The sequence below is a fragment of the Primulina eburnea genome, chromosome 18, assembly GCF_022965805.1.
Source record: "Primulina eburnea isolate SZY01 chromosome 18, ASM2296580v1, whole genome shotgun sequence".
NCBI lineage: Eukaryota > Viridiplantae > Streptophyta > Magnoliopsida > Lamiales > Gesneriaceae > Primulina > Primulina eburnea.
This window is the reverse complement of record NC_133118.1, coordinates 30,384,498-30,528,676: the sequence shown is the minus strand read 5'-3', so window position 1 is coordinate 30,528,676 and position 144,179 is coordinate 30,384,498. Positions and strand designations below refer to the sequence as shown.

Here is a 144,179-nt window from a genome sequence, read left to right as displayed (position 1 = left end):
CATTTCTTGATTTCATTATCGTATTCTTGTGAATATCAGGTATTTGAGATTCATATACAAAAAAACGATACGCACTACTGTTTTGAGCATATCAAATGAAAATGCAATCCACAGTTTTTGGTCCTATCTTTACTTTCTTTGGATTAGGTACTGCTACCTTGGCAAGACTCCCCCACACTCGCAAGTATTGGTAAGAAGGACTTCTACCTTTCCATAACTCGTATGGGCTTTTATCTAGCTTCTTTCGGGGCACCTTATTTAAAAGGTAATTTGCTGTTAGAACAGCTTCCCCCCCACATGTTCTGTGGTAAACCAGAACTTAATAGCAACGCATTCATCATTTCTTTCAATGTGCGATTCTTTCCCTCTGCAATGCCATTTTGCTGAGGAGAATAAGGTGCAGTTCTTTCGTGTTTAATACCGTGTTGAGCACAAAACTCAGCAAATGGTGATTCATATTCACCTCCACGATCACTTCTTAGCACCTTAATTTTCTTGCTAAGTTGGTTTTCAACTTCACTCTTATATTGGACAAATTTGTCAATAGCTTCATCCTTACTTTTGAGGAGATATACATAACAAAATTTTGTGCTATCGTCAACAAAAGTAATGAAGTATTTATTTCCACCACGAGTTTGTACACTTTTTAAATCACATACATCACTGTGAATTATGTCAAGTGGTTCACTATTTCTTTCAATAGTTCGAAAAGATGATCTCGTTAGTTTTGCCTCAACACAAGTTTCACATTTGTGTTGTTTGTCAATTTGGAATGCAGGAATTCACATTTGTGTTGTTTGTCAATTGGAATGCAGGAATGCTTTTCATGTTAATTAATCTACGAATTGTATCATAATTAACGTGTCCAAGTCTACCATGCCATAAACAAGAAGACTCAAGCAAGTAAGCAAAAGTGTTAACTTTATTCAACACGGGCTTAATAGCCATTACAAACATAACCTTTGCCAACAAACATTCCACTCTTTGACAAAACCACCTTATCTGACTCGAAGACAATGCGGAAACCGTGCTTGTTAAGAAGCGACCCGGACACCAAGTTCTTGCGAATGTCCGGTACATACAACACATTGTTTAGAGTCAGTTCTTTTCCAGATGTCATCTTCAGAACAACTTTCCCTTGACCCTTGATTTCAGAAGTGGCGGAATTTCCCATGAATAGTTTTTCACCATTCTCAGATTCCTCAAGAGTAGCAAACATCTCCTTGTCGGAGCAAACATGGCGAGTGGCACCAGTGTCGATCCACCACTCCCTGGTGTTCGAACCCACCAGATTAACCTCTGATATTACAGCACAGAGATTCATGCTCGAAACCTCATGAGCAATGTTCTCTACCACATTCGCCTCTTGGTTTCTCTTCGGCTTCTTACATTCAGATGCCTTGTGACCCATACCATCACAGTTGTAGCATTTTCCAGAGAACCTTTTCTTTGACACGCCTCCTTTGGGTCCCATGTTCAACCTTTTGCTGGAGGAGGAAAATGTTCTCTTTTTCGAGATTTGGCCATGCTCGACAACATTTGCCTTAGCGGCAACATGAGAAAATAATCGTCTTTTCGAACTCTTGTTGTCTTCCTCGATGCGAAGTCGAACAATGAGCTCTTCAACATTCATCTCTTTCGCTTGTGCTTTAAGTAGTTCTTGAAATCCTTCCAAGCTGGTGGTAGCTTCTCAACAATAGCAGTCACTTGGAATGATTCGCTCAAAGTCATCCCCTCACCGTGAATCTCGTGAAGAATCACTTGGAGTTCTTGAACTTGGCTGATAACCGGCTTTGAATCCACCATTTTAAAGTCTAGAAAGCGACCAACAAGAAACTTCTTGGCCCCGGCATCCTCGGTTTTGTACTTTCTGTCAAAGGATTCCCACGGCTCTTTAGCCGTTTTCTTTTCGCAAAACACGTTGTAGAGCGAATCTGCCAATCCGTTTAGTACATAGTTTCGGCACAAGAAATCAGAATGATTCCATGCCTCAACCGCACTAACAGATTCAACATCTCCCTCACCCTCGTTGAGTTTAGGAGCATCCTCCGTGAGGAATCTAGCCAGGTTCAGCATCGTCAAGTAAAACAGCATCTTCTGCTGCCACCTTTTGAAGTCCACACCAGTAAACTTTTCGGGTTTTTCACCGTGACTTGCTGGAACAGCAACCGCAGCAGCACGTGGGGTACCATGAGGGACAACTTGAGGAGGGACAACATGAACAGTTTCCCTTTGAACGTTAGTTTCAGTAGCCATATCTGAAACAAAACTCGTTATAAGTAATCTGTTTTAAGATTGTTATACAAAATGTATGGAATAAACAGAAAGGTATACTAAAACCAACGAACTAGTAGTATGAACAAAACAGTAGCACAATGCTTAAAATAAAGCAAACCGAGGCCTGTATGAAAATACAGTGTCCTTAAAACATATTCGTCCCCTCCGGGATGTGCTTCGAGGATGAACTTGGACGTCTGTTTCCCAGGATACAACGGAACAACCAGCAGTGACTTAGCACGAGACACTACTACGACGAACTGAAAGCGTACCTTTACTTTATCACCGAGATTTAACGGAGGCAAATGAAAAGCTAACAAGATGAAATGCAAGAGAATACTTGAGAGAAAAGATTTTCATACACTTTGAAATGGGGAAATGAGCACACTATTTATAAGCCCCCAAAAAGCATACCAAGAGTCATGCAAGATTAATTAACTCAATTAATCTTCCCATTAACTCAAGAATGTGAAGAGCCACAAGTTTTCAAGTAACTCAAGAATGTGGAAAGTCAAAACACATTCCACAATAATGAGCCACAACCAACTCAAGAATGTGGAGAACCAAAAGGCACTCCCACATTCATGACATATAATTTTTATTCAAATTTCCAACAACCTCAACAACGTTTCATCGTCTGCACGTTGTAACCTCTCTAGATTTAACAAAAAACCAAATGTTTCTTCATATTTTTGAAAATGTTCAAATCGAGCTTTCATAAAAGAACGAGCTTGATCGATTATAAAGAGGAAGTAGTTGATTCGAAAAAATTCTGCAGTTAACTGTATCACTTCTTCATTGTTACTTTCATCAAATTGTTTCTTTCTTCGAATAACACGTTTATCTCGAAATTCAGCTTCAATCCCATCTCACTTGCCATTTCTTTAATGTGCATTCATGATTATACGCCCCAAGTATGTTATTTTCTTAAATATGCAGGAGTGCTGCAGCATTACTCTTTGTATCACGGTGTTAGCAATGCATTATGCATGATGCCGCTACTTTTAATGAAAAAATATTCAAATTTAAATATAATACTAAATTTTACTTGTCAAAATACATTGAATCATATATCTATTCAAAATTATTAGTTTAGCTCCCCTTTTACATATGATTAATATCTTATATAAGGTCGCATTTAGTAAAATGAACTATCATTTCAATGCATCAAGATATTAAGGATACACTTTGCAGATATATGTATCTTTTACAAGTAAATGTAGATCTATCATTTTTGTAAAATTATTTGTAATATTGTCCAGCATACCATTGTTAGGCTATGATAATTATCTATTAATTTATTTTTAAGTTCTTTACATGTAATTACAAATTATTTTCAATCTATAGTAAAATTTTGAATAAAAAAAGATTTAAACTAATGTGAATATAATGTGAGCTTTTCCAAAAGACATGTTTAAATGATCAAACATATCTTGAAAACTTGGAACATTTCGCTCCAAGTGAATGAAAATTTTTATAGTTGGTTTTAAGGTATTTCACCTCAAGTGAATGAAAATATTTAGAGTGATTGTGTCCCACATTGAAAATTAAATTTAAAATGGATTAGTTGGTTTTGAGCTATCTAGTATTATATATAATAATTTAAAAAAAAATTTTGGGCCCCCAAAAAGTGAGTCATTGGATTCATTAGACTCCTAACAAGCACGGCCACGCCTACCGATATTCACAATAAAAAGTAATATTTTTTCATAGATTACCCAAATAAGAGATACGTCTCATAAAATACGACATGTGAGACCGTCTCACACAAGTTTTTGCCTATATATATATTAATTACCACAAAAAAAAAACTCATGTGAAACGGCCTCGCGGATCATTTTGTAAGACAAATATTTTTTTAGGTCATCCATGAAAAACTATTACTTTTTATTATAAATATAGGCAGTGTTGACTGGTTTTACGAATAAGATCCGTGAGACAGTTTCGCAAAACACATACTCATTAATTGCATCAATTTTTGAGTTATGAATCTAAATTTTAATTTTGTTGGAGAAAATTTGAGTTTTCTCAATAAAATCATAGAATTATTTTTAAACTTTTTATATAGAAAATATTATGAGATCGAGTAAACTCTTAGAATCTTTTGGTCCAATGGGTGAATAGTATTTTGTTTATAGGGCCCAACTCAGCTTCTCTCAAATCTTTACAAGGCTAAGCTCCAATTCTCCATCCTAGTAAAGTAGCAAAGCCCGCCCATTAAAGACAGAATTAAGGTTTACAAATTTCCAATGATGAAATATACATCAGTAAGTCTCTTGTGAAATGATCTAACTAATATTTATCTGTGAGACGAGTCGATTATACCGATATTCACAATAAAGTAATACCCTTAGCATAAAAAGTAATTTTTTTTCATTAATGACCCAAATAAGATATCTGTCTCACAAAATACGATTCGTGATACCGTCTCACACAAGTGTTTTGCCAATATACATATGTGCCGATAACTTGTAATTCATCTAGTATCAATATGTCAAGTTTGGGACGAGATTTCGAGTTTGAGACTAATCTAAACCGGAAATTTCGAATGCTCCAAAATTGTTTTCAAGCTCAACAATATAATAATCAAGAGAGGAAATTACAATATCACCCTCATATGACAATTCTAGTGCTACGGCTACCCCAATTGTGGGCCAGCCCAATTGAAAAACGTCGCATTCACAAAGCCCACTAACTGCGTCACTTCAACACCGCCCATTCGTGAAAAAATATTACATATTTAATGTTGGGGAGATGCACCTATGACTATCGTCTCAAATCTTTTGTGAAAAGTCTGAAAAAAAATTTAAAATCTGAGTATAATTAAGTTTCGGGTTAAAAAAATCGAGCATGTTTGCGATATTTATAAAAGTTTTATGGCAAAATTTTATGTGAGACGGTCTCACGAGTCGTATGTGAGACGGGTCTCTTATTTGGATTATCTATGAAAAAGTATTACTTTTTATTGTGAATATCGGTATGGTTGACTCGTCTCACAGATAAAAATTCGTGAGATCGTCTCATAAAAGACCTACTCAATTTTTATATCTAGTTTTAAAAAATATAATGTTTTAAATGCAATTAATTTTATACAGAGATTTTCTCATCTTTTTAAAAATTTTACAAAGAGTGTCGATGCAATTTACCCAACATTCCTTATTTCCTTTGGAAGTGGAAGATGAACATATAATATAAAATACTAGTAAGTACAAAGCATATTCTATTCCAATGATAACAAGAACATTGGGTGATTTAGGCATTTTATAATAAAATCGACTAAAAAATAAATTGTAGTTACTATATTTCCATCATATTTGAAAAGAGAGAGATTATTGAATAGAATCATATGCCCCTACTTTAAAAAAATGAGTACGTCTTTTGTGAGATGGTCACACGATTCTTTATCTATGAGACGGATCAATCATACCGATATTTACAATAAAAAATAATACTAATGACATAAAAAGTAATATTTTTTTTCATGGATAACCCAAATTATATATATGTCTCACAAAATACGACCCGTGAAACCCTGTATTACAAATTTTTGCCTTAAAAAATTTATACCGAATATCAAATTTAGTACAAGGGAATCTCTTCTAGCATTCGTTCTCCATTCAAGTCTAAATTAATTTGAAGTTGACCAATTTGTTTCGTGCGTCTAGCTAATTGACCACTAAATATAATAGTTATTGTAATTGACTGGTCCTTGTTTGATATGTTTTTTTTTTTATGAAATAAAGTAAAATTAACATAATTTTTTGTATTAAAAAAAACTTAAAATTTTAAGCATAAAATTCAGTCGCTTCATGGACTTATTGCTCATCGACAATAGCTCTTCCAATAATTACATCGACTTTCAATTTATAATAATCGAGCATAATTTAGTTGTGTGATGCTCGAAGTTGAAGAAGGCGGGGTGCCAAGATATTGCAAGGATATTGAGCGGCTTCTGACATGTTTATAACATTAGGAACATGAATGAAACAATCTCATATCGGAATGAAAGATTACAAGACTGTGCATGTATGGACTAAATAGTCGATGATGGTTTAAAATATTTGATGGGTATTACTAATATAAAAGAAAGTGCATTTTGTTTTGGTATCAGTATAAACCCAAAGTTAAGTGCACTTGACTTGAGATAATTATGAGATTGTGACCCGCTTCAAAGTTTATTAATGTGCTTATGAGTTACGGTATAAGCGTGACGGAAATACTCATATTTGTACAGTATAGACAGTTGTCGAATTTGAAGCGTTACATTAATTCAGATGATCAATAACATCATATGTTGTGCTTACTCACACATAATAGTATCCACATATATATGAGAGATTATTGTTTTTTATGGGATAGAACCTGCAGTCACTGCCTTTCGATGCGTGCTAGGTAAATTTCTAAATTGATGCAGTAACCTGTAAATCACGCTAGTCAGGTAAATCATACTAGATAAATCTTTTACAACAAACTCTTCTAGTAAAATATAGACAGTAGAAATCAAACTCACAACTACTCACTAAAATCTGATAGAGAAATATCATTGTTATTATTTAGAAACAAATGTGCAATACAAGATGAGACTTTGGTCCAATGATTAAGATTGATGTACCCAGATTTGTTGGTCTTAGATTCGAGTTTCATTTATTATAATTAATTTTTTAAATTTATTTAAATAAAAATAAATTTATTTATTTATTTATTTTTTCTTGAAATAAACAAGTTTCGAGTCCTCTAATATAATACTTTTACTCCAAAAAAATGCCAAAACCGTCCGTTTCTTGTATACATTGACTCCCACGTGACTTTGTCACGCGAATGAAAGCGACGCACCGCCTGCCCATCTTACCCCCACGTGCTTTCATCGGTTTCGCCTCCAAATTCAATAATATTTTTTTAAAAAATAAAAAATATACATTTTCATTACTTATTTATATATATATATATATATATATATATATATGCTGTAATTGTATATTTAATTAATTTTATTTTTATATACAAATCTATTAAATTGCATTAATTTTAGAAAATCTTAATTACAACTCAAGAAAATTAATTAACAAAATTAGAAAATACAAAAAAAAAAAAGCAATAAAGTAAACTTAATATTATGTAATTAGCTGATAAATATTGATATATCTGACATTAAAATCTTATATTTGAAATGATATTTCGGATTCGAATTCTGAGTAGACAAATTTTGTTTACAACTCAAAAAAAAAAAAAAACAAAATACAATTTCACCCTTGAAATTTGGTGTTTTCTTTTTCTTGGCATCTCACATTTTCTATTTTTTTTAAAAAAAAATGGAAGAAAAATTAATTACAATATGAACTGCTTTTCTTTATGCTAACTATTTGGTACACGTAGTGTGTGCTATATTATATTTTTTAAATATCTTTTTTGTATAAAATACTTAATTTATTAATTAGAAATACGCACTTTTAAAAAAAATACCATGTGAAATTTGTTAAATAAATATATAAATTCTAGTTTTTTTTTCTGATTTTGTTAATTCAATTTTTTTAAGATAAAAATTTAGTTAACGTTATATTTTCATTAAAAAAAATCATTAGATTTGTTTACTTTGCAAATATTTCTATGCTTAAAACTTCATATCTAATATGAAAGAACGAGTCTCATGTGATATCGTCTAATGGAATTCTCAATTTGTGAGACGGATCAACTCTAGCGATATTCACAATAAAAAGTAATATTCTTAGCATAAAAAGTAATACTTTTTCATGGATGACTCAAATAAGAGATATGTCTCACTAAATACGACCCTTGAGACCGTCTTACACAAGTTTTTGTCAATATGAAAATACAAACTTGTTATTTTAAGGTTTTCGATGTCCGGTAGTTAATCTAATTCCAAGATCGTATGTTTGAAACAAAAGATAAAAACTTGTGTGAGACGGTCTTACACATCGTATTTTATGAGACAGATATCTTATTTGGGTCATTCATGAAAAATTATTATTTTTTATACTAAAAGTATTATTTTTTTATTTTGAATATCGATAGGGTTGAATCATCTCACAACAGACCTATTCCGAAACGAAATATCGAATTTAAGACCAAATTATAACAATTCCCTCCTAAATAAAATAAAATAAAATAAAATATTCTAAATGTTGAAAATATAATATTAAAATATGTATGTTGAATGTTGAATGTTGAAAATTAGGTAAAATTAGGTGTTGAATATTAAAATTAGTGTGTGATGATGTATGTAATGAGGTAATTTATTTTGGAATATTTGTATATGAAACTCTATAAATAGAGCACTCATTTGTGAATGAAATAACAATTGAGTTGAGAGAAAAATATTATAAAGTGTGTAGTTTGATAATTTTGAGAGTTTGAGATTTTTACTTTTTACCGTAAATTTTTACTTTTTCACAACACGTTATCAGCACGAAGCTCTAAAAGTCCTACATACTTTTCCAAGCTCCAAACAGAAGAAAAAGGTAACAAAAGTAATTATATTTATTTTACTGTTATTTATTTATTGTGTATTTATTTAATATACAATATAATGTTATTATTAGAAATAATAAAATAAATTTTTCATAAACTTGTTATAAATCCTGGGAGGATGTTAAGACGACATCCCACACTCCCGGCAAGGGATACGACAAGTATAAAAGCCTATAAGGTTTTTAAACAAAATAAATTATGACAGTCGTTATAATATTATGATATGATATATATAATTATTTAAACATGTCTAAAATTATATATACCATATTATTACCATAAAATTATACAAATACATACATTTATTCTTTTATTCACCAACGGTCATAAACGGTAACAAAACGGCTAGTTTTTGCCCTATAAATATGATCTCTCAAACTCATTCAATCACCCCAACTTTCTCTTCTTCTCTAAAAATTATTCTTCATCAAATTTTCGGAGAAAAAAGAAGATGGCTTTCGCAAGATTATTTTTAATTATTTTAGTTATCATACTCACGAGTCTTGTATTTATCGGAGAATATCCTCCTCGTGTGTTTTCTTTATTTTTACGAATACTTGTACTTGTTGTTTATCCATTACTTTGTATTGCAATATTCATTAACTAATAAAATGCATCGTGATTTTTAGTACCACCATGGCAAACTTGACAAAGCTCGAATTCATCGCTCTTGACATTACTGGGAAAAATTATATGCCATGGACTCTAGATGTAGAAATGCATCTCGAGTCATTGGGTCTAAGCGAGACCATTAAAGAAAATGGCATATGCACGTCACAAGAAAAGGCAAGAGCCATAATATTTTTACGTCGACATCTCGACGATGGATTGAAATGTGAATATCTGACTGAAAAAAATCCCATGGCTTTGTGGAAGGGATTAAAAGAAAGATTTGAACATATAAGAGAAGTTATACTTCCGACCGCCCGGGATGAATGGAATACATTAAGATTCCAAGACTTTAAAAAAGTCAGTGATTACAATTCGGCGATGTATAGAATAATCTCGCAATTGAAATTTTGTGGCCATGAGATTACTGAATCTGAGATGCTTGAAAAAACATTTTCCACATTTCATGCATCAAATATTACTCTACAGCAACAATATAGAGTACGTGGATTTGCCAGATATTCTGAACTCATCGCCTGTCTTCTTGTGGCGGAAAAGAACAACGAGCTTCTAGTGAGAAATCATCAGTCCCGACCCACTGGATCAACAGCATTTCCCGAAGTAAATGCTGTAAATAAAAATGAATTTAAACCTCGGAACCAAAATCAAATTCAAAGACAAGATTTTGGTCGAGATCGAGGTCGAGGTCGTGGACGTGGACGTGGACGTGGATTTGGCCGTGGTCGTGGTCGAGGCCGTGGTTTTGAAAATAATAGAGATAGTTATTTTTATAACTCATCTCAAAAGAGCGTCCCAAACCATCCACAGAAAAGGCATCATGAGAATACAAGTGTTAATGAGAATCACTCAAAAAGATATGAAAGTTCTTGTTACAGATGTGGTACTCCAGGACATTGGTCCAAAGTTTGTCGAGCCCCTGAGCACCTTTGTAAACTTTATAAAGAATCATTAAAGGGGAAAGAAAAGGAGACCAACTTCACTGAACGCAGTGACCGTTTGAGTGATTCAACTCATCTTGATGCTGGTGATTTTATGAATGATTTCTCTGGAAATGATCAACATGTTGGTGGGATAGAAATGAACAATTTTGATGCTGCAGATTTTCTCAATGATTTTTCTGAAAATGAACAATATAGTGGTAGAATATAAATGTACAATAATTTGTTTTTCATGTATTCATAAAATAATGTTTTATTGTATAATTATGATATGTGTTATATTTAAATATATATTGCCAGTAATTTATTTCATTGCATATTTTTTTGAAGTTCAAATATGGAAAATGCTATGAGCAAAGCTGAAGTTTGCATACCCGATAGTGGTACAACGCACACTATCCTCCGAGATAAAAGATATTTCTTGGAACTAAAACCAACAAAAACAACGGTGAATACAATATCAGGTCCTGTAGACTTGATTAAAGGATGTGGTAAAGCACAATTTTTGTTACCTAATGGTACAAAATTTTTGATCAATGATGCTTTATATTCACCACAATCGAAAAGAAATTTGTTGAGTTTTAATGATATATATTCCCATGGGTATGATACTCAAACAATGAATGAAGGGAATGAGAAATATATGTGTCTTATCACATATAAATCAGGAAAGAAATATGTGATTGAAAAATTACCAATGCTCCCTACTGGATTGCATTATACACATATAAGTCCCATTGAATCAAACATGGTAGTTGATAATTCTTCGATATTAACCAATTGGCATGATCGATTGGGACATCCTGGTTCAACAATGATGCGAAGAATTATAGAAAATACACATGGTCATCCGTTGAAAGACCAGAAGATCTTTCAGAATAATAAGTTTCAATGTAAAGCTTGTTCTCTCGGAAAACTTATTATAAGACCATCACCAGGCAAAATCCAAACTGAATCACCAATGTTTCTTGAACGTATTCAGGGTGATATTTGTGGACCAATCCATCCACCATGTGGACCATTCAGATACTTTATGGTATTGATTGATGCCTCCAGCAGATGGTCACATGTATGTTTATTGTCAACTCGAAATGTTGCATTTGCAAGATTACTTGCTCAAATAATAAAATTGAGGAATCAATTTCCCGATTATACAATCAAGAAAATTAGACTTGATAATGCTGGTGAATTTACTTCCCAGACTTTCAATGATTATTGTATGTCTATGGGAATCATTGTTGAGCATCCTGTTGCTCATGTACATACACAGAATGGATTGGCTGAATCATTGATTAAACGTCTGCAAATGATTGCTAGACCAATGATTATGAAAACAAAACTCCCTATTTCTATATGGGGACATGCAATTTTACATGCCGCTGCATTAATTCGCATCAGACCAAGTGCATATCATAAATACTCCCCATTACAGCTTGCATTTGGTCAAGAACCAGACATTTCTCATCTGAGAATTTTTGGATGTATGGTGTATGTGCCTATTGCACCACCGCAACGAAAGAAAATGGGACCTCAAAGAAAGGTTGGAATTTATATCGGTTATGATAGTCCATCAATCATTCGATATCTTGAACCTCAGACAGGAGACGTGTTCACAGCACGTTTTGCTGATTGTCATTTTAATGAGGAAATCTTCCCAATGTTAGGGGGAGAACAGAAACATACCGAAAAGGAAATTACGTGGTATGTATCATCATTGTTACATATGGATCCAAGAACAAAACAATGTGAAAAGGATGTACAGCAGATTGTGCACTTGCAAAGAATAGCAAATCAAATACCAGATGCATTTGCAGACACAAAAGGGGTAACTAAATCATATATACATGCTGCAAATACCCCTGCTCGAATTGAAATTCCAAAGAAACAAATGGAAGATACTCATGATGTCATTAAACGCCTGAAGCGTGGAAGGCCAGTCGGTTCCAAGGATAAAAATCCTCGAAAAAGAAAATTCATAGAGAAACACGATGATCACAAAATAAAGAATGATGTTTCTGAAGAAACACATGATGATCACAAAATAGAGAATGGTGTTCCTGAAGAAACACATGATGATGAAAATGTTCTGTCAGAACCACAAACTGACGAGAATCATGAAATCTCTATCAATTACATTAATACTGGAAAAATATGGAACCGAAAAGATATAGATGAAATTGATGATATATTTTCTTATAATGTGGCAATCGACATCATAAATGATAACGAAGATCATGAACCAAAATCTTTTGGTGAATGTAAAAATCGGCAGGATTGGATAAAATGGAAAGATGCCATCCAGGTTGAATTAGATTCGCTAAATAAACGTAATGTTTTTGGACCTATAGTCCTTACACCTGAAGGTGTAAAACCTGTTGGATACAAATGGGTTTTTATTCGAAAGCGAAATGAGAAAAATGAAATAGTAAGATTTAAAGCTCGACTTGTTGCACAAGGTTTTTCTCAAAGGCCTGGAATTGATTATGAAGAAACGTATTCTCCTGTGATGGATGCAATTACGTTTCGGTATTTGATTAGCTTGGCGGTATCTGAAAATTTAGAAATGCGTCTTATGGATGTTGTTACAGCTTACTTATATGGATCACTTGATAGTAATATATATATGAAAATCCCTGAAGGATTTAAGATGCCTGAAGCACAAAGTTCAAAACCCAGAGAATGTTATTCTGTGAAATTACAAAGATCGTTATATGGGTTAAAGCAATCAGGTCGAATGTGGTATAATCGACTAAGTGATCATTTGATGAAAAAGGGATATGTAAACAATTCAATATGCCCTTGTGTTTTCATTAAGAAAACAACATCCGGATGCGTAATTATTGCTGTATATGTTGACGATTTAAACATCATTGGAACGAGTAAGGAAATTCAAGAAGTTGTGTCATACTTGAAGGAAGAATTTGAAATGAAGGATCTTGGAAAAACCAAGTATTGTCTGGGTTTGCAAATTGAACAAAAAGAATGTGGAATGTTTGTTCACCAGACAAATTATACAGAAAAGATCCTTAAACGTTTTAATATGGATAAAACAAATCCTTTAAGTACTCCAATGGTTGTTAGATCATTAAACATAGAAAAAGATCCATTCCGTCCATGTGAAGATGATGAATATATTCTTGGTCCAGAAGTACCATATCTAAGTGCCATCGGTGCCCTTATGTACCTTACAAATTGTACAAGGCCTGATATATCTTTTGCCGTGAATCTGTTGGCAAGATTTAGCACATATCCAACAAAGAGACACTGGAACGGAATTAAACATATATTCCGTTATCTACGAGGAACGACAGACTTGGGACTTTTGTATTCAAAAGATGCTAATCCAAGTATAATTGGTTATGCTGATGCTGGATACTTATCTGATCCACACAAGGCACGTTCCCAAACTGGATATGTATTTACTCGTGGAGGCACTGCAATTTCTTGGCGTTCACAGAAACAAACACTAGTAACAACTTCATCAAATCATGCCGAGATTATTGCACTACATGAAGCAAGCCGTGAATGTGTGTGGTTAAAATCAATGACCCAACATATCCAAATCTCATGCGGATTATCATTCGACGAGAAACCTGTAATACTATATGAAGATAATGCTGCATGTGTTGCTCAAATGAAAGAAGGATACATAAAAAGCGACAGAACTAAACATATTCCTCCTAAGTTCTTCGCATTCACCAAGGAGCTTGAGAAGAATAAATGTATTGATGTTCGTCACATTCGATCAAGTGAAAACTCATCAGATCTCTTCACAAAGGCACTTCCTACGTCAATATTCAGAAAGCACATATATAATATTGGGATGCGCAATCTACGAAATTTGTGAAGAACTGTTCATGTCAACATCAGGGGGAGTTTACGTGACTGCACTCTTTTTCCCTTACTATGGTTTTTATCCCAATGGGTTTTTCCAAGTAAGGTTTTTAACGAGGCAGTATAAAAACACGTAATGAAGACAATCATTATGATCATCATCACAAGGGGGAGTGTTGAAAATATAATATTAAAATATGTATGTTGAATGTTGAATGTTGAAAATTAGGTAAAATTAGGTGTTGAATATTGAAAATTAGTGTGTGATGATGTATGTAATGAGGTAATTTATTTTGGAATATTTGTATATGAAACTCTATAAATAGAGCACTCATTTGTGAATGAAATAACAATTGAGTTGAGAGAAAAATATTATAAAGTGTGTAGTTTGATAATTTTGAGAGTTTGAGATTTTTACTTTTTACCGTAAATTTTTACTTTTTCACAACACTAAAGTTTGTATTGAAGGGTAAATTCATTTAATGGTGGGGTATTATAGTGTCTGGAGAAAAACCTGACGCCGTTAAATTAGACGGGATTGGGAGGTGGTCCCCACCGCACGCGAGACGTAGAGCAGAGGATGGGCGCACGTGACCTGTTGCTCGTTTCCCTTATTCCTCTCACCTCACGTGTTACTGTTCTTTTCTTCCTCTACTTTTTTTTTGCTTTCAAATTTATCTCCTAACAAAAATAAATAATAAAAACAATCAAAATCTGGTTTTTTATAATTAAAAAAGTCTCAATATTTGTTTTAATTAGATCTCGAACTTGATATTCATTTCAGATTAAAAATGATATCAAATAAATTACAAGTCATTGAAAATCATTTTTTGTTAGGCAAAAACTTGTGTGAGACGATCTCACATGTCATATTTTGTGAGACGAATCTCTTATTTGAGTCATCCATGAAACAATATTAATTTTTATTGTGATCTCGGTATGATTGACCTATCTCACAGATAAAAATTCATGAGACCGTCTCACAAAAGACCTACGCTTTTTGTTATTCGATCATATTACTCTCCTTATCTTTTCTTTAGTCATTTTTATTTTTTCTATCTATTTAAGTGTTTCTCAATAAAAATTAGCTTTTAGCGTTTATATCATCGAAAATAACATAAAATCTCGATAAGAACTACTTATCTATAACAAAAATGATTTATTTTCGATGATATAAACGAAAAATGATAATATAATGATTTATAATTATAATATAATGATTTATAATTTATAATTATAATATAATGATTTATAATTATAATATAACGAAAAATAACATAAAATCTCGATAAGAACTACTTATCTACTCAAAAAAATATTTATTTTCTATCTATATTATTTATAGATAATATAATGATTTATAATTATAATTCTTTTAGTATAGCTCGGGAATAGTTAAAATCTGATTTTAAGTTATTTAAATTAAGAGCATGTATCTTGTAAGACAATTTAGCGTAAACAGGTCGACTAAGTTCATACTTATCGTGAAAAACAATATTTTTTTACGTAAAAAATAACACAATTTCATTAATCGAGTTTAGTCGAATATCTATCTCACAAAATTACCGTATGAGACAATCATATAAAAATTTTGTGTTAAAATAATGATATACAATAATCAATTTGGTACATGCACGTAATACGTCAACATGAATTTATATTTTGTTATTGTAATTGTTTTTGCTAAAGAAGACGGTGGGGGCCTATCTCTACCCACTGCAATGTCCAACCTACTCTCAAACAATTTCTCAATTATTTGAAATCGTCTTACGGATAAATTTTACGAGACAAATATTTAATTCGAATCTATTTTAGATTTATAGTAAAAATTATTTTTTATTTTTGAAATTGATCAAGTCGACTCGTTTAACGTATTCTCTAATACGTATCCACTTGTAAATAATCCGTTTGGTAGATTTTTAACTTGATTTATTATTTTTAAAAAGACAAAAATTTATGTGAAACGAACTCACGGATCGTATTTTGTGAGGCAAATCTCTTATTTGGATCATCCATAAAAAATATTACTTTTTATGTTAAGAGCATTAATTTTTATTATGAATTTCGGTATGGTTGACCCGTCTCACAGATAAAGATTCGTGAAACCATCTCACAAGATACTTACCCTTTTAAAATTTTTAAGTTAATGATTATAATTAACAAGTTATTAAGTTGTTTTTAGAATTTACAAAATATGTTGGTATACTAAATAAGTATATATTTACTGTAAATAATTATAATATAAAACTTATTTTATTTCCCATCTTAATTAGTAAAAGATTATTAATTTTTTTATTAGAAATATCCAAAATCGATAAATATAAGTTAATAAAAAAATAATTTGTATAAATTATGGAATTATACCAAAAAATTAATATAAACGAGCATTTAAAATAATAAAAGATTTATTAAATATAATTCTATTTTTTTCTAATAATAATAATAATAATAATAATAATAATAATAATAATAAATGAATGTAAAAACAGTGTGGATCGTGTCCTAAGTGGTGGGGGCCACTCGTCACAATGCCTTAGTTGGCCACGTGATTCGGGAGGCGGATGTGGTAGGCAAACTTTTTTAATCACGTGTCTATCCCGGGTTACACGGACTATTCTCCACGTGGCAATTTAATTTATTAAAAGTAAAAACTTGTGTAAGACATGTCGTATTTTGTGAAACAGATCTCTTATTTGGATCATTCATGAAAAAATATTATTTTTTAATGTGAGTATTAGTAGCCAGTAGGATTGGCTCGTCTCATAGATAAAGATTGGTGATACCGTCTCACAAGAGACCTAATCTTTATTAAATATAGACTATGTGTAATTGTTTTTAAAATTTATATAAAAGTACTTTGTATATTTCTCAATACGTAATTTTTTTTTAAAGAATTTTTAAATAAATTTTGTGCCAAACAAAATGTAAATGACTTAACCAAAAATTAGTTTATACATACACACGTTACAATATGTGAATATATTGTATTCATTTTTTGGGATTTATTATAAGAGTACGTTTTATGTGAAACGATTTTACGGATAAATATTCTTGAGACGAGTCGATTAGAATTAACACCCTAGATCCCATAACAATTACTTTTGGCCTTCGTAACATATTACATTTTCTTTTTCAAATACGTCGTTGAAAAGCCTTATTCTTATATTAAAAAAAGTACAGAGTTTTTTTTGTCATATAAGTTTGTTTGTTTTATTATGATATCGGTCATCTATTATGTCAATTTTCAATCTTAATACGGTATTTTTTTTTATTTTTGACTAATTAATTTGTTTTTCATCAATATTGATGATGTGATACTATACACGTGAGAGCTATATTGATGACGTCAACATCATGTCACAAAAAATAATAAAATGGCCAAAAAAAATGTATAATATAATAAGCTTGAAATTTGACAACGTAAATGAAAAAAATCGCAAATGAACGACAAATACATGGAACCAAAAATGAAAATTTTCTAATAAAAAATTAAATTAAATTAGAAAAAATAATCCACATATATTATTATATTAAGAGAATAATTGGAATGCATATCAATCGGGAGTGTTAAAGCTAGATTAGTTAAATATAAAAAAAATCATGAGATTATCTCACAGATCAATTATGTGAGACACTTGATCTGACATATTAAAAAAATATTGTTTGTTATGTCGAGTTATTACTTTTACCGTAAGTATAAATCAAATTGACATGTATCACAAATAATTATAAATGAAACCGTATCATAAAGAGTATGTCTCTTATGAGACGGTCTCACGAATCTTTATCTGTGAGAAATGTCAACCCTACGATATTCACAATAAAAGTAATAATCTTAGTATAAAAATTAATATATTTTCATGGATGACCCAAATTAGATATCCGTCTCACAAAATACGACTCCGTGAGACCGTCTCACACAAGTTTTTGCTTGTAATAAAAAATATACTTTGAATGAAATTATATTATCTTAATCTATGAAGGTAAAAGACAGCAGATAATAATTGTTAACTGATCCCAAAGCTGATACCTTAAGAAAAGAATGTTAATGTTAGAGGGGAAACATCTTGCAATTTAATTAATTAAACACCAAACTTAATTTTAAATTAATGACCTTTGTCATTTAATTAAAAGTCGCAGCATAACAAATCATTGAAGCCTGCCATGTGCCCTGTTTGTATATAATTGAGTGATTAATTAAAGAAGCTAATGCGCTTTTACGTGGCATGGTGACGCTTTTGCTTTAACCATGGTTAAGATTATGAATAATTACAACATATGTCTAGGAAAAAAAATAATAGAAATCAAGCATCTTAACAGTGTTCAAGTTCGTGGACTATGTGTAATTGTTAAAAATTGGTCACGAGTTATATTCCTTATCAACACGTTATTGGACGAGCCTGTCACACACTATTTTCCCAACATGATTTACTTAATAGACATGGTTTGCAGGCTCCTAAGTTCAGCTCGAAGATTTATCCAATGCATACCTAGGAGTGTCAGTTATGAGTTTACATGTTTTAAAAATAAATAAATCCCGAGCGAATCGGAAAAAAACTGAGATATGCCTAGGAGTGTAAACGAACCGATCCAATTCGCAATCTTTTCGAGTCGGTTCCAAAAATATTTGATTTGTACTCGAACTTATCGAATTTGAACCGAACTCAAACGTGTACCAACTATTTTCGAGCCGAAATCGAGCTCAAATTACCGTGTTCGAGCCGCTCACGAGCAGTTAATAATATAATTACATATTAAATAAAAAAATTCGAGTCTTTTGAGTACTTATGTTCGAGCAATAGTTCACGAACATGTTCAAATACTTCGAGCCGAACTCAAAATCGAGCTTTAATTTGAGCCAAAAAATTTATAATTTTCGAACTTCGAATATAACTAATTTGAGCTTAAATCGACATTTCAAATTTCCGTAATATTCGACTCGATTCGATTCGTTTCCACATCTTAACCTGCCCCCGACGCGGCATAGTTCATAGCCTCAACATGTCACAAGAGCATCATTGTCGAGCACTTACATGGGCCTAATTGTTTGATTATCGTTAATGAGCCTACTTTGTTATTAATTAGAAGTATAATCTATGTGCAATCCATGTCTAGTTGTGTTGATATTTAAAATGGACGGCTAAGATTTAGTGGAATCGGTTGCGAACCATGCACATCGTAGTTAGCCAGCCTGTTTCAGCTCACCTACGGTTATAGACATTAATGTGAAAGCTTACCTTAATTATCGGATAAACAAACAATTATTTATCCATTAAGCATGCTTTCCTTTATAATTAATCAACCAGCTACTCAATAAAATTTACACGGTATTAATTGACGTTTTTTTTATCTGATTGACGTAATTTACATACTATTGCATTACAACAAACAATTCAAAATATCTCGACTTCTTTAAAACATATCCGAGTCAAATAACAATGATTCAGATGAGATTTCTGTTATATGAAAGACAAAAACTTGTGTGAGACGGTCTCACGAGTCGTATTTTGTGAGAAATATATCTTATTTGGATCATCCATAAAAAAATATTATTTTTTATGCTAAGATCTAGTATTATTTTTTATTGTGCATATCAGCAGAGTTGACCCGTCACACAATAAAGATTCGTGATACCACTCACAAGAGACCTACTCATATAAAAAAGGCAAAAAATACAAATTTAAATATTATTAATTTAATTGACAAAAACTTCTGTGAGACGGTCTCACGAGTTGTATTTTTGAGACATATCTCTTATTTGAGTCATACATGAAAATGTATTATTTTTATTGTGAATATCGGTAGGATTGAGTCGTCTCACAGATAAAGATTTGTGAGATTGTCTCGTAAGAGACCTATTCAATTTAATTTTATTTCTTATTAAAAAAATATAAATAAAATAGGAGAGAGAGAGGATAAAAAGAAAGATCACGTGGGTGAGGAAGGTCCCGCGTTTTGCTGAAAGGCCAATGCAACTCACACTCAAAAGGCATGCACCACGTGACTTTACTTCCTTTGCTACCAATATCAAATTTTTATTATTTTATTATCATATATAATTTAAATATTATACTTTTCAACGCAGTAAACATGGCATAAAATTTGAAATAATTAAAATTTCGATTGAATTGGACGTAATAATTGTCTATGTAAAAAGAACGATAGATTTGTCAATCTCAAAATATCGTAATATTTAAAAAATTGAAATTACACCGTTATTATTAGTTATATCATTTAATAAACTTAATTGGCGAACGGTCAATCCTATAATTAAGATGGTTTATCATCGCGGAGAACATGTGACTATCTTTACCATGCTGTTGAAAATCTTGGATTCCGAAAGTTGGAAGAGTAGGTCTTTTGTGAGATGGTATCACGAATTTTTATTTGTGAGACGGGTCAACCATACCGATATTCACAATAAAAGTAATATTCTTAGCATAAAAAGTAATACTCTTTTATGGAAGACTCTAATAAGATATATGTATCACAAAATACGACTTGTGAGATCGTATCACACAAGTTTTTGTCATGTTAGAATACAAAAACACTCGTCTTAATTACCTAACGTTTATCGTGAACATGATATATTTTGATTAGGACATTTATCTATGATGTAAAATTAAATCAAAAACGAAAAAAATATTTTATTATTACAAAAAAAGGAAGTGATAATAAAATTAATTGATGGGATGTGTGATCCAATGATTGTATTTGTATTAAAATTTTTGTTGTTAATGTCAACGAGTTCAACTGTTTAGTAAGCTTTCATATGCAACTTCTCTTCTCCCACGTGATATGCTAACCCAATCCATCAACTAATGTAATTATACTCTATTATCATTTGAATATGTCCTTTGTGAGACGGTCTCACAAATATTTATCTATGAGACAGGTCAATTCTATCGATATTCATAATAAAAAGTAATACTCTTAGCATAAAAAACAATATTTTTTCATGGATGACCCAAATAAGAGATCTGTCTCATAAAATACGAATCGTGAGACCGTTTCACACAAGTTTTTGCCTTATCATTTGTTTTGTAGGAATAACTAAGTTTCCTTCAAGATGATTATACATATATTTATTTGTGAGACGAGTCAATTATATTCATTTTTATAATAAAATTTATATTTTTTCACGAGTGAACTGAATAGATGATCTGTATCATAAAATCGTTTCACAAGAACATTTGCTTTGTAGAACTGTATGTTCAATTATATCATGAGTCTCACAATTGTTTAAATCAAATTTGAATTTTTAAATGACTTAGTTTGAGACCATATAAAAGAAATACATAAAAACTACAATGAGAAGTTCTATGAATTAAAGATATTACATTTCACTTCAAATATCTATCAGGTCGACCTGTATTATATATATAAGTCTGTGAGACAATTTTATAAAAAAACTTGCTCGAAGAAAAAATAGTTTTAATAACCTCAAATACAATCGTCTGATTAGATAACACAATATATAAAAGATAATCAATAACCGATGTTCGTCACTAAATTGACATCAAGATCGTAAATTTGAGACGAATCGGAGAATCCTCATCACCCGATTAAAAAATAGTCATACGGTGGTGGGAAGGTATTTATCGGAGGGGACAAGGGTGGTCGAGAATGCACCGGAATTAAAGTCCTTTAGAAAGAATTCTAGATTGTTTAAAAGTAATAATCATATTTGAAAATTTTATAATTTAAATTTTATTGAAAAGATATATGTCTTATATGTGAGCCTAGGAGCTTTCAAAAAATATTTGATAAATTTTTTAAAAATATTTTATAAAATATAAAAATAAATTTTTATCTTTTTTTTTTACATCAAATTCTCCTTACATCAATTTTCATGAATTTATAATTTTATTCCAAACAATCAAAAATTCTAAATCTTATATAAGATTTTTTACCCGATTATTTCGAATATATACTCAAGTTTTTACATTCGATGACATTTTTTTTAACAATATATTAATATTAACTAAATTAGGTAAAAACTCTTCCGAGACGGTTTCATGGGTCGTATTTTGTGAGACGAATCTCTTATTTGAGTCAATGAAAAAAATTATTTTTTATACTAAGTTTTTTATTTTTTTTATTGTGAATATCGGTAGAATTGACTCGTCTCACAGAAAAGACTCGTGAGACCGTCTCACAAGAGATCTAATCAACTACTTATTAGAAACAAAATAATTATTTTTTTAACTAAAGTAAATAAAAATAAAATTTAAAATTTGTTTTTTATACTTATTATTTTTATTTGTGTAAAAAGCAAAAAAAAATAAAATATTTTAAATTTATTGATCATGAATTTTTTTAAATTTATATGAAAAAACAAATAATTAAATATAATATTTAATAATAATTACCCCAAAGCCATTTATGCTCGGATTCCCACAAGATTTAGCTTCAGTAAATAAGGAGTATTAATCGGGATCACCAAAATATTCGCCAACGCCGTTAATTAACGTCGTTAAATTCCTAACGGCCACCACCCCATCTCTCCAAAACGGAGAACGAGGAACAAAAACTCTGTTCTTCGACTTTCTCTGTGTGTGTGTATATATATATATATAATGGAGAAAAATATTCTCGCCATCTTCGGGAGGAAGAAGTTTTAGTGAGAGAGTTCGCTCGCTGTTTCTCTCACCTTCTTCCACCGAACACGATTTCCTCCTCCTTTTCTGGGTGTTCGGGAATTGTGTTGTTTCGAACTGGGCCTACCGGCAATCTGAGAAAGTTTCTGCTTCGGATTGCTTTCATCTTAAATTTCTGGAATTTCGGAGAATCTGAGCTGAATTATGCGTTATTCGCCTTAATTGTGATTCTGGGTATGCGTCTTTTTTTTGTCTCCAGCTTTTCTCTTTTCTCGACCTTTCTTCTGCTTTGTCCGATCTTTTGTTCGCGGTTCAATGGCTACGTGACGTGTTTTCAGTTGAATTATGAGTATATCAGTTGAGTTATTTACCTGCAGATTTGATGAAGAAGTGGACATGGAATGGAGTAATGAACTGAATGGTCCGATGTGAGATTTGAGCTGAATTCTTATAGCGATATGTTCACATGAAATTTTGGCCGTCAATGCTAATACGATCTCCACCGTGCAGACGGATCTGATTTAATTCACACCGTTAAGTTTGAATTCTGAATTACCCGTTCGAAAGGATTTTGAATTCATTTCCGTTATCTGGTTGAGAAATCTCCGCGATTCAGCTGAATTTTGGTTCACTTCACATGGAATTGCCTCGACCCAGAGCTCTTGAAACTGAAGGTAAGCAAAGAATCTCTCAACAAAGACTTCTGGTTTTAATCTGAATCAGGGTATTTATTTTTCATTTTGTTCGTGTATGAAAGAAAAGATGAAATTATATCCGAGATTTTCTTATTATGGATTCGTGTAACTGATTGAGACATGATTTTTGTTACATGAACAGGTAGAAAGGCAACCCATGATTTTCTTTCACTGTACTCATCGTCTCCACCGGTCCAGCAAGATCCAACACCTCAACAGGGTAAAAGTATTTGATCTCCACTCATGCAGAAATCCCATCAGAATTTATCTGCTTAAATTTTATTCCAGCAGAAAAATCACTGTTTATCTTGGAAGTTGTGTAGATTATCGTTGATCTTTATAGGCCAGGCATATTTTCTAGATTTTTTCTTTTCGTTTTATTCTTATATAAATTTCAAGGCGTGCGAGGAGAAATAAAATAAAGAAAGAAAGAAAGAACAAAGAAAACCTGAATCGCAGATAAAAATTTGCTAGATTGGGGACTGGTGAAATTTGCATGATTGTGGGTGGGGAAGAGGAAATGTCTGATGGCAACCCACGAGTGCCGCAGTTAATGTACCCGTGACCCCATTGGCGTACGTTAGATCTGGGCTCCTCTATGTTCGTGGGTGGGCCATTGGCATTGATAGGTTTGGCTTACATTTCATTTCAAATCCAAAAAGGGTGAGGTTAGGACTTAGCTGCTCAGCTCCGTTTGGGCATTTTAGACAATTTCTTTTTAGTCTCATCTTCCATGATCCATCATGTTCGAATCACTGGTAATCATGGTATTTCATCGGTAGAATCGAACCGAGGAATTTGGCTGGGCATACCATATTTTGGATATGGAATTTATATTAAAAACATAATTGTGTTCAATCCTTTACTGGACTATATCATGCTGAAAAAGAAACACTTTGTTTATGCTTAATCATCATCACGATAATCACAAATGGCAGGTGGCTGTCTTGAAACACATGACTTTTTACTACCACTGGAACGGGTGGGGAAGAATGGGACAAAAGAGGAAAACAAAGTTGAAATGAGCGTGGTCGATAAGCTTCCAACGCCAACAGCGGAGCATCTTCTTCCTGGCGGAGTTGGCACATACAGCATCTCTTATTTTAACCAAAGAGGTTTAAAGCTAGAAGGAGAAGGAAACTTATATACGATGCAGGCAAGTAGTGCCATAAGAAATGATGAAAACTCAAACAGCAGTTCTCATATAGGGAGTGGTTTCACACTGTGGGATGAATCTGCAGTTAAAAAGGGAAAGACAGGGAAGGAGAATTTTTCTACACAAAGACATGTTCTGCAAGGTAACCCGTTTATATTCTGAATACGGGAATGAATAATAGGCACTTGCTGTGAGAATACTGAATAGAGCTTAGTTCATGCATGCGAATATGGTATCAAGAAACGTTTCTTTGCCATACGCAGTCCATGGTGGACAAACCCTTAATTGATTTTTTTTAAAAAAAAATCAATTTTAACTTGGCATTGTATTTTTGTGACCCTTCAAACATTATGAAAAGTGTTGGTTAAAAATTTTACTCCCTCAACCTTAGAACACTAGCTCCGCCCCTTATGGTAGCCCTTGGAAATTTCCTAGTAATAAGTAGGTTCTATAAAATGCTTGGCCTGAGGATCAGCATTACAATTTCAGTTTTGGGTTAGATCTTTTCGTTTACAATCAAGCCTCAAGCTTCTCCAGAAGTCATGCAGCTACATGATCAAGAACTGCTACCATTGATATTCCACCAGAAAGCTGTAATTTCGTTTTCAAAGTTTTGTTGTCCTCAACATTGATATGTCGCAAGTTATCTCAACTGTGGTATGGATTTTAAGAATTTTCTCTATGTCAAGCGATGGACTTTTTTTTATCTCAAGCTTGAAGTTTAAATTTTTTAGTACTTGGCCTAACCGAATGTCAGCGAATTGTCTCTTTATCTGTTTGCAGTGGTCTTCATGTTGTACTAATGATGAAATTTAAAATTGAACCTTCATGACCTCCGTTTCAAAATTGATTTAATGTTTGGCAGAAGCAGGTCTGAATATGGTGGGCGGGCAATGGACACCAGCGTTAGAAAGGCCATCACAATCATCTTCTAACAATAAGCATAACACCGCAACCTTGGGCTCTTTCTCATCTTCTCAGTTAGTAATTTTTTTTTTATCAATTTTCATATATTTTTAAATGTTTTAGATATCAAGAACAGATATTGTTTACTTTTCAACTTTTCAAAGTCCTCTATGAACTTTTGATGTCTTTTTATAGGCCAACGTCATCTCAGAAGAACAACTGTTTCATGAGTGTGATAAGATCATCTAAAAATGATGAAGAGGAGTGCGACGACGACGACGACAAAGAGTTCATTATTAAGAAAGCGCCTTCATTTCAATCAAAAGGTCTCCTTTTATTTTGTATATTGGTCATTGACTTCCAAGTGCTTGTGTTTGCACTTGTGATTAGATAAAATTTTGCAGGTAATTTGTTAGTAAAAACTGAAGCAAGGACCATAGATCAGAAGCCTAACACACCACGTTCGAAACACTCAGCAACTGAGCAACGTAGGAGAAGCAAGATTAATGACAGGCATGTCTACGAGCTCTCAAACTTCAAACATGAGCATGCTTGCATCCAAATATGTATTCAAATTTTTAACTCTAGCTTGTATGATGATTTTTCCGTGTAACTCAGATTTCAAAATCTAAGGGAGATAGTTCCTAACAGCGACCAGAAGAGAGACAAAGCATCGTTCTTATTAGAGGTAGCAGATCTTAAAATAAAATTTTCTTCTAACATCAGAAATATATGATTCTTGGCTTTCAAAATTGAAGTTCACAATATATTTGCAGGTTATTGAGTATATTCAGTTCTTGCAAGAAAAAGTAAACAAATATGAAAGTTCACACAGTGTCTGGAACCACGAAACATCCAAGATCATCCAAAGAGTAAGCTTATATTTTCCAAATAGCATTTTTTTGCTTTCGCGGGTACAAAATTTTCAGGTAATCCGGATGATTGTGAGTTCTATGCTTAATATAGTGTTGCATTTGTAATAAGAAAAAAAACACTCACTTTGCCTATAGCTTGAACGAAAGAATCTGCTTGTCGATGCTCTTAACATCTGCAACCAAATTAAATTAGTAATTTCATTTCACTGGTAAACAGAGGAACTGTCATATGGGTGAAGGTGTTATTGATCATTCACAATGGGCGAACACTGGTTCTGGTCCAGCATCAGCGTTAGCTGCGAGGTTTGAGGATAATAAAATTCGAGTCTCCCCTGCTATGCCAATCAACGGACAAAATTTAGTTGAATCGGACACAAGCACTGCTACCACATTCAAAGAGAAGGCTCAGCAACCTGAATTGACTTCTAAGGCAGCACCAGTTCATTTACCAATGCAACCAAGCATCTTCAATTTAGGCAGAACAAGCGTTGTAGCTTCCCCCCTCTCACCGCAACATGCATCAGATATGAATAAAGCCACATCATGGATCCCATCTCATGTTCTTCAGAACAGGTCATGTACAGATTACTGGACCATAGATAAGCTCAAAGACCAGAATTTGGCCATTGAAAGTGGTACTATCAGCATCTCAAGTGCCTATTCACAGAGGTGAGCCTCTTTAGTTCTTTCTGTCTTTCTTGATGGAATGAGCCTCTTAGTTGTGATAGTGTGGCCTCTATGATTTGGTGATAACTTCATGAGTTTGTTGTATCAACAGGTTGTTGAGTACACTTACACTAGCGTTACAGGAATCGGGAATCGATCTTTCTCAGGCCAGCATCTCGGTGCAGATTGATCTGGGAAAGAGATCCGACGGTGCTAATTCTTCCACATCCACTGTCAAGGTTAGGTGCTTGGGCACCTTATTCACGTAATCTTAGCAACAAAAATTATCTCATCCTACTGCTTTGCTCTTCTTTTCACCCCATAAACTTTCGAATTCTTGCACATTTTACAGCAGGATGATGTTCCACGAGATTCAAGCATGGGAGATGAATTCGGCCAAGCTTTAAAGAGGCTTAAAACTATCTGAACTGAATCCTAATGCAAGTGTAACAGTACAGTAATATTCTTTTGTGCTTTTATTTATTTACCTTTTCCATCTTCACAGAGAGAAACTCCTAACTGTATCAGGAGCTGCTGTACATGTATTTTTGTGTATCTATATATATTTTTTCCCAGGAGTCTTGGGGGATGCACAGATTCTCCGAGCACACATTATATACTACCTTTAATATTATTATTTTCATTACTGATATTAGTAGTAGTATCTATTTTGTTGTAACATGGACAAACCCTTCTTCTCTGTTTCAAGTTCTAAATATGAAGTTTCCAATATTTTGTCGTAGGCCCTTCTTTCAGCATTATACATGCATGGTGAGTCTACACATTCAACGAAGTACCGTTGTGATTAATGGTTTATGTATTTATTGAAATTGGGAAAAAGGACTTTTTTTTTTTAACTCAATTTTGTATCCTCTGCTCATTCTCGGCCATATCGATAATAGTCAAAATGGTCATGTAAATATTGTTCATTTTAAATTTTTATCATGTAAATATCCAATTTTTGGGTTTTGGTTCTGGAAGTTATGTTATATTTTGGTTTTTAGTTTTTGTCTTTTAGCGATGACTTGTCGCCGAACATATCACTATTTCTCGGTGTCACATTATCATTTTATGACGTCACGTAAGCACTCGATGAAAAAAAACTAAAAACCAAAATAAACATAATTTATAGGACCAAAAATAAAATGTACAAATTTACATGACCATTTGAGTTATTTTCTCTTGTTTATTTTATTAGTCATGTATAAATTTATCATTTATGTATTATACATCATTTATCATGTTATCACATAAACCAAGCGGTTAATGTTTGATGGTCTTACATCACATTTAGTATATTTTTACAATTCTCTTTCATATCTATTTAGGTATATTCATAATTATATAAAATAAAAAAATTATTTGATAATATTTAACATAAAATAGAAAACCAAAAGTAACAAGACTTCCAATTCAATATATAGATATTAGTATTTGGACAAAAACTTGTGTGAGACGGTCTCAAGTGTTCTATTTTGTGAGACGGTTCTTTTATTTAGGTCATCCATGAAAAAGTATTACTTTTTATGCTTAGGCCCAGTTTGGTATGTTTGATTAAGGATGGATTGTTTTATAATCTTTTGTTTGGTTCCGTTTTTAAATTTCAGATTGACTATTTGGTAGACAATTACACTGTTTGAGTTGGTTTATAAATCCATCAAATTACGCAGGATAGTAATTATCCTACTCCAGTCCGGAAGAAAAATGACAACAATACCCCTTGTTGTGAATTAATATATTGCAAGTGGGTCCACAACAATTCCGTCGCACAAAGCGACGGTTTTTTAATAAACCGTCGCTAAAATTCAAATTAGCGACGGTTTCTCAAAAACAGATCGGCGACGGTTTATCAAAACAAGATCGGCGACGGTTTCATGCATTAATAAACCGTCGCTAAATGTCGAATTACCGACGGTTTCACAAGACCGGCGACGGTTTCTCAAAAACTGTCGCTATTGGCGACGGGTTTTCATAATCCGTCGCTAATTTTCCTCTCCCCCACCAACCTTTTCCGACCACCGCCGCCACTGTCGTCGTCGCGAAGGGGAAGGGCAATTTCGTCTTCTCATCAAAAAATTCAAAATTATCCTACACTTAAAAATCTCAGCAAACATAATATTATTTTTCACCATATATTACAATCCTACCACAATCATTTTCTTTATCATTTACGTACTAATCATTAGTTTATCTTATCCTTTCAACCAAACGTAACCTTAGAGTATTATTTTTTATTGTGGATATCGATAATATTGACTCATCTCACATCACAGGAGATCTACTCTAGTACTTGCCAATTATCTTTATCCAAAACAAATTTGAAGATGAGAATAAGAGACAAAGGTCATAAAGCAGAAGGAAAGAATTGTGATAAAGCTTCAATGAGTCAAAACCTGTATGTTCAATAATCCGTGTACAAAGCAGACAAGTTTATGAACCCCTTCAATTACAGGGTAGATTCTATACATGAATTGAAACAGTGTTATTGACATACAAAAACATGAACCAATCGGACCACCATTCGAACCCTCTCCCGGTTCGTTCAGAATCATCTCATCCCCATAGAAACTTGAAGAAAATACCCATATCTTCAAGATCATGTTGAGAACCAGAGTCCCCGATTTCCACACAACTTTCATGTATTTTCTGATCAAACACATCAAAGAAGGTTTCATAATATTCTACTTAGGGGCTCATCTTGATCCATCGGTTGCAAACACTCGGATGGGTTGGCATAGAAGTAGTCCTCTTCTTTAGGTCTATCCGGAATTACCAACCTTTTGGTTGGGTTGCCCATGCGTTCAGCGTGAGCTTCCTTAACTGCAGCAGAGAACTCGTCCCAATTCAGTAATCCTGAATTGTATCGATCTATTAGATTGACTAGCAGTCTTCGGTCGAGTAAAATTGTTCTCTTGTACCCAAGATATCTGAAAGCAAAAAAAATCAGACGTGAGCAGAGAAAAACATTATATGTCATAGGCCAACCAAGATTCCCGAACGGCACTTTTCTGTGTCATTACTGGCAAGGCAAGTACCAAACTAAGGCTAGCATTCATAGCATTCTCGCGGATAAGGAACTAAAGTAACTAATTTACCAGAATTAGTACCTGCGATGGCCTTCAACGACCTTAGCCATGTTCCCATCATAGGTAGGAACAAAAATATCGCTTTGCAGCGAAACAAGATAATCCAGCGCTGCCATTTGAGATGAGTGGTTTAGAAAAAATTTAAGATTTGATGGCTCCAATAGAGTCTCCTTCCTGACCTGAGACAAGACGACAAAGACATCAGAGATCAGACCAATACAAGATAGTGAACCCATAGAAGGCCTATAACTATAGCTTCTGCACCATCTACTGACCAAATTTGGATAAGATGATTCAAGACTATGCAATCTTCTCTGTCCGCCGTATATTTCTCCAGCTGCTATGTAAATCTGGATATTATGATCGATGTCCAACGCTCTTAATGTTAGCGCAGTTTCCTCTGGAGTCAAAGGACAGAGACCGTCTTTCCTTTTCAAATCGGAGTCGATGATCTTCTCTTTCCACCAGGGATACGCATATCTACAATTTAAGGATAATTTAGCAGGAGAACTAAATTTTAGTTTGTATGTCGGATTATATACTAGAAAAATACCCAGAAAAAGGCGCACCTCATTCTTGTCAACTCTTCCACCTCCTCGGTATTGCAACCCTGAGTACAGCCAGAAAAGGCCAACATATCCATTTCGTACCGGAGATGAAGTACCAAAACAGGGCCTTTTTTCCTGAGCAATTTCACAACTTTTCTACCCAATTCTTCTATTTCAGGCGTAAACTTAAAACATTAAAGTTTACACGGCAACGAAGCTTTTGAATCTCTAAAGGCAGGCCATTATTGGCTAGACGAGCATCAGTTCTGTTCAGATGTACGACTTTATACTTCTGGATGAGAGGAAGAATCTGCATGTAAGGGAAAAAAATATAACTTTAAACCATAAATCATAAGAGTGACAAAAATGAAATCAAAGAAATGCCATAAAAAACCTGCCGACCTGAGTTTGATAATAAGAGATGTCAGACCAACTAATAGGGGGCATGTTATAGATTATTCCTTGCTCTACTCTCTTCTTCACCCTTGCTGGTAGATCCTTAAGTATCCGAACTTCGTCTCTCAGGGATGTAACAAAATGATCGATGTCAAATATGTCGTGGAACTCACTAACAGCAATCCAGACGATTTTGTTTAGAATGATACAATCTTGAAAGAATCAAATTTCAAAAGAGCTATTCATCAGTTGGACAAACCTCGGATCATTCCAAAAGGAAGTTCTGTCGAGTTCAGGAACTATGAGGGTAACATTCAAATATCTTGCAATTGCTACCATGTCACATATCTGTTCGCAAATGATAACAATGTCCGTCATTTGATTTGGTAAACTAACTCAAGACATCAAATATTTTGACAATCGGCAATATGTCATTTAATAATACAAAAACAACCTACCGCTGCCCTCATTTGATTGAGCCCTCCATTGCAAGAAACCATCAAGTAGCCGTTGTTCTTGTAAACTCCTAAAGTTGAAAATTCGAGTTCAAATTGAAGATTTAACACACAATAATTAATGGAGGAAAAGAGATAGCTGCTGTTAAAAATGTAACATCACGCAAAAAAAAAAAGCACATGACCGTCAACAATATCCAGCTAACAAACATTTAAACATATATATAAATCCAATTTCGGAAAAAGGTCAAAGACTCAAGGCCTGCAGCACATGACAAACAAAAATTTGCAGAATTATAAAGCACCACACAGCATCTATATGAACAAGCACCATCCAACAAAAAGGAGAATTTGAATGGTTAGCAAATTAAGCTAACGAAACACATTTCGCACTAAAATCTTTTCGCTGAAGCTAGCTGATTTGCGGTAAGTAACAGAAGTGCTACATACTCTACAGCAAGCAATAAAAAACAAACTAAACATATCCTAGTTTACAGATAGCTCAAATTTGTAAAAAGAAACTACTCAAGGCATACAATAAGGCATCTAATAACACAAAACCACAAAGAAAAACCTCTCGGAAGAACATTTTTTACCAAAATTTTGCCAAACATTCTGTGCACTAAATCAATCATCTTCCTTTTATGCCATCTAAACAACAAATAATTCCAAGAATTGTAACGCGGATCAGTAGAGCCTTGATATACTAACTCTTTGGTGGAAGAACTCTAACGGGGAGCTCGGGCGATGAATAAGCATTCAAGGCAACTGATTCTTGTGAAAAGCAAGATGGCCATCCATTCAACACGAGAGGCCCCCACGATTCACCCAATGCCGTAAACTGAACAATGCAAGTCCACAGCAAAACCGTGGTCGTTGCCCTTATGATCCAGAGCTTGATTCTCGACCGTGACACCACCCCACTATTCCTCAGTTTCTCCAATCTTTGTCCACCAAATGCCGCCGGTTTCATCCCCATTATCCCCCAACGTCTCCTCCTTCTATTGCTCTCCTGACAACCCAAAATTCTGCACATTTCACCAACCCATACACACTCCACTATTCCACCCAAACAACAGCAATTAGCTCGAATTTCGTCGTTCTTGGATCTATCTTACGATCCCAACGTTGGCCCTTCTTGTCAAGGAAACAGTCCTATTAATTAATACCAAGGAATGGGAAGAAGAGAAGTTAAAATGTCAAAATCTACAGGGACAAAGAAACAAAATCGTTCCAGGATTACCCCAAGATTCCTTCCCCTAAAAAAACACCAATAACAAACGCGTATTATTCCACCGATAAACAAAACAAAAGTCACGATCTTGAGCAATCCCAAGTCAAAAAATCGAAATGTCCAATGCTTTTACGGAAAAAAATGGAAAGGGCCGAAGCAAAATGAATGATGTAAGAGATCCGGGTAAAATCCCAGCAAGATTATAGGATTCAAGGCTGCGGAAGATTGTGGGTAAGCCGATGATGCGACTGCGAATTGAGGACCTCTGTTCCCATCGTATTCTTAACCATGACAGCCTATCTGGTTACTACGAGCTCCGATCCAGTGTGGGAAGCTCCTTCTTAAAATAATCACCTCCGATTTAATAGAAATTAATTCATTTTATTTTGGCAAATTCCATTTTAATATGGATATATATATATAGTCAAAAACTTGTGTGAGACGGTCTCGCGCGTCGTATTTGTGAGACGGATCTTTTATTTGGGTCATCCATGAAAACGTATTACTTATAATGCTAAGAGTGTTACTTTTTATTGTGAATATCCATAGGTTTGATCCATCTCACGGATCTTGATCCGTGAGACGGTCTCACATGAGATCCACTCATATATATACACACACACATTGCAGGTTATTTTTCCTTATCGAGGGAAACATATGGATTTGGTTCATTAAAACTCGGCCTATTATGAGTATGTAATACTTACCTATTATGAGTATGTAATACTTAGATTGGAATGATTTCGACTATATGATTCGCTTTTATTATAACAAGTAGCTCTCTTATGAGGCAGTTTCACGAATCTTTATTCGTGAGATTAGTCGATCATGTTCATATTTATAATAAAAATAATAACTTTTTATGGGCAAAAACTTGTTTGAAACGGTGTCACGGATCGTATTTTGTGAGACGGATCTCTTATTTGGGTCATCCATGAAAAAAATATTACTTTTTAATTTTTATTGTGAATATCGGTAGGATTGACCGGTCTCACAGATAAAGATTTGTGAGACAGTCTCACAAAAGACCTACTTCCTTGAAAATATCAGTCCATGAAAATCGTTTATTTTTTTTGTGAACAAACACTGCCGGCCGGCATCCCTGCACCATTGTTCAGACGTGGGTTCGTTCAAGCTTCGAATAAACTCACATTGAGATTTTTCCATCGTAACAATATATATATATATATATATATATATATATAATAAGCTAAATATAAATTCTATCAAAATAAATTAGAACTCCATTATACAATTAATATCCAATTGTTATTTGATTTAGAGGTTCGACTTTGTCAAAAAATGTAGAGTTTTATATTTACCGTTGACAGTTGAGACTAATATTGGAGGTATTCCCATTGTTAACCAATAAATTTAAACAAATGCAAAATGAAATTAATTAATCCAATAAATTATAAGTCAAATTAGAGTTTGATAGTAAATTAAATCGAGTTCTCTTAAAATGGTCCTTAAAAATAGTTAGTCAGAGTTTTCGGATAAGGGCAAAAATTTGTGGGAGATGGTCTCACGGGTCGTATTTGTAAGACGAATCTCTTATTTGGGACATCCATGAAAAAATATTACTTTTTATGCTAAGAGTAATAATTTTTATTGTGTAGGATTGATCCATCTCACATATTAAGATCCGTGAAACGGTCTCACATGAGACACTCTTGGGTAAGATATATATAATCCGTCTCAAGAAAATCATTCGAAAAACAATGTTAGATGCTATCTTCTTGTTTTGTCCATAATTTACAAGAAAAAACGCTACTAAACGTAGAAACTATATTATATATTCGAGACAACCGAAAAACGAAAGAAAACTTGTATAATTGAGATGTATAGAGTATCATTAAACGTTTTTTTTAAAAAAAAAACACTAATAATTCAAGTCAATTTTAATCGTGATTTGAAAACCACAAGATTCTTGTTATTTATCGTAATTATTGTATAAATATAAGTAATAGTGGTCTATTTTCGATTTTTAATTATTTATTTAATTAATGATTTTCATTAAATAGTTGTCCAAAATTAAAAATCAAATAGACGCCATGAGATTGAGATGTATTTAATCAAATTTATGGCTATTGTCGGTTGAATAATAATAATAATAAATATTCAAATATAGGACCATTAATAAATTTGTTTCAAATGAAATTTTCATTTCAATTATTGGTTCTCGTTCAAATGTCGACAAAAAATGAAAAGAAAAGAGAAGAAAAGAAGAGAATGTGATATTTAAAATTTTGAATTTATAATTATTTCCGATTATCGACAAATGTCGACGAAAAAAAGAAAAGAAAAGAAGAGAATGTGATATTTAATATTTTGAATTTATAATTATTTCCGACTGTCGATTCTTATTTCTAACGTCGACTAACAATTAATATATAGTTGATAAAATGTACTTTTTGACTCGTAGTTACACACGCAAGAAATATGTGTAAAATAGTCGATAAAATGTAAATTCATGCACATATTTATTCATATATTAAATTTTTTATGCTATAAATAAAGGGAAGAAATTGTATTATTATTATTAGAGAGAAATAATATAAAACTATAAATGATTGACTATTTTAGTTAATTTTTTTTAAAAAATATAAATATTAACTTCTTTAAGATAAAATTTGAAGTATAAAAACTTATTCTTATAAAAATGTATATAACAAAATTTCCCATATTAAATTTTTTATTATTGTTGATTATAATTTAATGGGTGAAAGTAGTGGAGTATTTTAATAATTATATTTGAATTATTGATGATATTATTAAATAAAAATATTTTAAAATTTAATTTCGACATATCATATACATTTTTAAATAAATTTTTATTATCACTGTAATTCTATAAAGAGCATGTCTTTTGTGAGACGGTCTCACGAATTTTTATCTGTAAGACGAGTCAACCCACCGATAATCACAATAAAAGTAATACTCTTAGCATAAAAAATAATATTTTTCATGGATGACCCAAACAAGAGTTCTGTCTCATAAAATACGACCCGTGAGACTGTCTCACACAATTTTTTTCATCTATAAAAGAGTGAAAAATTCAAGTACTGCGAAATTTATGAACATTAAATAGTTTTGTTTGCTTGTTTATTATTATTTTAAAAATATTTTCTCATTTCCACTTTCATTTATGATTTTTTTTTTCTCAAAAATAAAAAAAATCATTAATTGGTTGGTATTAATTAAAATGTTAGGAAAAAAAACTGGAGCTTGCCGCACCTGATAGATACCCACTGCCAACTAGGGGTTGGAATACAGCCAATAAATTAAAGCCAGCTAATCTTGTGGGTCCCATGAGAATAATATCAGTCAGACGTGTCAAAAATTGAGCCGTTGCACGCCACGTGGCGGTATATGATAGGGGGTGGTACAAGTTTCCAATATCGTCGCGTTATGGTGCCGACAATTTCTCGTGATAAATCGGGCCCTACACATAATTAATTAATTAAGTGATTAAACACAATTATCTTGGAAAATATTTGTTTAGAAGTTAAGTCGACATGATAAACGAGGATGCTCCGATTTATAAATTAATTAAAATATATACTTTTTTTACTTTTGATTTCATTAGATTATCGTCGTTAACCAAATATAACATACATATAAATATTTTGATATGATCAAATTCATCAGCGTCAATCAAATATAACATAACGAGTTATCTCGACGACGACGTTAGGATCATATTAATGATTTCGTAAGATCATATAGTTAAAAAAATTCATCTTTCATTTAAAGCAAAAACTTGTGTATTTTGTGAGACGGATATCTTATTTGGTTCATCCATGAAAAAATATTACTTTTTATGCTAAGAGTATTACATTTTTTTATTGTGGATATCTGTAGGTTGACCCGTCTCATAGATAAAAATTCGTGAGACCGTCTTTCAAGAGATCTACTATTCATTTAATTTTCGGATACATCCCCTCGCTAAAATGAGATCAAATGCTTTTCATGTCTAATTTATGAAGAATGAGTGCTTTTATAGGGGGCAAAAAGATGTTCTTGTACGAAGATATCAAGTTTTATACAATAGATTATGCATGTAAATATATATATGATGAAGTTTTTGGAATATATATCCGACCTAATTCGATCAATGAAAAATATTACTCATTATGTGAAAAGTATTATCTTCATTACAGATATGGATCAGATCGATCTGTCTAAGGTATATAAGTCCTTGAAATCGTCTAATAATATTAAGAGTAGGTCTCTTGTGAGACGGTCTTACGAATTTTTATCTGTGAGATGAGTCAACCATGCAGATATTCACAATAAAAAGTAATACTATTAGCATAAAAAATATTAATTTTTCATGGATGACCCAAATAAGATATATGTCTCACAAAATACAATCCGTGAAACCGTGTACCATGAATGTTTGTTTGATATTAATGTTTTTTGTTTTATTTGAAGTAAATTTAAGAGTGGTCACATCCAAGACAAAAACTTGTGTGAGACGGTCTCACGGATCGTATCTGTGAGACAGATCTCCTATTTGGGTCACCCATGCAAAAGTATTACTTTTTATGCTAAAAGTATTACTTTTTATTGTGAATATGGGTAGGGTTGACCCGTCTCACAAATTATGATCTGTGAGACGGTCTAACATGAGACCTACTCCACATCCAATGTATATGTGTGTGGGATCCATGCCAATCTGCCGTGAGACAAAGGTACTTCAACGAAGCAAGTTCTACTTTTTACAACGTAAGATGCCTTTGTTGGTATTTTAATGTGAAATGTAAATTTTTATTTTTGAAAAAATATACCATTTTAATTTATTTTTTTCCAATTTCCAAATAATTTGCATTTTCAAAATATTTATAATACTCTAGACTGATTCTACGCCTCTTCTTTTATTATATGCACTAGTTTTCTTCGATCGATATAATTAAATATTTAGTTTTTTAAAATTTTTATGGAAGAATATATCATCATATTACATTTATATTTATTACGCAAGCATCGAGTATTTATTTTAATTGAGGGAGTGTATTTTGATCGATGTGAATTAAATAAAAAACCGAAAATCGGGGTAGACTAATTTAAATATTTATACATTTGATTTATTAGTCCTAAATAAGGCTATAAATAATATGAAGAACTATTTTACAAATACTTATCGTGTGCATAAGAGCAATAGTAGTTCTAAAATAGGTTGTGATGTTATGGCTCGACCCATCTGTTTTGAAGTAGGTTTCTTGTGATACAGTCTCGCGAATCTTTATTTCTGAGACGAGTCAACCATACCAATATTCACAATAAAAAGTATTACTCTTAGCATAAAAAGTACTATTTTTTTATGTATGACCTAAATAAGATATCTGTCTTACAAAATACAACTCGTGAGACCATTTCACACAAATTTTTGCCCCTGTTTTGACATCACATATATACTTCTGTCAGATTATAAATTTCTCATACAAATCAAGCCATATGAATTATATTCTTCTTTTTTTTTTTGAAAATCCATGGGAATCTATTGTAGTATTTTACCACTTATTTAAATTTGTAAAATTTGAATACATTTTAATGTGAAAATTTAAAACTGCACATGGACCAAAGCAATCAGGGGCATGTGATGTGTTGGCCCCAGTACTGCAGAGAAGAATTTATGCCTATTTTCATGTCCGAGGCATTGTACCAAAGGACCTTCGTAAAAAACAGTAATAACTTCTTACTCGTTAGACTCGAATGCTATTTTTAGTTTTTCTCCCCCTTATTTTCTTATATTTACCATCTATGCGTGTTTTTTTTAATGATGCGAGAACCCACAACTATTACTTTTTGGTGTTTACTGAGTAAACTCTGATATTAACGCGATAGTCTACAAATCATGTTAGTCAGATAAATCCCATAGAGCAATCCATGTGTGACGAGCTCGTCCAAGAAAATGTTGGCATGAGAAATCAAACTCCTGATTATTGATCAAGTGCTCCCTCGATGTTTCTTGAACACATTTATTGTTGATTTCAATATATTTAGGTCTTTAGATAGAATTTTCAGGTACATGAAAACTTCATTACCTTTGTTGATATCAAGTAAATAATCTTGAATTCTCGTCCCACATACAAGTAGGATATGGGAACTGTGAGATATTTCTGGATAAAAATGATCAGAAGTAATACCATACAAAATAGACAATTGTTTTATTTTATTTTTTGAAGTACAAAATGGACAAATTTGTCATCATCGTCAATATTTTTGCATATTCATCATTATAAATAGTTATTTTGCATCAACAAAAAAAATAATTTAACCAAATATAACTTTGATGTTATACATAAGAATAGGTTTCTTGTGAAACGATCTCACGAATCTTTATTCGCGAAACGGGTCAACCCTACCGATATTCATAATAAAAAGTAATACTTTTAGCATAAAAAGTAATATTTTTTCATGAATGACTCAAATAAAATCTCACAAAATACGACATGTGAGACCATCTTACACAAGTGTTTACTTGTACATAATATAAGAAGGGTAGCTTGAAGCTGATAATAGAAAAATACCAAAAAGAAAAGGGGACCTCATCTCAAAAAATTAAAATATTATTTGACTTGTAATGGATGTTCGGTCCTTGATAAGGAAGACCTAAAGCCAAATGAAAGAAACTGGTAGCCTGGAAATTGAGCGTTGGGGCTTAGGTCCAGCCAGATTTCGTCTCGAGTAGGATCTTCAATTGGGGTAGGGGTATGGGTTAGACAATTTGAGTTCATAAACGGCCGACATTTATTCGGCCACATGAGACCCATATATCTATGGCCAAAGAAATAGTGGCCATCCATTCTAATCGGAGCCATGACTCACCCACGGCCAGCATTTGTAAGTATGGATGGACCCGGCAAATATGAGAACAAATCCAGTGGTAAAGGGCGAAACTTACATTTTTTACAAAAATAATACAGAACTCTAATTAAACTCCTACGTGAAAATAAAATCATTTCTGGAACATTTAATTAAAATTATGGCTTGAAAATTCGCATTAATTGAAATTTTTTTGCTAAAAAATATAATCCATTATTCCATTGCTTGAATTCTAATTACTAACTTCATATTTCAATGTTGTGCGGTAGAAATTTGGCAAAGACATACATTTAACTGCTTCACTTCACTCCCAAACTATATCTTGTCAAAATCATCGTCAATGTCGTCGCCAGCATCATCTGAATAAACCAAAAAGAAAGGATATGAGCCAGCAGCGTGTAAAAGAATAGTAAAAATTAGGAACAAACAGCAAGGGCAAAAGCAGAAACTAATTTAGTTTGTGGTATGTTTGGAGACCTGGACCATCGTCGCTATCCCCGAGGTCACCGAGAAGAAAGACATCTAAATCTTGTTCAGAAGTTGATGATTTAGCATTATTGCTATTTTGTTTTGAAATCCCCTCTCCCTTTTTAGATGATGTTCCGTCCGACGAAACCTCCTTCACTTCAGTATCTTTTGCCTTTTCCTCAGATTTCAGCTTTAAATCATCCAGGTATCTTTTTTCATACCTATAGCAGATTTAAGTTAGACGAGTTCAAGGTAGAGCCAACTGATTCAAGACACAGTCAGATATTAAAGGACACTGCTATGGGGAAGTAACTTACGGTGCCACGTGGCTGTTAACAAGAATGAAGTATATCCTCCAAAACTTCCTCTCTTTCATCGCTTTTGGGCATAACTGATACCTTAGCTTTGACATCTCCTGAAAGAGAGAGGGAAAAAAGGAAGTGAGAATTGAACCAGACTGATGTTAGGATACAGCTTGAGGTCATTTCCAATTTATTCATATTAAACCATATCAGAACTAGAAATATTGGCATGCACACTCTCCCTCCCTCCCTCTCAAGGTTGTTAACATGATATATATGATATCTTTCGGTGCCAAATCGATGATAGGTAAAGCCTCACAACATTCATATGAATTCATAAACATGCAGATAGCATATGCTGTTGAATTTCGTAGGAACTTCAATATACTCATTTATGCCATGTTAAGGTCACATTCACACAATTCTTTATATGCGGTACATGTTAAGATAATGTTTGAAGTTATGAATCTGAGCCCTTCGGCCTATTCATAGTTAAGCATATTATGAGCTGGAGCTCAAACAATAACCGAGCAATTTTATCATGAGAAGAAATTTAAGTTAATTGTTAATGTTAAGAACAGTGCAAGAGGATGGATTTCATTGACTTTTGAAAGATATAAAGTTCGTTCATTGTATACTTGTATGCTATTCATCCATACAGATAAAATAATAATGAAATCCTCAAGCCAGTTCATAAAACTTTTGAAACATAAAATAAAAACTCAAGCTCAGCTCAGTTTCTGAATGGAACATCTATCTACTAATAAAAAGTTGCTTGTTTTTTCTTTTTCTCTCCTCTTCAGCAACGGAAACAAAGAGGCAAGAAAAATTTAACCTTCACCGTTGAGAGAACAAGTTTTGCATGCCTTTCTTGCCATTCATTGAGATCCTGTCGAACATTTGAAACTGCAGGAATATCTATCATCTCTGAGTCATCTGCAAATGCAAAATGGTAACAAATATAAGCTTTTGCATCAAAGTCAATCAGCCTTTATGAAATGAGATGGCGTTTCGGTACACCCATATTCGAAGTTGGTTGATCTACCCTTCTTAAAAAGTTGCTTAATTTAAAGTTAAATTTACCCAAATGATGAAAGCCTATCTGCAAGAAAATGCAAAATAAGTTCGCGAAAGTTATTGAGTGCTTCTGCCTAATCCTTGTGATTTAAAGCACACACTAATATTTTACTTTATTTTCTTTCATTTTCAGTTCCAGAATTGCTCCTGTTCTTTGACCTATTTGACTTGACACTAGATTTGAGTAGCAGCATGCATTACCCGAAACTCTTCAACATCAGCGTGGAGCCATTAATGACTTTAGTTTGACGGTTCTAGACACCATAACCAAGATCTATTGATGCTACAGATCATTCTTTTATGTCATTCATTAACCGTGTGATGCTACCTCTGAAGACGGACATCAGTCACATACATCGAGAGGTTTGTTTGCGGTAAGAATGAAAATCTGATTATTTATGGCACTTTGCGTATGATATTAGTATATAATCCTAGTTGACCACACCTTCATTTTACATATGCCATTGGTCTCATCAGTAAGGCAAAGCTCACCATTTTTTTATATATATATCACACAAAGTCCACAAAAGCAGGTGGCTCTTTGTTCCTAATTGACTGTCTATGGCTCTATACATCTTCACTTTTAGTTTGGTATGGTCGTCACATATTGATATCGATGTTCAAATTGCTTTCTATTTTGATGTGTCCCTTGTGTCTCATCAATAAACCAAAACTTCCTAGGACCAGACATATAAAGGAGGAATGCCATACTGATTAACTTTCAAAACGGATCAATGCATTAACAGTGCTTCCCGTTAGTGTTAGTGTGACTCTCAACAATAGCATAAATATAGCAGTGATCGAACTACAAATAGTATCCACCGAGTTCTTTCTGTGTCTACTCGGAGGCAGAAACCAGACAACCACATTTGTTAAAACAGGATCAATTCGGTGAAAACAGGATCAACAACCTTCTCTAATACAAGATTAAACACGCCAATGGATGATTTTCCAATCCTGATAATTTCAAAAAGAAAAAACACATTTATCAGCATATAAAGCAATTCACCACCACAAAAAAAAAGCTGATAGATCAGGTAGTAAAAGAAAGAACAACACCTTCAAGCGGGAAATCCTGGAAAGTATCGATCGTAATCCCTTTAATGAAATCCCTCAAATCATCCGTAATCCCAAACTTGTCCAGATCAGCAGCCTCATTGCCCTTATGAGGCGAATCCACGAGATTAGTGAGCACCGTGGCGGCAGGGGGAATCTGAGCCGTGAGCTGATCGGCGCGCTTCATAGCCTCAGCGGCGAATTCTTTCGACTTCTTCGACGCCTCGTTGGCAAACTCCTTCGACCTCTTGGACGCCTCGGTTGCGAACTCCTGGGATCTCTTCGACGCCTCGGAGACTACGTCTGAGAAATTCATGGAGCCAATGCCCTGCGTCAACTCCTGAGATATCTTGGCGGTTTCCTCCGCCAAGCTCCGAGCTCTCTGCCACAAATCCATCGTAGACAATTCGCCGAAATGGCATTCAGCAGCTAGATTTTACGATCATGTATGTGTGTGTGTGTGTCTATCTATATATATATATATATTGCTTGAAGAGTGGACTAAATAGGAGAATGAAATGAAATGGGGGAACCGAGTCTAACTAAATACCCCTCATCTCACCAAAGTCAAAATAAAATTTAATTCTATTTGCACATAAATGTGATTATGATAAATAAAATAATCAATAATGGCGTGTTTTGGTCATGGTTTGAGTCGGACTCGGACTTGAACCCGAACTGGATCCAATGATCTCATTAATTAGGTTAACATGTTTGACCCAGAACGGTGCCCATAACCGTATGATTTTAGAATATAAAGCTAATCCACTTGTTCGATCTGATCCGATGGGTTGTGTGATGGTTCGAGCAATCAACTTGTGGATTTTTTTATTTTATATCGAGATTGTTTTTTATATATATAATATGTAGATATTTTAGTCATTGGATAAACAATAATTGTTGTTAATTTCTATTAAATTATGGTATTTGCAAGAACTGACATCATAGTTGATGATACCAACTTTTCCCTGGGTCTGGTCTGGTGAGCTTGAACTTCAGATCAACAACCTTTGAACCGGAGCGATGGAGAACCACCGGTTTGTACAGATTAAGAGGTATTGGAAAGTGTCGAAAATTTTCCCGACACGACCACTTCGACCTCTTGATCGGATTTTGGATCGGAGAAAAATGAGAAGATTCGATAGGTAGTAGTGGATATATCTCTCCCTCGACCATCAAACATATATGGGTATTTATAATGGTTGAGAGGACTTCTTCCCATAGCGTGTCGAAGTCTATTTTAGGTAAATTTCCTTATTAAATTCTTCTCCTCTTACTGCCAGTCCGGGCCGGATTCCTCGCCACCTCTGACCATGCGGCAAGATTCTAGCACGTTTAATATTATTCACGCAATTCTTCTCCAATCACTGCCAGTCCGGGTCGGACTCCTCGTTACATCTAATCATACGGCGAGATTCTCGCCCATTTAAGGATTATTCACGCTTTTGACATGTGATGGTTCTTAGGATGGAAACAAGCTCGGGCTTGGGATTCCTTTCACAAGCATTTGTGCTTGACATAACCCTACTCCGATCGCTTATTGGGGTCGGACACATGTGATTCGACTATCCGGACTCGACCGAGCACCTGGGCTCGGCCACAGGGGCTGGGCCGAGCACTAGGGCTCGGCCACAAAGGCTTGGCCGAGCACTAGTGCTCGGCCGGGCAGGCTCGGGTGGCCGAGCACTAGTGGCCGAGCACCTGTGGCCGAGCACTAGTGCTCGCCCATTAGTGTGCTCGGCCACTAGTTCTCGGCCACCCGAGCCTGCCGGCCGAGCACTAGTGCTCGCCCATTAGTCCGAGCACTGCCCTGGTGACAGAGCTCGACCGGGCACCAGGGCTCGGTCATCAGGGGTGCGGCTGAGCTTGGTGCTCGACCGACGTTTATAGACTGTATCGAATTTGGACGAGTCATGCCCGATGGGTTACGTTTAAGGTCCTTGAGTTGGAAACTCATGCGCGGTGGAATATTTTGAGGGCATCAATAGTATTTGGACAAATATATTTAAAACAGTTTATAAGCTCTTATGTATTATAAGTTGTTTTTTTTTTTTTTTTTTGATTCTTTTAGAATTATTATTTTTTTTTTGACAAGAAAAATAATTTATTCAATAGAAGAAGTAGCGAAATACAGGTTGAGAAGATCACCTAAGACATGGTGGTGTCTCGACCCACATAAAAGGGCTATCATAAAAGCGAGAGAGCTTAGCTAACACACTGCGCAATCTCGTTTGTTTGTCTACGGACAAAATGCACCAAGTAGCCTCGTTCAGTAGCTACTAAATTTCTACATCTTTCCATTATGCCTCCAAACTCCGTGTCGACATTAGCATGTTCCTTCGTGGCCTCGTGGACCGTCTTTGCATCCACTTCGAACATAACATTAGGATAGTCCAAAGTACGGATCCACGACAAGGCTTCCAACAATCCGATGGCTTCCCCTTCTTTTACGCAACGAAGTCCTTTAATCAAGGTGGTTCTGGCAGTAATAAATCTACCCTCGACATCTCGCACCACCATACTAACTCCAGCCGAGTTAATATCTTCGAAAAAGGCTGCATCAATGTTGCATTTCACAGTTCCAATAGGGGGTGGGATCCAAGAGCTCGCCTGTGTCCTCTTTCCATGCTTCGGTGAGCTTTTTTGTTGTTTTAAGAACTTATATATTGTGATGTATTATTTTAATAATAAATTGTTAAAGTGTTTGGGTGAACTTATATTAAACAACTTAAACATGTTAATGTGTTTGGTATTAGAAGAATTTTTTTGTTCAGATGTGATAAAAAAATATAATATCATGAGTTAATATATATGTGTGTGTGCGCGTAAATAATTTTATAATTTTAATATTAAAAATAAATATATTTTATATTTAAGTATCAGGAGAATTCTTTCACTTTTAAAAAAATTATGCATATATATTAAATAAAAGATAAATTCGAGTCCCAAAAAAATGCCAATTTAGAACCCCCCAAGTCCATTTAATTAAAAAAATGGGCCATTTAGTAAAATCGTGGGCTGAAATAGGATCAAAGTAAGTCCGCAATTTGTCTGGATTTCTCTGAGGCCCATTTTACTAGTTTTAGTCCATTGGAGCCTGACTTCGATATGGGCTATGTTTAGGTCCGGGTCGGGTAAAATATATATGTCTGGATATTTATATTTATTATAGAATAATGCCAAATAATATAATACTGCTAAAAGTATATCAATATATCGCTATATTAATATTTATATCATTATATCATGAAACTTTTACTTAATATATTACGATATTTTAACGGTAAATTTCCAAAAAATACATCTGTCAATGTTTCAATTAAAATTCAGTACCTAATCATTATTTTTTAGAAATCAGTACCTGACAGATCTATATATTTAGTTTTAACTACCCAAAAAGTAAACTTTACATTTTTACCCTTTATTATTTAAATAAATATATTATTTTATACACAAAAATTATATTATTTTTCTCCATTTAAAATATAATTTTAACAAAGTATTGTTTCTCAATTATCATGGAATAAAAGTAAATACTTATTTTGACATACCAAGTACATATTATGGGATTTCAGATACTTGATTTCGCTCTTTGAATACTCTAAATATATAAGAAAATACTATATTTTCGAGCATTCACCATAAATTCAGTCATTGTTGGTCTTTTCATGAAAAATACATTAAGATGACTTATTCATGTCATTTTATTTTAAAAAAAAAACATAGGTCATCACTCATCATGAAATAAGATTAAATATTTATTTTCACTTAAAAAATGCTTATTTTGGAGTTCCAAATGCTTGATTTTACTCTTTGAATACTCCAAATGTGTAAAAAAAAAATACTGGATCTTCGAGTCATCACAATAAATTCAATAATTGTTGGTATTTTCATTGAAAATACATTAAGATGACTTATTCATGTAATCTAATTTTTGAAAAAACACAGTTTCTCACTCATTGTTAAATTAGAAAAATTACTTATTTTGATCGATAAAATACCTATTTTCGGGTTACAAATATTTGATTTGGCTATTTGAATACTTCAAATGTGTAAGAAAATACTTAAGTTCCAAGTAATATTAAGTGACTTTTGATTGTGTCATTTGTGAAGTTAAAATGTGATACTTAAATTGGTACAAAGAGTATCTGATTAAAGTATATAAATACATGATTTTACCCCGTAAATACTCATATCCAACTATTTGAGGATGCCAAAATATAATTTGAAGTTAATATTAAGTGATACCGATGATGATATTCGTGAAGCAAAAATGTGATGCATAAATTAATACAAATAATATATAATTCGAGTTCACAAACACTTGATTTTACCTTTTAAATACTCAAATTCGATTGAGTATGTCAAAATATATAATTTGAAGATAATATTGAATATTTTTTGATGATGAGATTTGTGAATAAAAAACGTGCTACCTAAATTGGTACAAATTGTACCTAATTTGATTTCACATATACTTGATTTTACCCTTTTAAGGCTAAATTTTGATTATTTTGGGATATAAAAAAATATAGTTTCAAGTAATATTGAGTGACTTTTGATGTGTCATTTGTGAAGTAAAAATGTGATACCTAAATTAGTACAAAAAATATCTAATTCGAGTCTACCTATACTTTATTTTACTCCCTAAATGAGAAATATTTTAATTTGAGTTTTCAAATACTTGATTTAGTAAATGAGATACTCACAATATGTATTAAAATACTGGATATTCGAATAAGCAACGTAAGTTCATCAAGTGTTGGTATTTTTATGGAAGATATATTTAGATGACATATTTATCTCATTTAATAATTTAAAAAAAAAAAACAAATTCTCAACTAATCATGAAAATTTTAAAGTACTTAGTTTTACTTGAGAAGTACCTAATTTGAGTTTGCAAATACTTGATTTCGTAAATGAGATACCCATAATATGTATTAAAATACTAGATATTCGAATAGGCAACGTAGGTTCACCAAGTATTGATATTTCCATGGAATAAGCATTTGGATGACATATTCATATCATTTAATATTTTTTCTGTAAAAGAAAAAACAAATTTCCAACTAAGCATAAAATTTTTAAAGTATTTGTTTTTATTTGTAAAGTACCTAATTTGATATTGTAAATATTTAATTTGTTACATGAGATACTCATAATATGTAATAGAATACTGGATATTCGAATATGTATCGTAAGCTCACCAAGAGTTTATCTTTCCTTGAAAGTGCATTTAGATGACATATTCATTTCATTTAATATTTTTTTTGTGAAAAAAAAAAAACAAATTCTCAACTAAGTATTGAAATTTTAAAATACTTATTTTTACTTGAGAAGTATATAATGTGATACACTGATACCTAAATTAATACAAATAATACCTAATACAAGTCCACAAATATTTGATTTTACCATTTAAATACTCAAATTCGATTATCATTTGATGGTGTCAATATTGAGCTTTGAAGATGATAAGTCTGAGTGCTCAAATCGACGTTCGTATATAGGAGAATGTAAACGTTGTTTCGGTAACCTATAAACGTCGTTGATCTTGTGTATTTATAGAAGTCTTGAATCCAACGTCTATATATGAAACGGCTTCTTTGACATCTGATAGGATCAGCTTTATTACCTAAAAAGGTTCCTGCAAAAAGCTTCAGAACAATAAGTCTTGTTTCATACCACATTTGGTAAAACGTATTAAATGACTTTGTTCAGCATTACTGATGCATTTAATACTCGTACTTGGTAAAGTAACGGTAGCATTTAATATATGACCGATAGGTTTTGATTTAGCAAAAGTCAAGTTTTGCTTCTGTTTTTCTAATATGATAAGTACACGAAGAGTACTGCTCTGTTAAGACGATACGAGAACTTCTGTTTTTATATGTTCTTCTGGTTTACTAACGAGATCAACTGGTTTTGACTATCAACAACACAATTAAATTAAGTCTATCAGAGAATTTGTTTTTCCTTTTATAAAAAAATATTAAATGAGATGAATATGTCATCCAAATGCATCTTTCATAGAAAGACCAACACTTGGTGAACTGTAGTGACCCGTTCCAGAATCACCTACTAATCAAGAATTAAGCATGCAATTAACTTAATTAATAACAATCAGAGATAATTGCGGAAAAGGCCAACAAACGATAGTTATACAACCCAATCGAAATCCAGAACAACTCGAACTAAAATGAAAATATGCGGTACAACCATATCGAAACAAAACAGAACTGAAGAACTAACTCAATCGGCTACTCAACGTCCTCCTCATCCTCCTCCTGAGCCATCCAACCTGAGGCCTGTCCCGTGGGAATGGGGTGTCCAAGATAAACAAAACCGAGGACGTGAGCGATAAGAACGCCCAGTACAAAAGCATGAGTATACAAGCCTATATGAAATGCACATGCTATGATATGATACCAGGGTAGTCAAGAAACAGGAGTCACAAAAGATCTCAAAATGCTCAGTCTAGAGGCGCCAAGTGGATAGTGCCGCGCGGTACTCCTCTGGATCACTGCATCCACTACAAGATCAGACGTGGACCTAAAATGTCCTGGATCACCGAAGCCCTCCGGACCCGTCGGCCACTGTGTACTCTCGGTGTCCATGCGTCCACAAGACAGGGCTGAGCGGCCCCACAAGATATAGCTTATCTCGAAAGAGATACAGCTCAATAATAAAGGCTATCTCGAAAGAGATACGGCTCAACATGAAATGCAACATGCAGCATAAAACGTGACATAATAACATGCATCATATGACATATATCAATTCAGCAAATAATCATGCAACACATATAAGAATGTATACTCAACCAGGATATCTCGGATAGTACTTTCGTACCTCTAGTAAAGCAATCCTAGTCCACAGGAAATCCTATCAATCGGGTCTAGTCCGTCGTCTGCCCTGACGATACTGAGCTCCCTGACTGCCCTTCTCGGACCGTCGGCTATGCCCGGCTGCTCTGTCCGGGCTGCTCTGTCCTTCCCGGGTTGCTCTTCCCTTCCTGGGCTGCTCTTCCCTTCCCGGGCTGATCTTCCCTTCCCGGGCTGCTCTTCCCTTCCTGGCTGATCTTCCCTTCCTGGGCTGATCTTCCCTTCCTGGCTGCTCTTCCCTTCCCGGGCTGCTCTTCCCTTCCTGGCTGATCTTCCCTTCCCGGGCTGCTCTTCCCTTCCCGGGCTGCTCTTCCCTTTCTGGGCTGCTCTTCCCTTCCTGTCTGCTCTTCTCTTCCCGGGCTGATCTAGAGAGCTAAAAATTGCATTTAAAGACACAGTACCCTCTCCACAATGAGAAATCCAATGGCCTATTTATAGACCTCAGCCTGCATGAACGTGTCAACCAAATCCCATGCATCCGGGCATCTGTCGCTAGGCAGCATGCACAAAGACACCTCACCTTACATGCATGAACGTGTCAATCAAATCCCATGCATCCGGACACCTGTCGCTAGGCAACATGCACAAAGACACCTCACCTTACCTGTATGAACGTGTCCAACAGTTACCATGCACTTGACACCTGCCCGGCAGGCGTGTCAACCAAATACTATTCCCGGGCTGCTCTTCCCTTCCTGGGCTGCTCTTCCCTTCCCGGGCTGATCTTCCCTTCCCGGGCTGCTCTTCCCTTCCCAGGCTAATCTTCCCTTCCCGGGCTGCTCTTCCCTTCCCTTCCTGGCTACACCTCAGCTTACTCACACGAACTCTAAAGCCAAAATACACATGATTTACTTAATTAAAGATACTTAATCATGTTTATTTAAATAAATAGGATTCGGGCTACTACATTCTCCCCCACTTAAAAAGATTTCGTCCTCGAAATCAGGCTAGAAGAAGAACGAAACGAAATCACAGCATCGATAAACAACTTAAATACTGTTGAATACAACCGAGGTTTGGTTTACAACGGAAAAACACATATACATCCATATTACAACTACAGTACAACTCAAAAGAGCTCTGGATGCTCTGAACGCATACGGCTCTCTAATTCCCAAGTGGCTTCTTCAGTGCCTCTGCGCTGCCACTGAATTAAGACAAGAGGAATGATCTTATTCCGCAACACCTTGTCTTTGCGATCGAGAATCCGAACTGGTCGTTCCACGTAAGACAAATCCGAATCAAGTTGAACTTCAGAGGGATGTAAGATGTGAGACTCATCTGCTACATATCGTCTCAACAAAGATACGTGGAACACATCATGAATACTTGATAGGTACGGCGGCAATGCAAGTCTGTAAGCCAAATCTCCCACGCTTTCCAATATTTCAAATGGACCAATAAATCTCGGAGACAGCTTACCTTTGAGACCAAATCTCAAAATCCTGCGAAAAGGCGAAACTCGGAGAAACACTTTCTCACCTGGCTGAAATTGAAGAGGTCGACGCTTGATGTTCGCATAACTAGCCTGTCGATCCTGAGCAGTCTTAATCCGCTTCTTGATTACTGCAACCTTATCAATAGCCTGCTGGACTAACTCTGGTCCCTCAACATGTCGTTCCCCAACTTCGTCCCAGAATAATGGAGTACGACAACGTCGCCCATACAACGCCTCAAATGGTGCCATACCAATACTACGATGATAGCTGTTGTTGTACGCGAACTCCATCAAAGGCAAATGATCCTGCCAAGCGGTTCCGAAATCCATAACACAAGCTCGCAACATATCCTCAAGTGTACGGATAGTCCTCTCTGACTGACCGTCGGTCTCTGGATGATAAGCCGTACTCAAACTTAGTGAAGTACCCAACGCTGACTGGAAACTACCCCAAAATCGTGAGGTAAAACGAGGATCTCTGTCACTAACAATACTGACTGGCACTCCATGCAAACGTAAAATCTCTTGAATATAAAATCGAGCCATACGATCGAAAGTGAAATCACGATTATATGGCAGAAAATGAGCAGACTTGGTGAGTCGATCCACCACTACCCAAATAGCATCACTGTTCCTCGAAGACAATGGCAAGTGAGTAATAAAGTCCATCGTGATATGCTCCCACTTCCACTCAGGAATAGGTAAATTCAACAATAATCCTCCAGGTCGACGGTGCTCTGCCTTAACCTGCTGACAAACTAGACACTTGGAGACAAACTGATAAATGCTGCGCTTCATCCCTTTCCACCAAAATCGTGTCCTCAAATCTTTATACATCTTATTGCTTCCCGGATGAACACTCAACTTGCTTCGATGAGCCTGAGACAAGATCTCTTCCCTCAAAGTATCATCCTCTGGTACTACAACCCGATTAGACAAACACAGAAGACCATTAGTCTGATAATGGAAATTGCTATCTCCACCAACCAACCGAGCTAATCTCTGAGTCTTGAGATCAGACATCTGAGCATCTCGAATCCGAGTGAACAAAGTTGGCTCAGATAAAATGGTAGCAACACGAATGCTCTCCATACCTTTCCGATGTTTGAACTTAAACCCCAACGAACAACAATCATGGACAGCACTAGACATAGCATTGGTCTGAAGTGCAGAGGCTCTCATCTTGCGACTAAGAGCATCGGCTGTGAGATTCGCAGAACCTGGATGGTACTTGATCACACAGTCATAATCCTTAAGTAGATCCATCCAACGACGTTGTCTCATGTTCAACTCAGCCTGAGTGAACAGATACTTAAGACTCTTATGGTCAGTAAAGATTTCAAACTGAACACCGTACAAATAATGACGCCAGATCTTTAGCGCAAACACAATAGCAGCTAATTCTAGATCATGAATAGGGTACTTCTCCTCGTGAGATTTTAACTGTCTGGAAGCATAAGCGATCACATGACCATTCTGCGTCAACACACACCCTAAGCCTTGAAAGGAGGCATCGGTGTAAACACGGAAACCATTAGATCCTGACGGTAACGCCAAAACAGGTGCAGAAGTCAGAAGTCGACGAAGCTCTCTGAAACTATCTTCGCACTCAGATGACCACTCAAATGGAACATCCTTCCGAGTAAGCTGCGTCAATGGTCTAGCTACCTGAGAGAAATTCACGATGAAGCGACGATAATACCCTGCCAGACCTAGAAAACTACGGATTTCGGCCACTGTCGTCGGACGTGACCAATTCAGCACTGCCTCAATCTTGCTAGGATCCACAGAAACTCCTTCCTTGGAAATCACATGACCAAGGAATACTACACGATTAATCCAAAACTCGCACTTACTCAGCTTAGCATACAATTGCTTCTCGCGAAGAATCTGCAACACCATCCTCAAGTGATGAGTATGCTCTTCCACACTGTGAGAATAAATCAAGATATCGTCGATGAAAACCACAACAAACTGATCTAGAAAATCCCGAAAGACTCGGTTCATCAGATCCATGAACACCGCTGGCGCATTTGTCAATCCGAATGGCATAACTAGAAACTCGTAATGCCCATATCGAGTACGAAATGCAGTCTTGGAAATATCATCATCTCTGACTCTCATCTGATGATAACCCGATCGCAAGTCAATCTTAGAGTAAACAGAGGTACCCTGAAGCTGATCGAACAAGTCATCAATACGAGGTAATGGATACTTGTTTTTTATCGTCACACGATTCAGCTGGCGATAATCAATACACAATCGCATCGATCCATCCTTTTTCTTGACAAACAAGACTGGAGCTCCCCAAGGTGAAACACTCGGACGAATATAACCTTTATCAAGAAGATCCTGCAATTGCTGCTTCAATTCCCTCATCTCTGACGGAGCAAGACGATAGGGGGCACGAGAAATCGGTGTAGTCCCTGGTATTAACTCGATGCCAAATTCCACCTCTCTAATCGGAGGAAAACCAGGAATCTCATATGGGAAAACATCAGGAAACTCACAAACCACTGGAATATCATCTGTACCGACACTACTTGTGGATGAATCAATCGCATAGATGAGGTAGCCTTCCCCGCCCGACTCTAAAGCACGACAGGCTTTCAGAGCAGATACCACTGGCATCGGAGGTCGCGCTCCCTCACCATAGAAAAACCAACTAGAGTTCTCAGTCGTACGAAACAGAACAAGCTTCTGGTAACAATCCACAATAGCTCGGTAGGTAGTCAATAGATCTATACCCAAAATACAATCAAAATCTTCCATCTCTAGGATCATAAGATTTGCAGTCAACTCGTTACCCTCAAAATCTAAAGGACAACCCATCACTAGACGCTTTGCTAACACCGAATGACCCATCGGAGTAGAAACGGAAAGAATGACGTCTAGAGAAACATACGGTAACTTATGACGCTTAACAAATCGTGCAGAAATGAATGAATGTGATGCTCCGGTATCAATAAGAACAAAAGCAGGAATACCGCATAAACAAAAAGTACCTGCTATAACTCTCCCTGCCTCATCTGCAGCCTGATCCTGGTTCAGCGCAAATACCTGACCTTGGGCACGAGGTCGAAGATTTGAACTACCCATTGCCTGACCCTGCATCCTCTGCTGAACAGTCGTCTGAGATCCGGAACCAGATCCTGTTCCACCTCGCAACTGAGGACAATTCTTCTTAAGATGACCCATCTCTCCACACTGAAAACAAGCTCCCGCGGCTGATCGGCACTGCTCCGATGGATGGTTCTTCCCACAATGCACACAAGAAACCTTCTTCTTACCAAAGCGAAAAACACCGCTAGACCGTGATCCAGATCCAGAAGAAGAAGAACCAGATTTCTTGAAAGACTGAGATCGAGGGCTCAAAGTACTCGGAGGTCTAGAAGAAAGAATAGACCTACCACGCTGGAGACTGATCTCTGCCTGGCGACACCGGTTCACTAACCCATCATAAGAAGTAGGATTATCGCAGACAGTGACTCGATCAAAGATCTCCTGGTTAAGACCCTGAAGGAATTGGTCATACTTGGCCTCAGAACTGCCACTAATATGAGGAGCAAAGGGTAACAACTCGAAGAACTTCTGCTGATATTCATCAACAGACATACTACCCTGCTTAAGATTCAGAAGTTCAATCGTCTTTGCCTGGCGAAGGGCTGGAAGAAAATATAGCTGCATGAAAGCTGCACGGAATTCGACCCAAGTCACCCTACCCTGAGCCTGGACTATCGGCGCAGAAGTCGATCGCCACCACTTGCGCGCACGGCCTTCGAGAAGAAAACCAAGGGTCTCCATCTGCTGCTCTTCGGTGCATTGGAATGCACGGAAACAACTCTCCATGCGCTCTAACCAATCCTCAGCAACATCGGGAGTCTCGCCACCGACTAAAGGCTTAGGCCCCATCTGAATGAAACGGTGCATCTCGAAACGCCTAGGGCCATCACGACGATGACGATGTTCACGATGACGCCTATGATCGCCCTGGTCACCCCAACGACCTACACTCCCCTGACTACTCTCATCACCAAGGTGGTCAGCCATCGCTACAAGATAGAATGGAGAAAAAATGGTAAAATGGTCAACGGAAATCCTAAAACAGAATCTATATCCCAAAATCATATGCATGCTCTGATACCATAAATGTAGTGACCCGTTCCAGAATCACATACTAATCAAGAATTAAGCATGCAATTAACTTAATTAATAACAATCAGAGATAATTGCGGAAAAGGCCAACAAACGATAGTTATACAACCCAATCGAAATCCAGAACAACTCGAACTAAAATGAAAATATGCGGTACAACCATATCGAAACAAAACAGAACTGAAGAACTAACTCAATCGGCTACTCAACGTCCTCCTCATCCTCCTCCTGAGCCATCCAACCTGAGGCCTGTCCCGTGGGAATGGGGTGTCCAAGATAAACAAAACCGAGGACGTGAGCGATAAGAACGCCCAGTACAAAAGCATGAGTATACAAGCCTATATGAAATGCACATGCTATGATATGATACCAGGGTAGTCAAGAAACAGGAGTCACAAAAGATCTCAAAATGCTCAGTCTAGAGGCGCCAAGTGGATAGTGCCGCGCGGTACTCCTCTGGGTCACTGCATCCACTACAAGATCAGACGTGGACCTAAAATGTCCCGGATCACCGAAGCCCTCCGGACCCGTCGGCCACTGTGTACTCTCGGTGTCCATGCATCCACAAGACAGGGCTGAGCGGCCCCACAAGATATAGCTTATCTCGAAAGAGATACAGCTCAATAATAAAGGCTATCTCGAAAGAGATACGGCTCAACATGAAATGCAACATGCAGCATAAAACGTGACATAATAGCATGCATCATATGACATATATCAATGCAGCAAATAATCATGCAACACATATAAGAATGTATACTCAACCAGGATATCTCGGATAGTACTTTCGTACCTCTAGTAAAGCAATCCTAGTCCACAGGAAATCCTATCAATCGGGTCTAGTCCGTCGTCTGCCCTGACGATACTGAGCTCCCTGACTGCCCTACTCGGACCGTCGGCTATGCCCGGCTGCTCTGTCCGGGCTGCTCTGTCCTTCCCGGGTTGCTCTTCCTTTCCTGGGCTGATCTTCCCTTTCTGGCTGCTCTTCCCTTCCCGGGCTGCTCTTCCCTTCCCGGCTGATCTTCCCTTCCCGGGCTGCTCTTCCCTTCCCGGGCTGATCTTCCCTTCCCGGGCTGCTCTTCCCTTCCTGGGCTGATCTTCCCTTCCTGGCTGCTCTTCCCTTCCCGGGCTGCTCTTCCCTTCCTGGCTGATCTTCCCTTCCCGGGCTGCTCTTCCCTTCCCGGGCTGCTCTTCCCTTTCTGGGCTGCTCTTCCCTTCCTGTCTGCTCTTCTCTTCCCGGGCTGATCTAGAGAGCTAAAACTTGCATTTAAAGACACAGTACCCTCTCCACAATGAGAAATCCCATGGCCTATTTATAGACCTCAGCCTGCATGAACGTGTCAACCAAATCCCATGCATCCGGGCATCTGTCGCTAGGCAGCATGCACAAAGACACCTCACCTTACATGCATGAACGTGTCAATCAAATCCCATGCATCCGGACACCTGTCGCTAGGCAACATGCACAAAGACACCTCACCTTACCTGCATGAACGTGTCCAACAGTTACCATGCACTTGACACCTGCCCGGCAGGCGTGTCAACCAAATACTATTCCCGGGCTGCTCTTCCCTTCCTGGGCTGCTCTTCCCTTCCCGGGCTGCTCTTCCCTTCCCAGGCTAATCTTCCCTTCCCGGGCTGCTCTTCCCTTCCCTTCCTGGCTACACCTCAGCTTACTCACACGAACTCTAAAGCCAAAATACACATGATTTACTTAATTAAAGATACTTAATCATGTTTATTTAAATAAATAGGATTCGGGCTACTACATGAACTTACGTTGCATATTCGAATTACATATTATGAGTATCTCACGTACCAAATCAAGTATTTGCAATATGAAATTATGTACTTCTCAAGTAAAACTAAATACTTTAAAATTTTCATGTTTATTTGAGAATTTGTTTGTTTGGTTTTTTTTTTTACAAAAAATATATTAAATGAGATAAATATGTCATCCAAACGAACCTTCCATAGAAAACCAACACTTGATGAACTTACGTTGCATATTCGAATATCCAGTATTCTGTTACATATTATGGGTATCACATGTACCAAATCGAGTATTTGTAAACTCAAATTAAGTAATTCTCATCCAAATACATATTCCATGGAAATACCAACACCTAGAGAATTTATGTTGCATATTCGAATATCCAATATTGAATACATATTATAAAGATCTCATTTACGAAATCAAGCATTTTCCAACTCAAATTAGGTATTTTTCAAGTAAAATTAAGTATTTTAAAATTTTCATGCTTATTTGAGAATTTTTTATTTACAAAATATATATTAAATGAGATGAATATGTCATCCAAATGCATCTTTCATGAAAAGCCAACACTTGGTAAACTTACGTTGCATATTTGAATATTCAGTATTCTATTACATATTATGAGTATCTTCTATATCAAATCAAGTATTTACAAACTCAAATTAGGTACTTATCATCCAAATGCATATTCATGGAAATACCAACACTTGGACTCTTTGAGAACTTACGTTGCTTATTCGAATATCCAATTACGACATCAAGCATTTGACAACTCAAATTAGGTACTTATCAAAGTAAAACTAAATAATTTAAAATTTTCATGTTTATTTGAGAATTTTTTTTACTAAAAAATATTAATTGAGATAAATATGTCATCCAAATGCATTTTTCATTGAAATACCAATACTTGGTGAATTTACTTTGTCTATTCGAATATCCAATATTTTAATACATATTGTGAGTATCTCATTTACGAATTCAAGTATTTGCAAACTCAAAATAGGTATTTCTCAAGTAAAACTAAGTACTTTAAAATTTACATGCTAAGTTTGGAATTTGATTTTTTTTACAAAAAATTTTAAATGAGATGAATATGTCATCCAAATACACCTTTCATGAGATCCAGTATTTTCTTACACATTTGAAGTATTTAAAGAGCCAAATCAAGTATCTGAAACTTCAAAATAGATACTTTATATGTCAAATAAGTACTTAATCTTATTTTATGATGAGTGAAGAAGTATATTTTTTTAAAAATAAAATGACATGAATAATTCATTATAATGAATTTTAAATGAAAAACCAATAATGATTGAATTTAAGGTGATTTTTCAAAAATATAATATTTTTTTACACATTTGTAATATTCAAATAACACAATCAAGTATCTGGAACCTCATAATATGTACTAATACTTTGGTAGATGGAAAACACACAATTAATTTGGTGGGTAAAATTATATCTTTATTTAAATAATAAAAGGGCAAAAAAGTAAATTTATCTTTTTAGGTAGTTAAAACTAATTTATAGTGTATGTCAGGTACTGATTTGTAAAAAAAATCATTTAGGTACTGAATCTTAAAGTAAATATGGACAGATGTATTTTTTTCAAATTTACCCATATTTTAATACAATAATTTCATTTTTTTATTAGAATTAAAAAGGTATATTTTTTTGAAAAAATTAAATTAAATAAATTTTGGTTTGGATTTATTTATAATGTGTATTATGGACTCAAAATAGAAAATGAAATAAATTTACGTAAATTAAAATTTCATTATGCACGAGTTCATCATAGGTAAAAACTTGTGTGAGACGTTCTCATGGATCATATTTTGTGAGACAGATATCTTATTTGGGTCATCCGTGAAAATTATTATTTTTATGGTAAAATTATTACTTTTTATTGTGAATATCTGTAGGGTTAACCCGTTGCACAGATAAAAATTCGTGAGACTGTCTAACAATAGTCTTACTCTTCATCATATTATCCTCCTCTTTTTTTCTCCTTGACATTTAACAACGAGTCAACAAATGAATGTCGAGTTACATTGCGTAAGTTTCTCTCTTTGCAAATTTGTTATTTATATTGCTAAATTTCGATCTTAGTAATATATATTTTAATTTTTAGTATTTTTCTTAATCAGTGATATATCAATATGTATATATGCACAATATTAGAAAAATGACCAAAATTGAAAAAAAAATAAAATAAATGATTGACATATAATATAACAAGTTACATTTTTCCCTCAACTCCATCATCCATGTTCTCAGGACCGATCCTATTTAGAGTCATAAAAAGCCAAGGCCTCATGCCCATATTTTTTTGGGGCCCTAAAATTTAAAAAAAAATTAATATATATATATATATATATATATATATATATATATATATATATATATATAATGAATAAAAGCCTGTTTAATTTATAAATATTAAAATATAAATAATCAATAAAATATCAAATAAGAGCCTATAAAATTGCTCTCCTTCTCACCGCTCCACTCTTCTATCTTTGTCTTCTCCATCTTCGACTCCAGCATCAGTTGCACGTGCTCACTCTTGTAAGTGTATTAATGTTATGTACGGTAATAATTTGTATTATAATGCTTTTCCCCCCTGAATCTTACTACTTGAATAATTTGATTTCTATTAATATATTGGATTTAGGTTTGTAGTTTTATGATTTAAATGGAATTTCTTTACAAGTTGAATTTCATTGCGCGTCATTATTCTTCTTCTGTAAATTATTTACAGACACATAAATTTCAAGGTGTTAGTCCCCAAATCCCTAAATGTACCGATAAAAACACCGAAAGCAAGAAGAGAATGAATAATCCAAATCCTAATAATCGAAAAGTAAATATATAATCCAAACCAAGTTAAAACAGTGAAAACTGCTAAAATTCTTCAAAAGAACGACAAAAAAAGACAAAATATGAGACAAGGCCTCAAGAATTTAAACTACAATTTTTAGATGTTGATGATACTTCGGGACTTGGGCTTTTTATGCATCTTCAATCTAGAGAGGTTACAAAGTACAGACGATGAAACATTGTTGAGGACTTGCAAGAATCTTGAAAATTCTTTGACTCATAAGAGGTGTTATGATATTAATGGGGATGATCTATTTTCAGAGTTGACATTCTTGAGGTGCTCATTACCAAGAGAAGCAAAATCGGCCATTGATGTAGAGAATTACTTGAAGAAAATGGGTGGGTGTTTCCCAAATGCTCATATTGCTTATAACATCTTGTTGATTGTCCTTGTCACAGTAGCAAGTGCACAGCGAAGTTTCTCAAAGTTAAACTCATCAAAACTTTTTCCGATCAACCATGTCACAAGAAAGATTGAATGGATTGGCTATGTTATCGATTGAGAAAGAAATTACTAAACAACTTGATTATACAAACTTGATTAGTATTTTTAGCTCTAAAACTGTTAGGCGGGTTGTTTTTTAGTGATCATTTTGGACATGTTTGATATTTTTATTCATTTAATTTTTTATATTGTCTTTAACATATTGATTTAATTTGAAAAATTGCTATGAAACTAAAAAAAAATATGAACACACATTATGATTCAGAGGTCTTTTTTTAAAAGTTCGACTCAAGCCCAAATATTGTTAGGATCGACCCTGCATGTTCTCTAGTACCATTAGTTTTAAGAATTGATATGTCAGCTTATTAAACGAGCTCGTGAATTTATTTACATTACACAACTAAACTCGATTCATATATCAAATGAAAAGTATTACTTTTAGGATAAAAAATAATATGTTTGCATTAATCGAATCAAATGTTAAAAATTTATCTCATTAATTCGATTAATAAGATCGTCTCATTTCAAATCTACACGGACTTGGGCCGATCGAAGGCAATTCATTTTGTACCCAATTTAATATATTATCAAATGTATTAAAAAAATACACAAATTTTCCCTATAAATGTAGGAAATAGTTAGATGGAGACGGCACGCCGCCCCGGGACAAACAAACCGACCAGAGCGTAATCACCAATCACATAACGACACGTTATGATATGGAGAATCAGCTGCAGTGCGCCACGTGGATAAGAGCTTGGCCCTCTCCGTTGAATCATTTGTGCAGGGGAAAATTCGATGCTGCCCGTGCAGGCAGTGCCTGCACGGGCAGATCCAAGGGCCAGAAAATTTCTGGCCCATTTTATTTTATTTTTTTAAAATAATTTCATCACCCATGATCGAATCTTGACCCTTGATTGGGTGTGGGGGCAGTGCCCCCACACCCAGGATCGACTTTACCTTGTGCAGGTATGGCTCTCTCCATATGCTGATTCCCGGAAATACCCCTACCCCTTGCATTTTTCCCCGAATCACCCCTATACATATGTGTAGGGTTGTGTGACCCGCCCCGATCTCCTCATCTCCGAATTTATCTGATTAGGGAGCGTTTGGTACGCGTGATTAGGTAAGATTATTTTTTTTATCCTGCCTACTCAGCTGTTTGGTACGCGTGATTATTTAATCAAGTCAATTCCTCCTATGAATGATTAGGTTATATTAGGTAGGTTAAAATAATACCTCCTCATCTCCTAGGATTATTTATCCGACTCTTAATACCTCTTATTTTTCTAATTTTACCCTTCTCTTATATTCAAACTCACCACCACTTTCCGCCGCCGCCACGACCGTCGCCGCCAGCCGATTTTTCCGGTCGGCTGTTTCCGACCTCCGCCCACGTCAGTTGTTTCCGGCCGGCCGCCGTCGCGACTGTCACCGTCGCCGCCGCCGCAAATGAGAAGGGCAATTTTGTCTTTTCATCAAAAAATTCAAAATTATCATACACTTAAAAATCTTACCAAATCTAATATTATTTTACACTATATATTACAATTCTACCACAATCATTTTCTTTATCATTTACATACTAATCATTAGTTTATCATATCCTTCCAACCAAACGTAGCCTAAGGGAATCCTGAATCCTGACTTAGTAAGATTAAATATGTATTTCCTGCATTATTTGTAAAAAAAATATTGATATAATTTAATTCCATTATATATGAATACTAGTATTCTTAAAAAATATACATATAATAATATTAATTATTATATTATTATTATCGAGACTGATTTAAAGATGATACTAGACCATCATTTTTCAGGTTCCGCCGTGAGAAAAATTTATCGGGTCTTTTTCCTCACAGACTTTCTCATTTATCATTACTCAATAGGACTCTCCACACCAGCTTGGTGGAGTGATACCTCCTCATGTATCGAACACATGACCTCCTAGCTTAATTACATAGTTCAAAGAAACTTGGTGCCGGTTGAGCTACTAGTCCAACTTGTACCAAGTCTCTTTGAACTATTTATATGTCCAGGAGGTCATAACTTCGAATCTTGCGTAGATAAAAGCTTCAATGTTTGGGCTGAAGAAGTTTTACGAGTAATGACGCATGGGAAAATGTGTGAGGGAAAAAGTCCCAGTGAAAATCCAAGATGGGACAAGGCTCTCGAGGAAGCCTAAGATGGAGATAATCTCTAATCCCGAGAAATACATATATCTTGTCATTTAGACCTTCTCAATTATTATTTTTAAAAAATCACTATCTCCAAATATATTGAAATATAGTACAAAATTCAATTTTCAAATTGAAAAGTTGACCAAGATTGAATGACAAAATACCCAAAGACATTGAAAAATCTCATGGGAGACGGTATTCCGAATCGATTTTGTGAGACAAATATTCTATTTAAAGCACCTATGAAAAATATTACTTTTTATTATAAATATAAACAAGATTAACATATCTCACAATTAAACATACGTAAAATCATCTCACATTACAGTTATTCAAAACATATATAAACAGTATTAATTACGATAAATCATAAAATCTCATCAACTTTCACATGTGGAGAGTTAGAATTTAAGGCAAAATTTGGACCATGTGTGGAACATGTGGAGATGGACGATGCTCGTGCCTCAAAATATCATGTTTTGAAATATAAAGATCTATTTAAAGCACTCGGTCTGATAATGATGACCGATATTTATGTAAAGCATATGGTGGTTAGAGGAACTAAATCAGACAGCACTTTCCGAGTAAAAATATCCTCAAATTTTTAAAAATAAATTGTCGTTTAGATAAATGAGTTTTCAGCTAGACAAAATCTGTCCTAGATCACATCCTAAGATGGATCGAAACTACCAAAAATTGTCTGTTAAAAATATTTCCAAAAAAAAAAAAAAAACCTCAAATCAAGATGTTTGACAACCATTTTATTTTCATAAAATATATATCTTGTTTAGGTAAAGTGAAAAACGAAAGCATCCCCACGAATTTTATATTATCATAAAGATACCGAACTAAAACTCAATAACCTCATAAGTCATATCCAAAAAAAATAGATCTCTTGTGAGACATTCTCAAAGATCTTTATCTGTGAGACGAGTCAACCCTACCGATATTCAAATAAAAAGTAATACTCTTAACATAAAAGTAATATTTTTTCATGGATGACTCAAATAACAAATATTCAAAATAAAAAAGTAATACTCTTAACATAAAAAATAATATTTTGTAATGAATGACCCAAATAAGAGATCCATCTCACAAAAATGACCCGTGAAACAGTCTTAACACAAATTTTTGTCATCCAAAATATGTGCAAGAATAATAATATTTATTTATTATTTTTCTAATCGCGATGATAAATCTATTTAACACTAACAAATGTATCTAGTCTAGATTTTAAAAATAAAGTATCTTATATTATCGAACATTTGTTATATATCGTAAACTAAAAAAACGTCAAACGATATATGAAACAAAAATGTTTAATCTCTTTCGAACCAAACGGCTCGGAATACTGAATGATGATGATGACGACGACGACAAATAAGTGAAATACAACAAAACTCATCCATTCAAGCAAATTAAAACACAGCCAAACAACCTTATGTATATTTGATGAACTCAATCCTGAATGCACCCGAAAACAAGATATATCTATCTGCAAGTTAGTTTTACACTTGGATTTTTTAATGCTTAATTATATGATGAAATATTATAATATATATATATATATATATATATATATATATATATATATATATATATATATATATTATATTGACCAAATTCACCCAAATTGAATGTTGGAAAATAAATTTGGTTTTTTTTAAAAAGCAAATATTTGTATTTGAAAATGTTAATAAAAAGGTGAGAAATTGGGATTATGGGAGGTAAGGTAGGGAATGGTCACTGTCACTCCACTGGGGTTGACTCCAGTAAGAAGGATCAAGGGCAGCCGTTAGATCAAACAGGCATTGATCTCCGCCGTAGCTCCCCCAATCCAGCGCCGCCGTCAGTCCGTTGCTGTCCGTGTCCTGCATCTTGAACTCGTCTGCCTCTGGACCTGGATGCATTCTGTCATACGACGTGGTGGGAATGTCGGCCATGCTGAACCCGATCATGCTCGCCGTATTATCCAAGGAAGTCATGAGTCCGTCGAAACTCTCGATCTCAGTGAATATCTGGCCGTCGGTGGAGGTGGGGTGGTGGTTCTTCAACGGCGCCTGGCGGTCGTGATCATCGAAGTTAGGGTTCGTAGAAAGATTCGCGTCGTAGAATATCGCACCTGAGAAACCGTACTTCTTCGCAGAGTCCGATGCAGCAGCGCTCAGTGCCGATCCTTCCTCCGCCACGGCAGAGGCTGCGGCGGAGGAAGGTGTACCGGCGGTGAGGCTGGAGCTATCTGTACTGCTCGGACTCTGAGCTTTCGATTTGCGTTCTCTCGACCCATCCCCCACGCCGCTTTTAGACTTCGAACGCTTGGTCTTCCGGCAGCTACCGCCGACAGGAACGCTGCGGAGCACTCCGCCTTTGGTCCAGTAACGGCGGCAGGCCTTACAGAAATGCCGCGGCTGGGAGAGATTGTAGTTATTATAATAGCAAAACTTGGTATTAAGCGAATCGCAGCGAGGACACTTCAAGGCCTGCTGTGCCAAGATGTGGCCGTGCACTCGCAGCCTCCGGTCCCCACCTCCGCCGCCGAAAAACCTCCCGCCGCCACCTCCAACTCCGATGGAGTGAAAATCTTGCATTATTATCTTATAATTCTCTGAAAAATCCCACTCCCCGATGAAAAATCCGCAGCATTAATTTGCTGAAACAATTCGAGTAACTGAGCTTTCTCTGGCAAACGAATATCCCCAACAAATCTTTCAACTTCAACTAATAATTCATTACAAGTAAATAAAATAACGATGATATCTGTCCTACATGAAATGACGATATTATCCTTACAAACAGTCCAAATGACATTGAAAGCAACGTGACAACGAAATTACCAATAAACCCAACCATAATCAATTTTGTCCTATGAATTTTCAATCTAATTCATAAAAAAATATATATTATTTTTTATTATATATATGGATCAAGTCGATAATACGAAGATAAACCGTCTTGATACTCACGGGAAATTTAGGGTCCGATCCACGCAAGCGTCACTAATTCAGACGTGGGCTTTGAAACTACCCTGAGCCTGAAATCACAAATAAGATCGTTAGGAGGGGGCCAGGAGGATGTCCTGGCGTAGCCCCTCCGACGCTCAAGTCAGTGACTGAGGATATATGGGGGGAGCAGCTAAGGGTGCTGCTGAAAACAATATACTGAATGAAAAATCATACGCTCAAACCTGGTATTTATAGGAGAATACATGGGCCCTTCACCTGTGGGCTACCTGTGGGCCTTAGATATGGGCCGAGGGTTTGGGCCAGATCTTGATGGGCTCATCCATGGGGTATCACCAGTCTCCCCCTCCCGAGTCGAACTGAATTGTAGGTTCAAAGTTCGATTAATTGTGTTGTCCTTGGTTTATCGGCGATGAGGACGGACCGTGCCAGAAAAAATAATTTTGTTTGTCGTTAACGAACGGTGGTGTGGGGGCAACGCCCCCATAAATTTTTTGGTGTGGGGGCGTTGCCCGGTCAGGTCGTGGGGGTGTGGGGGCAACGCCCCCATAAATTTTTTTCAGAAATCCCACAATCACTCGCAAGAGAAATCACACAAATAGAATCGTAATCTTCTCCTGGATGGGAGGAAATCAAATCAGAATCCTGCCTTGAAAAGAAAGATTTGGGCTCCCCCTATAAATATAGACTCCTTCCTCATTTCATTCTCACTTCTCCCTCTGAATTACCCCTACGATACATTCTATAATCCCCCTTCGTTTACACCTCATCCCTCCCACAACCGACCACCACCTCGCCGAGCGTCGCCTACGCCCTACCCCCCGCGCACGCTCGCCCCTGCACTAACGCTCGCTGCTCGCCGCTCGCCCGTCCGCCCCTGCCACTCACGCTCGCCCCTTTGCCAGCACCTCGCCCAGCGCGCAGCCACCTCCCTCACTGCACAAGCTCGCCCGTGCCAGCGCGCCCCGCAGCCTAGCGCCACGCTCGCCCCAGCCGCGCGCTCGCCCAGTGCCGCAGCCACGCTCGCCCTGCCCTAGCCGAGCGCCCTGCCCCACGCGCAGCTCGCCCCTCGCGCGCTCGCCCAGTGCCGTAGCCACGCTCGCCGCTCGCCCTGCTTGCACGCTCGCCCGAGCCCGCCTGCACGCTCGCCCGAGCTCGCCCCTCCCTGCTTGCACGCTCGCCCGAGCGCCCCTGCACGCTCGCCCAGACGCCAGCGCCTCGCCTGGCCTGCACGCTCACCCGAGCGCCCCGCTTGCACGCTCGCCCGATTGCCTCGCACGAGCGTGAACCATACTTGCTCACCTCCGGCTCATCCTTGCGACTTTTCGAGTATTCTGTCACGCCTCTCCCGGGTCAGTTCTCTCCTTTACCTGTTTAATTATCCTTAGCACCTATGTCTTCTTCAGATTCCGATTCCGAGTCTAGTTCTTCGAGTGGTTCTGAGAGGTTTAGCGAGTCTAGCGAGTCCAGCAGGTTTAGCAAGTCCAGCGAGTCTAGCCAGGGTAAGATTTCCCTAGCCGATCCTGATTTTACCATTGATCCTCCTGAGGAGGAAGTCACCACTCATAGTCGTCCGGGTAAGGAAGTTCGTCACGTGACCCAACAGATGAACATATCTAACGCAGACAACTTGTGGTATGGTCATCTGTCATCCCACATCCCTTCCGGTAGCGAACCAAAACTTAGAACTTTATGGCACATTCCTTCCTCCCACCAGATTATCATTCCTAGCCCAGAGGACCGGCCCTATCTAGCCCCTAAGGGTTATTATACCTTCTTTCAGCATCACTTTGATGCAGGTCTCCGTTTCCCTTTGTGCGATTTCTTCCAAGAATTAAGCAAGTACTACAAGGTGCATTTAGGTTTACTCACGCCCAATGCTTTCCGTTTAATAAGTTGCTTCGCCGTGTTATTCAGGGCCTTAGATCTCCCTTTAAATTGCACCACCTTCTCTTACTTCTTAGTTCTGTCCAGATCAAAAGATGGACCTTTTTATGTAACCTCCCGGTCTAGCCACAAACTTTTCGATGGGGCTCCCAGTCATGTGAAGGACTGGAAAAAATACTTTTTCTTCGTACAGCCACCCGAGGAATTGACTTGCTCTACCGATTGGTGCCCTGCTTTCACTAAACCAAAATTTTCCAAGATTTATAAGAAAGATACAGAGTATCTGAAGATAATGAGTGTACTAGGAGATCGATGCTTTAACATTCCCAAATTTCTATCTGAAGATCTTCTGTGTCACGCCGGGATAAGTCCCGCGGAAATTAAGCTAAAGGAGAATGCTGGTAGATACTCTCATTTTTTCATACTTCTTGTTTTTTATTTTGTTTATTATGTTACTTGATAAAATTCTTATTCGGTTCCTTGTCTCTGCTTGCAGGTACTAGAGTCATGAACGCTCTATTTCTCCGTGAGCTTTCCAAGAAGAAGGCCGAGGGTTCCTCATCAGCACCCCAGAAGTCACTTATTCCGGCAGTCACGATGGGCACAAAGGGAGACTGTTCTGCTACTGAGAAAAAGAAAACAGATTCTTGCTCTACTACTGCGAAGAGGCCTGCTAGCTCCCCTACTGCCGCGAAGAAGAAGAAAACAGGCTCCTCCTCCTCCGCCCCAAAGCGAGCCTCCTCTCCCCCTCCCCGTGCCAAGTCTCCTCGTCCGTCTGGCAAGCAAAATGCATCCACTGATCCTAGCCCGTCAGTCCCGCATTCTGGTAAGCGCAAGATTTCTGAGATCTCAGTCGTGTCGGTCTCTTCTCCAGAAGGGTCAGGGTCGGATGAGGAGCCTCCCCATGCATCAGGGGTACATCCTCTATACACACCAGATACAGCCATTGTGGGGCGGGGTCCTACTCAGCTGGCTCAAAAGATAATGTATCAGCTTCCTTCCGAAGCGGATGCGGCATTCATTAATTCACTGGGGTGGTCTGACCTCACTCGTCGGACATGCAGCAGCATCACTGAGGTATATTTCTCTTTATACTCTCTAGATTAATGTCCAATACATGTATGATTTCCTTGTCATCTTTTCACTCTTGTCTATTTACCCAGGGCATGATGTACATAGGGGAGTTGGTGGAGCGTGCCAACACCACTCGATCTACTGCCTGCCAAGACTTGCGCGAGGGCATGGCTCTTCGTGAACAGCTTCAAGCTACTATTTATGAGATGAAAGCGTCACATGCTAAGGAGCTTTCGGAGTCCCAAGCTCGAGGTGACGAGCTTCTGAAGGAAAACAAGAGTTTCTGAAAGAGAAACACGAGCTCCAGCGACTGACAGAGGACCAAGCTAAAGAGATCCAGAAGTTAAAGACAGATTTAAAGAATTCGCAGGCTGAGCTCGAAGATGCCAAGGTGCGACACGTTGCAGAAGCTTCCTCCTTCAAAGAGGAATTTCTCAAATCCGAAGAATTTGTCGAGATCTGTGGCCCAAAATCTTTTCACTACCTGGGGGTGGGTTTCGAGGGTGCAGTCGGCCTTTTCCATGCTCAGGGCTATCCTCCACCAGGCGCCCCTACTGACTTTATCGACTTTGAGGGCTTCATATCGAGTCTCCCCCCCCGATTCCTAGATTGAGCTCCTTTATTTATGTTATTTTCTGCATTGTTTTATTTTCCATAGGATTATGCAACTTTTGGGACGTTTACATTTGGCTATTTCCTTTTGCGCACTTTTGACATGTACGAACTCGTTTTATTTATGCAACCTTGAGTATTTTGCATTTGAATTTACTGCTTCTCACGAGTTTGTCTCTGATACTATTAACTTGTTAGGGCAAATAAAATCATCAGCCTCCAACTCCTCTGCTAGGTCATACCTTAGCAGGAAAATAAAAATCAACCACCTTCCCCTTCTAACTCCTCTGCTAGGCGACACCTTAGCAGGGAAATAGAAATTCACCATCTCCACCTTCTAACTCCTCTGCTAGGTGACACATTAGCAGGAAAATAAAAATCAACCACCTTCCCCTTCTAACTCCTCTGCTAGGCGACACCTTAGCAGGGAAATAGAAATTCACCATCTCCACCTTCTAACTCCTCTGCTAGGTGACACCTTAGCAGGAAAACAAAAATCAACCACCTCCACCCTTTAACTCCTCTGCTAGTTGACACCTTAGCAGGAAAATAGAAATCAACAACATCACTCTCTAACTCCTCTACTATGTGACACCTTAGCAGGAAAATAAAAATCAACAACGTCACCCTCTAACTCCTCTGCTAGACGACACCTTAGCAGGAAAATAAAAATTAACACCTTCACCCTCTAACTCCTCTGCTAGGTCATACCTTAGCAGGAAAATAGAAATCAATACCATCACCCTCTAACTCCTCTGCTAGGTGACGCCTTAGCAGGAAAATAAAAATCAACACCTTCACCCTCTAACTCCTCTGCTAAGTCATACCTTAGCAGGAAAATAAGAATCGACAACATCACCTTCTAACTCCTCTGTTAGGTGACACCTTAGCAGGAAAATAAAAATCAACACCTTCATCCTCTAACTCCTCTGCTAGGTCATACCTTAGCAGGAAAATAAGAATCGACAACATCACCTTCTAACTCCTCTGCTAGGTGACACCTTAGCAGGAAAATAAAAATCAACACCTTCACCCTCTAACTCCTCTGCTAGGTCATACCTTAGCAGGAAAATAAGAATCGACAACATCACCTTCTAACTCCTCTGCTAGGTCATACTGTAATGCCCAAGATTTTATATCATGTTAAATTACGATTATAGATGTTTAATCGAGATGAGTATGGAATACTAATTTAATGTGATTGTTAAAGGGCTATTACGAGACCAGATGGGCCAAACATTTAAAGTATACAACTTTTGGGGCAGAGTTGTTGGCGCCCGAGCGGTAAAGATCGACCGCTCGAGCGCCAGTGTCCATGAGGAATACGTCGCGGGCAGAGGAGTTGGCGCCCGGGCGGTTGATTAATACCGCCCGAGCGCCAAAGGGGCAGTTTGGAAAATCGTGGACAGAACCTACCGCGCTCGAGCGGTAGATTTATACCGCCCGAGCGCCGACCCGATTTCAAGAAAATTGCCACGTTTCAATAACATGCAAACGTGATATATATATATATATATATATATATATATATATATATATATATATATATATATATATATATATATATATATATATATATATATATATATATATATAAATGCATATTCCTTTAGAAATGAAAAGGAACGAAAAGGAAGAAAGCTTCCGAGAGAAGATTGAAAATCCTTACGCCTTTTGTGAGAAATCCGTCCGTCTGATTTTGAATCTGACTTCGGTATCGAGTTCCGATCAACGTAGGCTACAACTGGACGTAAGTTTTGCTACGTTTGAATATGATTTGAAATTATGGTATTGTCAGAATCTGATATGATTCATATATGATGTTCTTGTCATGTTAGACATCGTATAATCGAAACCGGACTGAAGAATAGATACCATATGGACTTGTTATGATTTTCAGAGTTGATATGATATCAGAATTGAGTGGTTATTGATTATGAGAGGTTGGGGTTGATATCTGACTGATATGGTAGGGCTGGATATATTGAAAATATGACGTTATGTTGTTGAAACAGAATTTGATAGAATTCTGATTATATCCAGTATTGATTGAGTGGTGTATTGATATCGTACCCTCGATATTGTTATTGTCAGATTGAGTATTGACAGGATTTGAGTTCGAGACTTCGACAGAGTCAGAATATCAGAAAGAAAGCTATAAATTAATGTTGTGTTGGGATTGCACAACTCGAGTAAGGTTTGACTCGAGTTTCCCTAAATCACATACTTAGTTATTACATTGATATTTGTAATTGTTGAGATTGATGTTTGTAGTCTATTGATTTATAGCAACTGCATGTATTGACTGCTGAATTGTTTAGTCATTGGCTGAGTTGCCTAGTCACCGACTGATTCGTCTAGCTATCGGCTGTTTCGCCTAGCTATTGGCTGATTCGCTTATTTATTGACTGATTCGTCTATCTATCGGCTGATTCGTCTAGCTATCGGCTGTTTCGCCTAGCTATTGGCTGATTCGCTTAAATCTTGACTAAGTCGTCAATTCTGTGGCTGTTTCGCCCAGACATCGGGATCCCTAGGTTAGAGTTGAGTCGAGTCTGAGAAGACGCGTTGTTTGAGTCTGAGTGTGATTCATTATTTGTTATTGATTTATATTTCTGATTTGATACATGTTATGAATGTTAATTATATGCTTTTATATATGTTTTTATATGATTGCATGTTTACATTGTTTATACTGGGATATTTATATCTCACCGGAGTTATCCGGCTGTTGTCTTGTTTTGTATGTGTGCATGACAACAGGTGGGGCTGGATCAGGGTCAAGAAGAGGATGAGAGAAGACGAGTTTAGCGTGGTGATTCCGGACTTGGTTTAGAGATAGGGTTAGACACTTGATATTAGTTGTTAAACCCTAGTTGAATAAATATATGTTGTACAGGACTTGTACTTTTATACTGAGATGTATGTTCATGTTTAATATGTAATTTGAGTAAACTACATTACGTTTCCGCTTTGTATAAAAAAAAAATAAATAAATAAATTTAGACCCTGTTTTATAATTGATTAATTAGTCCCAAACATGATTAAGAACTTGATTAGCGTCCGGGTCCCCACACATACCTTAGCAGGAAAATAAAAATCCATCATCTCCACCCTCTAACTCCTCTGCTAGGTGACACCTTAGCAGGAAAATAGAAATCAATACCATCACCCTCTAACTCCTCTGCTAGGTGACACCTTAGCGGGAAAATAAGAATCGACAACATCACCTTCTAACTCCCCTGCTAGGTGACACCTTAGCAGGAAAATAAAAATCAACACCTTCACCTTCTAACTCCTCTGCTAGGTCGTACCTTAGCAGGAAAATAGAATTTCTCTCCGCCCCAACTCTGCTCCTCTACGAGGCGATGCCTTAGTAGGAAAATAAAATTTTTCCCTACCCCACTCTACTCCTCTACCAGGCGATGCCTTAGTAGGAAAATAAGAATCGACAACATCACCTTCTAACTCCTCTGCTAGGTGACACCTTAGCAGGAAAATAAAAATCAACACCTTCACCCTCTAACTCCTCTGCTAGGTCATACCTTAACAGGAAAATAAGAATCGACAACATCACCTTCTAACTCCTCTGCTAGGTGACACCTTAGCAGGAAAATAAAAATCAACACCTTCACCCTCTAACTCCTCTGCTAGGTCATACCTTAGCAGGAAAATAAAAATCCATCATCTCCACCCTCTAACTCCTCTGCTATGTGACACCTTAGCAGGAAAATAGAAATCAATACCATCACCCTCTAACTCCTCTGCTAGGTGACACCTTAGCGGGAAAATAAGAATCGACAACATCACCTTCTAACTCCTCTGCTAGGTGACACCTTAGCAGGAAAATAAAAATCAACACCTTCACCTTCTAACTCCTCTGCTAGGTCGTACCTTAGCAGGAAAATAGAATTTCTCTCCGCCCCAACTCTGCTCCTCTACGAGGCGATGCCTTAGTAGGAAAATAAAATTTTTCCCTACCCCACTCTACTCCTCTACCAGGCGATGCCTTAGTAGGAAAATAAAAATCAACACCATCATAATATGCCAACATTCATAAATTCGAAAAGAAGAACTTGATTTTATTGAGTTCCAATGGATTACATAAGAAAGTTCAGAAAGTAAAATACATCAATGACAAAATCAAGAATAATATTTTCCGAGTTGATAAGCATTCCAAGGCCTCTTCAAAGCTTTGCCTTGCATATTCTCCAAGTAATAGGCTCCCGAACTCAGCTTTTCGATAACTTTGAAGGGGCCTTCCCACTTTGGGTCCAACTTTCCTCTCTGCTCTTCTTGCACCTTCCTCAAGACCAAGTCACCCACTTGGAAGTTTCTTTGAATGACTCTTCGATTATAAGACTGTGCAATGCGGTTCTTATAAGCTTCCAATTGAATGCTGGCAGACTCTCTCTTTCCTTCCAAAAGATCAAGGTCAGTAGCGCGTCTCGCGTCATTGTCCTCGTCATAAAACACTACCCTCGCCGACTCCAACTCGATCTCAGCCGGGAGCACTGCTTCATTATCGTAGACCAAACTGAAAGGAGTTTCTTTGGTTCCTTCTCTCGGAGTGGTTCGGTATGCCCATAAGACACTTGGTAGCTCATCTACCCAATTGCCCTTAGCTTTGCCAAGTCGCACCTTTAGACCCTGCACCAGTGTCCGATTAATCACCTCCACCTGACCATTACTCTGCGGGTAAGCTACAGAGGTAAAGACTTGTTGGATCTTCATCTCTCTACACCAAGCTTGGATCTTGGCCCCTTGGAACTGTCTCCCATTGTCGGATATCAATCTCCTAGGTACACCATATCTGCATACTATACTCTTCCACAAGAATTTCAGGACGTCATTTTCAGTGATTCTAGCCAACGGTTCTGCCTCCTCCCATTTTGAAAAATAGTCAACTGCTACCAATAGGAACTTCTTCTGAGCAGGAGCTATAGGAAAAGGCCCCACAATATCTATTCCCCACTGGTCAAAAGGACAGGCAGCTATGACAGCCTTCATCGCCGCGGCCGGTCGGTGATGCAACCGGGCATGACGTTGACAACTATCACAAGACATCACTAACTCTTGAGCATCATGCAACACGGAGGGCCAAGAATAACCTGCGAGCAGCACCTTTCTTGCCAACGCATAAGCCCCTAAATGATTTCCACAACATCCCTCGTGAACCTCTCGGAGCACATAATCAGCCTCGGTATAACTCAAACATCGAAGAAGCGGCCCTGCAAAAGATGTTCTAAACAACACATCTCCGACCATCACATAACGTGAACATTTCATCTTCATCTTACGAGCTTCGCGAGGGTCATCGGGAAGCTTTCCCTCTTTCAAATAATCAGTTATTGCGGTTCTCCAATCCTCCTCCTCCTGTTCAACTGCGGGTGAACTCGTTTGAGGTGTGAGTTCGATTTGAAATACCACATCTCTAGTCTTCCAACTCCCCATTGTCCCAGCCATTTTGGCTAGAGTGTCTGTCTTCTCATTTTCTTTCCTGGGAATCTGTTCAAATGTAATCTCCGTGAATTTTTCTCTGACTCTGTCCACTTCTTGAGCATACTCAATAAGTTTCTCATCTTTCACATCATACATTCCCTTCATCTGCTGCGCTACCAACTGTGAGTCAGAAAAAATAAGTACCCGGGTAGCTCCTACATTTTTGGCTGCTCGCAGTCCCGCCAACACGGCCTCATATTCTGCCTCATTGTTGGATGCTCGAAAGTCCAACCTAACTGCCAACTTCACTTCCTCCCCAGCTGGTGAAATCAGTACCACTCCTACCCCGCTCCCCTCTTTAGAAGATGAACCATCAACATATACTTTCCAAGGGTCCTCATTTTCAAGATGCACAGTCACAGCTAGAAAATCAGCTAAGGCTTGTGCTTTGATAGATGTTCTTGGCTCATACTGGATGTCATACTCCCCTAGCTCTGTGGTCCACTTGATCAAGCGGCCAGACATATCCGAATGAGTTAGAATTCTACCCAATGGGCTGTTCGTGAGCACCACAATCGGATGAGATAAGAAGTAAGGCCTCAAGCGTCTGGCTGTCATTACCAAAGCCAAAGCCAATTTTTCCAACCCGGAGTATTGGATCTCTGCCCCTTTGAGCGCATGCGAAACATAGTATACCGGCTGCTGAACTGATCCATCCAGCTTAACAAGGACTGAACTCACAGCCCCTTCAGTGGCAGATAAATATACCCATAAAGGCTCACCCATTGCCGGTTTGGCCAGGACGGGAAGCTCGGCCAGGTACTCCTTCAATTCTGTGAAAGCCTTCTCACAATCCGGCCCCCATTCAAATTTTTTTGCTTTTCGCAAGGTCCGGAAGAAAGGTAAGCTCCTGTGGGCGGACCAAGAGATAAAACGTGCCAGCGCAGCGATCCTCCCTGTCAACTGCTGAACATCTTTGGGCCCCCGAGGGGAGACCATACCCTTGATGGCTTGAACTTTCTCGGGGTTAGCCTCAATCCCCCTCTCTGTCACCATATATCCCAGAAACTTCCCACTCTTCACCCCAAATATACACTTTTGAGGGTTCAGCTTCAGCCCATAGGACCCGAGGGTGGAAAATGTCTCCACTAGGTCAGGTATGAGCAGGGTCGAATCCTTAGACTTTACCATGATGTCATCCACATACACTTCCACATTCCTCCCCACCTGCTTAGAAAAGACTTTATCCATCAACCGCTGATACGTGGCTCCGGCATTTTTGAGTCCGAAGGGCATGACCACGTAACAGAAAGTTCCTTCCGAGGTGATGAAACTTAATTTATCTTGATCCTCCACTGCCAAGGGGATTTGATGATACCCCTGATAAGCGTCCAGCATGCACAAATACTGATGTCCAGGTGTGGAATCCACCAACTGATCTATCCGCGGCAAGGGATAACAATCTTTAGGACATGCCTTGTTGAGATCTCTGAAGTCCACACACATCCTCCATTTTCCTGAACTTTTTGGAACAAGAACGACATTCGAGAGCCAAGTAGGAAATTGTACCTCTCGAATGTGTCCGGCACTGAGCAACTCTCCCACCTCCTTTTTTATAACTATATCTTTCTCGGGCCCGATGTGTCTTTTCTTCTGTTTCACGGGACGAGAATTCGGTAAGATGTTTAACCGATGTTCTGCTACCTCTGGACTCGTCCCTGTGAGCTCTTGGGCAGACCAAGTGAACCTGTTGAGATTAGCTTGTAAACAAGTAATAAGTTTTTCCCTTACCTCTGGGTCAAGGTCAGGGGCTATTCTTAGAGTTTTCTGGTCAGGCCCCAATGTCACGATCTCCGGCTTCTCATCCATCACCTCATGAACCTCCCTCCTCACCACGGGCAACCCGCTTCGTCCCCTTCTAATTATATTGACCTCCACACGTGCCCTCTTCCCCTCTTCTTTCACTATCCCCTCATAACATCGACGAGCGACTTTCTGGTCCCCACATAAGACTCCAACCTCCCTCCCCACAGGAAACTTCAACTTCTGATGATAGGTGGACGCTACAGCTCTGAAATCCTTGAGGGCTGGTCGCCCCAGAATTCCATTGTAAGCGGATGGGGTGTCCACCACAGTAAAGGTTGTCATCTTCGTTACCCGCCGAGGCTCATGTCCCAAAGATAGAGGAAGGACAATTTGACCGAGCGGCGGGATGGCATGTCCTGCAAATCCATATAGAGGAGTGGAGATCGGCTGGAACTCAAATCCCTCCACCTTCATCTGATCCATGGTGCTCTTGAACAGGATATTAACAGAGCTTCCATTATCAATAAAAATTCGTGCCACATCGTAATTGGCAACGGTGGCTGTCACCACCAAGGCATCGTTATGAGGAGCCACAACGCCTCGGAGGTCATCCGGTCCAAAACTGATGACAGGATCCTGGGGTAAGTTCGCACTCCTCGATATTTCAAAATTCTCCAACCTCCTCCCATGCGCCTTCCGCGCTCGCCCGGAATCCCCATCAGTAGCACCCCCCGAGATCATATGAATCATCCCTCTTGTGGGATGGTTATCTCCATCTGCTCTCCTCCTCGGTTCGACAGGTTCCCGAGGAGCATCCTGACCCCGCCCTTCTCTTCTCGGCTCTTCGATCCTCTGATGTATCCATGGAGGGCCTCGACCCCGCCTAGAAGATGGGCGAGATCTCAGTTCACTCCTGGACGAGGATCCTTCTTGTCTACCCTGCGGCTGAGGTCGAGCATTGCTCTCAACCCTCTGCGACTTCTCCCCCCTCTCCCCTGACTCCCTCACCTCCATCACCTTATCCCGACTCCTATTCAGAGGAACATGTGATGAGAATTGTACTCTACCTTTGGTTCTGTCCTCATCTCTTTCCCCTGCACCCCTCTTCTTTCCACCTCTCTCGGCTCCCTCCACCCTACTTCCTCCGGGCCGGTTTTCCATCCTCCTGTATCGTTGAGCATCCTCCAAGTTTACATATTTCTCCGCCCGAGCTAACAAGTCATCATAGCTCGACGGAGGCTTCTTGACCAGCGATTTGAAGAATTCTCCCCCCCTCAGCCCTTGGGTAAAGGCGCTTATCATGATGTCCGGGGTAGCCGCTGGTATTTCTAGTGCTGCAGTGTTGAAGCGCTGGACAAAGTCCCGCAATGTTTCAGCCTCTTGTTGTTTCATCACAAATAGACTCAAATAGTTCTTTTGATGCCTCTTGCTGCTGGCAAATCGGTGCAAGAAGGCTGCAGAGAAATCCTCGAACGACTGTATGGAGTTGGGCTGCAGGGTATTAAACCATTGCTGGGCTGACCTCACCAACGTGCCCAGAAACACCCTGCACCTGACTCCGTCCGAATATTGGTGCAACAGAGCCGCATTCTCAAATCTCCCCAAGTGTTCCTCAGGGTCTGTATGTCCGTCATACTCTCCAACGTTTGATTGTCGGAAATTCGGAGGGAGCCTTTCCTCCAAGATGGCTAGTGAAAAAGGGCTTCCTCTCTTGGGTACCGGCGCCCTGCTTCCCACCTGCTCCCTCAATCTCTGTATCTCTTCCACATCTCCCCCATCTCACTAATTTCTCCACTCTGAGGTGGTTGCGTCTCTTCAACCCTGCTCTGGTGGACTTCAACATTTTCCTCATGCTCCTGACGATGGGCCCGTTCCCCAGCACTCATAGACTCTTGGTTCCTCCTCATGGCCTCATCTACTGTACGGGCGATGAATTGGCCCAACTGTTCCAAGGTCAAGTTTCCCACGTTCTCATTAGGACGGGTTTGCTCAACCCTCGTCTCGTGACGGGGCTGCTCAGTTCTTGTCTCTTGACGAGGTTGTTCCTGCCTCGCCTCAACATGAGACGGTTCGGGTCCCCTCTGAGGACGCGATGACGCTGAGTTAACTCTTCTGCTTCCTCTCCTGCCTACCATCTCTACGTCTCAACTCAGATTGTTCCCACAGACGGCGCCAAGTGATACTCACGGGATATTTAGGGTCCGATCCACGCAAGCGTCACTAATTCAGACGTGGTCTTTGAAACTACCCTGAGCCTGAAATCACAAATAAGATCGTTAGGAGGGGGCCAGGAGGGTGTCCTGGCGTAGCCCCTCCGACGCTCAAGTCAGTGACTGAGGATATATGGGGGGAGCAGCTAAGGGTGCTGCTGAAAACAATATACTGAATGAAAAATCATACGCTCAAACCTGGTATTTATAGGAGAATACATGGGCTTGACATGGGCCCTTCACCTGTGGGCTACCTGTGGGCCTTAGATATGGGCCGAGGGTTTGGGCCAGATCTTGATGGGCTCATCCATGGAGTATCACATCTCATGTGAAGTTTACTCATTGAATATTTATTACATATCAATCAAATAGTTGACCGTAAAACCATAAAATATCCTTTGTATCTTTTATTTTTTATATTTATTAATAATAAGATTAAAATTTAGATTATGTCTCTAGTGAGACGGTCTCAAGAATTTTTATATGTGAGACAAATCAACCAATTAACATAAAAAGTAATATTTTTTCATGGATGATCCAATTAAGAGATCTGTTCTCACAACATACGATCCGTGAGATCGTTCACACAAATTTTTGCCTATAATTTATTGTCTTCTCTCAAATTTAATCCATCAAATTAAATATATTATTTATTGATGTTAATCTAATCATACTTAAATCTTTTAATATTATCTGTCGATATCCAGGTGATATTTCTAGTCCTGACCTGGAGCATGAACTAAGTACCTGGGACGGGTCCAGAGGCCCGAGGACCCGAGTCGGTGAGAAGAAGACGCTTGGTCCATTGGAGGTAAGGGCCAAAGACCCAACTATCCGAATTGACGGCAATGAAAAGTTTAGTTTATTGGTGGCAAGAACAGAGCCAATTGGAGACAATTGGTCAATGAAAATTTTATTGACTAAAAATCTAAAAATAATTATATTTTTTAAACTTTCCTCCATGATATTTGCTTTCGCCCCCTAATTTTTTTGCACTTGATCTCTGTTTTCCTCCATAACTCAAGGACCTATGGGTCTGGACCTCAGAGCAGGATAATAGGTTGGGTTGGGGAGATGATGGAGCTCGAGGTCTAAAAGGTGGGGACCGAGCTGAAGAAGATCGAGGGATGAGAAATAGATAATTGTTTTAGATTAGATCCAATATTTCCTCGTCAAGCTATCTTCCGAACAAATTCTCGTCTTTATTTATTATATTCATTCTCTTTGGGATTTAAATTTCACTCGCATCTCGAGTTTTTTTTATTATTGATTTAAAAATTAAAAAAAATTCAAAAAAAAAATTTCTTTTGCAAAAGTACTTCAATCCGCGCGACGCTCCACGTGGACGACAGTCCATCCTTACAAAGCGCAGATGCTCGTCCACATAATAATAATAATAATAATAATTATTATTATTATTATTTTTTTTTTTTAATTTTGAATAATTAATTTAATTTAATAATATTATTTATAATTTTGAATAATTAATGTAATTCGAATAAAAAATATAATATTTAAGTTTTATTATTATTATAAATATTTATAATATTTTGTATTATTTGTTTAAGTGATTGAAAAATTAGAGATATGAGAGTATTGAAGGGAGAAAATTAAGATGAATAAAAATAGTAGTATTTCATTAATATATCAATAAGATGTTTAACTTTAGCATATATCATCGATAAAACTTACACTGAATTACAATATTTTCATTCTACTCCTAAATGTACATTGTTTATTTTCAATTAAAGGTATTATTATTAATTAAATTTCAATCACAACGTTAAATTAAAAATTAATCACAACATAAAAATACAATATTAATATATTATACAAATAATTATTAATGCTTTGCTTGCTTCCTTCACGGTTGGCCTTCTCATTTTTATAGATTGATTTATTTAATAAATCTATTAATAATAATAAATCATTATATATAATTATATGTTTTACAAATAATTTTTTTTATGAAATATGTATTTATATAATTTTGAGAGAATTCGAAATGAGCCTTCCTAAAATATCATTTTGATCAATTGATTTTATATACGTTTTCTTGGAACAATAATTTAAAATGAAACAATAATTTAAAAATAAAAAATATTTTCCAATCCTATCATATCTCTCATATTTTTAAAATGGAACAATATATTTTTTCAATCCTCTCATATTTTTAAAATAGAACAATAATTTAAAATAGAACAATAAATATTTTTTAAATTATCTCATATTTTTGAAATTTTGATTTTATGTACGTTTTCCCTTCAATCCTCTCATATCTCTAATTTTTCAATAACCCAACCAAATAATACAAAATATTTAATAATTAACATATATTTTAAATATTTATATTTTATATTTTCATTCGAATTAAATTAATTATTCCAAATCATAAATAATACTAATAATAATAAAACTTAAATATTATTATTTTATTCGAATTAAATTAATTATTCAAAATTAATAATAATACTTAAATATTATTTTTTTATTCGAATTAAATTTATTATTAAAAATTATAAATAATAATAATAATAATAATAATAATAATTTTACGTGGACAAGGGTCCGCGCTTACTCGTTGTAAGGACCGTGTATCATATTATCGTAAATCATGTGTGATTATCGATAATTAATGGAATTGTCATGTGATTATGTATTTGATGTATATCATGACAATGGAATTGAGAAACAAATATTGTATATGAATTGATGTTGTATGAATTTGATTTGAAAGGCCGGACGCCAATAAGTACAAAATCAAACATTCTGTACAGAACATGTGGCGCCCGAGCGGTGGAAAATTACCGCCCGAGCGCCAGGGTATCTGAAATGAGTATTCGGGCAGAACACCCCGCGCTCGAGCGGTAATATTTGACCGCCCGAGCGCGGTACACTTGACACTCGGGGCAGAACCTCTCGCGCTCGGGCGCGAGAATTCTACCGCCCGAGCGCGAAGGCGGTGAGGATAAGACTTAGTTTCTGATATTCTCTTTCTTCATTTCCTTGTCGTGGCTTCGAGAATAACCGAGAGATTTCGAAATTCTTTCTTCCGATTCGACCTTGAAACGATGTCTAAACGCGAAACAAATTATATATTTGTTATTTGCGCGTCGAGGGCTTTAGACTGAGGTAATTTTCTTCTGATTTCAGCAGTTTTAAATATCAAAGTGCTGGAATAGCACGTATTTGAAATTGAATTTCTGATATGTAGTAGAATATCCGACAATAAACTTATATTCGAAGTCGGAATTGAATTATGATATGATTTTGATTTGATATGAATTATTGAAGTTTCAAATGATATTTGAAACTCATATTATTGATTTTGGAGTATGTTATTGACTGGAATGAATATGTTATTGATGTAGATAAAGTATTATATCAATATCTTCAGGCTACATCAACTGGAACGAAGAATTGAGGTATGTTGCGACCGGGTAACATACGACAGGTATCTGTATTATATGATATATGATTGGATGGATTGGATTGGATTGGAATACGTGTCTATGTGCCTATTTGATGATTTGATGTGGCATACATGACATTGAGATTTGAGTATCGATGTACAAAATAAATGTTTTGTTAACACACATCATTTTATGCATACATCGATACATGACATGCACGTTGAGCTATGATCATTGGATACCCTGATATGATTTGATTGGATTCCGGGGTTTGTGAACACAATCGCTATGCCGGTATTATATGACCCGTAAAGCATAGACAATTGTGGCCCCATATGATTGGATATGAGATGTGAGATTGATGGCGCTTCGTCGACGCTATCATATGTGTATTCCCATATCGGCCGGTGTGCCAGCTCGAGCATGGATTTGATTTGATAGCGATTCGATTGATTCTGACATGTGCTCAGTGGATGGGCATTTGACCTGATACCTCCACGACATACATGCATTGCATACCATATATCATTGTTTAGATATCTGTGGTATATATGATTGGTTGTTCCATACAGAGCTTTGCTCACCCCCAAGGGGGGCTGTTGTTGTCTTTGTGTGTGGACAATCGCAGGTACTCCAGGATATCAGGAGACCGGAGAGGGTACTTCTGGTGGGAGCCACAGCTTGGGCTGAGGTTTATGTTTATGTCTTGTTCCCAGTATATATGTATATGTATCTATATACCGGGGCATGTCCCGAGGATATGAGATGTTTGTATGTGATTGGTTGTGATTTCGTGTGGCATGATTATGACGTGAGATGATATACTATTTTTAGTATTCAAATAAAATGATTTGGGCTCATTGTAAAGAAAATTTAAACTCGGTTTCCGCTGTGATTAATTAACCCTAATCAAATTGCATTGTAATAACGATTAGGAGCTAAGGGCCCCACACTCGTCAACGTTGACGAGCGTCCGTGCTTTGTAAGCGCGAACGCTCGTCCACGTGGAGCGTCCGCGCCTACAAGGTACTGATTGAAGTAATTTTGCAATAGAATTTTTTTTTTGAATTTTTTTTTGAATTTTTTCATTTTTAAATTAATAATAAAAAAACCCCTCGCGCTGCGTACTCATCGGAGAATTGGATATTCATACTCTATCTAAATATCATATTACCACATATAATTATTTTTCTCGAATTTAATTTATTTCGAATAATCTATATATAAACATTTACTAATTGTTGAAAATAATAAGAAAAAAATATAAAAACTAACAAATTAAAAATTATAGAAAAAATAACAAAATATAAAAAACAATCTATCTCAATATCATTATCCAACAAAAATAACATAAACTCTGTTTTACTAATTTTCTTAATTTTATCCAACTAATATCATTCAACAAAAACATATTAAAATTAACACAATGAACGAAAAATCATATTCGGACGGGGTATGAGCATGATCATTAAGATCCGTCTATATCCTCGTACCTGAAAATCCCCATACCCAATTACCTTCCCATATCCTTTTTCATTTAGGTCAAGTTTCGGATTCTCTGTCGGATTCGAAAGACATCATCATCCTTAATTATGATGCAGGGTGTTGCAAATATTTTAGAATCAGGTAGGAAAAAACCTTTTTTTTTCCCGGTAAGCATAATATAATATTTATATCACTTCAATAAACAAACTCAAATAATATTTTCACTAATTAGAATATAATATTTTTGTTATTTTCAATTTTTTGTTACTAGAAAAAAAGAAGGTACAAAACCAAATACTTTTTGTAAAGAATTTATGTTGGGCAGGCTTTATCCAGATTGGAAATACGCCCCTGTCGAGATGTGAAACAATATCAAATTAAAAAATAATATGTTTATTTCGATTGATTGAATTTGAGATCAATAAATAAAATTGTAACCAAACATTAATCAGATTGATTATTAAATAATTCAATCAAACACGAGGAAGGTAATTTTAATCGAAATGATTTTATCTTGTGACGAAAAAATCATAATTTTTTTAACGAAAAAAGATATCTGAGAATTGTTTTCGTAGTAATATTTGAGTTTTCCCGATAACTAAAATCATTTGAAGATGCATGGGAGTGTGAGAGTATGTGTGTGGGTGTGTGATATAGTAAGAGCACCAATGTATGACAATGGTTATATGGGTTCGGTCGACCCTACCTCTGCGGACAATGCGCGCAGGGGTCGATCCAACGGCTCGAATTTTTTCGAGTCAATTTTTTTTTACAGGGAGGTGGGCCCGGATCACTCATGTGGAGTGATCCGGACCGTTCACTGTCTGCACGGGCAGGGTGAAATAAACCGGTTATATGATAGACTGATAGTCATGAAGCAAGTGATTGAAAGATGCTGGAACATAGATGGCCTCGATGCACATGGCTCTTGTGGGGGGTGTACTTCTGGTACTTGTCCACATCTCTCGTTATATATACTAATATTCGACATACGTAAGACAAACGGTTTTTTTCAAACAAAATCTCATAAGTCGTCCTTTCATATATTTTTCGAGTCTCGAATAACGTCAACGTGTTGCATTAAACGCTTCCGCGATATTCACATGAACATCTTTGCGGTGCTAATATTCGTCTTACGTAACACAATCTATTTTTTTCAACAAAATCACATCACCATCTTTTCATATATCTTTCCGAATCTCGAATAACGTGTTACATTAAATGCATCCGCGATATTCACATGAATATCTTTCTGGTTCTAGTATTCGATGTATGTAACACAGTTCATTTTTTTCGACAGAATCACATCAGCCATCCTTTTATATATCTTTTCGCGTTTGGAATAATGTGTTTTATTAAACGTTTCTGCGATATTCACGTGAACATCTTTGCAGTGCTAGTATTCGACGTACGTAGCATAGTTCATTTTTTTCAACAAAATCACATCAACCGTCTTTTCATGTATCTTTTCGAGTTTCAAATAACGTTTTGCATTAAACGCTTCCGTGATATTCACATATCTTTGTTCCGCTATTATTCGACGTACGTAACACAGTTCATTCTTTTCAACAAAATCACATCAGCCTTCCTTTCATATATCGTTTCGAGTTTCGAATAACATGTTGCATTAAACGCTTCCGTGATATTCATGTGAACATCTTTACGGTGATCATGTCAATCCAACAAGAAGTGCCTAAAATATCATATATATATATATATATATATATATATAATAGTTTTCTATTTATTATCATTGAATTATCAAGTTCTAATTTTAATGAATTGATAGAGATGCATGGTTGAGTTTACAATGGAAGTTGCCCTCAGATTTTTGGGCTGCTAGCCAGCTTTCAAGCCTAGTTGGCTGGAATGCTGACATATCCTGCAAACGGGCCCACCAAATTAATCAATTGTCTCCTTGGGCTGATGGGCCCGTTGACTCTAGCCCAACCAAATCTAAGCTTTCCACTAGGCAACAGTTAATTAGGGATTTGAGTAGGGGAAATTGAAACATATTACCAAAAATCAAAAGATTGGGACCAAACTCAAGAGGTTTTGGTTTGATTCTTCGATTGAAAACATAGTCGACCGAAAGTCGAGTTGTTGCTATGAGTGTAATTCTGCGATCACTAATACTCTATTTAAGCAATCAATTAAAAAATATTACTTTTTATGTCACAAAAAATATTTTTTATTATAAATATGAGAAGAGTTGATCCGATTTACGAAAAAATACATGAAGAGACCTACTAATTAGGCAAAAACTTGTGTGAGACGGTCTCACATGTCGTATTTAGTGAGACTGATATCTTATTTGGGTCATCAATGAAAAAATATTACTTTTTATGCTAAGAGTATTACTTTTTTTGTGAATATCGGTAGGGTTAATCCGTACACAAATAAAAGTTTATGAGACCGTCTTACAAAAAACATACTCTACTCATTATTATGATTGTAAACCATATTTGGTTTTTCTAGTCAAACATAAATGAAATAAAAGATTAGAGAGAATATTCGATCCGGAATAAGAATTTGATCTGTGAAATTTCTTTAATAACATAATTCACGTAATACAAAAACGGAGTGTATTTGAAATTATAATTAAATCGGCATAAATTTAAAATCATTTCGATTAAACTTAGTTCAACGAGTATATATATTTTAAATCAATTGACTTAGATTTAACTAACATAATCGTGATTCGATTTTATAAAATTGATATTTTAATTGAATAATCTATAGAAAATATCGATATTAATTTTTTTTTTCATCAATATTATTAGGTTTTTAAAATTTAAATAATAAATAATATTTATCAAAATATCAAAAAGTTTTAATTCGATACATGTAAATATATAAGCACGTGAGATTCTCCAACGAACGCTTCCCCGCCAAATCGTAGGGTTTTGGTTTTTGACAATTTGCAGAAAAGAAATGGAGAATGGGAGGGAAATCGAAGTCCGTAGCTTAACCGGTGAATCTGTTCGCGTGCGAATTGAGCCAAACAAGACCGTCCAAGATCTCAAGCTCCTCCTCAAGCAATGCTTCTCCCCAGCTACTTCATCCAGCAATTTCCATCTTTTCCTCAAGGCAATTTCGAAATCCCCCTTCCTTCTTATAATGGGGTGTACTTTTATGCAATGCTGATGTTAAATACTTGATTTGTTCCAAGAAGTGTTAGATTTTGGTATACCAATGATTGTGCTTTGGAAAGATTGAGAATTTAACTGAATTTAGCGCTTCATTTGTCTTTCCGTGTGACAAGACTGACTGGGTTGTCTTTGTGTTCAGTTTAATATGGGTTTTGTTCAGTATTTTTATGTTATATTGTGTAAAATCTCTGAGTTTTTCTCTCTTTTTTCGGGCGGTGTAGGGTGAGAAATTGAAATTGCACAGTCAGATTAGTAGCTACTCGATTGGGGATGAGGAATTTTTAGTTGTAACTCCCTTCTTGAAGAAGGATAGGCTGCAGGGAGCTGATGCAAGACTTTCAGAAAACCTGAATGCCAGCGAGAGCTTGGAAAATGAATCAGCTGATTCAGCTTGGGTTGAATTGATGGAAGACTTGTCGTCTCTGCGTGATGCTTCCAATCTTGACACTCCTCCTGGAGAAGAGATGGAATCTGTTCACTTTGTGAATGTTGATGCTCAGGGTCTGAGGATTTCTTCAAGGCCTGGGGTAAGGTCACCTCCTATTTCTTTTTCTTGGTGACCTGGATCCGAGAAGAAAAAAATATATTTGCTCAATTTTGAAGTCGTGCTTTTCTTACGATTCTGAAGTTTCTCAATACTCAACTGATTACTGCAGTTTTCAAATGGAGAGATGAAGGTCAAGTGCGGTTCATTAGAAGATCATAGTATTGCCATGAAGAAAGTAGATACTGTGGCAACTGAAACTGAAATAAAACGAGGGAGGAGAAGATGCACCGATGCATCATGCTCTAGTTCATATAATGTAAAGTGTCATGTAAGACCCTTGTTATTATTCACGTTCTCCTTCACTAGTGCTCCACTCGCCAGAGTACGTTAGCACCTGACAATTTAAGGATATTTATATTTAAATAGTAGAATAAGCTAGCATCTCATTGTTCGAATTTTTCATCTTTCTGTTATGAAGTGGAATTTATCTCTTTGTATTGATTTGTTGTGCACCATATTGTGCATGATATATTATTTGTCGACCTAGTTAATATCTTGCCAAGTATAACTCTCGATTCATGTCCTCCAAAAATTGAGTATCTATCCAAGTAAATTTCAGCTTTATGTCTATAAGGTTTGATGTTATAAGTCACTTAAATCATTTAATGGATCCCACATGGCTATTTAATATATCATTTTGTTTTGTTAAAAAACATCTATCCGTTTATTCGTGATTTCTTTTTATCATTGTGAATTCTTGAATACTCAGTTCATCAGTGCTTGAGTAACATTATATTCGTTTGAGATATTGGTCCAACTTAAATCTCCGTGACCCACTTGCAATGGTTAAATAACTTTTTCAACTAATTATTTGTATCGAAAAAAATTTCTTACCGATCCCTTCTTTGTAAAACAAAAACATATTCCTATGACATCAAAATAACAGGGTCTTCACTTCCTACACTCTGTTGCGGAGAGAGGAACATCAATTGATGTTTCAAGAGCTATAGGCAAAGAAAGAATTGTGAGGAGTTCATTTCAGTAAATACTAAAGTAGTTTGGTTGCAGGCCACTGCTGTGGTGACAGCGGCAGCAGTAGTAAAGGTTTTTTGATAGTGCGGGTCGGGATGGGCCTTGGAAGATGAGTAGCAAACAGAAATTTTAGTGGGGAACTTTGTTTCTTATGATGATGATAATCTAATTTTGAACTTCAGAATAAGCTGAAAGGGTGAGAAATACTCCCTCTAACAGAAACAGATATATTCGCTATAAATTCGGGTCCATATCTATGCTTTGGTATTTAGTCAGATTGATATTCAATCTTTTTGATAATTTCTAAGCTTCCTGTTCAATTTGTGTCGTAAGCTTATCTACATGATTCAACGGCAAAGATGATAATTTATGAAGTTGATGATCTCCTAAGACAGGAGAGAATTTTCTATAATCCTCAGTTAGTTCATTTAAGTTAATCACCACCCAGCATCCTCTAGTATCATCGTCAATTTGAATATTACAGGAAATTTACATGAGGTTCCTCTGCCAATTTTTGTGTGCATTTTCCACTTCATGGCTCTTCAAATATACCCTGTGCATTATGTGCTGGAGTGTGATCTGATAGGGTTGTGTTTATATTTCGTGGTTATCAATTTTACCAGAACAGTGCCTTATGATTATTGTTGGAAGAATATGAAAGCCCATTGTGTAGTTGCCTAAATGATTGCTATCTATGCAATTTAACTGTAATTCAGGGGTGGTCCACTTAATCATCAAGCTGTTACGATTTGATAGTCAAATCTCCCCCATCCCAACAGATACCATGACTTCTATGCTCCTGAAATGACAGGACACAAATTCATTGCTGGCTGAGGAAATGGTGGGGCATCTAAAGAGCAGCATAGGATATCAAGGACAGGTTATTATTCTGTCAAATCCCTTCTCCTATCATGATAATGGAGCCCCTCCATGATTTGGATACGACAAACAAATGGATTTATGATAGCACCTTTTTAGTGTTCACGCGGAAGCTCAAATCTGTACTATGTGATGATTGCTACATGGTACAGGTCGTTCATATTGAAGAGATTAAAGCCCGGAATGCCAAGTATGTTGAGATTCCACGTCAGCTCTCTGAAAATGTTAAATCTGCACTCAACCGTGTGGGAATTACAAAATTGTATAGCCACCAGGTGACTATTTATGAAAATTTTAATTTCACCCCTTCAAATCCCGGGTTTTCTTTTCCTTTTTCTGTGTGTGCCTAATTTCATAAAATTACAGGCAGAATCAATTCAAGCTTCCCTTGCTGGAAAAAATGTAATTGTGGCAACCATGACATCTAGTGGGAAATCCCTTTGTTACAATGTTCCAGTTTTGGAAGTATTATCCTGCAATACATCAGCTTGTGCTTTGTATCTCTTTCCTACAAAGGTTTACTTCGTATGGTCTCCATTCACGATTTACTGGTTCTATCACGAGTATGTGATTTGGATTTGGCTGAATGTGATCAATACAGGGGAACGAAACTTGCATTCCTCGTGGTTTTATGCTTCAGGATCTTTAATTGATTCAAACTCGCCTGCAGGCATTAGCACAAGATCAGCTAAGAGCTTTGTCGTCTATGGCTCACAAGCTTGGTGATAGCCTCAATATTGGTATATATGATGGAGACACTTCCCGGGAAGATAGATTGTGGCTAAGGGACAGCGCCCGACTGGTATGCTATCTGGTTTGTTTGTCTCGGATAGGATAGAACGAGTTCTTGTGGATATTTGTCTCATTTTATTTTAATTTCCTTTAGTTAATGTGCAGTTGATTACAAATCCAGATATGTTACATGTCTCAATCCTACCATACCATGGGCAGTTTAGCCGAATATTGTCACATCTTAGGTATTGATTTTTCTGTTTGTTCTACCTTTATGACTTTTTGAGTGATCATGCGAGTTTATTCTTCAATTAATCCAGTGATTTTCCTTCCTCTCATGTTTTACTTTTCATCTATGTAATACCAATTATTTCAATATTCGGTGTAGAAACTATTAAATGGTTTAGTGATGGCAGGTTTGTTGTTATTGATGAAGCTCATGCTTATAAGGGGACTTTCGGTTCTCACGCTGCTCTGATATTTAGAAGGCTTCGTCGAATATGTTCTCATGGTTGGCTCCATGCTTGTAATTAAGGCTGGCCACTCGTTTCTTTTCATTCTTCTTATATATTTCTTGAAAACAACGAATCTCACATTCAAACAATCAAACCTAACTTCATCTACAGTGTATGGCAGCGATCCTTCTTTCATTTTCAGCACTGCCACTTCTGCTAACCCCAGAGAGCATGCTATGGTAATTTTTATTGCTGATTTGAGCTCCTATATTGCATACAATGTTTAAAAGCTCATCAATGAGAGGTTTGATTCTTCACCTGATCATAGACTTGGACAGCCACTGTAGTGAACCGATGGTGGCACTTCTCCAAAATCCTACCAGTGCACTCATTTTGTGCGTGTTAGTGTAATGGCGTTTTTATTGTGCGTTAACAAACAACCATTCTGTGCTAAACCTTATAGTTGATTCAATGCAAATTACTACAGTCAACTCATCTCCAACCCCTTTAAACAGTGGAAGAACAATCAGACCAAATTCATGACCTGTTTGCTGTACTTCCCTTCTTTATTTTAGTCATCTTCCAATGAAATTACAGGAACTAGCAAATCTTCCAACAGTTGAGTTGATTGAGAACGATGGCAGCCCTTCCGCTTTGAAGCTTTTTATGCTCTGGAATCCACCCTTGTACCTGAAAACAGTCAGTTCTTGTTTAGTGGGTTGCCGAAATTCCATTTAATAAATAGTTAAGTGAAATTTTGGTAATAGCTTCCTCCAAAATTTTTACCGGACTTCAAACTTTTATTTTATAGGTTTGGAAGAGAACAAAGACCAGCTTGGAAGCTAAAAAATCTGTTGACAAAAATGTGGTCACTGGACGCTCAAGGTTTGCATATTTTATCTTCACAGTCCTGGCAAATGTTGACCTTTTGTTTTAATATTGTCTTCAGTAATGCCCTTGTCTTAACGATAACTGAGAATGATTTGAGACTGTTGTAGTTTATTCTCAATTTAGCATCACCCTGATTATCATTAGCAAAGAGGTTTCATATCAGTGTTGGTCATATACAATTGAAAGCATGAGAACCCTGTGATGGACTTAGATTAGCAGTTTTTTTAGGAACATACTGGACCTAAATTAGCAGTTCATTTAGGACATAAATTAACGATTTCAATTTTGTTTTCCATCATTTGTGAGAAAAATTGATGATGTCCTCATAACTGTGATCCTTATCTTGCAGTCCTATTTTAGAGGTTGCTTACCTCTTTGCTGAAATGATCCAGCATGGTCTACGATGTATTGCATTTTGCAAGACGAGGAAACTCTGTGAACTTGTTCTTTGCTACACGTGTGTATAATATTCATCTTTTAGACTATCTGTGAGCTTTTCGTGCTATGTCATTTTGATGGACGTAATGACTCTTCATATCTTTTGTCTTTGTAAGGCGTGAAATTCTTCATCAATCAGCACCTCATCTGGTTAGCAAAATATCTGCTTACCGTGCTGGCTATATTGCTGAGGTCAGTCACTTGTTTTTTTAAACTATTAAAGATATTTAAACTGTATGTTTATGCCTCTATTTTTGGCTTTTCAATTTTTGTTACACTTGTACTTCAGCATTTGCGGTTCTTTTATGTTAGTCCATGTACACGCGTGATAAAATGCTATTTTATCTGATTTTTTCTTTTTTACCTGTGGATATACACCCCCAACAATCATTTGAGTGATCCCTCCAGCTGATAATTTTTTTTCTTTATTCTTTTCGGAAGGTGGGGGGTGGACAAGAAATACTTTTTTTAGTGGTAGGCAGTATCTGCCGCTGTCAAAATTCGCTATATTGTGTAACAGGACAGGAGAAGAATCGAGAGTGACTTCTTCAATGGTAATTTATGTGGAATTGCTGCTACAAATGCCCTTGAGTTAGGTATTGATGTAGGTCACATTGATATCACCTTGCATCTTGGATTTCCTGGTAGTATATCAAGGTAAATCTTTGTTTCATCTCTGTTCTATGGTTTTCATGTCCGTTTTATTCTATTAGACAAATTTCTTTTTATTTGTATGTGAATTTAGTCTGTGGCAACAAGCTGGGAGGTCTGGAAGAAGAGAAAAACTATCACTCGCTATATACGTTGCATTTGAAGGGCCTTTAGATCAGTACTTTATGAAGTTTCCGCATAAACTCTTCAGGGGTCCAATCGAGTGTTGCCATGTCGATGCTAAAAACGAGCAGGTTTGTTATAATATATCATATAAATTCTATGTTGTCATGTAGAGCTAGTTTTTTTGGGTAATGGTTGAATATTGCAAGTGCTTGTCTTCCTAGGTGCTTCAGCAGCACTTATCATGCGCTGCTCTTGAACACCCATTGAGTTTGCTTCACGATGAGAAGTATTTTGGTCCTGGCATAGAGAGTGCCGTTATGAATCTTAAAAACAAGGGATTGTTGAGCACTGACCTGTCACGTAATTCCGCTGCCAGAATGTGGACTTACATTGGGCATGAGGTAATTGTTTTGGTAAACGTATCCTAGATTTAGTCTTCGTTCTAATAAAAATTGGTTCAACTGTGCTAGATTAATGTCTAACCTAAGACTTCAACAGTTTGTTAGTATTTGCTGTTTCATAGCCATTTTGTAATAGATACTTTTACATGTTGCAACCCCCCACTCCGAGACTTGGATTCTTAACTTGATGTTTGGATAACTCAACCTTGTCTTTGTATCTCTTAGTAACTCTGTGTTTAAAAATCTCAGTTGATAACTAATAATCTCGACAGAAATATCCTTCAGCCGTTGTTAATGTCAGGGCCATAGAAACTGTGCGGTATAAAGTCACCGACAAGATGAAAAACGAAGTCCTCGAAGAAATTGAGGAAAGCAGAGCTTTCTTTCAGGTTAGAAAATTTTGGAAATTATTATGACATTTTATCTTAATGATTTGAAGTAGGAATCTATTGATGTTTTTAGTCAACTCAGTCATCTGAGAAATATCTTGCGTTGGCTATTTCTTGTTCTGGTAAATTATTGTTTGTTGGTTTTGTAATGCCTAAAAATTATTAAAAACGCGATGATTTGTCTGAAAAGATGATTTATTGGATGATAAAAAGACTGATAGACAATTATCACAAGCAAACAGCTGTTTCAATCCTCATAATGTACTTGCTAAGCAGCTGGATCAAACTAGTAGCGCCTGTACATTAGAGTCTTTGTGGCCTTGTGGATGTAATATTTATGATTTTTTAAATAAGGGTTTACCGAAATGCTTTGACCTCACTTTTTGGCTTGACTGCTGTATTTACCAAATTATTTACCGTCTTTCAGCAATCTTTTTACTCTTCTTTTTCTGTACCTTAAAAAGTGATTTGAACTTTGAAGATACTATCTAATTTGTGTTGGTTGTTGCCATTGTGATCTGATGTCTTGACTGATATGCAGGTTTATGAAGGTGCTGTCTACATGAATCAAGGGAAAACTTATCTTGTAAATCATTTGGATTTATCGAGTAAAATTGCTTGGTGCCAAGAAGCTGAATTGAACTATTATACAAAAACGCGAGATTACACAGATGTTCACGTAATTGGAAGTCATATTGTATGTCTAAAGTTTGCCTTCCAATTTTCTTTTGTCAGTATTTTAGTTTTTGTGTGTGCCCGGGGGAAGGGGGGGTTGCGGTTACTTTTTGTTTTTTCCTTTCATCTTTAGTTTTGCCGCCATGTCGTGGAATGATTGCAAATTGCTATTGAGAACTACTTTGTAGAACAAATGCATCTTCTGGTTTATAAAATATAATCTGTCTCCCTCTGATATTTTAACTCACGAGCTCAAATTTGAGTAGTTTCCTGTTCAAGCTTGAGTTCTCACAAGTCAGTGTTCATTGATATTGTTCATCGTTGTTTAACTAACTATTAACCTAGATCATTCAATTTGGGGAGTGCTTAAGAAGAAGAAAAATCGCTGCTTCTCATTTTTGTTCAGGAACATAACCTTTAGTTGCAGTAAACCAGTTTTTTTCCATCTTTGTATTCTTATCCATTGTTTTTTGAGACTCAGTTATCCACTTCAGTTTTTAATACCAACATCTGAGTTGCTTTTTAATTGCAGAATACTTAGCATATCTGTTACGGCCGTGTATTATAACCCATTGCATGCCTGCCAAATTTATAGGCTTATCCAGCGAGGATCACTACTAATCATTCTGTGAGGACAACTGCTCAAACACATATTTGCAAAGTAACAACCACTTGGTTTGGGTTTCGCCGCTTGTGGAAAAGAAGCAATCAAGTTTTTGATACTGTGGAACTGTCCCTTCCAAATTTTTCCTATGAATCACAGGTACATGGTTCTATAGATTGACTATTTTGATACTTTGCAAATGCAGTTTCACGTTTTGACTCTTCAATTTTTTCTTCCAACTTTTTTTGGTTGTAGGCTGCTTGGATTCGAGTTCCACAATCATTGAAGACAGCTGTTGAGACTTTGCATTACTCATTTCGTGGGGGCTTACATGCTGCTGGGCATGCTATTCTTAATGCTGTTCCTCTGTGAGTTCTCTCCATTTGCAGAATGAAACATGTGTTCCTGTAACCTTTTCAGAGCATGTCTTTTGAATCTGGTATTATGGTGTTCTTGTTGATCATCTCCATAATCCCGTGTTTAACTTCCTCGTCATAACATGGTTTGTAGATTTATCATATGCAACCTGTCTGATTTAGCTTCGGAGTGTGCAAACCCACATGATGCTCGCTATGTTCCAGAAAGAATTCTGCTTTACGATCCTCATCCTGGAGGGACAGGCATTTCAGCGCAGGTATAAATAATTTTTTCCTCTTATTTCCTTCTTTTTTTCATGTTTTATAACAAGTTATAGAAGGTGCCTTTCACATAAATTGGGGAATAGTATATTTGACGTTTGCAAGTCAACCAACTGCTTCCGATAAATTTAACACCATCGAGATGGTTAATATTGTTAATTTATCCTACAATTTGGATGAGAACTATGTGATAAGACTTTAGTTTACATGTGTGGTGCAATTTTGTTGCAGTACCCAAATACTTGGTTCTAGAGACGAAGTGCAATCAGTGGGATATATGACCCTTTGCACCACAATACCCATTCATCAATTTTGTATTAAAATTTATTCAAACAAACTTTGAACTCATGTCAGATACCAAACATAAATGCACATCTCCGGAACTACTTGCCATTCTTATGGACCCAAGCCTCGTACAGAGGCAATTAAACATGGGCCCCTACATCGTAGGTAGGGAATGCCGGCAGATTTTAAAAATTCCCTCCGTATTTGATGGACTGAAACTGTCATCAGACAAGGCAAAACACACGCAAAGGAGTTAGGTTTCTGATCCTTCTTGCAGAATAAGTTAGGAACTCTCTGGCACCAGGGGCAATTATGGTCATGCATACTGCAGGAGGGTTAATGGTCATGGTAACAATTGTCAGCACTTGAGTCAATTATGATACGATCTTCGGCAATAAGATTATGTTTCTGTTGCCCTTGCCCTGTGAACGAAATAACAGCATCAAATGCGCTCAGAATTGCTTTTAGATAATATTAAATGATACAAACATAAGCTATAAAGTGTGGAGAACGGAGTTACTATTACTGTATATTAAAAAAATGACAATTTTATAAATTTCTGGATTTCCATTTCAATTCAATTCAATTCCATTCAAGCCTACATTCGTTAATGGACAGGGGAAGAATGGTGGGAAATTTATGCGAGTACCTTTTTTTTTTTGTTTTCCCTGTACTTTACCTTACTAGATGTGGATAACCTCTGTTCGAACAGGTAATTTTTAAGTGTGACTTACCTGTCTCTTAGAATTAGCCTGTCATAGCATGTGCTATTAGCCACTGCTTAATGTCTGGAATGAATTGGCTTAGTTCCGTGAATCAGCCTTTGTAATGAGGTAAAACTGCAGGGATCATGAAGTTTTGTCCTCAAATTGTTCAGTTCTATGAACTTGAAGCAAATGCCTTAAGAAGCATTATGCTTTCCAATCTGTACTCCTAAGTTTGATGTCTATAACTGTACTAATTAACAAAATTCTCTGAGAAATTTGCTACAAATTCTGAAATTCAACCATCACTTTGGAATGAGGATGGACACATAAATGGAGAGGCATTGGTTGATTTAACATGAGATTCCATGCCATCTAACCTGTTTGTTCATTTTTTATTTCAACTATAAAGTTTTTTTGTTCTGCAAGTACAAAGAGACATAAATCATATTTTTCTTTGGAACTGTCTTCAATATATGTTTTTTGTTCCTTTGCTTTGAGACATCCATAAAGCCATAATTACATGTTCTTATTAACAAAACTATTTAAATTTCTCCAGGTTCAGCCTCTTTTCAATGAGCTGCTAACTGCTGCTTTAGAACTCCTTACTTCATGCCGTTGCTCAGGAGATACCGGTTGCCCAAATTGTGTACAAGTCAGTCCTATATCCTTTTGAATCATTTTAATCATTCTTGTTGGGGCTTAATCTCTTGATTTTGACTTTTCCAGAACATCGCATGTCGCGAATATAATGAGGTTCTACACAAGGATGCTGCCATAATGATCATCAAGGTTTGACATAAGAACTTTGAATATAAAATTATAGTGGTTATCTGATATTATTGAAATTCCATTGCTTTCACTCAGGGCGTTCTAGCTGAGGAGCAATCCCACTTCGAACAGAATGCCGAGTTTCCCAAAGCATGATTGAAGCATTTCGAAGTTTACTCGTCTTCTTAGCTTAGAAAAGATTTGATTATGAATTAGAGGAAGCATGATTAATCTTTGTACATAAAGGGTTCATTAGACTTACAAGTCATACTGTCGATTCTTAGATCACACATATGTATAAAGTTATTTTAAGTTGGGTGAGGTTTTTTTTTTGTTTTGTTATGGTAGCGTCTCAAATTTGAGACATCGTTTTGAACTTGAGATCTTGGTGTCAGATTTTCGTGGAGTCAAAATTTAGATGTCATAAACCAAGAGAGCCTAATCATCGACTAAACCCGGAAAATAGTTTTGCAAGTTGCCAAAGATGGTGCGAGAATATTTGAATGTTGTATTACGTTTTCTGATGTGTAGTCTGAAGGGAAGTGATTTGGAGGGTATTTACCATCTTGCCACTTAATACTCAATTTCAACATGCATCGATCAATAGTTATGTTACTTTTCGTTTCCTACTATTTTGTTTTTGTTTTTTTAATAAAAAAACTATGTTGGATAATCTGATATTTTAATATATATATATATATATATATATATATATATATATATATATATATATTTCGACTTTTAATATAATCAACTTTTCTAGTCATATAATATGAATATCCACTTATATTTCTATAAATTGATAATGTTAGAATGATTTATACGAGAAAAGCATAAGTTGGGTAAAGAACATACATATTTCGAAGCTAATTATCGGATTTGACCTTCTAATGCACTAAACAATACACAATACAAAACCATATTTCTTTTATTTGTGTATCATTGTAGAATCTTTAATAAAGACTAGTTACTATGTACACGCGATGCGTATGTACAATTTTTTTTATCATAATCGATGAACTAAAGTGTAATTTGACAATTTATGGAGTGACTAAATTGATATTTGAATTTTTGAAATAAAAAAATAAAATAAAAATATGTGTTGAAATTTAAAAAACAAAACAAAACAACAAAAAACAAAAATGTAATATTAGTATTATATAAGGGTAAAATAGGAAGGAAAAATTGGTATCCTCTTAGGTAGTAACTATCATGTGCTCAAACTTAATATAATAGTATAGAAGTATAGATATATCATAATGTTGGTTGAAAAATCAGCAAACAAAGATGTCTATGATCTTGTCAGAGATTGTTTTGTGCCTGGTCTAGTCTCGTGGGATGTGTGACATATATTTAAGATAAAAACTTGTGCGAAACGGTCTCATGGGTCGTATTTTATGAGAAAGATCTCTTATTTGGGTCATTCATGAAAAAATATTACTTTTTATGCTAAACGTATTTTTTATTGTGAATATCGGTAGGTTTGACCCGTCTCACATATAAAGATTCGTGAGACCGTCTAACAGGAGACGTACTATATTTTTAATAACTAAATAATTTTCATTGTATTGACTAATCAAATAAAATTAAAATTTATAACGTGACTACAAATATCAATGGAGCCAAGTGCATGGAAGGAAACACTCATAGCGATCACTTTTGCAGTTTGATAATATTTTGGATGTAATAAGAAAAATTAGATATTAAATTCAACTAAAATTAAACAAAGAAAACCAAATAAAAATATAATAATATTTTATTAAATGAATTTAGATATTTGTAAAATAATTAATTTATGAACAAAATTATTATCTAATTAACTTATCAAAATTTTTGATTTAGCAAAATTATCAAGTCGAGAAAAAAATATTAGTTTAGAAAATATTATTAATATGTTTAGTTAATAGTAATCAAATTAGAGGTCAAAATGAAAAGTAGTTTTCTTTTGAGACGGTCTCACGAATCTTTATATGTGAGATGGTCAATCTTACCGATATTCACAATAAAAAGTAACACTCTTAGCATGAAAAATAATATTTTTTCATAAATGACTCAAATAAGAGATTCGTCTCACAAAATACAATCCGTAATACCGTACACAAATTTTTGCCAAATATAAAATAAGATTGTAAAACACACTATGTTTTTCATCCTTGACTTATTATTTTTTATATAATATAAAACTTATAACATAGATTTTGGTATAAATCTGGCATCGGGTGCATGTCGCTTTCAAATGCGGTGGGTAGATCTAGCTTCCAGTTCCCAAATCGGGATATTCTCTAATCTCTGTGGTTTCCATGTCCTTCACTGATCCTTTTTCAATCTAAATGAACGGTTGCAGAGGCTCACAATTTCACCCAGAAGGGAACCAATGTAATCTCTCTTTATGCTTTCTTGTTTGCAGAATTGTTGTTGTTATTTCTGCACGTTATAATCCTTCAAGAACACCCTTTTGCCTATTTTTGAATCTTGGAAATGTGGTTGCCTCAGTTGTTAATTCGTTTGATTTTTATAAATTTTTTTAAAAAATTTGTTGGGTATGAACTGGTTTTATGATTTTGTGGTCGCTTGTTGTTTAGGAATTATAATGAAAGGAACAAAAGTTTGTGCTTTATGTGTTTATATATATATATATATATATATATATATCGGATACAATGATAACTTGTATGCCGGTGTGCCTTTAGCATTCATATTAGTATCTTGCTCTGCGCATCTTTGCCTCCTAATATAACATAGACACGATTATTGTTTCTGTCGTCAATGCTTCTCTGACTTCTTCTTTTTGATTCATTTTATGTTATTTTCTTCTATATCTATGATGATGCATACCTGTCTTACAATCAGATAGTTTTGATGGAGAGCTTGATGAGTGCTGGGATAAAATTGAACCCTGTATGCTCCTTTCGTGATCGAAAACAAAATTCTACATTTTTTCCGACGTTAAAGTCAAGTGCTGCCAGGAGATATTTTATTAGTCCTACCAGGCTAGTAAGTAGTTCCAAGTCCTTTTGTTTGGTTGCTGTTTCTCTTCGACCACAAGAGGCCTCGACGATGGAACATTTTGACAACACAGTTCCGTCCAAAGGTACAACTTATTTTAACTTCACAGTTCTCTTTTCAGGGGTACAACTTAATTTAACTTTGTAGTTTTCTTTTTATGTTGCAACATGCACATAATGTAATCTAAATTGTTCAATATAATGGCACAAGATTGCATTTGAATCTAGATATTTTGCCAAAAGTTTGATTACTCTGACCAGAACCCATAAGCCTTTACTGACATTTATGGCACGAATTCGGTGTCAATCACACGCTTTTTATTTTGATAAATTTACCTTGTGTGTTATTGCTCATAGCGACAAAAGTTTTACGCTGATGAATGCCTATCATATGTTATTGCTTATGGATGGTGTTTATCTGTAAGAGATCCTTGAGGTATGGAGAGCTGCAAATGCTGTATGCTTTGATGTGGATAGCACCGTTTGTTTGGATGAGGGTATTGATGAGCTAGCAGAGTTCTGTGGAGCTGGAAAAACAGTTGCTGAATGGACTGCCAGGTTAAATCACATTCTTTGTGCTGCAGTTCTCTTTGAAATTTTTGCTGCCATTTTTTTTTCTGTCATTTTTGCTTCCCCATCTATAGAATTTGAGTTTGTTTTATTTTGTTGGTTCTGCTAGGGCAATGAGTGGCTCCGTTCCTTTTGAGCAAGCATTAGCTGCCAGATTATCTCTTTTCAATCCATCACTCTCTCAGGTGCAAGATTTCCTTGAGAAGAGACCTCCAAAGTACGAACCTCGCATGCTATTTTCTGTTTTCCCCCTTTTAAGTTACTTTTGGAATATATTGAAAACAATGAGTTGGATATAAAATGACTGCGTACTTACATGCATTTTTAAGCGAGAAATTATTACCTTGTTATGTATGTGCTTTTCTTTTTTCGATACATATTAGAGGCAAATAGATATTTTATATGCTCTGTATATCTGAAAGTAACAATACAACCATCTAGGTTCATGATAAGAAGAATAAAGGATATGTTTCTTAACGAAAAGTATTGATGTGTGTGTTTGTTTAGGCTTTCTCCTGGAATTGATGCATTGGTGAAGAAACTGAAGGACAAAAATAAAGATGTTTATCTGATCTCTGGTGGTTTTCGTCAAATGATAAACGTAAGCTGTTAATTTTAGTCTGTGGACTCAGTTGATTACTTGTGTATTTTGTGTTCAGAAAATCAGTTCCGTGAAATTTTTTAGTTGACAATGAAGTGAGTGATTTAGTTTGGAATTTCCAGTATTTGTAATAATGAATGGAGGTTGGGAGCCTGTAGAGAAGTAATAGGTTTAATATTTGCTTAAACTTTTAATATGGTAACTCAGTATGTGATAGTGCCCTGCATTGTTAAGTAGGCTGGATTATAATGAAACATATTTCGGCCTCCGTAAAATTAATATCTTCAGAGGGTCAATGAGGACAAAGCACAGATTTTCACTTCTAAATAAAAAAGGGCCAAGGTATGTGTAGTTGAATGCTAAAATACAGTACCTCGTAATTACTATTATTTTTTTTTGGTTCCATCAAGTTAACTCATGGAGGTAGGAGATTGCACAATGGTGCTTAGAATTCACATTGTTGTTCACTACTCTTTTCTATCCATTAACTAACTGCAACCTCAGTAAGATATATAGAATTTATGCATAAGCATATAGCTGTGGAAACATATTGCACGATTTTAGTTTTAATCTTCAATATTTCTTTCAGCCGGTTGCGTCCATCCTTGGTATACCCCTTGAAAGCATATATGCGAATCAACTTTTGTTTGGAAGCTCTGGTGAGTTTTTAGGATTTGATGCTGATGAGCCAACTTCAAGGAGCGGAGGGAAAGCCACTGCTGTTGCAAATGTTAGGAAGGTTGGTTTCATTGTTGGTGTATCTTTATGTTAAAATATCTCTCCAAAAGCCTAATGATTTTTATTTTATTTTTTGGGTCCAGGCACGTGGATATTCGTCATTAGTCATGATTGGAGATGGTGCAACCGATCTAGAGGTGAGAAAAATTTACGTTTCTTGTTAGTAGAGCACTCATGATCTCCTTCCAAATAGTTTCATTTCAAAAATTGAAATGACGGCCTAGTTATATAGTGATGTATTATTTATGTCCAAGATATTTCGAGCATGTGTTTATTTTGAGAGTTGGTGCCAACAATTACCTCTCGCACGCTCTCTGACCCAAGTTCTTGGCGTAATCATATGATTATCTTAAAAATTTTGATCTCTCTTACTGACATTGAGTCTCTTATTGATGTCATGGCATAAGATCCTGCCAACTAGATTCTCTTGTATCTCTTGCTGCAGGCTCGTAAACCAGGAGGTGCTGATTTGTTCATATGCTACGGCGGAGTTCAGCTTCGACAGACAGTTGCTGCCAAAGCCGATTGGCTGGTATTCAATTTCAAAGACTTGATCAACACTTTGGACTAGTTTCTTGTACCCACATCTTCCTCGATTCTCCGCCGAAATCCGTTGTCTAGTGTGAAGCCGTGTCTCTGGAAGACTTGCAACTCTATCTCCTGCTAAATAAATGCATCATTTTTTTGGGACGGAGTTCTAGACTATAATTTAAAAAAAAGTTTGCTTGAATAAGAACGCGACCCAACTAAAAAGAAGTTATTCTGTGTCGACTTCGTTTGTAATCATATCATTTGGCTGTGTTTTATGGTTTTTTTTTTCCCAGATTTTTTCGCTTGGAAGATCCACAAGCACACCAGTACCTCTTAGTTTCTGTGTTTAAACTTACTGTTTAGATTTTAAAGAATATTTTTGGAGTCATTTTAAAACCTTTGAGTTGTATTTAATTGTTAAATGATCATTTTGTTAATGATCATTTTTATATCGCTCAAAAAAGATGTAAAATAATTTAATTTAGCAGAATAAAAAAATAAAAAATAAATAAAAATGTAAAGCTCGTTTTCTTGTTCGAGTTCAGTTCAATGCTTAATTTTAATTTTTTTTTTATCTGATTCGATTTGAATTATAGCTTGAGTTTAATTTTCGCTCAAAAGATTCAGTATGCTTGTTAAATATTTGGATAATTATTAAAATAAATAAAACTGGAAAGATTTAAATATATTTATTAATTATATAATTATGTTATATCTGTACTAGGGGTGTTCAAACTTCGGATAATACCCAAAAAACCGAAAATCCAAACCGAAAAAACCGAACACTAAACCGAACCGAAAATCGAATTTTATAATTCGGATATAAATGTTAAAACCGAAATTAATTTGGTTCGGTTTCGGATTATAAATGTCAAAACCGAACCGACCGAAAAAACCGAAATTTAATTAAATTAATAATGTTATTTTTATTTTATATTATTTATCGAGATGATATTAGTGAATGAAGAATTATTTTGAATAATACTTAGTTGATTGTTGTTTATGTAATTCATTTGTACTTTATATTTAAATATTTTACTAAGAAATCATTTAAAAAAATAACATATTATATTTTATAATATATTTATATTATTAATTTAAATAATTGTATCAAAACCGAAATAATCGACCGAAATAACCGAACCATTTCGGTAGAAAACCGAACCGAACCGAACCGAAGAAAAATGGTTCGGATATCGGATTATATATTTGTAAAACCGAAAACCGAAAAAACCGAAATAAAAAACCGAAAACCGAACCGAACCGACCGATGAACACCCCTAATCTGTACAACAAAATCATTTAGTCTCGAATTCGGTTGAAAACCGATTAGAATATATTTGAGTTGGCTCAAATTTAAGTTTTTACGAAAAACTTGTTAACCAGCTCGATTCTACGCCAAAAAATTTGGCTGTCTGACAATGCTGAAATTAAACTTTTTTTGATTGAATTTTGACCATAAAATATATATTGGTATGCCGTCAACAAAGCACAGCCCGTGGCTTCTTTGCGATGGTGATACCTATGGAAGCCGTAGTTTCTCTCCGGGTAATGAACCCAAATTTGGGAAAGTGTTTGTTCGAAACAAAGTCTATGAATTCAATGCCAATGCCATCAACCTGCACTACCATACTCCGTCAGAAGATTCGGATGGAATCCCCTCTGACATTCATGTTGTCACATCCACTATCACCGGGGATTTCATTACAAAATTCCCAGCTCACCCACAGAGGTTATCAGCTGCGAATCTAACTTCCCTGTTTTCAGTGCTTCACAAGCTGTCTATCCGAAACTGGACTCCTTCCACCAATTCCGCCATAGAAACGCGTCAGCAAGCTTTGGTGTTATACTCCATAGGTACAAAAGGAGTATTTAATTTTGGAAAGTTGGTTTTTAAGACAGTTTTTCAGTATGCTGTCGGCGGACTAAGGGCATCGAAACTCCCATTTCCCTCACTGATCTATGGGCTGCTGATATCTCAAGGCTTTGTCCGGAATGTAGATTAACACCTCTCCGACATCAGTGACACTTTTAATATTGCCCCTGCATTCTTCAAGAGCAACAGGAAAATTGATCTCCCATGGTCTGAGCCTCACACCACTGGCCCTGTCTCTGAAATCTCTCAAGGCTCCACTCCTACTCCACAAGCCACTAGATTCATAAAGCTCACCACGGCTGAGATCCAAGTCCAAATTGATCATGCCCTTATTAAGATCACTCAGGCAAAGGCTGATCTTGCATACTATGAGGATCTTCTGGCCAACTACAGGCTACTTCTGGATATATGGGCCTTCTCTGAACAAAAAAAGGGAGATAGAGATGATCAAACTCATGTTGCTGGTTCATCTGGAACAAAAAACACTGATGAAGAGATAAATATGTCAATGTTATCTTGATAAGGTATCAATATTTAACTCTCATTGTTTTGATATGTTACCTTGTGGAGATAAACTATAGGAGAGAGGATGTTTATAAATAAGAAAAGGAGGACATTGACAGAGACCGATGCTTGATCAATAAAACACTCACTTTCGCACCTTGTGAAGTTTTAGAGAAAAATATTATCAACGTTGTTGCTGCCATGAAGGGTATTGCCATGATTGTTGAGGACACTTCAGACAACACGCGTGCAAGTGTTGGATGAAGATTGTGTTCTGTTGCCTCAAACTTTTGTACCGATTCTGTGCTTTCTTGAATAATTTTTATTCTGGTTGTTTGCATTTAGAAAGCATTTGTTTTCTCAAAGTGTTGAGAAAATTGATTTCATTAAAGATCACTGGTGATAGGTTTTGTAAACGTTTTGATTTTCTAGTGATTAATTTTTGACCTGAGGCACCGCACAAGTATTTATACTTGTGTATATTTAATCTTGTCCATCTAGTTATCTTAAGATAATTTGTGTTACAAACGTTAATTTTCCTCTGCATGTTGTCCCGAATGTTGTAACATTTGACACAATATTTGATTCTGCTAAAACACAAATTTATAATTTACACACATCTGTCCAGCAATATTTCTTACATAGCTATTCAGCTATTCAGGGCTCTCTGAAGAAAATTATTTCTATGAAGAAAGATGTGATGAAGATTAAAGAAACTGAAGGGATAAAATTTAAGCAGCAGCCAAGAAAAGCTGAGACTGCTGGTTCTTTCCTACGTGGTGCGTCTAATAAATCAGTGGGCTTCTTGCAAAGTCCAATGTCTTAATTAGCAGGTATTTTCGCTATAATTTGATTATATGAAAGATAAATAAGTTCATTTTTTAGTTTCACATTACTTGGACTTCTAGATTTTCATAATAATTAAAATTTTGAATTATAAATATTGTAAAACACGACATAAAAAAGTAAGAGTGAGGCTCATGTAAGACCATCTCACGGATCTTAATCTGTGAGACGAGTCAACCCTACCCATATTCACAATAAAAAGTAATACTTTTAGCATAAAAAGTAATATTTTTTAATGGATGACCCAAATAAAAGATCCGTATCACAAATACGACCCGTGAGACCGTCTCATATAAGTTTTTGCCAAAAAGTAATTAGTGAAAAAAATTATCGGTATTTCAATATATAAAAAAAACACGATGAGAGCCATGTAGACAATATATTTCACAGTCACAATTTAAAGTTTTCTTAAATTTTTCATATATCACATAACACTCAAGCGATGATATTTTACAATTTTCTTTTTTTCTGGAAGATCAACTAATCCAATACTTTATTTAAATATAGATATTTTTATTACATTTAAATATTTTATCTTGTAACATTTATATGAGTTAAAATATCTATGATAAAAATTTGTGTGAGACGGTCTCACGGGTCGTATTTGTGAGACGAATCTCTAATTTGGGTCATCCATGAAAAATTATTACTTTTTATTGTGAATATGGGTAGAGTTGACTCGTCTCACAGATTAAGATACCTTAGACGATCTCACATGAAACTCACTCAATATCTATTTATTTGTTTTGAAAAAATAATCATTACGATTCAATCTATAATAATCTATTAAAGTTAAAGTATTTAATTTTATTATCATTTCTTTGCTCACATAAAAAAAATTAACGACCTGTGAAATATATCTCAAACACATTTTATGATTAACACAAATAAATCATTAAAAAATTTATTGAAAATTAAATTCAGAGTATTTATATGAAGATTTTTTTGTTGTAATTTATTTTAAAAAATTGAAGTTGAATTAACACTCTCTTCCTTTGTACAATCATTATTAAGAGCGAGTCTCATGTAAGACCGTCTCACGGATCATAATCTGTGAGACAGGTCAACCATACTCATATTCACAATAAAAAATAATACTTTTAGCATAAAAAGTAATACTTTTACATGGGTGACCCAAATAAGAGATCCGTCTCATAAATACGACCCGTGAGATCGTCTCACATAAGTTTTTGCCCATTATTAATTGATAATTTTTATATATATACATAAATTTTGAATAATATAAACTAAGTAATTATATTTAGTGTTAATAATTAGAAGGAAATATTTAAGAGGATTTATAAATGATGGGAATAATATAATAATATATATGTATTCATGCACGATTAATTGAGGGGAGGAAAAAATAATTATGAGAGTAGAATATTAGATACAATCAATTTGCTTTTGGTTGAAAAATTGCATGTTACATTGTTAATGAATTCGAAATTTTTTATTTTTAGAATGTATGATAATTTAGTTAATTTTTAAAAATTTTCAGGTAAATGCATTAATTTGCAACAGTTAACCATTTCGTCCATCTTGATAGCTCACCAACGACATAATCTCACCAGTGTTCTTGTGCCAAGATCCAACAAAACCACCTAGTTTCGAGTAACTCGGTAGAATCGACAACTGATGAGCATGGACGGAGCCAGAAAATGGAAGTTGGAGGTGCAATTTTTTTAAAAAAATTTAGAGAGGTCAAGAACGAATATTACGAGGGAAGGTGAAAAAATATACTTAATTTTAGACCCCTAATCAATTAAATTAAAAAATTGACGGGAGCGATCGTATCCAACCGCCCCTGACTCAATGTCTGCTGATGAGTGGTGGAAATTTACAATGATATTTGTTTTCCTTACTAGTTACTAGTTTGTAAACTTGAATGAAATGGTTCTCCATGATTACTCTAACGCTTTCGCGATCCTCGAGTACTAACTGTTTCAGATCATTCGGCATGCTAAAAAAGAAAAAGTCAGTCAAGACATATCAAAATGAGTTAACATGCAATGAGTTAATCTGGGAGAACAACATCACCTGAAACAACTTTTCCAGTACACCCTACACAAACTTTGTACAAAATGTGAACTTTCTTCTCTGAAAATGAGATGACTTCGCTTCACTTCCGGGCAAAACAAAAAGAAATATCACTTCCCCTGCTGGGTTAATTGATGCATTGATGGGGGGCGCTTTACAAGCCCGGACCAGTTCGACTCCTACCCGAATCGTCCAGCTCATTTACATGATCAGTAGTTTGAGATATAACATGGTTCGAATATTACCATAATGTGCAACAGCAAATGAAGTTGAAGAGCTGGATATGAACTCAAGCATTTCAATCCAGTAATTGAACAGTAAGGAAGGATAAAATGTTACGTGTAGTATATCATTCAATTCAAGTGATGAAGATATATTTACACACGGTACACATTAACAGTAGAATGTTGAATCCTAATCCGATTATCGGCAGTTAAACAGGCATGAATGTCATTCAACTAAAGGGAAACGAATTCGAGAGAAAATAAGAGATATACTTGAGCACAACAAAATAACACAGAATTGTCCATTACTAAAACCATGCATGACTATATTTTAAGAAGAAAACGGCACGCACCATCAAAAGAATAACCAGTAAATATTGCTTTCTTGCTCCCGACCACATATTGTGGGAACACAATGAGGACGCCAATAGGTTTCATAAAGGGACATTAAAAAAATGAGTGAATATAATTTTACAGTGGAAAGCACATCAAAACAATAACAATTGCTTAATCTTACCCTTGCTGCTGCACCCCACAGATTCTCTTTACCACCGAGATACCACGACTCACTGTACTCAAGAAATGGAGCCAAGAGAATGTGCACTCACATGCTCAATAAGACATTTTATCGAAGCCGCAGTCATAGAACGAACTTTGCTATCTTTATCATGTAGCAAAGAGATTGTGAGGCTCGATAGAGAGAACTTCGCGATATCTGAACACTTTTGTTGGAAATTTCTGATCCTACTTTTATTCCACGCAGGATGAATATAAAGACAAAAGAGTCCTAGCTCACTATATCCTAAAGATGATAAGCATAAAAAATGAAAAGATAACAGACCAAATCCAAAATACCAATTCCTATCAAAATTCAAAGTAAACTAATAAGGCAAAGAATCCTAATCCCTGGACTTAAAGCAGCCGTGTGTGCGCCTCTTGTAAACCAGAGCCTTCGGACCCCCTTGCTGGGCCTGGCCCGTTGTGGTGGTCGTGACAGATTCTTCGCAAGATCAACAACCAAGGGAAAGGTCATCATATATAACTGACCAGCAGATAAAGTAACTCTAGTGCTTCGCCAAAGTGTTATCAACTTCTTAATGCAGAGCAAGGATTTTGTAACGACACAATGACACCTGAATGTATATATAATAATTTGATATACTTTTAAGCAATGCATCAAAGTAAATAACAAAAATTGACTATCATTGTAATTGTAATGTAAGAACTGAGGGAAAAAATACAACCATGAGTACGCATAATCAAGAGGAATTCCAAGGAAAAAAAAACAATGTAAGCATCCAAGGAAAACATAAAAAAAAAATTATTTGATTTCAAAAGATAGATCTTTTGAAAATTTACAAATTACAGCAATCATCTCGTCTGGTACCCCACCCAGCTAACAGGAACCTGAACCAGAAGTTCATAATTTCCAAGGTTTTGTTGTTCCTCTTGTATCTTCTTTGCAGAAGAATAGGCTGATTCACTACACAGTACTAATGAAATTGATCGAAGTGTTGGTATTTCTCCAATATCTTCTGGGATTTCCTTTAAGCGTCTAAGACACCGAAGTTCCAGTTTCTCAAGGCAAGGAAAGTGAGAGCTGTCTGCTATCCACTCCACAAGATCTGTAAGTTCAATTCTTAAGGACTTCAATTCAAGGAATTGTCCTTCTACAGGATTCCATTCACGGCCTTTAGCTGCATAATGCATCAAATCAAGAACTTCAAGATGACGCAGTGAACCAACCACCGTCAAATCTTCCCAAGACACTCCGCACCTTTCCAAAGTCAACTTCTTGAGAGATTGTGGAAAGCGGAGATTTCGCAACACATTCTCGTGACTGTCAAAGATAAGTGATTCGAGATTATGTAAATTGGAAAGATTGTAAACTTCATGGTAATCCCATCCAATGCCACTGGAGAATGGCTTGTAAGTAATTCCCAGTTTTTTTAAGTTTGGGATTCTGTGAACTACCTCATCTGTACACCTGAAATTCCTTATCTTATAGAGTGTTTGCAGGTTTTCCAGAATAATAATATCTGCCCTGCCATTTTTTATGTTGGTGCTCGGAGGATCAGGCAAATTAAAGAATCCTTCTTCCCTTTTTAGATGCCTGAGTTGTGGCATTTTCCATATTTCTTCAGGTAGATTTATTGGCATCACACCAGCAATTGTAACAGTCTGCAGATTCCATAGTTGGGATAGAGATTCTAAGGTATTCAACAGACTTGAAAAAATTCCAGCATCGTAATCTATGAATCTAGAGTTAACTAATCGCACAATTTCTTCATCAGTGAAGACATGATCTTTTTTTTGTACTTTTCGGAATCCACTCAGCTTTGAATTCGTGGATTTTAACTCCTCTTCGTCGGAGCTTCGCTTACTAATAAGCCGACGATTATTATCAATAATTCTGCTATCATTGTTGAGGCTATTCATCATAGTGAGACAAACAAATTTCTCCTTTTGTGCTTCCCTGCGGCATAGGTCTCTGAAGAGATCATGGATGGTGCAAGTTTTGATTTTGTTTCTAGAACCATAATCATGAACCTGAACGAGATTTCTATCAATTAGATCTTTTAAATTATCCTCTGCAATTTCCTCCAAACTTCTATATCTCATAGGTTTAAGAATCGCCTCCGCTGTCCAAAGTTTAACGACCCTTGAAATTCTAATCTTATGGTGTTCCGGAAACATCGCCATATAAAGAAAACATGGTTTTAGATGAACAGGTAAGTGCTTATAACTTAAAGAGAATACCTCAAAACAGAGCCCATCACCTCCCATAGTCAATTCCGAATATGTGTTTTTAGCAACATACTCCCAATACTCAACTGTTCGACTAGACTTAGCAAGAAGTCCACTAATGGCAACAATGGCTAGAGGCAGTCCTCTACAATTTCTCACAATTGTCTTACCTACTTCCTCTAACTCAGGAGGGCAACAACTTTCTTTTCCAAACACCTTGTCACAAAACAAAACCCAACTTTGATCCTTGTCTAGAAAATGTAGTTGATGAGGGGTACACGATAGAAAATTTTCAGCAACATTTGATAGTCTCGTGGTGACCATGACTCGACTACCATTGCCATTATCGGGCAAAAAACTCTTTATGCCATCCCAAACCTTAATACTCCACATGTCATCCATCACAATGAAATATCTTCTATTAAACAAACTTTTATGTAGAGTTAATCCTAATTCATCATCATGATCTTGAGTGATTTCTTCAACTCCAATCTCTTTTAATAGGCCTAAAAGGATTTTTTGCTCACTATATTGTTGAGATATTGTAACCCAAGCACGAAGATCAAAGTGGTTCACAATTAATGGATTTTTTAGAACATTTTTAGCGAGGGTAGTCTTGCCGATGCCACCCATCCCGACGATGGAGAGAATTTGGAGATTTGATTCGTCCCCGGTGAGTGTCTCCATTATTTGAATCAAATCTTCATCAAATCCCACCATAGTATTCTTGCTATTGGAAACACCTCGTACGGAAGAACCACCAGTCGCATATTTTCTTGGCTGCAGCACGATTTTGATCCCTTCAATTTCCTTAATCTTCATCACATCTTCCTTCAGAGAACAGAATTCTTCTATTACTTTCTCCAAATGTCGGCTGAAGAGAGTGGAACTACTGGGTACATCGGGGAGGGTCACTTTCTTTAAAACGATGTTGAAATGGCTAAATATGTCTCTCTTTATCCTTTCGGCTTCAGAATTTCGAAAAATTTGCAAATCTTGACGGGACAGAGTGGAGCTCCTTTGACTTCCAGCTTCAGCATTTCCAAGAATTAGATCCACCACACGACTTCCAATCATATCTTCTGCTGCATATGCTGATCTTGCGATTTTTTCCTCCAATTCCTGAATCTCGTCCCCCCTTGTCAGCGAAAATTCTTCAAGAAAATCTTGCAGGAAAGTGATATTTTGAAGCAGAGAGTCGACCTGGGCTTTGTCAAGAACAGCCCTTTGGCGTGGCGGGTGTTGCAATAACTGGTCAAGAATATGTCCGAGAGAGAGAAGAGATGCATAAGCTGCCATTGCTGATCTTTGATTGATTTCAAACTCAATCAATCTGTGATTTCTATGCATTAGCGTTGACTATTTGACTTCAGTAGCATCCACTTTGACTAATCATTGCCAGCCCAATCATTCAGCCCGTCAGTATTATTTTTTTTCTAATTATTAATTTTTATATTGCCCTTCTTTTTTTTTAAATGTTCTTTGGGTTTTTTAATTGAACTAGAAAAATGCACGTGCGTTGCACGTGAAAACGAATTTATTTGAGATAAAATTAGTTGCTATAATAAATTAAAAAGAAAATTATATTTTTTATAAATTCATATTAATTATATATACGAAATTTACATGTTTTCACATGTTTATTTTAAATAATTTACTTTTCGTTATATAATTTTGTTTGTTATTTCTGTGTACATGTCGAGTTTTAATAGCAAGTACGGATATCGTCCGACAAAATTGATATATTACAAATCTACATTAAAAAAAATTCTTTAATTAACTTGAATAAATTAATAAAATAAATTGAAATTAAAATAAAAAGACGAAACAAACACAATTTAAATAATTTAAATTAAATAATTAATAAACGATTGTTGAATATCGGTTAATGCACATATCAATTCTTAAGCAATGCTTTTGAAGGAATTCATTATTTTATCAATATACTATGTCAAATTATATTTAACTAATTCAACAACATACAACAACCAAGTGTCTTTTTGTTATTTAATAATTACAATGACAACAATGAATGGTGGATTTCTCTAGCTTTTGTTTTTTAGTCTATGATTATCAGCATGTACTCAATCTCATATGTTGTTAGGACCGGCTAGATGTTTAGAGGGGGTGAATGAATGAATACCCTATTAAAACTTTCGGTATGATTAGTTTGAGCTAACAAAATACAATCGCTTTATCTCAACTCAGTTGAGTTACAAGTCAACAAGGTAAAATATATGCGCAGAAAAGGAAGTGTGTTCAAAGTTGAACCAAATAGACACTAACACGATAATCGGTAGATGCAGTTATCTCAATGCCAAAAATATTCATGATGCTCAGTAGTTTTTCGTTGATGAAAATATTGTTAGACAACCAATTCATGTTGATTTTGATGGAGAAAATGGAGAAGAAATGCAGATCCTTTGGAGAATGCATAATCTGTAGAGTACAAGCAACAATCAATAATCAATCAACATATTTCAGTCAATGAGACAGAAAATGAACAAAGATCTCAACGATTTAGAAGAAGAGCAACATGGATGACAAATTATGAGGTAACTGGTAATAACCAAATTGAAGATTACTTTGTTCATTTGCTCTATTTTCATATTGTGATCCAGTAACTTTCGAAGAAGGTGTCAAAGAATCAAAATATCAAAAGGAAATGGATGTTGAAATCACATCCATCGATAAAAATAAAACTTGGGAACTCATCGAGCTTCCAAAAGGTCAAAAACGATGTGTGAAGTAGATTTGCAAGAGTAAATTGAAAGAAAATGGAAAGCCGACAAATTCAAGGCACCGTTGGTAGCAAAAGATTACAAACAAGAGTTTGGAGTCGGTTATAAAGAAATATTTGCTCAGTTGCAAGACATGATACGATCAGATTGATAATTGCCTTAGTAGCACAATATTCATGGTCTATCTTCTATTTGGCTGTGAAATCGGCGTTCTTACATGGAGACCTTGAAAAACATATATGTATCCATCAACTTCTTTGTTATATTAAGTTGGAAATGAGCATAAAGTGTATAAATTGAAAAAAACTTTGTATGGGCTAAAGCAAATCCCACGAGCTTAGTATAGTTCCTTTTTTCGCCCCCATGTTGTAAGGTAAGTTTTCAAAAAAGTCCATATGAGTATAAACTTTATACAAAATTGAAGATGAAGGAAAAATCTCATTGTTTGTTTATATGTTAATGATCTTATATTCACTGAAATGATGGTGTCATGTTTGAAAATTTTAAAAAGTCCATGATGGTTGAGTTTGATATGTCGGATCTTGGCAAGATGCATTATTTTCTTGGTATGAAGTAGTTCAATCTACTTATGAGATTTTTATTTCACAAAAGAAACGTGTTCAAAAAGTTTTGTGCAAATTTAATATGAAGAAATGCAATTTTGCAAGTACTTCTGTAGAGTATAGTTTGAAGCTAACAAAAAGTTGTGAAAGAAAGAAGATTGACAACACTTTTTACAAGCAAATTGTTGGAAGCTTAATGTATTTGATAGCAACAATGTCGGATATTATGTATTCTTTAATTCTCATAAGCAGATACATTGAGAATACTACAGAAATGCATTTTTAAGCTGTTAAGAGGATTTTACGATGCCTGCAACGAACACAAGAACTTGGTCTCTACTATAAGAAAGGAGAACAATCAGATTTGATGGATTTTTTGTGATAGTGATTATGCAGGAGATCGAGATGATAGAAAAAGAACTTAAGGATATAGTTTTTTTCTTAGATCAAGCGGTTGTTCCATGCACTTCGAAGAAACAATCAATTGTTACTTTATCAACCACTGAAGCTAAATTTGTTGCATCAACTTCACGTGCATGTCAACTATTTGGTTGAGAAAAATTCTTGAAGAGCTTAAATTCAAGAATCATGATCCTTTTGCAATTTATTATGATAAAAGTTCAGCAATAAAACTATCTAAGAGTCTAGTCCTCCATGGAAGAAGCAAGCTCATTGATGTGAAATATCAATTTTAAGTGACCTCACAAATAATTAAACAATTGATCTCATTTATTATAGAAGGAAAACCAAGTAGCTAACATGTTTACCAAGTCCCTGAAACTGTCTGCATTTCATAAACTAAGGGAGCTACTTGGTATTAACATACTACAAAACAAATTAGAGGGATGATGTTCTTATTAAGCCGATGTTGACCTTATCGGTTTAAGGGAGAGATTATTGAATTGTTAAAAGTTTGTCGAAGTACTTAGTTATATGCCTTGTCAAATAAAGTTTGTTAGTCATTGTTTATTATTAACAAAGTATTACAGAAAATAATTATCTTAGTATATTTGTTATTTCATGGTTTAGTGGTCAAATGCTGTTGCTATTTTTATGGTTCTTTCCATATGTGTACTTGCCTATAAAAGGCTAATTGCTGAATAAATAAAATGTATAACAGAAAACAAAATTCTTCTCTTTGTTTGATTTATATTTTACTCTCTGAACCACTAACCACAAATCTATATGCTCATTTAACTTGAAGTTTAAAAAATACAGTTCGAACCATTTTTGCTTATATAACCTATATGCTTATTTGGCTTGAAGTTTAAAAAATTAAGTTCAAACTATTTTTTGTTATGAAACATAGAAAATATATTGTACGTATAAAAAATATTAATAGTAGTCTACTTTTTCATGTGAAAGAATGCATAATAAAAAAATATGTAAGAAATATTAATAGTATTCAACTTTTTATTTGAAATAATGCATAGTTATGTATCAATTAAATAAATAAATAAACTAAATTAAATTAAAAATATATCAATTATTAACTAATAATGGAGAAAATAATGCATAATGATGTATCAATCTATAAATTAAATAAATTAACTTTATTTAACTTGAAGTTTAAAAAATTAAGTCTGAACCTCTAGCTAAAAATGTATATGTTCATTTAACTTAAATTAAAAAAAAGTAAGAGCATACATTAATCATATATAAATCAATCAAATCAACAAACGTTAGAGTAATATTATACGAGTATGTTCATTTTAATAAGTCGGTGAAATCACAATACATTATTATTATTATTATTATTATTATTATTATTATTATTATTATTATTATTATTATTATTACAAAAAATAAAGAACTAAAATTATTCACATCGTGATGACCTCACAATTATTTCAAATACAATAAAGCACCAACATCTACAAATATTTATTTAAGCTAAATTTATATATTGAAACCATATGCATCAAATATTAGATCACCAAAAATATATCGATGAGTGTTATAGATAAATATAAATGAGATAATGACATATTTATATATTCATTTAACTTTAAGCTAAAAAAGTTAAGTATGAATCATTTTTTGTTAAAAAAAAAATAGAAAATATATTTAGATTTAAAAAATACTAACCACAAATTTATATGTTTATTAACTTGAAGTTTAATAAATCAATTTTTTTAAATAAATTATTTTTGGTTATAAAACATATATGTTTATTTAATTTGAAGTTTGAAAAATTAAATCTGAACCACTAAAAAAAATTTATATGTTCATGTAACTTGAAGTTTAAAAAATTAAGTCTTTACCATTTTTTGTGATAAAACGTAAAAAAATATATTGTAGGTTTAAAAAATATTAATAATAGTCCACTTTTTAATGTGAAATAATGCATAGTAAAATATATCAATTATTCAAATACAATAAATCACCAACATCTACAAATTTATCTAAGCTAAATTTATAAATTGAAACCATATGTAAATCAAATATTAGATAACAAAAAATGCATGGATGCGTATTATAGATAAATATGAATGGTATAATGACGAATTTATATATTTTAATTAACTTTAAGTTAAACATATTAATTGTTGAGGATCGAAGTTGAGTTTAGAGGGGGGGTGAATAAACTCTACTCGTTTTTCTTTCTTTTCTGATGAGGTACTAAAATCCTGTTAGGGATAATAGTTTATCTTGTGCGTATACTTTCACCTGATTACAATAAAACATGCGGAAACAATCTGATGAAATAGTTGAAAGACAATAAAACAGTAGGCAGCAGTTGTTTATGGAAGTTCGAAGATAAACTCTTCTACGTCTCCCCTTCTTCTGTTTCCAGAAGGTATAACTAAAAGACTTTGGATATTACAGTACAACTCTTGTACACACCCACTTCAGAAGGGCTTACACTTCGGCCTACTGAAACTCTTAGTTTCTCAACTCACAAGATTGCGAAACACAAAGTTCTGAAAAGACTCTTTTCAGATTACAGACTCTTCTTGATAAAGTATAAATGATGTAACGATTGTGAAGAGTGTAAGAATCAGTAGCACAAGATGATCTTCGAAAGATCAGATTTTTGCTATGAAGCGTGTGCTACTTTTCTTTGTGTTGAACTTTAAGTACTCAAGGAATTTCGAGATAAGTCTGAAAAAGATGAGAATAGCTTTGTTCCTTGAAAGATAATATTATGCGAAGCGAGAGTTGTCATAAAAAGATTTGATCCAAGTATATATAAACGACTGAGTTCAACGTTCACAATCAGAGGATGTCTTCAGATAACTGATACAATCAGCTTTATTACCAAAAGAAATTCATGCAGAAAAGCTATAAAACAATCAGTCTTGTTTCATACTTAATTGGGTAAAATGCATTAAATGACTCAGTAATCGATCAAGAATATGTGTGAGAGAGAGAAGAGATGCATAAGCTGCCATTGCAGATATCTCAGTGCCCAAAATCAATCTGGTGGTTTCTTTGTTGTATTAGAGATAACTTTTCTGCATCGCCGTTTCTTCCACAAGAGTTGACTTTTTGGGTATCGACTTTGAATCGTCATTGTGAGAGCAGCAGCCCATTACCCGTTTCCATCATTTCGACGAACATTTTTCTAATTAAATATTACGAATTGAATTTTTATATTTCTTTTTAAATATTTTTTGGGTTTTTAAATTGAATAATACTGTTAAACAAATAACCGCCATTGGAAAATGAACGAAGAAATTGTCTAACTGAATGAATTAAATGTTCGTACAAGACTCTATATATAGAAGAAGAAACGTATTTATTTCCTAAAGCTAAAACACGACTTTCATACACGAACTCTGCCACATGATATGGGCCAACAGAAAATGATCCATTGTATATCAACACGCCCCCTTCAAGCTTGGAACAGGTCTCGAACACCAAGCTTGGATAATAGAAAACGATGTTGATCAGCACCCAACCCTTTGGTGAAAAGATCAGCAAGTTGGTTCGAGGAGGACACATAGGCAGTTCGAAAGCAACCCGCTTTAATCTTATCACGAATAAGATGACAATCAATGTCGATATGCTTTGTACGTTCGTGAAACATGGGATTGGCAGCAATATGCAAGGCGGCATGGTTATCACAGTATAGTGTAGCAGGTTCAACAAACACCAACCCCATATCAGATAACAGCCCTTGGATCCAAACCAACTCACAAGAAGTCGTAGCCATGGCGCGATATTCTGCTTCGGCGGAAGATCTTGAGACAGTGTTCTGTTTTTTTGTGCGCCAAGATATAAGTGAATCTCCCAATTTAATGCAGAAACCTGTGAGAGAGCGACGAGTCATGGGACAAGAGGCCCAATCTGAGTCACAATAGGCAGACAACTTGAAGGCACTGTGAGAAGGCAGAAAAATACCCATCCCAGGGGAGCTCTTGAGATATTTGACCACTCGCATGGCAGCATCCATATGAGTACGTTTAGGAGAGTGCATAAACTGACTAAGTCGTTGAACTGCATAACATATATCAGGTCTAGTAATGGTGAGATATATTAATCTGCCAACTAACCTTCTATACGACTCTGAATCAGCAATCAAATTGTCAGAGGCACAAGCTGATGTAGTAGGAAACAAACGATCAAAATCATGGGAGGTGAGCTTCTGATGTTGTTCAGTAGGAGTATCAAAAGGTTTGGCCCCAAGAACTCCAGCATCCGCAAGAAGATCCAGAGTATACTTTCGTTGATTTAAAAGAATGCCACTGGTGGATCGGGCTACCTCAATCCCTAAAAAATACTTCAAAAGACCAAGGTCTCGAAGCTCAAGTCGAGAGTGCAAGATTTTCTTTAAATCAACAATAGCAGCCATATCATTACCAGTGATGACAATATCATCTACGTAAACAACCAGAAGAGTAGTAATGTGAGCATCATGACGAGTAAACAAGGAATGATCATGTTGGGACTGCGTAAAACCAGCATCAATCATCACAGTTGCAAACTTTTGATTCCATTGTCGAGAGGCTTGTTTAAGCCCATACAAAGATTTGCGAAGGCGACAAACTTTATTGTGGCCTTGAACATGATAGCCGAGAGGCAGCTCCATGAAGATTTCCTCATCTAAGTCACCTTGGAGAAACGCATTGGTGACATCCATCTGAAACAAACTCCAGCCTCGGATCGCTGCTAAGCTGAAAAAACAACGTATGGTGGTGATTTTGGCCGTAGGAGAAAACATGTCATGGAAATCAACTCCAGCCTGTTGGGTGTATCCCTTCGCAACCAACCGCGCTTTAAATTTATCAACACTCCCATTAGGTAGGAATTTCAGCTTATATACCCATCGGCACCCTATGGGCTTGGACATAGGGCGGTAAATCAACTATATCCCACGTGTGGTTGGAGTCTAGAGCTGCTAGTTCCAAATCCATTGCATGCTTCCACCTAGGATCCGTGATAGCTTCATGATAAGATCGTGGCTCAGAAAAGGATGAAAAGGTAGTCAAAAAACTTTGATAGGATGGAGTGAAATTTGAGTATTGAAGATGATTAGAAATAGGATAGCAGCAAGAAGTGGTGGAGGCATGAGACAATGTGGGACAAGAAAAGTCTTTCGTCCAAATGGGTGGTTGCACACTTCGAGATGATCTTCTTAAGGGAAGAGAAGATGGGCAGTGCAGGTCACTGGACAAATCAGGACCAGCTGCTTCCAGTGGGGAAGAATCAAAGAATGAGTTGGAGTTGGAATCAAGAAACATTGGTTCCGGTCTTGACTTTCAGCAAACGGATAATTAGATTCATGAAAGACAACATCTCTGGAAATAAAGATTCTCTTGGTCTCAAGATCCATCACTTTGTATCCTTTTTGAAGAATCGAATAACCCAAGAATACACAAGCCTTAGCTCTAGGGGAGAATTTATGGGTGACATGTAAAGAAGAGGCATAACAAAGACAACCAAAGACTCTTAGGTGTGTGTATGAAGGAGGCTTGCCAAAAATGATTTCGAAAGGAGTTTTATTGGCAAGAAGAGGACTGGGAGTACGGTTTATGAGATATACGGCAGTGAGAACACAATCCCCCCAGAAATGAAGAGGAATGGACGATTGAAAGGATAAGGCTCTAGCCAAGTCAAGGATGTGACGGTGTTTTCTTTCAACCACTCCATTTTGTTGAGGAGTATATGGGCAAGAACTTTGATGCAAAATTCCGAGTGATGTAAACAGCGATCCACACTCGAGTTTAAAAAAATCAGAAGCATTATCGGTTCGAATTGTTTTGACTTTCAATGAGAATTGAGTAGTAACCATGATAAAAAACTGGTTTAGAAGTCTTAAGATGTCCAACTTGGATTGCATAAGAAACGTCCAAGTGCCTCTAGAGAAATCATCGACAATTGTCAAGAAGTATTTTTCTCCATTATATGTGGGTGTGCGAAATGGACCCCAAATATCCATATGCACGAGCTCAAACAAGGAAGAGGTTTTGGATAAACTAACTGTAGGAAAACTCAATCTTGTTTGTTTTGATTTAGGACAAATCCCACAATGAGACAAAATGATGTTCTTCGATAAAAAAGGCAACAATTGCATTCTAGTGAGGGACATATGCCCTAATCTCTGATGCCACAAATTGTGAGTAACAGAAGTACATGAAATGAAAGTATTACAGTGTGGTGTACTAGAGGTTATTTGATGTGAACCGTAAGAGGGTCGAAATGAAGCTGGTGCTAAGTAGTACAGTCCATGGTGAGCCCTACCAATCCAAATTATCTTCCCACTGTTCCGGTCCTGAAATGTACAGCAATGAGGGTAAAATGTGACATAGCAGTCATGAGATTTAGTGAACTTAGAAACTGAGAGGAGGTTGAAGTGAAAGTGAGGAATATACAAAACATCGTGAACGATGGTGGTATCTAGGAATTTGACAGATCCTTTAGCATTAACTAAGAGTTGAACACCATTCGGCAATCTCACGGAACTAGGGGAAGCACGCAAAGACTTAGGATCACATAGCAATGAATAGTTACCCGTCATGTGCTCATTGGCTCCGGTGTCTATGATCCAATCTGTAGGAGCACTGCCATGAATCTGTCCGGCCATGTTTACAACAGCATTGGTGTCTGGTGCCTGCAACATTTTACATCATTATTATTCGATGACTGTAAAGTGTTACCTCCTAATAGGTGCAATATCTCCATTGAGCTGGGGTGAAACTAATCAAGCCCCTTACTTTGTGAATGCTTGTCCACACACAACGTAAGCCATATCTTCTATCTTCTGTCGGTAGGAGTGCCCTGCCCTGTTGTGTTGTTGTGTGGTGGGAGTGCCTTGTTCTGCATGAGCTTAAGATTGAAGAAATCTCAGGTTGGTCCTTGTCTCGCATACGAGTGGTGGTGACAACATTACGATGAGACTCCTCTTGAGAAAGCAGTGAAAAAGCCTGGCTAACCGTTGGCAAGGGCATCATCATCAATATCTGGCTTCGAACATGCATATAGCTGTCGTTAAGGCCCATCAAAAATTGCAATAAACGATGTTGCTGGTCATATTCAACATACTTCCTTGCGGCAGCACACTCACACGACGGCAAGGTGACCAATGAGCTATATTCATCCAAAGCTGCTTCAGTTTACAAAAATACACTGAAATTGTGGTGTTGCCTTGAGTTAATCGCCCAAGTTCTCGGTGAATCGAGAAAATTCTCGAGCCATTAACCTTATCAAATTGATCTTTCAAATCTGACCATACTGTAGAAGCATCACTCGAATACACAATTCCACTGAAAATATTTTTTGAAACAGAGTTCATAATCCATGACAACACTAATGCGTTACATCTCTCCCACTGATTTAACGTAGCACTTCCTACCGCAGGTCGTACACACGTTCCGTCAATGAACGCTGTCTTATTTTTTGCCCGAAGTGCGATTAACATCGCACGACTCCAAATGCCATAATTCTCAACCCCTGTCAACTGTTCAGTAATAATCGTCATACCTGGAGCATCCGACGGATGTAGGAATAGGGGATCGTTGAAATTGGTGGTGGTTGCCATGAATTGAACAACTCGATTGAACAACTTGGAGCTGGAACAAAAAAAGGTCAGCGATCTCAATCGACTGAATCCAAAATCAGCTGCGTGTGAAGATCAATGGCGGAATGAAGAAATCTCTCGAAGCTAAATCCATAAGCTCTGATACCATGTTAAACAAATAACCGCCATTGGAAAATGAATGAAGAAATTGTCTAACTGAATGAATTAAATGTTCGTACAAGACTCTATATATAGAAGAAGAAACGTATTTATTTCCTAAAGCTAAAACACGACTTTCATACACAAACTCTGCCACATGATATGGGCCAACAGCAAATGATCCATTGTATATCAACAAATACGAAATTTCAAACAAATTCCAAGCTAAACATTAGGTAAAAGGCTTGTGTTATTTGACATGCGAACAATTTTTTCACAATTTCAAAAATTGTGAATTTCTAAATTATTTTAAATCAATAGAATATGATAAAATTTATATATATTGTACTTGTTAAAGAAAATTTTCTCGTCTTTTTTTCTGTTGTCCTCTTTCCTTTGAGATTTTTCCTTACTAGGTATCAGAGACCTTTCTTTGATGCTTCGTTGTAGATGATAAAATCTTTGTCCTCTGTGGACAATACCAACACAGGTGTGGATGCAAGCTTCTGCTTTAATGTTTGAAAGCTCTTTTCATATCTTTCTCCACGATTAATCATATGTTTGAATATTTTGAGTCGAACTCGAAGCAAATAATATTAAATTGAATTCACCTTGTGCAGTATGATAAAAACAGACCGGACCCCTTGGTGTTTTACAGCAGAGGATGTTCACTGTTTAACATGAGACATGCAACAAATATATTAGAGTGTGTAACTCTTAAAAGTATAAGAAAGAATTGAAATCTTCAAAACAAGAAAAAAGAATTGCAAGTGCTCTAAACTTGGCTGCTACCGATACTATCAGCTGCCAACCTTTCCCAAAGGGGCCTGTACCGGTCTATACTCCACTTCAGTCAAGGCTTACTGTTGTCATTAAAGTGAATCACAGCAGCAGCCTCGATCAAACGGTTGTCGATATTCATGTCACGCCCTGATCCTAAAACGGGCCATCGCCGATCAAGTGGTTCTGTTATTCCATAGAAAGCTAAAAGGTCAGGAGGAAGAGTGCCAAAGCTTCCAGAGTGACTTATCAGCATTTTGTTCTTGCTAATGATGGTATTTTGCAGTCACATTAGCGTTTTTCCGATATATCAAATCGAAAACATTCATGCCAAACGCCCATCCACGTGCTTGAGGATCGAATTTCTTGCTGATCAATTTGTTTGGAAAATTTAGGTAGTTATAGTATCTGTGAAAAGCTTCGAGACAAGTTTCAACCGTCCCATTTACATTTCAGTGTAAATCTATTGAAAAGAGTGTACCAAATACTTTTGTCAACAATGCCATCTTCGAGAAAAACCACCTTCTCCAACTGGGGATAAATCTCTGCGATGTAGAACCGAAGGTAGTTCAGTAAAGAAAGATTCTTTGGACCATGAAACTTGAGCTCAAGACTAGCGCCAACACGAATGAATTTGTTTTACTACAGGAGAATATTATGCAATCAACCAAGTGAAATCTTCGAGACTCTGAACTTCTATGGCAGCACCTTTTAAATCATTACTGAGGAACCAAGCATGAATCCCCCCGTATGTTACTCCATTTGTTACAATATGGAAAACAAGTTGTTTTGGATGTTCAGCATTTGAAACAGTAGAATTTACAACGACTGCAACGGCCATAAGATTGTCTGAAAATATACAGAAGTGGTAAAGATTTATGTCCGTTAATCGTGGTGAGTTCTTGTTTTCGTCTGCAAGAACCTGCATAGACTTTCTCTGAAGTCAACCAGCAGTGAGTTGAAGAATCTCAGTGCAATGAAGATTCTTGGGTAGTGATTCGGCAGCCAATCGTCCATACATTGTTCTTTGAACAGTCATGGCACTTTGGTGTTCTTTGAGCATTTCAAAAATTTCATCCAATAAAAAAATGTTTTTTCAATTATATATTATCATTCTTTGTTTTATTAATTAAATAGATTTCATAAATCAAAATATGAAAATAAATACACCCTGTACTGAGATGGAAATACAATGTCATTTGCAATTACAACCATGTTAGTGTCAAATAGATATCAAGAACATAAGCTTTAAAGCACATATTTATTTGAATGTAAAAACTCTTACGAGACTGTCTCAGAAATCAATTTTGTGAGATAAATATCTTATTTGACTCGACTAATGAGAAAATATTATTTTTTATACAGAAAAAATATTATTTTTCACATCAAATATAAATCGGATCATATTTGAATCACCCTGAACTTAATATTTTGATGGTGCAACAGTTTAACAGTGAGATTTATTATATATTATTTGAAAGAAAAAATCAATTTATTTACCAATAGAATATAAACCACCGAAATAATTATAATATTATTCAGAATTTTCAAGGCCTTTCAAACAATTAACCATTCAAAATTTAGGCCCTTTCATTTGCTGAGACAAAAAAAAATCGTAATTGAAAGTACAAAAAGGACAAGAAAATCCCGTTCACCTTCATCTTGTGGTGGTGGAAGACGATTCTCCCATCCTCCGCAAGTCTCTCCACGTTTCTCTGCTTATAAACTTTTGTTTTTGACGTGTCTACATGCGTTTGTAGGTGTATAATTGCTGTGAGTTATTTGTATCTATGCCTTGTTTGAAATCCTCAAGAACCAAGATGGAGGAATGATGTTTTGTGATTATTGATGTTACCTCTGGCTTGAATTTGTTCCCCATATGTCATGGACACAATCTTTCTTGGTTGTTATCAAGGTTTCGGGTCCTTTGAAATCTTTTGGGTCATTCTTGTATGATGACCTGTCATTTTAATTGATAATTTTTGGATTGAAGTATGAATTTTATAGAATATGGTTACCTGTTGAGTGAAGTGAGGAAAGAGTTGGGAGGCAACTTTAGATAAAACCTCAAGTAATACATTTAGATATTTCTTCGAAGAATATAAGGATGTCCAAGTGGGAATCCTTTTGAATTAGAGATATTTGTTTAATAAATACTTTTTAGTTATTCCTTTTCAGTTGAATCTTTGGCACTGAAAAAATAAGAACTTGGTTAATCTGCCCTATTTTGTCACTTGAAGATGTAGATTCAACAAGCTATTCTTTTGTATAGTTCTATTTTCTTTTTAATATATAGATACTTTTTATGCATGCTAAAATATATTTTATGGATGTTAAAGATATTGTCTTGCTAAGTTTTTTTTTTTCCATAAATAGCATTTCCTTTGCATTTCATATTCATATTTTTAAGTAAAAATAATAAAAAGCCTAGATTATGATATGATGCTGGAAAATTTTGCTATTAGTGCAGTAGAGAGATTATATGGATTACGATTTTTGGTCACTTTGTAATCTTCGTGTGAGTAGATTGTTCGGCATTTTTGTTTAACCTCTTCATTTTTTCATTCGTTGGAACAAACTAGATAAGCTCTGTGTGTACATAGTAATGGATGCATACTTGTTTGGTAACTTGTGTAGGACTAGAGTCAAACAGGAAGGGGGTCTGAGATGGCAACACATTCTGAGAAATTTTCTGTGGACTTCCTCATGGGAGGGGCAGCAGCTGTTGTAGCAAAAAGTGCCGCAGCTCCAATTGAGAGGGTGAAGCTTCTCTTGCAGAATCAAGGAGAGTTGATGAAAAGAGGACAACTTCAAAGACCCTATTTAGGTGTTGGGAATTGTTTCAAGAGGGTCTTCAGAGAGGAGGGTACTTTGTCCTTTTGGAGGGGTAACCAAGCCAATATCATAAGATATTTTCCCACGCAGGTAGATTATTTGCCCATAATTTTTATCTGCTCTAATTCACTTTCCTTCAAATTTCACCTCCTTAAGTGGTTTTCTTTTTTCATTTTTTATATCTTGAACACTTACATATGGCTTATGTATTTTTCTTATATTTTCTGGTTTTTTTAATATTGAAAAGGGATTTAAAAAACAAAAGGATTACAATGCTGAGAATCCTCTCACCCTTGTTTCCTGAGGAGCCGCTGCTTTAATTGTTTACAGGCTTTTAACTTTGCATTTAAAGGTTATTTCCGAAGCATCTTTGGATGTTCAAAAGAGAAAGATGGATATTTTAAGTGGTTTGCTGGAAACGTTGCTTCTGGAAGTGCTGCTGGGGCAACCACCTCAGTATTTCTATATCACCTTGATTATGCTCGGACTCGTTTGGCCACAGATGCTAAGGAGTGCCCTATCAATGGTAAACGCCAGTTTAAGGGGATAATAGATGTCTACAGTAAAACCTTATCGGTTGATGGGATTGGCGGACTCTATCGGGGATTTGGGGTTTCAATTTTGGGAATTACTCTTTATCGAGGAATGTACTTTGGGATCTACGACACAATGAAACCTATTGTGCTGGTTGGACCATTTAATGTGAGTTGGTCTCTTTTCCTGGCACTGTTTTGCTTTGAATTGTTTTCTGTTTGGATGTGAATTGCATCTGTATCATTTCATGATGCTTTTGGTATTATGAATTCTAATATGTTGAACCCATTTTAAAAATCGCGCAAAAATCTTGTGTTTTCTGACTTTTACAAGTTATGTGTAATTTTGGTTGGACCAGATATTGTAAATGTGTTTGGGTACATATACTATAGTGGCCTACATGTTTGATTTGCTCTCTTATATTTGCATAGTTTTGTTTGCCTGATTTTTATAAATTAGTTAAAGAATAAACACCGCTATTTCAAATTTGCAGGACAATTTTCTTGCTAGCTTTTTCTTAGGTTGGAGTGTGACTACTGTCTCTGGGGTCTGTGCATACCCATTTGATACACTGAGACGGAGAATGATGCTGACATCTGGACAATCATTGAAATATCGAAATGCTAAGCATGCATTTTTTGAAATTATTCGCCTAGAAGGTTTCACTGCGCTGTTTAGGGGAATCACAGCTAACATGCTACTCGGTATGGCTGGAGCAGGAGTACTTGCCGGATATGATCAACTCCAAAGAATTGTCTACAGACCACCTTGTCATAACCTGAACTCTCATGAAGCTTTCAAATGAATCCATTTAGATGAGGATTTATGTGTATATGGAAGTCGACGTTTATTTGGACCAACTGGAGGGTCACTTGTTGGGGAAAACCCATAGAGAAGAATTTGATTCCTCAAGAGTGTTATAACAAGAAGCAATGACGAGACAAAGTGCTTATGGGAATGTCGAATTAGCTCTCACTCGGAGAAAATGGTAACAGCTACACACAACTAAGTTATGGAAGAAGATGTTGCGAACACATTAGTCATAGGAAATTAGGTTGTATATTAAATACAACTTTGCAGCCGAAAATTCCAACGAATGCTGCTGATTCAATTGTATAGTAATTGATATCTATGTTGTTGACTTTGAATGAACAATTCATTCATGGTTAATATTGTAAATAGTCAAGGGGCATTCATCTTTGTCTTCAATACATATATTCTGGGTGCAAATGTATATCAATCAATTTTCCTATTTTGGTTAGAGAACATTTTTGTTGTTGGAAGTGGTAAGGTTTGTGATTATTTTACGTCAGAAATTTCTCTAATTGTGAATTGTGAGATTTGATAATTAGAGATACCTGGTAACCTTTTTTATTGTAGCTTTGGTGGTCGCTCTAACCAATTTTACCAAGACTACGGAAGACTTGAAAGTTTTGATGGCATGAAAGATGCTATTGTTGCCCACTGACCATGGTAAGGCTTTCTTTTCCCAGTGTTGTTTCCTGTTTTTACTAGTGACACATGAACGATTAGCATGTTTTCGTAAGTTACTTTTAATCTTATTTCAATGTAATACATTGATTCACTTGTTCTTGCATTGTCTTGGATTGTCAGTTTGCATATATAACCAAGCAAAAGTTGCTGGTATGTGAACTTGCATTGCTTTAAAATTCACTGTTGTGCAAAAAATGAATCCAGGGAAATATTGTTCACCAATATGCTGTAATTATACATTTAAGTTTGTAACGATACGTCCTATCATGGGTTTTTTGGGATTGATTTCAGTTTCAGGTAACTTGAGCATGGAACTACAAGATCATTGATTCCCCGGACTTTTTCATTGAATGATAATCTCAACAGTTATTACTAAGCAAGAAGCCAAAAATTCTTGTGCCGCTTTGTTGTAATCAAATAGCCTCCATATTTTCTATTTTTCCTTCTTACAGCTATTGTCATGCAGTTAGCATATTGGATGCAGTAATCAACTACTCGGCTTCTTTTTTTTCTGTTCCATATCAACCGTAGACGCCATAACAGTGATTGCTTTTGCTGTCCCAGAACTAGCAGTGAGGCCTTCAGTCTTTTAGCTTCTTCAACGACAATTGGTCCCTTTTCCTTTCCTTCTCGTACTGCCATCTCAACTTGCACCTAGTTCATGTGAAGAAAGCATCTTAATCTACTACCCTTTAGAATCTTGATTTCATCTCATTATTTTCTAGTTGTAGGAAATGCATGTAGTTTGTATTATATGCTTTTTCATTACAGGCGCTTTAGTAAACTGAGACAAATCTTGAAAACTCAAAAGTACTTGGAATACCATTAAGAATGTTGGGTAGGATGAACTTTCTACTCCTTCGTATATGCTCCAAGTATATTGATTATTATTCAATCATGTGTGAGCTACACGCGACTGTGACTCTCTTATACGGAACAAATTCTCTACATCATTATAAGTGGTCTAGAAAGATATGAACTTTCTGCTCACCTCAGGTCTTTTTAACTGGCACATACTTTTCGACGAGCGAAGAAGATTATACGCCTGTTGATTGGTTTCCCCATTTGTTGTTGCATCTGAATCATGAAATAATGTTATCTTCATCAGCATACATAATTATATGCCCATTACTTGTAGCCATATTTCTTTAAATGAAAAGATGTGCTAATACCTTGTTTTGCAACATGCAGAAGAATGATTTTATCCTGGCTTTGAACAGTGTGAGAGAGCACCCAATCCAGCGCTCCTCTAGCCTCTGGGCTCGAATCAACCACGACCATGACTCTGTTCCCACATTCAGACGCAGATAAACTACCTTCCAAACCCAATTTGTTGATTTGATTCGACAACTCGGATTTCTCTTCTTCCTTGATAAAACTCGCAGTATTCTCATAATGTTGGGAAGGCGAACGGACACGAACACGAGAGCGGACGCGAATACAGACACGAGTCGCAGCACGACTCATACACCAGCCCGACATATTCTTGTATTGGTTCAAGGTGAGCTAGAAACTGTATTCCTGTTGATATATATATAATCATGTATGTAAAAGTCTAGCATATATACTTGTGGTTAAGTATGGAGTATTGCAATCTTAAAAAGTCATGCAAATCATTTTCTTGGTCCCCTAATTTCCTAATGGTGAGTTGTCCCAAACGTGGCTTCCATGAAAACAAGATGACGCAAAGACTGATGGTGACTTCAAAGAACTGAGGATGAATTATATAATTCTCTCGTTGACATTTATATATATATATATATATATATATATATATATATATATATATATATATATGTATTTGTTTATGATTTAGGGGCGAGGCATGTGTGATGTACGAATTATCATCATTATTTTTAGAACAACGAACAATATATGACTAACCTGGTTATAAAATTGAATTTGGTAAAATGAAATGGTTGAATAATTGAAAAATTAGATTATTCAAGTATACACAGTGAATACTTATATTGTTCGTCGCGTGTGATGAGATAATTGATCGTTTTATAAAACAATTATTTTATAAGTGGTGAACATGACAAAAATTTGTGTGAGACGGTCTCACGAGACGTATTTAGTGAGACGGATCGCTTATTTGGGTCATTCATAAAAAAATATTACTTTTTATTGTGAATATCAGTATGATTGACCTGTCTCACAGATAAAGATTTGTGAGACCGTCTCACAAGAGACCTACTCGGTGAACATTGTACTGATATAATGTAGTATAAACTGAACATTATACTTATGTCATGTTTACATCCTAGATATAAATTAACTACATTCATATTATGATTATATAATATCCGTATATATGCACGCACACACACATACAGATATATGTATATATTGTATATATGAATTGAATGAAAATATTGGTATTAGGTAGACGTGCATATATATATATATAAAATTGTCAACGATATATATAATTTGAAGAGTTGCATGCACATTCTCATCTTCTTTAATTATTTGGGTTGGCAACCTTTTATATATCAATCGACATGAATCTCTTCTTCTCTATAAATTAATAAAGAAATTGGAGCCTGCCATATTTGTCATCTTCTTCTATTCTATCCCCGTCAATTTAGCAAATTTTCTAGAAATTAGTTTGGCCCACGTTGAACAAATTGGTGCTCAAATCATTCATACCTATCACTAATTAATTCCATTTACATTATGGTGGCCACATAAATTCTAATACAAGAATTTAACATAATATATTTTGTAACAAATTTTTTTTTTTTACTGGTTTGGAGTTCCTTCATTGCCTCCGCGAAAATTCGGGTAATTTATGATCGACGATGGATAACATAACGAAAAGGTTTATATATACTCCATATACAAGCATTTCTAGCTAAATTTTCTCTAATATGCATAATATAATCTTTAGAAGTGTACAAAATGCATAAAACAAACTCAACAAAATATCCTCTCATTAATTATGCTTGAAAATCACCAGAAAAAAAAAAAGCATTTAGTTTTATACTAAAAAATTACTCAATGAAATCATATTGCACACCTGATATTCATGGAGCTCGCGACATCGATTTCATCAAATTATGTAATTTAAAATGTTGATATAAACTAAAATATTTTCGTGTGTTCGAGCGGTGAATTGACTGATCACATAACCAAATATGAAAAAATCCAAATCACATGACCAAAAATATAAATAAAAAATATTCCAAAAACCATTTTCAAATATCTGTACTACGTTTTTGGGGAGCAAGTTGTTTTGCACCTCCAAGGCTTGTCCTGCAACAAAAAGAAGGGTTAAAACTTATATCATGATACAAGAACCAAATGTGAACAAAAGTACGAGTTAGTGGACTAAAATCAAAGAGTTGATCGTTAACATGGTTAAAAATAAATAATATGCAAATTCTATGAACACGAAAATGTTGTTCTCCTTAAAATATTTAACTCACCATTTAAATTTATATTGGGGAGGTGCCAAGATCCTGGGTATTTTGTTTTTTAACTTCAGTCAACTAACTCCGCATATATATTTCAAATACACATGAGGAAGTCATTTTCTTAATTAAATAGTTGATCGTTGTTATTTTACAAATTTTTTCGATCCTAGGATCATGTGCACACATTTGTAAATTATATAATTTTGGACGAATTTAAATCAAATAGACAACTACATATCAAAACTAAAATTTTAATTTAGCCTGTCTAATTTTTTGGAGTCAAAGTTGCACCAACTCAACAATCCTCTCAGCATAAACTAGCAAAGGAGAAAATGTATTGTGTTTATATAATTAATGGTATCTATGTAAATATTTGTAACATATATTGTAAAGTCTACTATTAAAATACTACTAGATTTTTTTTTTTGGTAAGCTATTTTCGAAAATTACTCAAACACACGCATTTTAAAAAAAAATCATTCAACTACTGAATAAAAATACTGCAATTAAATGAATTAACCTTGTCAAATTCCTAAACTACTATTTTAAAAGAACTCAAATGTGACGTTCAAAACCCAGCCAAACCATCAACATATAAAAGATGTAAAATGTATAAAATAAATAATGTTTTACTCCTGACTCATAAACATATAATGTGCGGAAACCTCTGGTTAATGTGTGCACACTCAGCTCCTCCTACTCAGTCTTCGACGCCTCCAGTATCCACATCATCATGCTCATCTGCATCATTCACACTTAGTGATTCTAAAGATTCAACACGCCCGAATCGTGATAACAAATACATATACGTATCATGCAACAGTGAAATATACTGTAATAAAAATACATTTCATGATCTTAAAGACATGAAATTAAACATAACATATCAAAGCATAAGCACATTCATAACATATCTCATCATATCAACATATACGTGTTCATTTTCTTTTATTGAATTCTGATCATTAGTGGTAACTTTCGTATCAGCTCTAATCGATGGATCCATTTATATATAACTGCGGTACCCGGGGTGGGAACATAAGCGACAATACTACCCATCCACTGAGCCTCAGCCTTACATGTTCGTGTTCGTGTTCGTATTAGTCACAACCAACCCCCCTCCTTCAAAAATATGTTATTGTATTCATCACTTATAAATATCATGCATATACGTACTTTTTCTTAAAACCAAGTATGCATCGTATTTTCCGTATTCTCATAAAAATTCATATTCATAATAAGCATAAACATTTTAATCATGCAATTTTAGTTCTCGGGGCGTTGCCAGGATTGCTAACTCGACCCGAAGCCAATCCTTAAACCATATTTCAAAGACTCCTAATCAAACCTCGTATGATCCAATTTAACACTCACTAATCTAGGTCGTAACGACATATCAATACCCAAACGAGACAATAGCGCTAAAAACTAATACCCCATATATACCGTAGCATTGCGGCGCTTAGGCGCCATGCACCAGCGCTACGGCGCTACAAGGGCTGAACATTGGGCACTTCGGTGCCAGGAGAGCAGTGCCGTGGCGCCACCCCCTGTACATGTGACCAAAACCCCAAACAAATTCCGAAGCCAAACTCTACACTACTCTCAACCAACACGAACCAGACTTGAACCAACATCTCCTAGCTCACCACTGGACCCTCCTGGACTGACCTAACCACTGCCCTTAGCCTCATGTATGCAGCTTACTCGATTCCACCGTGAAATAACCGATCTAGCCACCAACTTGTCCAAAATGTCCCCGGTCTCCGTTCCTCGTTCGAATGCAAAATACTGCTAAAAACCATAGTACATGAAATCTTAACAACCATGAAATAAAACATCTATCCATGTCATGATCAGGCATTTAATGCAGTAAAAATAATTAAATACATATTGCAGTCAGGTTACGTAGTTCGAATTTTCTAGACTTTACATATATTTATCATATTTTTTTAATAATTCATAGTACATACTTTAATATTTAAATTTACCAATATATTATGTCAATTGTATGTTGTTAGTACCCTTCGTGCAAATTTGAACAAAATAAAACTTTTTATTATTGTTATGTAGAGATAAAAATAATAGGACATAAATGTCTCATCATTACTAATAATCAATTGACATTTAGAGCCTTATAATTTCATCATTATAAACTTTTTTACCATTAAATACTCACACCGGAAAATTATATTTAATCAAAATTTTAAATTTATTTTGTGAATTAATTTCTAAATGCATGAACAAATATAATATTTTATAAACCTAAATTTAATTGTGAATTTAAATAATTTAGAGCCTTATAATTTCATCATTATAAACTTTTTTACCATTAAATACTCACACCGGAAAATTATATTAATGGTAAATCAATCTATAAATTGTGCATGAACAAATATAATATTTTATAAACCTAAGTTTAATTGTGAATTTAAATAATAGTAATCAAAATCTATATTTCTAATTGTGGAATGACAAAATTAATTTTCTATACACACTTCAAGGATAAAAAGTAACTCCTATATTAATTTTATCAAATAATTCATCTTTATACTACATTTAAATATTCTATCTTTTTAATTTTCCCTCTACAATTTTTTTCTAATGATTTTATTGTAAACTTTTTTACCATTAAATACTCACACCGGACTTAATCAAAATTTTAAATTTATTTTGTGAATTAATTTCTAAATGCATGAACAAATATAATATTTTATAAACCTAAATTTAATTGTGAATTTAAATAATATTAATCAAAATATATATTTACAATCGTGCAATGACAAAATTAATCTTCTATACACACTTCAAGAATAGAATGTAACTCTTATATTAATTTTATCAAATAATTCATCTTTATACTACATTTAAATATTTTATCTTTTTAATTTTCCCTCTACAATTTTTTCCTAATGATCTTATTGTAATTTTGTAATTATATTTTTAGTGTTATTTCTAATTAAGTAATGAATTATACTATCACAAAAATAGAATAGAATGTAACTCCTATATTAATTTTATCAAATAACTCATCTTTATACTATATTTAAATATTTTATCATTTTAATTTTCTCTCTACATTTATTCCTAATTATTTTATTGTAATTTTGTAATTATATTTTTAGTGCAATTTTTAATTAAGTAATGAATTATAGTATCACAAAAAGATATATGAAAAATTTATAACATACGTGCAATAGTAGAATAACTAACATATTTTATGGGTTTTTTTAACAAAGAATTGAAAATAAAGAGTTTAATTCCGATTTTAAAAGATAGTACGATTTCAAAAAATATGAAAAAAAAATTATCTACAACAAATATATATGTTATAGGCATAATTATTTTATTAAACTGTATAACTAAAAAATTACATGTATTGCTGATAAAATCAATCATGAGTCAAAACATTGAATATGTAATTCATGAAAATATATTTAATAAGCAATAAAAAGACTCTCTAAGTTATTTTCTATGTAAAAACAATATATGATATAATCTTTATAATAAATATAATTATAATGATCATTGATTAACATTTGTTAAAGTATCAGAATTTTTACATATGATATTTAATTATTTTGAAATCAAACTAATTAATTCAATAGATACAAAAATAACATTTTTTTATGAAAGTTTATTTCTTTTGTTATATTTCAAATTTTAATGGTGAAAATCATACCAATTGTGTAAAATCTATATTTAATAACTATTATATGAGTTTATTTGATATTTATCATATAATCTTATTTGAATGTGCATTTCTTTATATTTGTTGATTTATTTATTATTTTAAAACTTATTTAACAAGAAATTAATAGTCATCAATGGTAGTCTACGAAATATCGATATATAGAATTTATTATCCATGATATAGAATTGTAAAAAAAAAAGTAAAAAAATTATTAAGAGGTTAAATTAAATATCATGAGTTATATTTTACTATTAATATTACTATTTCATTTGTTTTAACATTGTTTTTATGAGTTAGTCACAGTGATTTTAAATTGATAATTATTTGTCTCTAGTATGCTTCGCTTATGTAGATTATGATTTATGCATTGATAAAATCCATAATTTGGTTGATTTTTAGGTTATTATGCTTTATACGTGGTGTTTGAATATATAATTTTTTAAAATAATTTGTTTCACTTCATTTAGTTCTATCTATTATGTTCTATACACTTTTTATATAACATAAAATCAAATGCTTGAATTTTAATTTAGAAAACAATTTTGAAAATAAGTTATATAAGTTCTTATAAATCGTCTAATATGATAAGAAATTAAGCCCAAATAAATAACAAAATGATTCAAATTGTTTTTTCAAAAATCATTTTTTTAAAATTTTTATAATATAATTGATATTACGTGCAACGCACGTGCATCATGCTAGTTATTGTAAGTGTTTGAATCCCTTTACGATCAGTCGTCAGAGTATGTTATCAAGAACTTGATAACAGAGACCAACACAAGGTTGCACACCAATACATCAACACTAATATGCCGATAGAAATGAATCAAAGAACAGAATGTAAATGACACGAGATTTACGTGGTTCAATCAATGAATCGATCTACGTCCACGGGAGGCCATCTCGTTAGAATTTGATATTATCAAATTACAACAGATATTGAAATACAAGAACTCACAGCTCTCAATCGACAACACTCTTGTTCTTCTCTTTTGAATTACAAAAGAACACTCTTTGCTATCTTGAGAGAGTTGGATTATTGTTGATTTCAGAACGATTACTTTTGCTTGTATGTCTTCTGACTTGATCAACCAGATATACTTATATCTGGACCTTACTTGGAGTATTCATATCCAGCGACCCTTGATCTCCAGAAAATACTGGCCATAGATCCATCATAATCTCAACCAACTAAATGCCAGTTCTTGACTCAAATATCTTCCAGTTATTAATTGACTATTCTTCTTCAATTGTTGACAGTGGAACTACAAATCTCCACCTTGTCATCAATTTAAGCTTCCAATGAGACCACCTCCATGTGTCCCTTTATCTTTAAGGAATGTAGCCCTTGGCTACATTCACCAGTTGCATGCAATGGTGAAACGTGTATGTGGATATGACTTTAGTGCACATATTCGATGGATTGTGTTCAGCGCTTTCTTATGAATCTGCACTTCTCCAGATTCTATGATTCCTTTAACAAAATGGAGTCTAAAATCTACGTATTTAGTCCTTTCGTGAAAGACTCAAGTTTGGACAAAAGTATTGCAATTTGATTGTCACAACAGGCAACCAAAGATTCCTGTCCAAATCCAAGTTCTTCTATGAATCTATACATCCATTTTGCCTCCTCGAAAGCTTCAGATACTGCCATATATTCAGCCTCGGTGGATGACAATGCCACTACCTGTTGAAGTGTTGTTTTCCAACTTACTGAAGCGCCATTCACAGTGAATATATATCATGTCAGAGACTTCTTGGTGTCTATGCTTCCAGCATAATCCAAACAACATATCCATTTACCGAGTTCCCTTTCACTCCACTTCCCCTAAACATCAGTCCAGTGTTTAAAGTGCCTTTTACATAACTTAAAATCCACTTTACAGCAGACCAATGTTCCTCACCAGGGTTGTCCAGAAATCTGCTTATCATGCTCACTGAGTACCCCAAATCATGCCTAGTATCATCTTAACCTGTCCAACATCTTCCTTTTCAAATTCCACACTTAGTTCTACCTTTAGGGACCTTATCTCTTCCATGTCTTGACATGCAATGAGCATGTCATCTACATATAACACTAAGTACATGATTTTCCTTGTGCTTAGCTCCTTATGCTATACACACCAATCATAAGTATTCCTGGTGAACTTGGGTGAATCATGAAGTTATTGAAGTGTTTATACCGTTGCCTAGGGGTTTGCTTTAAGCCATAGAGTGATTTTTTTGGTATGCATACTAGAGGTGGATCAGATTTGTCTTCAAATTAACATCAAGGTGTTCAAGTTCCATATTTTCCTTTGCCACCAATGCTAGGACAGATCTAGTTGACTTGTGCTTGACTACTGGTGAAAAGACCTCATGAAAATCTATACCTTCAACTTGAGAGAACACCTTGGCCAGCAACCTTGCTTTGTACCTTGGTTACCCAACACCTGGTATACCTTGCTTCCTTTAAAAGATCCATTTGGATCCAATTGAATTCTGATTTCTAGGATTTGGCACCAGTGTCCATGTGTTATTTTTCTGAAGTGATTGCATTTCTTCTGTCATAGGTTTATGCCATTTATCCCTTGTTTTTGACCTCATGGCTTCTTGAAGATTTAGTGGTTCATCTTTAATCTGAGATGTAGTAGAGAATGCATATGACATAATCTGCAAGCCCAAACCTTTGAGGAGGCTTTATGATCCTTCTCTACCTATCTCTTGTCAATTTGTAATTCTGCAAGTTCGGTGAGTCTTGAGTGTCTGTATCTAGTGTGTCATTCTCTGTCAAGAATTCACTATCATCATTTAGGCTTGTTCCAGTTAGCTCCATCTTAATCTTAGTGCTCTCTGTACCATCAAAGACTTCAGTAGGATTCCTTTCATCAGTGTGAATCTTCAAAGGGAACATATCCTCCTTGAAAGTAACATCTCTGCTGACTATGATCTTTTGGCTTCCTAATTCTATGAACCAAAGTTTATAACCCTTGGTGCCATCAGGATATCCCAAGAAAATGCATTTTAGATCCCTGTCATCTAAGTTGCCCTGTTTGACATGTGCATATGCTGCACATCCAAAGACTTTTAGATCATTCAATTGTCGGGGTGATGAGGTCCATTTTTCCACAGGAGTCATGAATCCTAGAGGAACTGAGGGGCTTCGATTTATCAGGAAATAGACTGTGTTGGCAGCCTCAACACAAAAAGATTTAGGTACACCCGAGTGCGATAATAAACATCTTACTCTTTCCAAAATAGTTATGTTCATCCTTTCGGCTAGTTCATTTTGTTGGGAAGTATAAGGTACTGTAAAATGCCTTGTTATTCCCTTCTCTAGCAGAACTCATGAAATCCTTTGAGCAATATTCCAGTCCATTATATGTCCTGAGTTTCTTTAGCCTTCTACCAGTTTGAGTTTCTGAAAGTCTGAGCTACTGTCTGAATTTATCCTTTGCCTTCCTCTTGTTTTCAGTGTATAGATCCAGACTCTCCTAGAATATTCATCAATAACAGTCATGAAATACCTTGCTCCACCATTTGATGGTATTCTTGATGGACCCCAAAGATCTGAATGAACGTAATCCATTGGTGCAGAGTATGCTTTTCCACATTGAACTTAACTCTTGTAGACTTCCCTTTTATGCAGTCTTCACAAAATTCCATCTGGTTCAGTGGCTTCTCACCAAGTAAGCATTGTTTATGTAATTCAAAAAGACCTTTCTTATATGTGCTAGTCTGAGATGCCAACTTCTGGAATTTTCTTGTTCTTGCACAGCACTAACTGAGCCTACTATGGTGTTCCATGATAGAATGTACATACCATTTGATCTATTTCCCTTCATTACATTTAGGGCACCTTTGTATATTGATAATATCCCTTTATCGACCTTAAAGGTATATCCTTCTTGAAGGCTCCCTAAAGATATTAGGTTTCTTCTCAACTCAGGGATTAATCTCACTTCCCTTGAACATTCACTATCAAGAACCCAGTGCTGATCTGTTTTGAAATCAATAGCACATAACACCTCAGCACTGCCATAACCTTCTTGTGCAATGGATACTTCTCCCTAATCCTTGGCTTTGTTTCCTTGTTTGTGTCGATCAAGACAATCTTTCCTGAAGTGTCCTTGTTTATGGCACAAGAAACACTTCAGTTTCTTTGTCTTTGATTTTGATCGACTTTGGTTCTTAGTTTGAATATCTCTTCTATCTGATCTCCCACTTACATGTAGGTTGTCACAAGTTTATTTTGTCCTTTTCTATCATGTCCTGTGATTCCTTAGCCTTCAGAGCCTTTCGTATTTCATCTGACACTAGTGTTTCTTTCGCATATTTCATTGTGTCCACAAATACTGAGTATGATTTTGGAAGAGAATTAACAATTGTTGCCTCAATCTTCATCCAGTATTTATATCTCAGTATTTTCCAAATCCAGAATGAGTCTATTAAATTCATCTAAATTTTCTTCTTTGGACTTTGACTCGATCATCTTGAAACCAAGAAGTTTATCTTTAAGATAGACCCGATCTTGAAGCGATTTTGTCATATAAAGGGACTCAAGTTTCCCAGATACCTAGTGTGCTGAAGGCCAGTTCCAGTATCTCAACCTTCTTGTCTTCTGTGCGTGATTCTGAGAGTTTTTTTCCTCTCTCGAGGGCTTTGGAAACTTTTTGTTGGACGAGAATGGCGTGCATTGTTCTTCTTCATAGTGCAAAGTCCCCATTACCGTCGAATCGATCCAATTCAATCTTCCCGGCCATCATCTCAGAGTTTTCCCAACCAAGAACCTGGCAGTTGTAGTGATTGAATCCCTTTACGATCAGTTTTCATAGTATAATATCAGAACTTGAAAACAGAGATCACACAAGGTTGCACACCAATACAGTACGCAACACACACACACACACACTAATATGCCCATAGATATGAATCAAAGAACATAATGTTAAAGACACATGAGATTTACGTGGTTCGACAAATGAATTGATGTGATCTCATTAGAATTTGATAGTATCAGATTACAACAAATATTGAAATACAAGAACTTACTGCTCTTAATCTACAACATACTCTTGTTCATCTCTTATGGATTACAAAAGAACACTCTTGGCTATCTTGAGAGAGTTGGATTATTGTCAAGTTCAGAATGATCACTTTTGCTTGTATGTCTTATGACTTGATCAAAGGAAACTTGTATCTACCATTTATGTGTTTCTACTTAGCAATGCTGTTGGAAAGAGCGGCTGGGGTTTTCGAGGGCTTAAGCTCGTCCCATGCTTCAATCCATGTGGCTATTGCATCCGCAAGCTTGTTGAAATAGTCAACTCATTGCCTTTGAGTATATCCTTTTTCAACCAGTCTTGCTTTGAAGGTCACTACCTTCCCATCTGCCCCAAGCTTTCTTTTGTAGATCCATTTGCACCCTATGGGAACGATTCCCTCAGGTTGATCCACCAATGTCCAGACTTGGTTTGAATACATAGAATCCATTTCTGACTGCATGGCTTTAAGCCATTCGGTTGAATCAGTATCAGATATTGCTTCTTTTCATTGGATCATATCCAACACAAGACTCAACATGGCCTTGTTCATGAAGAAGCGTATATCTTGCAGGTGGTCTAATAACCCTATCAGACCTTCTAAGAGCTTGTACTTCAACTACTGGTTATTGGGGATTAGGTTCAACTACTATAGTTGAGGGAGTATCTTGAATTTCTTCAAGTTCTATCGTCTTGCCTTTTCTATCCAATAGAAATTCCCTTTCCATAAAGGTGGCATTTCTTGAAACAAACACTTTTGCTTCATTGGGATGATAGAAATAATATCCGACAGAATTCTTGGATATCCTACAAATTAGCACAAAGTGGATCTACTATCCAATTTGTCTCCCACTATCTGCTTCACCTAAGCAAGACATCTCCATATTCTCTCGTAAGAATATTTGGGAGTTTTTCACCATCCACATCTCATATGGTGTTTTATCCACTGCTTTAGTATAAACATTATTCAACAACATGGCCGCAGTTTCAAGCACAAAGCCCCAAAATGATGTAGGCAATTCAGTGAATCTCATCATTGATCGAACTATGTCCAACAAGGTTCGCTTACAATATTCAGAAACACCATTCAATTGTGGTGTTGCTGGTGGAGTCCACTGTGAGAGAATCACATTCTCTTTTAGATAACCCAAACATTCAACACTTAAGTATTCTCGACCTCGATCAGATCGAAGTGCCTTAATACTTCTTTTTAGCTGGTTTTCTACTTCAGATCTGAACTCTTTGAACCTTTCAAATGCTTTAGATTTGTGTTTCATAAACATACCCATACCTCGAATGGTCATCAGTAAAGTTAATGAAGTAGGATTGCCCATATTTTGTGCTAACACTTAGCGGGCCACAAACGTCTGTGTGGATCAAATCCAGTAGACCATGTGCACGTTCCACGTTTCCATTGAATGGAGTCTTGGTCAATTTTCCTTTTAGACAGGACTTACAAGCATGTAGAGAATTTATGTCTGACAAGTCAACATGCCTTCTCCCACTAGCTTGTGCATACTTCTTTGGGAAATATGACCTAGTCTAGCATGCCATATTTGTGTGGGATTTGGATCATCTAACTTTCTTTTGTTTGTTGTTGAAATCATGTTTACTCGGACATTCACTTATCATTTCCAGAACAATTCTAGCGCATATAATTTCTTATGTCCGGACTTCTTGCAGTGAAATAAATATGTTCTAACTTATCGGGCTTTGTAGGCCTTTTAAGTGTCTTTCAGAGTTTGCTTCTTATTGGGATTGGTTTTATTGTGAGGGGCAGAACATTTCTTTCCCTTACCTTGTGGGCCATTTTCGTCTGACGAGAGGGCCACAAGAAAAACAAAAATTCCATGTTTTATGGTGATCTCATAAATTATAAGCGTATTGACTAGCTCTTCAAGGCTATCATCTATCTTATTCAATTCACCATAACCACGTCAAATGAGGAAGAGAAAGACAACAAATTGATGTTATCTAGTAACTCGTTAGGAATCACATATTCCAGGCCCACCACATTCTTAGCAAGCCCAGTCATACGTACACCACGCTCATGGGCCAAAGCCCTGTCTTGCGTGCGTGTAGTCATCAGCTCCTTGAAAGTGGTGTGCATAGTTTCATGCACCATGCAACTCTTGCACGAGCATTCGAATGTCAACAGCATTCAAAATTTCCTCAAACTGTCCCTACAGTTCATTTGACGTAAAAGCGAGCATGTTACACTTTAGCTTGCATACTATGGTCCTACCATCTTGCATGCTTTGTCCGTTCAGCAGGACTGACATTAGTGTGTATGCCATTTTCTCCGAATTCAGAACAATTTTCCCAACCAGTCTTGAAAATTAGATTCGGTTAGCTTGTTAATAACAAAATTGGATTATGTGACGAAATCGAAAAATATACTGATATGGAAACAGAATAATTGTTGCTGATTATTTTAAAATAATTTTAAGATATAAAATATGGATTTCATTTTATAAATCTCCCTCCTACTATTTTGACATTTCCACCACCCTCTGATGAAAAAGGGAAATCGTATTTCCTTAGTAGGCACGTAGAGTCCAATTTGTTAGAGTAGGTGCACATCGAGCCAAGTGTTGGCCGACTGTTCACGATGAAACTCTTTGTATAAACGATCTTTATTTTAATAATATTTGAATTTATTAATTTGGCGCATCTTTATCTTTATACCCATGCTAGTTGCATAGATAAAGTCCTTGAATATACAAATAGTAGAAAGAATATGAGATGCTCATATGATGAGTATCATGAAACTCATATTTGGAATACTGTATATTCTAAACCGTTCCTAGTCGATTCAGCCGCCACTAAGAAGGATAAAGGCCGCTCGAGTTAGAGACTAGTATCTGCGATGTGAGTACCATGTTTCATTGGTAGGGGACATTGTGATGTCCGAGCATGCAGATAGGTGCTCCTGGTAGAGTGCACTGAACAACCCTCTATAAAGGACTTTCCAAGTGGTTCTCACTTATCGAGTGGAAAAGTCCTAGTTTATGGTTGTACACCATTAGTCCTTATGACCCGGGACAACATTGAGACTCTATGTGCTAGCGTTTCACTTTGACTTGTTTACCGACTCTTATGGGGTCATCAGGTGGCAAGATTGGGTGTTACGGCGAAACATATAGGAGTCGATGCATTGTAGCCGGGGATTCACCGCTTACCTACGGGTATGGATATCCTATGTGTTTTTCATGTATGTGTGGGTTGAAATCTCTGATCAGAGTATGGTGGTAATTATGAAAGGGGTTTCATAGATTACACCATCGATGCAACCACAACATGACACATAGTATCGATTCATTGACAACTCTCGATAAACCAATAGTTGTCGAATCGGTCGGGATATATGAGTTGAAGGGACCGTACTGTACGCTAACCATAATTGAATGGTTCTTGCAGGTACTATCATGTGATACCTAGGGAATCACGTAAGCGATGCTGCTAGGCGTTTAACGTGATTGGTTGGGTACTATCAGACTTGAGTTCTGACGTTCTTACTATCAAGGAGTTGATAAGTAAGAATGGAGCAATTGGGGTATGCTCGAATAAGGACATGTTTAGTCCGAATCACATAGAGATGTGAACCCACGGCTAGTTGTATCAATGAACCATTGAGGGCCACACAAGTATTAGCTTTGTAAATCCCGATGAGAAGTAAAATAGTTCAATGTGTTGAACGGCTTATAAATGTGTTTATAAGCGTAAAGAAAAATAGAAGTATGACTTCTATGAGAGAAATATAAATTTTAATTTATGGAAATGTTCCTAGATTAAAATTTGGCCAAGTAAATAATGTAGTTGAAAATTGTGATTTTCATAAACATTATTGAGGACTAAATTAAATTAATTCAAGTGTTGAATTAATTAAACACTAGTGGACCTAGTAGAGTCTAAATAATTAAATAATTCAAGTGTTGAATTAATTAAATTATATTGAGTCTTGTAGAGCTCAATTAAAATAATTATTTAACTAGTGAGACTTGAATAAATTCAAGTAGTATTTAATTAATCTCAAATGTGTTTGATATAATTAAAAATTTAGTCCATGGTTTTTTAATGTGTTAGAAACCATATAATATATGTGAGACATGCTAGGGTTTGCATGCTTGGGAGGTGAAGAGGTGTGGATTACTTTTTATTAAAAAATTCAAAAAGGATGCAACTTTTGAGAGACAACTTTTTCAACAACCAAGGCTAGTCTCCCACACTCTCCCAACACCTCACTTAGCCGAATTCTTGAGGGTTTTTCTCTCCCATTTTTTTTTCTTCCATTTTTTGTTCTTCATTTTCTTGGAGAATAAAATCTTCTCTTTGAAAAATCCTTAAGTTTTTCTAGTGCAAAACTTGAGGGGGTTTGCCTTGCTAGTGGTGAGCCTTATTTCTTGAAGGAAAGAAGGAGGAGCTTGTAGATTTGCCTACCAAAGAAGAGTTTTGTTGTTTACAACAAAGTTGGTGCCATTCATCAACCTTGAGAGGTTGATAGGTAAATCTCTAAACATCCTATGTTTGATGTTGTTTTGTAAATATTGTGCAAAAACCATGGTGGCCGAAATTTCTAGCTTAAAATGTTAAATTTTTTACTTCCGTTGCGCTTCCGACCACCGTAACCGATCCGCTTTCAAGTGGTATCCGAGCTAAGGTTACGGTTTTTGTGTTATATTTACGTAATATTGTATTGAGATCGATTTCTAACCGCTTGAGAAATATTTTTGCAAGGAAATTCAAAGGGCCGAAAATTTGAAGAAACAAAAAAAAAAAATATTTTTCGGGCAGCCCGAAATTGGCAGCCCAAGGC

The 144,179-nt window shown here is 35.7% G+C and overlaps 11 protein-coding genes and 1 pseudogene across 21 annotated transcripts; 4 read left to right on the top strand and 8 right to left on the bottom strand.

The window, feature by feature from the left end:
* The first annotated feature begins 22,712 nt into the window (after positions 1 to 22,712).
* Positions 22,713 to 27,795, top strand: LOC140819535 (transcription factor BIM1-like). 5 transcript variants are annotated; one of them, XM_073179668.1, is made up of 13 exons: positions 22,715 to 22,999; positions 23,143 to 23,193; positions 23,276 to 23,439; positions 23,603 to 23,686; positions 24,399 to 24,758; positions 25,482 to 25,596; positions 25,718 to 25,848; positions 25,927 to 26,035; positions 26,141 to 26,210; positions 26,299 to 26,394; positions 26,615 to 27,066; positions 27,176 to 27,302; positions 27,416 to 27,795. In XM_073179668.1, exons 3-13 carry the CDS (start codon positions 23,403 to 23,405, stop codon positions 27,488 to 27,490), a joined length of 1,656 nt encoding a protein of 551 aa, XP_073035769.1. In that variant the 5' UTR covers positions 22,715 to 22,999; positions 23,143 to 23,193; positions 23,276 to 23,402; the 3' UTR covers positions 27,491 to 27,795. The 5 variants fall into 5 exon arrangements, with proteins under 5 accessions (XP_073035772.1, XP_073035770.1, XP_073035769.1 ...); XM_073179671.1 differs by having other exon boundaries at positions 22,713 to 22,999; positions 23,143 to 23,439; positions 25,488 to 25,596; XM_073179669.1 differs by having other exon boundaries at positions 22,714 to 22,999; positions 23,143 to 23,439; positions 27,419 to 27,795.
* A 1,615-nt stretch (positions 27,796 to 29,410) lies between these two features.
* Positions 29,411 to 33,152, bottom strand: LOC140819476 (rhamnogalacturonan I rhamnosyltransferase 1-like). The gene is given in 9 exon segments (XM_073179593.1): positions 29,411 to 29,990; positions 30,171 to 30,328; positions 30,425 to 30,629; positions 30,719 to 30,890; positions 30,893 to 31,007; positions 31,100 to 31,265; positions 31,353 to 31,441; positions 31,552 to 31,619; positions 32,260 to 33,152. Coding segments are annotated over 9 exon segments (1,554 nt in total). The 5' UTR covers positions 32,585 to 33,152; the 3' UTR covers positions 29,411 to 29,734.
* A 6,523-nt stretch (positions 33,153 to 39,675) lies between these two features.
* Positions 39,676 to 42,979, bottom strand: LOC140820085 (uncharacterized). Its single transcript, XM_073180405.1, has 5 exons — positions 42,520 to 42,979; positions 41,219 to 41,319; positions 40,399 to 40,496; positions 40,091 to 40,302; positions 39,676 to 39,972 (listed from the first exon to the last, which is right to left on the bottom strand). The coding sequence occupies exons 1-5, from the start codon at positions 42,911 to 42,913 to the stop codon at positions 39,929 to 39,931; spliced, it is 849 nt and encodes a 282-aa protein (XP_073036506.1). The 5' UTR covers positions 42,914 to 42,979; the 3' UTR covers positions 39,676 to 39,928.
* Positions 42,980 to 44,721: 1,742 nt separating this feature from the next.
* LOC140819264 (uncharacterized) lies at positions 44,722 to 61,673 on the bottom strand. The gene is made up of 3 exons (XM_073179273.1): positions 61,653 to 61,673; positions 61,418 to 61,566; positions 44,722 to 45,154 (listed from the first exon to the last, which is right to left on the bottom strand). The coding sequence occupies exons 1-3, from the start codon at positions 61,671 to 61,673 to the stop codon at positions 44,722 to 44,724; spliced, it is 603 nt and encodes a 200-aa protein (XP_073035374.1).
* A 2,196-nt stretch (positions 61,674 to 63,869) lies between these two features.
* Positions 63,870 to 64,988, bottom strand: LOC140820126 (dof zinc finger protein DOF5.4-like). Its single transcript, XM_073180449.1, has one exon. It carries the CDS (start codon positions 64,864 to 64,866, stop codon positions 63,997 to 63,999), a length of 870 nt encoding a protein of 289 aa, XP_073036550.1. The 5' UTR covers positions 64,867 to 64,988; the 3' UTR covers positions 63,870 to 63,996.
* A 7,966-nt stretch (positions 64,989 to 72,954) lies between these two features.
* LOC140819263 (uncharacterized) lies at positions 72,955 to 78,194 on the bottom strand. Its single transcript, XM_073179272.1, has 2 exons — positions 77,880 to 78,194; positions 72,955 to 77,796 (listed from the first exon to the last, which is right to left on the bottom strand). The coding sequence occupies exons 1-2, from the start codon at positions 78,192 to 78,194 to the stop codon at positions 72,955 to 72,957; spliced, it is 5,157 nt and encodes a 1,718-aa protein (XP_073035373.1).
* Positions 78,195 to 86,028: 7,834 nt separating this feature from the next.
* Positions 86,029 to 97,036, top strand: LOC140819473 (uncharacterized). Of its 6 annotated transcripts, none has more exons than XM_073179584.1 (25): positions 86,029 to 86,257; positions 86,541 to 86,846; positions 86,976 to 87,134; positions 88,650 to 88,718; positions 88,870 to 88,992; positions 89,084 to 89,233; positions 89,388 to 89,519; positions 89,615 to 89,694; positions 89,866 to 89,960; positions 90,076 to 90,143; positions 90,502 to 90,603; positions 90,716 to 90,789; positions 91,145 to 91,252; positions 91,350 to 91,425; positions 91,754 to 91,890; positions 91,979 to 92,138; positions 92,232 to 92,411; positions 92,684 to 92,800; positions 93,342 to 93,497; positions 94,071 to 94,238; positions 94,335 to 94,447; positions 94,590 to 94,713; positions 96,266 to 96,361; positions 96,436 to 96,498; positions 96,574 to 97,035. In XM_073179584.1, exons 1-25 carry the CDS (start codon positions 86,102 to 86,104, stop codon positions 96,631 to 96,633), a joined length of 3,072 nt encoding a protein of 1,023 aa, XP_073035685.1. In that variant the 5' UTR covers positions 86,029 to 86,101; the 3' UTR covers positions 96,634 to 97,035. The 6 variants fall into 6 exon arrangements, with proteins under 6 accessions (XP_073035685.1, XP_073035683.1, XP_073035684.1 ...); XM_073179582.1 differs by having other exon boundaries at positions 89,866 to 89,975; XM_073179583.1 differs by having other exon boundaries at positions 89,857 to 89,960.
* A 1,634-nt stretch (positions 97,037 to 98,670) lies between these two features.
* On the top strand, positions 98,671 to 102,214 carry LOC140819619 (phosphoserine phosphatase, chloroplastic-like). 2 transcript variants are annotated; one of them, XM_073179786.1, is made up of 8 exons: positions 98,671 to 98,853; positions 99,328 to 99,568; positions 99,908 to 100,040; positions 100,162 to 100,269; positions 100,560 to 100,653; positions 101,243 to 101,392; positions 101,475 to 101,528; positions 101,837 to 102,214. In XM_073179786.1, the coding sequence occupies exons 2-8, from the start codon at positions 99,337 to 99,339 to the stop codon at positions 101,960 to 101,962; spliced, it is 897 nt and encodes a 298-aa protein (XP_073035887.1). In that variant the 5' UTR covers positions 98,671 to 98,853; positions 99,328 to 99,336; the 3' UTR covers positions 101,963 to 102,214. The 2 variants fall into 2 exon arrangements, with proteins under 2 accessions (XP_073035887.1, XP_073035886.1); XM_073179785.1 differs by having other exon boundaries at positions 98,676 to 98,853; positions 99,332 to 99,568.
* A 6,569-nt stretch (positions 102,215 to 108,783) lies between these two features.
* LOC140819262 (putative late blight resistance protein homolog R1C-3) lies at positions 108,784 to 111,459 on the bottom strand. The gene has a single exon (XM_073179271.1). It carries the CDS (start codon positions 111,457 to 111,459, stop codon positions 108,784 to 108,786), a length of 2,676 nt encoding a protein of 891 aa, XP_073035372.1.
* Positions 111,460 to 113,541: 2,082 nt separating this feature from the next.
* On the bottom strand, positions 113,542 to 123,429 carry LOC140819261 (hexosyltransferase GAUT11-like; annotated as a pseudogene).
* A 642-nt stretch (positions 123,430 to 124,071) lies between these two features.
* LOC140819373 (ADP,ATP carrier protein ER-ANT1) lies at positions 124,072 to 127,026 on the top strand. The gene is made up of 4 exons (XM_073179440.1): positions 124,072 to 124,281; positions 125,004 to 125,291; positions 125,532 to 125,903; positions 126,229 to 127,026. Exons 2-4 carry the CDS (start codon positions 125,034 to 125,036, stop codon positions 126,538 to 126,540), a joined length of 942 nt encoding a protein of 313 aa, XP_073035541.1. The 5' UTR covers positions 124,072 to 124,281; positions 125,004 to 125,033; the 3' UTR covers positions 126,541 to 127,026.
* An 89-nt stretch (positions 127,027 to 127,115) lies between these two features.
* Positions 127,116 to 128,998, bottom strand: LOC140819374 (uncharacterized). Its single transcript, XM_073179441.1, has 3 exons — positions 128,402 to 128,998; positions 128,221 to 128,306; positions 127,116 to 127,883 (listed from the first exon to the last, which is right to left on the bottom strand). Exons 1-3 carry the CDS (start codon positions 128,709 to 128,711, stop codon positions 127,602 to 127,604), a joined length of 678 nt encoding a protein of 225 aa, XP_073035542.1. The 5' UTR covers positions 128,712 to 128,998; the 3' UTR covers positions 127,116 to 127,601.
* Between the last annotated feature and the right edge of the window lie 15,181 nt (positions 128,999 to 144,179).

Bases quoted from the DNA above. Each gene is read 5' to 3' on its own strand.
- LOC140819374 (XM_073179441.1), bottom strand. From the start codon at position 128,711: ATGTCGGGCTGGTGTATGAGTCGTGCTGCGACTCGTGTCTGTATTCGC. The intron at 128,307-128,401 runs GTATTAGCACAT...TTCATGATTCAG, and splicing joins TCTGCATGTTGCAAAACAAG to ATGCAACAACAAATGGGGAA. The intron at 127,884-128,220 runs GTGAGCAGAAAG...CACATGAACTAG, and splicing joins GCCAGTTAAAAAGACCTGAG to GTGCAAGTTGAGATGGCAGT.
- LOC140819263 (XM_073179272.1), bottom strand. From the start codon at position 78,194: ATGGTAGGCAGGAGAGGAAGCAGAAGAGTTAACTCAGCGTCATCGCGT. The intron at 77,797-77,879 runs GTTGAAGAGACG...TTGAGGGAGCAG, and splicing joins TTGAAGTCCACCAGAGCAGG to GTGGGAAGCAGGGCGCCGGT.
- LOC140819264 (XM_073179273.1), bottom strand. From the start codon at position 61,673: ATGATAAAGAAAATGATTGTG. The intron at 61,567-61,652 runs GTAGAATTGTAA...TTTGATGAAAAG, and splicing joins TGATAAAGAAAATGATTGTG to ACAAAATTGCCCTTCTCATT. The intron at 45,155-61,417 runs GTGAGTTTGAAT...ACAACAAAAAAG, and splicing joins GGCGGCGGCGGAAAGTGGTG to CTCACCGAAGCATGGAAAGA.
- LOC140819535 (XM_073179668.1), top strand. From the start codon at position 23,403: ATGGAATTGCCTCGACCCAGAGCTCTTGAAACTGAAG. The intron at 24,759-25,481 runs GTAACCCGTTTA...AATGTTTGGCAG, and splicing joins ACAAAGACATGTTCTGCAAG to AAGCAGGTCTGAATATGGTG. The intron at 26,395-26,614 runs GTAAGCTTATAT...ACTGGTAAACAG, and splicing joins CATCCAAGATCATCCAAAGA to AGGAACTGTCATATGGGTGA.
- LOC140820085 (XM_073180405.1), bottom strand. From the start codon at position 42,913: ATGGATTTGTGGCAGAGAGCTCGGAGCTTGGCGGAGGAAACCGCCAAG. The intron at 41,320-42,519 runs GTGTTGTTCTTT...TTGCATTTGCAG, and splicing joins CCAGGATTTCCCGCTTGAAG to ATGACTCAGAGATGATAGAT. The intron at 40,303-40,398 runs GTAAGTTACTTC...AATCTGCTATAG, and splicing joins GTTAACAGCCACGTGGCACC to GTATGAAAAAAGATACCTGG.
- LOC140819473 (XM_073179581.1), top strand. From the start codon at position 86,102: ATGGAGAATGGGAGGGAAATCGAAGTCCGTAGCTTAACCGGTGAATCT. The intron at 91,891-91,978 runs GTAAATCTTTGT...ATGTGAATTTAG, and splicing joins TTTCCTGGTAGTATATCAAG to TCTGTGGCAACAAGCTGGGA. The intron at 93,498-94,070 runs GTATGTCTAAAG...CCAAATTTATAG, and splicing joins ACGTAATTGGAAGTCATATT to GCTTATCCAGCGAGGATCAC.
- LOC140820126 (XM_073180449.1), bottom strand. From the start codon at position 64,866: ATGCAAGATTTTCACTCCATCGGAGTTGGAGGTGGCGGCGGGAGGTTT.
- LOC140819619 (XM_073179785.1), top strand. From the start codon at position 98,808: ATGAACGGTTGCAGAGGCTCACAATTTCACCCAGAAGGGAACCAAT. The intron at 100,654-101,242 runs GTAAGCTGTTAA...TATTTCTTTCAG, and splicing joins GTTTTCGTCAAATGATAAAC to CCGGTTGCGTCCATCCTTGG. The intron at 101,529-101,836 runs GTGAGAAAAATT...CTCTTGCTGCAG, and splicing joins ATGGTGCAACCGATCTAGAG to GCTCGTAAACCAGGAGGTGC.
- LOC140819373 (XM_073179440.1), top strand. From the start codon at position 125,034: ATGGCAACACATTCTGAGAAATTTTCTGTGGACTTCCTCATGGGAGGG. The intron at 125,292-125,531 runs GTAGATTATTTG...AATTGTTTACAG, and splicing joins TAAGATATTTTCCCACGCAG to GCTTTTAACTTTGCATTTAA. The intron at 125,904-126,228 runs GTGAGTTGGTCT...TCAAATTTGCAG, and splicing joins TGCTGGTTGGACCATTTAAT to GACAATTTTCTTGCTAGCTT.
- LOC140819262 (XM_073179271.1), bottom strand. From the start codon at position 111,459: ATGGCAGCTTATGCATCTCTTCTCTCTCTCGGACATATTCTTGACCAG.